This window comes from Opisthocomus hoazin, chromosome W (assembly GCF_030867145.1).
Source record: "Opisthocomus hoazin isolate bOpiHoa1 chromosome W, bOpiHoa1.hap1, whole genome shotgun sequence".
Lineage (NCBI taxonomy): Eukaryota > Metazoa > Chordata > Aves > Opisthocomiformes > Opisthocomidae > Opisthocomus > Opisthocomus hoazin.
This window is the reverse complement of record NC_134453.1, coordinates 18506653-18628548: the sequence shown is the minus strand read 5'-3', so window position 1 is coordinate 18628548 and position 121896 is coordinate 18506653. Positions and strand designations below refer to the sequence as shown.

At 45.5% G+C, this 121896-nt stretch overlaps 1 protein-coding gene across 1 annotated transcript; it reads left to right on the top strand.

Moving 5' to 3' along the window:
* Positions 1-1000: 1000 nt before the first annotated feature.
* On the top strand, positions 1001-74094 carry LOC104335584 (alpha-2,8-sialyltransferase 8E). Its single transcript, XM_009941328.2, has 8 exons — positions 1001-1063; positions 27350-28058; positions 41265-41357; positions 56897-56983; positions 60081-60225; positions 62490-62602; positions 67220-67312; positions 68288-74094. The coding sequence occupies exons 2-8, from the start codon at positions 27928-27930 to the stop codon at positions 68754-68756; spliced, it is 1131 nt and encodes a 376-aa protein (XP_009939630.2). The 5' UTR covers positions 1001-1063; positions 27350-27927; the 3' UTR covers positions 68757-74094.
* The last annotated feature ends 47802 nt before the right edge of the window (positions 74095-121896 follow it).

The window sequence follows — 121896 nt, the reverse complement described above, 5'->3', positions numbered from 1 at the left end:
ATTTATCCAGCTTTAAAACTTCAAATCTCACTTGAGGTGTAAAATGCGAGGGAGAGTTGATAAGGCAGGGAGCTTGCTCCAGATGTCATCAGCAATCTGTTGTTATTGTTCAATCTTACTGGGGATCTACCTGGAGGCTTTTAGTAGGAGAGGAAACCTCCTTTGTGCTGTGTGTTAACTGAACAGTAGCAGGCAGTCCTGGCCTTAATTAGCTATTAATGTAATAGCCCAGGTTCTTCAAATTTTAACCTGTTTTGTGTTACCACTATACTCATGTGAGTGGCCCTGAACAGGTCAGTGTTTGAGTCAAGTTACTTATGAGACAGTTTTCAGGATTAACCTGTAGATTCAATGTTTAACTTGAAATTGTGCAGGGAAGAAGTCTTCTGCACCCTGTTTTGCTTTTCAGAAGTTGTACCGATAAGTTGCATTGATTTAGAATTTTAGATTTAGAATCTTCTTCACATTTTAAGAGAAAGAAACCTCTTCAAAGACAGTCTAAATGCTTCTTTTAGATACAAAAATAAAGCTTGACAGTAGAAATGCTCCTTAGAGAAGTTTTATTGACTCCAGGGGATTTCAGTGCCACTGAAGCAACTGAAAGAGCTGTTTCCAGCAAAGGCAGGGTTTTAGCTCAAGAAAGATGCTTTCCCCAACACAAGCAGCTGTTTCTTGTCACATATGAGAGAAAAGCTGCAAAGGAAATAGGACCTAAATTACGGAGTGAATAGAACTGCTGCTTCCCTGCAAACATCCCTTACAAAGTCTGGAGCGTAGGAAGGTTTTCCAGCTCGTGATGCAAGAGCCAAGGCAGGGGGTGGGTTTCGTGGGCTGGGCTGAAATTTGACATGAGGAGGAAATTGAAGCCCAGCATTGGTGGAAGCTGTCTGTGATGCAGAGGTGAAGGCTGGATCTGGCTCGATGCTTAGGGGAGGTGAAAGAGGGGGACAGCCTGCGATTCAAAGAGCGAAAGAAGCAGGAGTCCATGGGTGGCAGTGGAGGAGAAACAGAGAGAAAGGGGCAAGCTGGCGTAATAGAAGGGCAGCCACAGCACTTGTAGAAGGTAAATAAGTAATCAATCACAGTAAAATAAGGGATTGGAATTTGATTGGAAAACGTCTGGTTGCTGCTGCTCTCCTGATCTGGCTGGATTTCTTGCAGCTGGATGTGCTGTTCTCTCCCTAGCACATTTCTAATACATTTGTGCAAACCTTTACAGGAAATCTAGATCCACAGGGATCTGCATTAATCTAAAAGCTTTGTTAAAAACCGTGAATCAACTCCAAACACAAAATAATTAGTTTTCAAATGGTGATTTTTTTGAAAGTAAAATACATTTGTGTGGAAGAAAATGAGAGTTCAGAGACGGGCATGGCACATCTGTAAAATGCATGCGTATTCTGGGAGGGGGGGGGTTTGCAAACTTCAGATCGCTTACAGTTAGCTGCTGAACTTCATGTGTGCTTTAAATTGTTTCCCTTAGATGTGTTAGCAAGCTGTTAAAACCTGCACTGAACATGACTGCGAAAGAATCTTGCAGTATTTAACTAACTCTAATAATAGTTTCATATGCTGAGAGAATGATGTGGAATTACGCAAGTAGGAGATCAAGAAGGATCATAATGGAAACTGACTGTGTGATGAAGTGTAAACAAATCAGAAGTCAAATTAAGTCCTATTAAATCTGACTCAGGTATGATTTGCCTCAACTTGACTTCTCGGGGGTTGCAGGGTTTTTTTTCCTGTGCTACCTAAGTAGTATTTGAGCATTGTGTGGATGCTGCCAAGTTAATCAAACAAATACTTATATGAACACAAGCAGGAGTTTTAGGGATGAGTGATCCGGGCATTTGCTGAGACTGCAAGTCATACGGGACCCCATTAAACTAAATAACAGAGTAGATCGTCCAGTGTGGGGATGGGAATGGGAGAAGAAAGGAACATGTATTTTAGCATCTGACCCTACGAATGTCACATTGGCTCTGCCCTTGAAAAAAGAGATTTAAGATCTTATTTCCTGTTTCCAAGTAAATCTCTTATCTAGGATCTGGTATCCACTACCCACCAACACATTGAGAAATTGCAATAATCAATCTTTCCATCACATGCAGGGGAGGCTGCTAGCAGCACTGCACCTTGCTGACATTACACGCTCTAATTACATGCAAGGTTTTTAAGAGTGCTGAAACATCATAGAAAACAGAAAAAGATAAAAGACAAGATTTCAAAAAATGATGGACCAGGATTTCCAAGATAAACTCCAACAGAGAAAATGCAGCTTCTTTCCTTTTGTTCTTGTTTTGTGGGCAAAGAACACTTAGCTATTCCTGCAGGAATGCAGAAACCACAAACACAGGCTGCAGTGGTTGCAATTAATTGCTCTACAGAGGGATGATGCATCACCCATGTCCTACTACAGCTTTGCTTTGAAGAACTAAATGACTCTCCAGCCACGCGTTCAGCCCTCTGCTCTGCACTGTTTTGCACCGCATCTCTGGGCAGAAGGCCAGGATGCTTATGTATGTAAATAACTTCTTGAAAGACTTTTTCACAGGTGTATTAGAAGGAGGTGTTTGATGGAGTAATTAGATGTAGTGTTTTAAATTAACAATAACCAAACAACTTGATTTTTGCTCAAAAATGATCCAAATTTTGTAATGGACAGGGCCAAAATAAGCTTGGATTTGGATCAATGTACAGAAGAACCTAAACTTGATTCTAGAATAATTCTAAGATTTCTAAAGCACTTGAATATGTGAACGCATCGTGGTTTTGACAGACTGCAACTGTTTTTCACTAAGGTATTTAAAGACTACAGGTATTTTTGACCACCAGTGTTGGTTTCCTCCAGACCTAAATTCTTATGGGTTGTGCAAAGAAAACATCTGCTTTTGCAGAGTGATTTTATTTGTGGCTGTTATTCTATTTACTGTAATATGAACTTATTTTTAGAAGTCCACTTCATATTCAGGCACAGGTATGTATTTCTAAAGTATTGAAAACCAGCAGTGTTTTCCTGTCAGGAAAAGTGAGAAAATGGGGGTAGTCTGTATTTGCATTTACGTAGCATCTTCTTTCAAAGGATATAGAAGCACTTTGAAAACAGGGAGTTGCCCAAGATCCAGGGAATTTTCAGTAAAAGGTTGTGTGATATTTGCAGATCTGTCACCGACTACACTGAAGGAAAGACAGACCAACAAGGAGAGGTGGGGGAGTTGCTCTATATGTGAGGGAGCAACTGGAATGCATTGAGCTTGGCCCGGGGGCAAATGAGGAACGAGTTGAAAGCTTGTGGGTTAGAATTAAGGGACAGGCTCACAAGGGTGACATTACGGTGGGTGTATACTACAGGCCACCTGACCAGGAGGAGGAGGTTGATGAGGCCGCCTACAGGCAGCTGCAAGCATCCTCACAGTCACAGGCCCTGGTTCTCATGGGGGACTTCAACCACCCTGACATCAGCTGGGAAGACCATACAGCTAGGCAGGTGCAATCCAGGAGGTTCCTACAGAGCATCGATGATAACTTTCTGATGCAAGTGGTGGAGGAACCAACAAGGAAAGGCGCGCTGCTGGACCTTGTGTTAACAAACAAGGAGGGACTGGTGGAGGATGTGAAGGTTGGAGGTAGACTCGGCTGCAGTGACCATGAAATGGTCGAGTTCAGGATCCTGCGTGGAGGAAGCAGGGCGATAAGCAGGATCAAAACCCTGGACCTCAGGAGGGCTAACTTTGCCCTCTTCAAGGAGCTACTGGGAGGAATCCCGTGGGCCAGGGCTCTCGAAGGCAGGGGGGTCCATGAGTGCTGGTCGCTCTTTAAACAACACTTCTTCCATGCACAGGAGCAATGCATCCCCCTGAGAAAGAAATTGAGCAAAGGAGGCAGGAGACCTGCATGGTTAAACAAGGAGCTTCTAGCAGAGATCAGGCAGAAGAGAAAGGTCCATGGAATGTGGAAAGAGGGGCAGGCCACTTGGGAAGAGTACAGAAACGTGGTGAGAGCATGCAGGGATGCGACGAGGAAGGCCAAGGCTCACCTGGAATTGAAGCTGGCAAGGGATGTCAAAAACAACAAGAAGGGCTTCTTCAACTACATCAGCAGCAAAAGGAAGGCTAGGGACAACGTGGGGCCGCTGCTGAATGAGGCGGGTGTCCTGGTGACGGAGGATGCGGAGAATGCAGAGCTAATGAATGCCTTCTTTGCTTCAGTCTTCAGTGCTAAGACTGGCCCTCAGGAATCCCAGGCCCCGGAGGTAAGAGAAGAAGCCTACAGAGAGGACGACTTTCCCTTGGTCGAGGAGGACTGTGTGAGGGATCGCTTAAGTGATCTGGATGTCCACAAATCCATGGGCCCCGATGGAATGCACCCACGAGTGCTGAGGGAGCTGGCGGATGTCATTGCTGAGCCACTCTCCATCATCTTTGAGAGGTCCTGGAGGACAGGAGAGGTGCCTGAGGACTGGAGAAAGGCCAATGTCACTCCAATCTTCAAAAAGGGCAAGAAGGAGGACCCAGGGAACTACAGGCCAGTCAGCCTCACCTCCATCCCGGGAAAGGTGATGGAGCAGCTTATCCTGGAGGCCATCATGAAGCAAGTGGAAGAAAAGAAGGTTATCAGGAGTAGTCAGCATGGATTCACCAAGGGGAAATCATGCCTGACCAATCTGATAGCTTTCTACGATGACATAACTAGATGAAGGGAGAGCCCTGGATGTTATCTACCTTGACTTCAGCAAGGCTTTCGACACAGTCTCCCATGATATCCTCCTAGGGAAGCTGAGGAAGTGTGGGCTGGATGAGTGGTCGCTGAAGTGGATAGAGAACTGGCTGAATGGCAGAACTCAGAGGGTTGTCATCAGCGGCGCTGAGTCTAGTTGGAGGCTGGTGACAAGTGGTGTCCCCCAGGGGTCAGTACTGGGCCCAGTCTTGTTTAACTTCTTCATCAACGACCTGGATGAAGAGTTGGAATGTACCCTCAGCAAGTTTGCTGACGACACCAAACTGGGAGGTGTGGTAGATACACCAGAAGGCTGTGCTGCCATTCAGCGTGACCTGGATAGGCTGGAAAGCTGGGCAGAGAGGAACCTGATGAGGTTCAACAAGGGCAAGTGTAGGGTCCTGCACCTGGGGAGGAACAACCTCATGCACCAGTACAGGCTTGGGGTGGACCTGCTGGAGAGCAGCTCTGCGGAGAGGGACCTAGGTGTGCTGGTGGACGACAGGTTAACCATGAGCCAGCAGTGTGCCCTGGCTGCCAAGAAAGCCAATGGGATCCTGGGGTGCATCAAGAAGAGTGTGGCCAGCAGGACGAGGGAGGTTCTCCTTCCCCTCTACACTGCCCTAGTGAGGCCTCATCTGGAGTACTGTGTCCAGTTCTGGGCTCCCCAGTTCAAGAAGGATGAAGAGCTACTGGAGAGAGTCCAGCGGAGGGCTACAAGGATGGTGAGGGGACTGGAACATCTCCCCTACGAGGAGAGGTTGAGGGAACTGGGCTTGTTCAGCCTGAAGAAGAGAAGGCTGCAAGGGGACCTTATAAATGCCTACAAATATCTGAAGGGTGGGTGTCAGGAGGATGGGGCCAAGCTCTTTTCAGTGGTGCCCAGTGACAGGAGAAGGGGCAATGGGCACAAACTGAGGCACAGGAAGTTCCATCTGAACATGAGGAAGAACTTCTTCCCTCTGAGGGTGACGGAGCACTGGAACAGGCTGCCCAGGGAGGTTGTGGAGTCTCCTTCTCTGGAGATATTCAAGACCCGCCTGGACAAGATCCTGTGCAGCCTACTGTAGGTGACCCTGCTTCGGCAGGGGGGTTGGACTAGATGACCCACAGAGGTCCCTTCCAACCCCTAGTATTCTGTGATTCTGTGATTCTGTAATGTGATGAGGGAGATGCAGCCAGGAATCTCTGACCTCCAGGATTTACATGGGAGAGGAAACCTGGAAGAATGGAAAATAATCTGTATCTCATTAAATAGTTCAGCTGTTCATTCCCTGACCCCCCCCAGCCATGATATTCTCTGGATGATACCTGGGGAGTGATGCACGAAGGAAGGGACAACCTTCAGTTGTTGCAAAGTTGCCAGATAGCTTTTAGAGCTCAGGTCTAACTGTCTAGAGCTTTGACAACTGGATCAGTAGAACTTTGGTACCATAGATAGTATTGGTAAATTGGTATTTAATTAGAATAACCCCTTTTTATTGAATTCTGGGAATGTCAGTTTGCTAATTTTACCTCTAGCTCCTTTTCAGACCAGCTTTTACTTGGAAAATATTTTTAAAATTGGGATATGGGAGGCTTATTAGGTCACTGAAAGTGACAGAGTAGCGAGGTAATCAGTAGTTCATCCCTGGGAAAGAGGGTGCCAGAGGAGGTGTTGCAGGTCAGGTGAATTGCTCTAATGGGACTCAGAGTCACAGACCAAGAAAATTACTTGTTATTGCATTTGCTCATCATCATCAGTTACAACCCTTCGTGTTTATTTATTAACCTCCCAACGATTCCACAAAGAATTAAGATGCATTTGCCTTCCGAAACTCTCAAGAGTGTGATTCTTACTATTTGGATATCAAGATATGAAAAAGATTGTTGTAAAATATTTAAATTTATTGCTTATAACTGTCATTACAGTCTCTGTTAGGAAAATTAGCTTTAAGTAGTACAATAGCTTACGAAAAATGTCACCGGGTCTCTCTGGATCTTACCAGCGAGGATGTAGACCCACTGAGGAGCTCTGAGTTTTGTTTTTCAAGAACAGAAGGAGAAGTGCAACCTCTGAAGTGAAATCTCACCCTACTGTGTTTGCCCTTTAGTGCTAAGTCAGATGAGCATCCTTCTGCATTGCGAGTTTAAAGAGTGATGGTATTTCTGCATTCTTCGCTGCTTTGTGTGCCTCTTGTTGGACCTATAACACTGGGCAAATCAGCAGTCCCAATTTATGAACTCAGTTATATATATATCACCTGATTCGAGATCTGAGAGGGAAATAGCTGTTGGCCTGTTTTTACTGGCAACGTGAGAACTGTGTGCTCAGTTATCAGTTCTGTTTTGCTGCTGCTTCTGTCAATATCCCATAAGTGATTTTATGTGTGAAAATTGTGCGTGATCATCTTTGTTGGAGGGACTGTATCTTCTATGTGATCCTGGCGAGCATTCAGTGTAGTTCCTGAACTGTTCTCTCCTCTTCCAAAGCAATTTCTTATTTTTCAATCCTATTTATTTTACAGTTAATTTTAAAATTTTATTACTTTTAATATTTCAATTCTGATATATTTTTCCATATCCTAGTCAGGCACTTGTATCTAGCAATATTCTTTCCTTGTTTGAGTCATGAAATTTATGACATTTTTAGAGTGCAAAATTCTCATTTGAAAAGAAAAGCAAGTATCATTCAGTTTTAGGAGTTGTCTATGTTTGTACTTATTGAAGTATAGATAACCATATATACATTAAGATACTCCAGTTCAAGGAATATCTGTTTTTTGGAAAGGAGACTACAACCAGTGGAATTTTCTTAGCATGGGCAGCTTCGTAGTCCTGCAGCTGAAATTGATATGCTTTCCAGTTAGCCAGCTAATAATAAAACTATCAGTTTCAAAGAGCAGATTCAAAGTATTGTAGAGATCTATCCCCTTCACACCTCAATAGGTCTATTTTGCAAGGAGTTTGTATTCTTTATGATGAAATAAAAAAATATTGCTACATTATATGTGGGAGTAGTCCACAGCTTTTAGTGTCCTATGCTCTGGAATTAAAAGTACATGAAAACCAGGAATGTTGTTTCTTGCAAAACACTTTGAGCTCAGCAGAGTTGGCATGGCTTCTACTGCTTTTCATCTAAACTTTTGACATCTCTTAAGGCTTAGGACAGGATGAGAGGTTTTATCAGTTAGGTAAGGAAATCCCACCTGCAGTGCTTTTCATTATCTGACCAAAAAAAATGGTTTCACTTAGGGGTGAAAGCAAATTGCTTGTGGTCCCACACCTCAAAACTTGTTAGGTTTTTCTAGGCCACATAGCAATTTATTTCTTATATGATTTTTTTTTCACTGTTGATTAATTTTTGACACCACTACATGGGTAGATAGAAAGGAAAGAAAATCTGTCTTGAGACAAATACCAAAGTTTTGTAGAATTTCAAAGAAAAAGTGGACTCCTGGGAGCGTTCATTCAAACGTTACAGGAGGCTGCTATGATAGACTGTGGAGTCTCCATCCTTGGAGATACTCAAAACTTCACTGGAGAAGGCCCTGAGCAAACTGTCACAATTTCAGAGCAGGCCTTGCGCTGAGTGGCGAGTTGGACTAGAGGACCTCCAGAAGTTCCTTCCATTGTGAATTAATCTGTGATTGTAAGAGTTTTGGGCACTATGAATGAGAGTTTAAATCCCAGCTTAGCCAAGGAATCTCATAGTTTGAGCTGAGTAGATGTGTCAACCTGATCTTAGTTCCCATTACATATTCAGAGAGTGCTTGGCCAGCGTTGATGCTCCCAGTCCGTCCTTCTGTGTTCACCATTCATTCCATAAAGCTTCTCCAACTTGATACCCCTCCTTTCTTTTGGGAGTTTTTAAGAGACGATGAAATTTTAAATGATGACATTTAAAATTAACTGATGACCTTTAGATGAAAGCATCCTGTTTTCTTGGTTTGTTTCCCCACCAATAACAACTAGTATGCTTTTTAAGAGAGGAAGCAAATTAAAACAAAGCTATAAGAAGGAAGGAAGGTGGTTTGGATGGGTGACAATGTCATCTGTACTTTGGGTTTAATCCATGTTAGGTGTTGTAGTTTTGGCTCTGCCACTTCGACCTTATGGGGTCTTGAGCAAGTCACTCGATATCTAGATCCCTTAACCTGCCCATGGCTTGGGGACGAAGCTTTCGACAGGCGAATCTGTGCTGTGGACATCCTGGCATGGGAGTTCCCTTACCAGAGGACTGAGGTCAGCCCAGCCACCAGGCTACAAAGACGGAGGAAGGCTGAGGTGAGCCCTGGCACATAGTGATGTAGAAGGCTGCAATGTATTTCCTATGGCCTTATAAATATATGTATATATATATATATATATATATGCGCTCTTCTGCATCGTTGTGTAAACTCATGGTGCTTCATTTTGGTATTGAGCAGGAATAAAAGTTGCTACAGAGGTGTCAAAAACAAGTAAATGAGGCCTTATTCACCTCTTGGTAATGGAATGAATCAGAGCTCTAGAACGTTAATAGGCATTTCTTCATCATCTTTGATGAGCTTTGAATCAAGCTGGGATTAATCTCATTTAGTTTTAGTTGTAAAGAAGCTAAATCTCTAGCCTAAGCTAGTAATTTAAGCACTTTCTGTAGTCACTGGGGAGAGAGAAGCAAACCCAAAGGCTGATTTGCCTGTCTGTCTACCTTAAAAAGCAATGATACGTTTCTGGAGATGCCTGTTTTCATCTGCCAGCTATAGCAGGAGTCTGTTGAACAGCTCTTCTAGAGATCTGTCATTGGGAGACCTAACATTCAATCAAATGAATTCTGCATTTTACACACCACACACATGTTCTGAGCAGGCCCGTAGCACGAGCCAGCACACGTTTCCTCCAGAAGGGAAGCTGGATTTAATTTTTTTGAAGTTTCAGTTCAGAAAAAGCACAATATATATCCTTAATTAGATGTGTATGTAATTATAGATATCAAGATTGAGCATTAATCAGACTTTTTATTTGTCACTTCTCATATAATATGGGTTTTTGTTTCTCTCTTTATGTACAATGTGACACCCAGAAAATTTAGTTTCTATTATTTGCATTAAACAGAACAAAGTCCCACAGGTAAAGCAGCCTAGTGCCTAAACTCTGGAAGTTGGACATGTGAAAAGAGGATATTTGGATCGTGAACTTTAGGAGCTGGGTACATGTTTATGCAATTTTTTTTTGTCAGAAGGTAGTCTGATAATCTGGTATATTATTTACAGCTAAGATATTTGAGTGAATGGACAGTGCATTATTCTTTTGTGTTAAGAATTATCCACGTAAAGAAAAAATAAAGCTTGTAGTTCTCCCTGATCTACATGTGGGACGTTCATTGGTTCCTCAGGAAACTGTTAAGGTAGGATTTGACGAGTACAAATGAGAAAATATGACAAAGCAGAGTTGGAGGCAGAATCTCTTCTAAAAGCCTCTGAGAGTGAGTAAGTAACCCTAAACATTAACTAGATTTGTAGTGGAGGTTGCCATTAGTGAATGAGGACCTAAGAATTGATCTGAAGAGTATGCAGGGTATTAAATGATACAAAGCAAAGTAATTTTAGAGCTGTGACATGGTGTTTTCTGCCTACATAATACTTTAATCCTCAGACCTACTATTCTAAAACCATCAGCTGTTTTTAATCAGGAATGCTTACAGTGGGGATTGAAATGGCCAGTTCACTCCTTTTTTACAGTCAAATTTTGCTCTCAGCTACGCTGCTGTCCTATGTTCTCATGGAGGCAGGATTCCGTACATCATTTGGATCTTCTTTTGACTGCAAGCCAAATAAAACATTGCGTTTGGCTCGCTTGCTGTACAAGCTGCTCTGGACAATCACTAGTCTGTTATAAAAAAATCCCAATTTTTAAGTATTTTAAAATGCATTTTGAATGTGTTTTTAAGAATCACAGAATGGTAGGGGTTTGAAGGGACCTCTGTGGGTCATCTAGTCCAACCCCCCTGCCAAAGCAGGGTCACCTACAGCAGGCTGCACAGGACCGCATCCAGGAGGGTCTTGAATATCTCCAGAGAAGGAGACTCCACAGTCTCCCTCTGGGCAGCCTGTTCCAGTGCTCCATCACCCTCAGAGTGAAGAAGTTCTTCCTCATGTTCAGATGGAACTTCCTGTGCCTCAGTTTGTGCCCATTGCCCCTTCTCCTGTCACTGGGCACCACTGAAAAGAGTCTGGCCCTGTCCTCCTGACACCCACCCTGAAGATATTTAAAGGCATTTATAAGGTCCCCTCTCAGACTTCTCCAGGCTAAACAAGCCCATAGGAGAGATGCTCCAGTCCCCTCCTCATCCTCGTAGCCCTCTGCTGGACTCTCTCCAGTAGCTCCTCATCTTTCTTGAACTGGGGAGCCCAAACACTGGATGCAGTACTCCAGATGGGGCCTCGCTAGGGCAGTGTAGAGGGGAAGAAGAACCTTCCTCATCCTGCTGGCCACACTCCTCTTAATGCACCCCAGGATGCCATTGGCCTTCTTTGCAACCAGGTCACACTGCTGGCTCATGGTCAGCTTGTCATCAACCAGGACACCCAGGTCCCTCTGCACAGAGCTGCTCTCCAGCAGGTCAGCCCCAAGCCTGTACTGATGCATGGGCTGTTCCTCCCCAGGTGCAGGACCCTGCACTTGCCCTTGCTGAACCTCATCAGGTTCCTCTCTGCCCAACTCTCCAGCCTGTCCAGGTCACGCTGAATGGCAGCACAGCCTTCTGGTGTATCCGCCACTCCTCCCAGTTTTGTGTCATCAGCAAACTTGAGCTGAGTCATTGTTCCTAACCTAGTCCTGTATTGGAGCTGTTCCATTGGATGGGGGATTTTTTTAGTCTAGCTGGTTCATGCCGTTTAGCTGGTGCCTCTGACTTCCAGGTCCCCTCCTCGCTTCTTATGCCTGCTCCCTCAGTGTGTTCCTTATGCAAGGCAGGAGGGATCATATGGGGCTTCTAGCTTAATCCCTTCTGGGGACAAACAGTGGTGCATATGCCAAGTGAGACAACTCCCTTATCGCTGTCTTTAGCTACAGGGAAGCTACATCTCTTTGCAAAGTAACCCTGCGGTGGTGCTCACCATCCATTCTGACTTGGATTAACTCTTTCCTTGAGGTAGTAAAGAGCTGCTGAAGTGTCGAGATAGGCAGGTTCCTGCCTCTCTTTTCCCCCTTTAGCTTTGCTCTGGTTTTGCTCTTTTTGCACACAATAGCTGACTCTCCTGATGTAGAGAAAGAGCTATTACCCTCTGACGTTAGAGCAACGCTCGAGCGATAGTTGAGGTCAATGGTTCTGGGTTGCTGTGTGAGGTCTTTTCAGATCAGGTAGTGAATGATGTGTCTTATTGTCTTTGCTGAGAAGGAATGAATCAAAAGTTGGCCACTGCATAACCACACTGACTAAAGGTCATCTTCCAAAGGCTGGACTGAAACACTCTTAAGCTCGATACAAACTCCTGGTGTCAAAAGTTTGCCCAGAGAAGTCTAGTCCTCTCTGTGCATGAATGATGTGAAGCACACTGCTGGCTGCCCTTTCTCCTTTGCTGGTACATCCCTCTCTGACCCATATTGAAAATCTCTGCTGCACACTGGCGTGCTGTGAACTCCCCGATGGATGTTGTGCTCTTCTCCATGTGCAGCGATGCCAGGTGGACACGCAGGAGCTGCAGTGCAGTAGAGCTTTGCAGTGGGTGGGGTTCATAATCAGATAGTTGTTCCAAAGGTTTTTAGTAATGGAAGTGTCATGGATGAATTTTTCATCCGCTCTCACTAGGTGGTACTTCATTTATCATCAGAGATCCTTGCTTTTCAAGAGCTTATTCCTTTTCAGTTCATAGCTGGAGACTTAAAAATAGAATTCACATCTCGTTAGTTTATTGTCATGTTGAGAACTCATTCTCTGAAACACATGGTCATTATTTTGCCTGAAACTTACACTGTAAAATATAGAAGAGTTTGTGTCCTTCAGAGTGACCTTAAATGGCAGTAGCACAAAGGAAATGATCAGATGCCATTAGCAGCCTTCTGCTGGATTAATAGCCAGCAAAATCTGGTGAAGATGCCTGGAGCTTTCTAGCATCACTGGTGTGATTTTGTACATAATTGCCCACAGGCAGCCACACAACATCCAGCTCAGCCACAGCGTCTCGCTGTCAGGCCTGTGCACCCACACGTTCCTCCCCACCAGCTTTCCAGCTAAGGCAAATTGAGGCCAAGCGTCCCTCTCAAGGTGAGTGAGGCAGGAGCACTCCTGCGGTTAAAATCCCCCATCTCTACGTGGCTTTTAGGCTTTTTGTCCTGCCCACATGTGTGACATTTCTTTATCCTTCTGCCTACTTGAACAGACTGGTTTTGTTGGAATATCGGCCTGTGCTGTGCAAAACCAGAGATGTAATATGATGTTGTCCAAAGATTTCAGCAGGGCTTGCTTGAGAATGCCACAAATCACTTATTCAGGCCATCATTTTGCAAGCACTTTCAGCTGACAAAAGCCAGCGCAGCTGCCAGAAGAGTCTGTCCTTCTCACCCCTTCATCTCCAGCTTCCCTGCTCATGCTTCCCATGTAGCATCCCCTCTCCTGTTATGTGGGAGTGTTTGTGTGCATGTGCAGTGAATCTGTACTGGGAAGCTGATCCACGTGAAAACTAACCTTTTAAATTCTTTTTCTGCTGGGTTTATTCTAAACTGGATTACCTCGCTGATAGTCACGACACATCCTAATGCTATGCAAGAGAAGGAGCAGTGCAATAGCAGACAGGTAGCTGAGAGCAGAACAGGTTTGCTTTTTCCGTGGGTAATACCAGCTTAGGCTAGGCTGTAGTACTTGTAATTGTAGAATCACAGAATGGTTTGGAGTGGAAGGAACCTTATAAATCATCCAGTTCCAACCCCCCTGCCCTGGGCAGGGATGCCTTCCACCAGACCAGGGTGCTCAAAGCCCCGTCCAACCCGGCCTTGAACACTGCCAGGGAGAGTGCAGCCACAGCTTCTCTGGGCAACCCGTGTCAGGGCCTCACCACCCTCACAATAAAGGATTTCTTCCTTAAATCTAATCTAAATCTCCCCTCTTTCAGTTTAAAGCCATTATCCCTTGTCCTATCTCTCCACGCCCTTGTCAAAAGTCCCTCTCCAGCTCTCTTGTAGGCCCCTTCAGGTACTGGAAGGCTGCTGTTAGGTCTCCCTGAAGCCTTCTCCAGGCTGAACATCCGCAGCTCTCCCAGCCTTTCCTCCCAGCAGAGGGGTTCCAGCCCTCGGATCATTGCTGGGGCCTCCTCTGGCCCCGCTCCACCAGCTCCAGTTCTGTCCTGTGCTGAGGGCTCCAGAGCTGGATGCAGGACTCCCGGGGGGGTCTCACCAGAGCGGAGTAGAGAGTAATACTACATCTTCGCGTTATCTTGTTATCTTCAGCCATTAAAAAACCATTCTGTCCTGGCACACCATGAACAGTTCCATAAAATAATTTAATCTGGAACAGCTAGTTGGAAATGTTTGAGAAACTGAGGTGGGTTTTTTTGTTGTTTTTTTTTTTTTTAGTTAGTATCTGTTAGATCAGATGCTGCACTCTTGTTAAGTAACTGTGCAGATGTAGGAGAGTCAACGAAAACCCTTTCTGTACCCAAAATGGTATAATTTAGTCTCTTCCAGAGTCAGAAGATGCCGTGTTGCCCCAGGGTAGCATGCAAGCAGTAACACAGTGCACAGACCAAGCTGTGGATGCAGAAAATGTGAGCGGAGGAGAAAAGGTCTTTTATAGCCTCCCCAGGCTGGGAGGCAGAGGTCAGAGAGGGGAAGGGAGCTGTTGTAATTTGGATGTTCAACTTGTCAGAATTTGTTTAGTGAAAAAACAGAAATGTTTCCCAAAGCTCCTTCTCTGGGCTTTGAGCACATCTGTTATATGTTCAGAAAAGGAGCTGAAATAACACAGAGGCAAAAAAGTTAACTCCCTAACATCAGACATGGAGAAGGAGCGATATACACTTCTGGCTATCAAATTCTAACTGTGAGGGGGGGAAACTTCACCCTCTAGCCCACCCCAAAATTGTTGGGAACAAAGAGGTTCCCAGCAGCGCGTTCAGGAGTTTGTTATCACAGATGCTCTGCAGAACAGGGTCTGGCCAGCTCCTGGGAATGCCTTATACCCAGCTCAGTGCCCGTTATACCGATGTAGCTCATCTTTAACATAAGCAGGATTTGCAGGGGGAAATGTAGATTTTCAGCAGCAATAGCCTGGTTGGGACCAACGAAGATCCAAATCATCTATCTTCCTTCTTACTTGTCACCAAACATCTGTGAAAGAGTGGAGCCCAAGCAAAATGAGTGAGGACGTGGGGTTTGAGGTACCGACAGAGCCTTTGACAAGGTCTGAAACAGGGATGGGAGCAGGGAAAACATGACAATGTCACTTTTAACCAAACAAAAACTCATCTGCACTAAAAAACATCTCCTAAAGAACACAATCTCTCTTCTGTGCTTGCTGTCAGTTGTACTTGATTAATCAGTTTTCTGTGGGGGTGTTTTCCTTCATTCCTAACAGCACATTTTTCATTAAGTGGTCTTAATCTTATTGCAGATAATTTGTCACCTGCAAGACCACGACTGCTTCAAAAAGTTGCAATATTTTGCCTTCAGAAACTAGTAACATTCTTGTTGGAAAGCCATAAATATCTTCTCAAGGCATCAGCCCCACAAAGGTATTTGTTCTTTTAAAAATAATGATTGTGTGTTTTCCTCCCCACAAAAAAGGGGGTTGAGAGTTCGTCTGGTTTTGATCCTGTGGAGTTGAGGGAAATTTTCCTGCTGGAATCTATTAGATAGTTTCAATCCAGGGAGCATTTATGTGCAATACACCTGTTTCCAATAGCTCCCCCACCTCCAAAAGACAGCTGCAGCAAATAGTGCTATTCACTCTGGGGAAAACACATTTTATAATAGTTTCCCATCCCCCAGCCAGACAGGATCAAGCTGAGGCAGCTGCAGTCCAGGTCCCATGAGAAAAACTGCAAAAAGTACAATTAAAATAATTAGTTAATGCCTTTTTTATCTGGCATGGTAACAAATAGGGAAAAAAGCTTGAAACAGCTATTCTGTATATCAGTCCAATATGATATTGGATGCTTCCTAGGATTGCTCTAAGCTTTCCCTAAGGCTTTAGAAAAGCTTGTGGGTGCTCAGCCAGTTGCTGGGTTAAGGATCTCTGTTACCAATGGTAATGGGGGTAGGTTAAAGTCACTTGCACAGTGGATTTTGCTGTGAAAACAACAACAAAAAAGTCAGTCTGAACTGATAATAAACTCATTTAGATTCTGCTTCCTCCCTTGGAAATCAAGATTGCCTCCCATTGATTTAAGCGTGTACTGGCTTAGGTTCTGATTAAGCAGAATTTGCCTGATGATTCAACTTTATAGGGGATGTACAAATGAAAAATACATGGCCAAATACATCCCTGGCACAACTCAGTGAAATCTGGCATTTACCCAATCGTTAGCTGCTTGTTGTTTGAGGGTTTCTCTGCTAACCTTCAAATGGTGCAGCAAATGAAGATGTATTTTGTAGGCATTTTAATGCGTTTTCCTGACGTGTTCATAGCAAACAAAGCAGCATACCGGGAACTGCAGCCCCAGTGAGCGATATTTGTTATTGCCATAGCAGGTGGTATTTAGTCTGCAGCCAAGTGAGATTACCAAAGGGTGAAATATAACCTAAAAACCAGGGCAGATTCTCTTAACAATCTTTAGCTTCCCTGATTTCACTCTCAGATTTCATCCGGGGCCCAAATTATGCAAACATGAGTATTTTTTTCACTTTACATTCCTGTCGCCGTTCCCTGCCATCCCTGTGGGGGAACCTAGAGGTTAGGCATCTTAGTGAAGGGCATGAAAATAAGGCAAATGTTGAATAATAAATGCTTCAGGTCATGCAAGCTGTTCCTATCCCCCACCTTCCTGACAGATGATTACAGAATAGCCTAGCTGAGGAAGTTCTGAGTGGCTCGCACAGTGATTCTGGGGTGTTAGTATGCGATCTGTGAAGCTGTCAATGCTCTTAGCCTTTGCATGGGCCATCAAAGGAGTTTTTGAATCTCAGTAAACACTTTGCCATGTGGCAGGGAGTTTCAAAAGCTATGTGCTATATAACTGGGCATTTCCTTTTAATAGTTTCAAATTATTTAATTTTTGTTACTTTTAAAATTCTTTCCGTTCTAGAAGAAATGGTATTTTAAACTATCTGATTTTCTTATATTGTGGAAATGTAATCCTCCCCCCTCTCCTTCACCCCACACCATTTTTGAATGTTACTGGGGGGGGGAAGAAATATCACGACTCCCAGGTTTGCCTTGTCTTCCTTTTCACTGTGAGAAGACGGTTAACAGTAGAAGTGGGAAGAAGGGTTGGTGAAGGGGAGCGCCAGTCATGTGGGCAGAACGCCAGCAGCAAAGCTGGCACATGTTGTTTCATTCACATGAAAGTATGTTTTATTCATTTGCTGACGATCATCTACAGTAGCTATGAGAGACAAAAAAGAGGACCAGAATATTACTGGAAATCAAGGTGAAATTCTGTAGCTTTGCCCCCCTTCAGTGGCAGGAGACTGGAGGAAATGCGAGTTTCTGTGACACTTTCACTGGGATTATTATAGGCATTTTCAGTGGATTAAATATTATGGGGGAAACATTCATAGCTCACTTCCTTATGTTATTTACTTGCCATTAACTTCAACTTGTTTTCATACTGTTTTCACACTTGGCCCTCTCACCAGTGTTTAGGCATCCACCATGCAGACACCTGCAACAGAACTGGTCATCCCAAGCTCCCCTTACAGTCAGGAAAGACAATGGCATTTTTAGGATGTAATTCATTTGACATATAGCTTAGAAATTGACTTTAGGATGAAAAGAACTGCTAGTCTCCGTGGAGTGTATTGGCTAAATCTCAGCTAACTGCATGGAGGGTTTTGGTAGGCTGTAGGCACATACATTTATGGTGGGAGTCAGGTACATCTATGTTTAGTGCTAGTAATACCCAGATTTCCTGGTTCCTATGAGCTGTGTATGATACTTGTCTGTCTTAACCAGATGATCCTGGGGCACATCGAGCAGTTCAGGATGGCAGCGCTTAGGGAACTGAATCCTGTGCCCAGCCAGGTGGATCCTGCTTTTGCAGTCCTCAGACTGACAAAGTCATATGTTAAAAGGCAGAAGAGGTTTTTTTGCCTTACGTGGTAAGAGGAAAGCGTACAGTTGTCCTTGTTACTCCTGCAATACACCTGCAAAGCCAAGAAATGCCATGATTGCTAGTTCAGGAACAAGGGAAGAGATGCTGAGGAGGGTAAAGATACTCATCTGCATGGCATATGGAGTGTAAGGTGAGGTGACTAAGCAGTAGATGACTCCACCGCACCGTGCAGAAATCACAGTTCAAGTGCTGGAAGGAGCCATGCTTTTGCAGAAGTACCATTTTGCCTTCCCAAGCCAGCTTGGAGGTCTCAGCACTGCAACGTAGCTCTGCCTGAAGTCACGAGGGAAGCCTGGTGACATGTGGAGCTGAGCCCAAACCTCCTCTTAATCAGCAAATGATCATTAGGGCTGTTGTCCTCCCTGGGATGAGGATAAGGATGAACTTGGCTTTTGGCCTGCTGTTAGGAAGTTTAGGGTTTTATGCTAAAAGAGGACTAGATAGTTCTGCAAAAAAGGCAAACTAGGGAATAGTTAGTGATTTTTTAATTGAATCTCTTACTTTTACTATTAATAACCTATTAAAACCAATGGGATATGAACACTTGGGGCTGATGTTTGAAGTCCGCTTGAATGGGTGTTGTTGAACTGGAACTTTTTTGTAGCTCTGTAACTTTTCACTAGCTGCTGGGAAGATAATACTTTTAACAGGAACGTGTAAGTTCTGGAGCATAGATGTGCCGTGATGGGAGAGCAGGGATAGCAAGGAAGGGCAACAGACATGAAATGCAGAGTTAATGGCTTTCCTGCGTATTTTAGGGAGGGGTGATGTGCTGGTTCCAGGTGGCAGCTGGTGAATTCAAGTATGTATTTAACATTCAGTACCAAGCTCTGCTCTATGTAGGGCAGGTCAGAGCTTGCGTGGATTTACCAGGTGTGTGACCCAGAGCAAGATATACATTCCTGTGAAGCTGGTGACCATCACATGCCACAGTACAATGTTTATTGTGAAAGCACTGTTTTTTGCAGTGCCAGCCAATTCCCCTGCTTCATCAACTGGAGGGAGCAATGCTGAGGAAAAATGTCTGCCCTTCCTTTGCTCAAAGCAGGTGGGTGCTATATGTATAGATCTGACCTACGACTTCCTTGGATCTCCAAGCCAAACCTGTAGTGGCAGCCAAGGCCAGGGGATAGGACACAAATATCAGCTGTCAGAGGGAAACTGATGACCATGCCATAGCTCTCTGCTATGCTGAAAGGCCTGAAGTTTTCTGTTGCTTTGTATTTGGTATGGTGCATTTTTCCAGTTGGCAAAAGTGAATGGAAAAACACTACCCAGTGCGGTGTGTGTGAGGGATGGCTCCAGGCCTGAAGAAGGAAAAGCAAGAGAAAGCGGAATCTCACAGGCAGTGAGACACTAGAAAGTTGTGAATTAAAAATGGGCAAGGGGCAGTCTTCATAGACCCTTTCAACCTTTCTTTTAATTTCCTTGTCTGTTAAACCTTAGAGCAAAAGTTTAATCAGATTCTTATGACACTGTGCAACAGTATAGCATATATCCTCCATAATCTCTCTTTGTCACAGTAAAAAAAATGGAGAATTTAGTGTGATTATTGCCCCTTTTATTAAGCAAATATTTCGTCTGTGATTCCAACGGAGGTGAACTCACAGCATTGTTCTTGTTTGCCAGCTGCTCTCATAGACTGCAAGGACCCACAAACAGTACTAGTTACGATTTTTATTATCACACGGGGAAGAACTTTCCTCATCAATTCGCCAACTTTTGGGCCTGTGAAACTTTCAGTGTGAATCTGGCACCATGGTTCATTTTCTGAAGCGCTGCATGGATTGCAAAAGAGGAATGCTGATTTGGCTGTTCTGTGTCATCCACATCCATGAAATGGGAACAAAATTCATGTCACAAAATGAAGATCCAAAATGCAGATACAATATTTTAGTTTTAAACGGATTGTGATAAAGGCAACTATCTGATGTAGAATATCTTCATTGGTGACTTTTCGCTGTTTGACGTCCCAACATACTGAATCACAACTGAAGGTCAGATGCATTGAAGAATACATTTGTAGACTCTGAGCCCTAACAACTGCGTTTTCACTGCGCTGGAGCCCCAGATTTATCTTCCTCCCTTACCCAGGTCCAAAGCCTTACTCTCTCACTGCTGCTAGCTATTTTGTTGCTGCCGTTCGCTCATGTGGATCTTATTTATTGTCATTTGACAGAAAATGCATTTCAGAAAAAACTTTACCAGGAGTAATTTGTTCCCAGCAAGACCTTTCTAGCTACACAGTAACATGAAAGCATCAAAGTGCCAGGAGAACTTTTTAAAAATAAGCTGCCCTGATGCTAAAATAAGCTTTAATTGATTGAGAATTGCACTGAGCCTGACAATCTGAACAATTTATTATTATTTTTCCTTTCAACCTTCAGCTTCATGTGATTTAAAGTGACTGAATTATAGTTCCCACATACCTTCCTACCCACACTGCATGAAAAAAAACCCACGCACAAACTTCTTAGCTCCAGAGGACCTGCTGGATACATCTGGAAGAAAATAAAAAAGCTGATCGAAAGTGAAGTTTAGATAAAGGTGATGATGATGGGAATGTTCTGAAAAAAAACCCTTTTCTGGCTAAATGCCATACTGTGCTTCCCTCTCCTTGGAGGAGAGCTCTCCTGGGGATGTCTCTCCCTGTCAAAGGCATTTCTTTAATGCCTGCTTGTAGAGCACTGGATCCCGTAGGCCAGATGCTGTTGCAGCTCCCCGAGTTGGAGATTAATAATGGACTGTGGATAAACTACCACTCTGTCTTCCCCATTTTAGGGTTTTAAAGAAAAAGCACATCCAAGTGACTATACTTGGCAATTTAACTAAATAACCTGTTGCAGGCTCTCTCGCAAAAGGTCAACACCACCACAAAAGTCTGCAGATAAATGTGCAAAACTTTCTAGCTGATGGAAAGAAGCTGGGCTGGTGGTCCTACACTAGAGAGAAGTAAGTGCTGGAAGTAGGTGGAATATAGCAAATGTCAGTGGAGTCACTTATGGGATTTCTTCGTGGCAATGTGTTGTGGAAGACGGAAGTCTGGTCAGACGTTCATTAGTGATAACTAGCAATGCTTTTAGAAGTGTGTCAGCCCTGCTCACGGCATGTTTGGGTGTGCAAGCAGGGAAACCATGGGTCACTACCTTCAGCCTGGGGAGTGTTTTTAGACTCATGCCAGTATAATGGGGCTCATGGGTCATGGGGTAGCTGCAGTGTCCCCGAGGGCTATGCCATGTTCAGGTCAGAACAATTCCCAAGCTAGCCACAAACTTCAGTTGAGTTTAAGATCTCACTGTATCTGAGTCATAGCCCTGGACAATTCACTGCAGCCAAGAGCCAAACAAGCATTTTCATTTAACTCCCAAAATTTCAAGAGGAGGAAGATGCTTATATACCTTTTGGAGGCGTCCCTCAATCTCCGTGCCCGTGTCAGCACTGCCTATGGCAGTGCAGTGGCGCTTACGTTCACAGAGCTGGCAAAGCTCAAACTGCTGATAGAGGTTAGGGGTGATGCAGGCCCTGTCTATGGATGAGTTTCTTGGTCTGGGTGGCCAGCTCTCCCCTCAGGGCTCCCAGACTTGTTTGTCAGCAAAGTGGACCATCATCGCCTTGGGTTTGCATCCTAGTGGATATTTCCAAGCTGAGCAAGTTGTGTGCTGTGAAACATCACTTCTAAATCGCAATTCCCACTCTCTGTCAAAGGGGCTAATAAATCCCTCTCTCACCTTTCCTTCTTGCCTGCTGAAATTATAAATTGTCATGGCAAGAACTGGCTCTGCTAATACCCAGCCATAGCACCTAACACAGTCCTGTTCCAGGAGTGGTCTCTGTTTTCTACCCTAATAGAGATAAGCATGACCCAGCAATTTGTGGCAGATCGCAGATCCAAAGGAAGGAATTTCAAAGGGTCACCAGGTTTATCAATAACCATCCCTGTAACCCCATGCAGGTCAGAACGGACGCTGTGCAGAGCTTAAAACCTGAATGCACACTCATAGGAGGGGCAGAAAGATAAGCCTCATCACAGTGCTGTAGGATTAGACATTTCTTTATTTAGGTTTGGTTGTCCAGATCTCCAGTGAGCGCTTCCAAGGTGCCAGAAGAGCGAAATAAAATATGTTTCAGGAAGAGTTGGGGAATTTTGAAGACTGCGGAAGCCAGCTGGATTTTTTTTTCTTATTTTAATTTTTGTCATGGACTGAACTGAGTGTGAACTAACACAGACCAACTTTATATGCCATTATACAGGTTTTATTTAATATCTCAGATCAACATTTTTATTTTTGCTGTAAAAAAGTGTTGTTAAAATAGTGAAATATTTATTAATTGGGTTTTTCAGCATTAGATAATGTGTGATCCTTATTTTGACCATGGGATATATTTGTTCATTGTAGTGTTAATGCTAGAATATTTTCAGGGAAAAGAAATGTCAAAACTTTCAACTGCAACTAAACTTGAAAAGTGAGTGCCGCTGACTCCAGCACGTTCCAGGCTTTCACTGGAACATTTTCAGTTTGATTTTGATGAACTAGAAGGGAGTTATGAGTTGCTTGGGATGAAGGCAGGATCCTGTTCCTATTCTGAGAGCAAATGTCAGCCATGGAAACCCTTTGATGCCTCCGTGGTTCTGCCAACATCTCAGTCCTGTTGATTTGGTGCTAAATCCAGGGCTCCCATGCAGTACTCTGAAATCAAACCGATCCTTTTAACAGATGATTCCTGTAAAAGCAATTTGGTCCTGTTTCTTGTTCCCTGTTGAGAAACTGAGCTTCCATCATTCTCAATTATTTGCGGGGTTGTTGCGAGCCTGTACAGGATCATAACAATCACACTAAACTTCCTGTGTTTCCTAGGAATCTGGAAACACCACTGGGAAAGCAAGGCTGCCCCTAGCATCAAGTCCAGCTTAGTTTTGCACTTTGCTATACGTTTTAGCAAGCCCTGCTATAAAGAACTGTTAATAGTAAATGTGCAGCACTATAGCCACGGCAGCTTCTGCATTAGAGCTTCCTACCAGCGAGAGGAAGACCTTTACCAACAGAAATGGTGTCAGCAGTGTAAAAAACGGATGTTGTATGCACTGATGTAATTTCTTCTCCAGTGCCTATGTGATCCATAACTGGAAGGAAACTGGTCATGATTCAATAGATAATGTAATGCATATCCAATGTACAGACCATATGTTATCTTCGGGAAACTTCCTCCAATCCAGGCAGCTCCACAGGTAGGAGGCCTGGTGCCAACGTAGATGTTGTCATCTGCTCGTGGCTTAGCCCAGCTCAGGAGGAAATAAATGTTTACATCTTAGCTGAACCCTTTCAGCTTCCTTTAATATCGCAGTTTAAGACATATGGATTTGTGGCAGTGATGGGGGACTAGACACTGTGCTAACCACTAGATTATGCTGATAAATTCATGTTTTATATCTGCAGAAGAATTAATATCGATAAGCACATGTTTATGAGTTTCATATTCAGCAGAACCTTCCAGGCATATATCTAATGTGCCAGTGCTTTGCAAAATCAGGGATCTAGCAGTTGACACAGGCATCATAGAAACTGTAAATAGACTTGTTTTAATTTTAATTTAGGAAAAAAAAAAAGAGACTAGAATGAGATATAAAAAGTGTTCTACTAAAACTTTTACAACCCATAGTATTTTGCTCTGCTGTGTGTTAAGCTCTTTAATCTGTGTGACAGTCATGAAGAGGAGTGGAGAGTGGCTGAGCAGGCACGGAGAGAAAAAGTCCTGAAGGGGAGCGTGAAGCATGTTTTGCTTTACCCTGAACCTGTACAATACCGTGAATTTAGCATGTTTGGTTATGTATAGTGCGATTTAAACAACCAAAAGACAGATCCTGCTATCCAAGACACTAAATGCCCTTGCTTTCAGCTGAAATTAGAATGCATAATCAAACACCGATTCAAATGACAGGTTCAATGAAAGGTACTTAAGCAAATTCCCAGTCAGATCTGCCCATCAGAAGTTAATTTCTCTGCTTCATTTGCGTTAAAAAATAAGCTGCACCTTAGAAATAGGGGCCAAGTGTTGTCGTTTGAGATCTGCTTGTTCCCTGCGCAAGAGAAGTAGAGTCTGACTCCTACCAGGTTTTGTCCTTTTGCTAATTCAGCTTTCATTCTTGGAGCTTCAGAAACATGGTCTTGGTGGTTAGCCAAAATTTGGTTTTGACATTTAATGTTAACTTTTTTTTTTTTAGATTCAGATCTGCTGCATTTGGACTTCTGAGCAAATGATGAGCTCCCGTGGGAGGGTATCACTGTCTGGAGCATGTTCATGTCTGTGTTAGAGGGCTCAGAGTCTCACTGCTGAGGCTGGTGGAGTTTCTTATGATAGATCCTCTCTGATGATATTTAGCAAGCAGCTCACATATGACAAAGGGCAGCAATGTGTAAGACAGACTGCTTCTGGCAGCTTCATGTTATGATAGGTTATGAGCAGTTCCATTTTGCCACTTTTTTCTTTAGCTTCTGAAGTCTGTGCTCCAAGAGACGATACAGGAATACCCTTTCTGAGCTTGTGCGTATCATGCAGCTTATCCATCTCTCTCTCACCATCTCATAAGAGGTATTTCTGTGCTCTGGCATGATGCTGACTGGAGTACAGCGTAATGTGGCCTATGTGTTACCTGCGCTGTTGTAGCTGCGTTGCCCGTTGCAGGGTCAATGCCTACGGGACTGCCAGTCAGTGCTGTACACAGCACCTGAGGCCCGGTCATGCCCAGCAAATCTGTGTTTGCAACACAACTTGATGTAATATCCTTTTCCCCAAGCCCTTCTCAAACTCTGGAGGGGGTCTTTTGTTGCCCATTGCTTGCTTACGTACAGGGTGTAAAATCATTAAAAATCAATTAAATTGTCCTCTGCAGAGGCATGATGCTTTCAAGGAGGTAGTGGCAAGTTAAACTCTGAAAAGGTCCCTGGGAATGAGTACTGGCATTGCTCCTTCAGCTCTCCTGCATGCACTATGTGACAGTTTTCACTCACAACAAATATTGCAGGCAACCTTGAGCATCCTTTAAAAATTTGTCGATAGACATCCTATTTCTTTGTGCTTGCACAGAGCTGCTCTACTTCCAGTTCTGCAGTGTTATTGTAATACTGGGCTGAAGGCAGCAAACAGATTTCTTTTACATGTGACATCAGGAACGGAGTATGTGCAAGATCTGGCACAGAAAACCCTCTCCACTTAGAATATATATCTTTGTACTTTGCTTTTTGCTTCAGGCGTGCAGCTCTCCTGTACATAGGCCTCTCAGGTGCTGTGTCTTCTGGCTGGCTCTGAGATAGCAGAGAAGGATGAGAGGACCCAGAAAATCAAAGACTGACTGAGAGTACATGGCGCTTCGGGTCTGTTTACTGCAGCTCCGGCTGACCATCAGTCCAGGAGAAAGAATAGCTGCTAGGCTCGTGAATTTGGTGCACTACAACACAGATATCTTGAGAAAAAAATCACTTTGGAGGAGGATAGAGGAAGAAAGACTGGATGTGTTTTCACCAGAACCTAGGTGATATTAAAATTTGAAAAACTGGCATCGCACCCATAGAAGGTCGTAAGAAGCCAAATTCTACTCTCTGAGACTTTGCTGTTATTGTAAAATAACTCCTGGAGCAACTGAGAAATTTCTTGGAGAGGATTTTCAAAACTATCTGTAAAAATTCAACAAATTTAAAGTATTAAGTACCTTTTCCTTCGCATCTGCCCTTACTGGCCTTACCTCTCAGCTTCTCCATACAAATCTGCCTGTGTAGTATCTTGTGGGGTCCCAGCCTGGGATTTCTGATAGCCATACTGCTTTTCCTGTTACTGAGAAGGATATGTGGTTAGATCCACCTAAATGATACGGTTCCTATGTGGAAACATTCTCATATTATATGGGCTTGAATGAACCGATCCTTAAAAGAAACATATTTGGCCCTAGAGCTGATGACTTGGACAAGAGGGAATGAAACTGTTTTTGCTGTTTAATTTGCAGTCCCGTGGTATGTGTATTATTCCCACTACAGTACAAATGAGTACATCCAACTCAGTTGTTTTTATAACCAAAATGTTGTTTTTCTACCCTGGATCAGGAAGACCCTGAACCACAAAAGGATAGGAAAGTGTTTCCAAGGGAGTATCAGTATGTCTGTGCCCTTTTCATCTACTTTTCCCTGTGTATCCATCACTGTCAGGGACAAGGTGCTGGGCTGGATCATCTTTGATCTGATCCGGAATCACAGCTCTTTTTATACGCACAGGTGATAATCGAAGCCTTTAGCAGGGTTCATAAGTGCACGCATGGGAGCTTTGAAAGGGGCTGAAGAAGGACGTATCGGAGGCTGGATTCCCACACCTTCTCTGCAAAGTCAAGGGGGTCAAAAAGACTGGTCTCCCCCGGGGATTCCTGCCTGCAGGAGCTCAGGGCAACCAGGTTCCTACCTTAAACAATTTTGATACTTTTGTCACTTAAAATTAGGTAAGGCAAAGCCTGCTTTATCCCTTGACTGTCTTTCCTGAATTGCTGTGGGTCATGCTGAGGACTAGCCCTGGCTACAGGAACTGGGTTGAAAGGGTTGCACAAAGTTACCTTTGGCCCTTCTTCCCATGCAGCACCGATTATGGCTGAGACAAAGTCCAGAAACAGTCCCTGCTTGCTGCTTTGCACAGCTGGGCTGCTGGCACGCTAGAACATTTTGCATACACTGATTTAACTGTTGGAAAATTTATTCACACAAAAATCTTCCCATTCTCTTAGACAAAGGACTTTTTCCCCACATTTTGTTGTCAAAATGATTTTCCCATCTGTTATTGGGGCAAAACAACCTCCTAGGCAGGGTGTTTCATTAATGGATAAAGCTTTCTCTGGAACTTGTTTTAAGAAGCTGAGGGTTGGAGGCAGATTTTGCTCCCAGTGAAATCAGCAACAAAATTCCCATTGATTTCCCTGTAAGCTGAGTGGAGCCTCTCCTGACAATGGGGAGATTTTTAGAGGAGTTATGACGGCCGTGGACAAGGCCTTGTTGCTTTGCCCTTTCAAAAGAGAACTGTTTCTAGTGGAGGAGCAATCAGAATATTTGTCTCTTTAAATGAATGGTTCTTAGAGTCTGCACTGAGGGGCAGACACCCTCTCTGCGGCTGTGAGGCTATTCAGAGCCTCCAGTAAATCAGCATGCAGGAACTGAGACCTCTGTCCTTGAAGAGATGCACAGTAACCTTGCTTGTGCTTTCTCTGGAGGAATAACCAGGGGAAATACAGGAGCCCAAACAGTGAGCGGTGTGTGAGTAAAGGCACTACATTCTGCCTGCAAATGCTACAGTACCGAAGGCATGGTACGGATGGCACACAAAATGCAGCTTTCCTGGTAGCCTGACCAGATTGCTGTTGTTTTTTTTTTTTGCAGGGGACTGAATGAAACCCTCATGATCGTTACATGCTTGTTCAATAATAGCACACCCCAGTCACGTCTCCTTGCAAGCACATTTCGTTGGAATCATTGAGCAGAAGCAGAGAAGAGCTGACGACTATGCGTTTCCAACGCAGGTTGCCGGAGCCCTGTGTTTGCCATTGGCTGCAGTTTTCTGGTTTATTTGCAGCTTCCCCCATCTGGAATATGAAAATGGGATTCAAGTAGATAATTGCTAGCAGCGGGTTTTCAAGAGAGGCTTAGAGGGAGCAGAATGCCTCTTGCACAGCACAGGTTGCCTGTGCTGTAAGAGCTCCGAGAGATGATTTTAGATGTTACCCACGTCTGAATCTCCTGGAAAGTTTACTGTGGAAGCAAGCCATTGCGCACAATCCTGGAGCTATCATCCAGAAGGGGCAAGGAAGGGGCAGCAGGGCCGAACAATGGGATACCTTGTCCTTGGATTGCTCAGAGAAAAGCCAGCAAGCATTCCCCTCCGCTTCCCAGCAAAAAGGGCATGAAAGTGACAATGAACTGAATTCTACCCGGTGGAGCTTCAGTGGCTTAGAAGAAGGATGGGATACACTGACCCTTCGTCAAGCAGGGATTTGCTGGGAAACCGAACTTTGTTCTTCATACTCATCTGCACCTTTGCCATGGTCACCTTGCTGCAGCAGATCCTCTATGGGAGAAACTATCTCAAAAGGTAAGGGGGGGTTTGAGGGAATAGGAAAAGTTGTCTGATCGGACTGAATGGAGACAGAGATCCAGCCATACCATTTACCGGTTCAAACCACTTCTCGGTGTTGTGCTCACAATATTAATATCTTGTCAATCTGGGAAGGTGCATCTGTCATCTGTAATGTCTGTTAGATTATTAATAAAGGAGAATGTTAGGCAGAATATGATGATTTGTGCATTTCTTAGATTGTGTTTTAGTCCTCAGCTGTTGTAAAAATCAAGCTCATACTTAAGCTAGAGTGACTTGTACCACCTGAGTATTTGCCCCTGATCAGACCCTGCCATATCGGCTTTTCACCCTGTGTAAGTTCAAGCTGAAACGGTTTGAGAGGTTGAATTAGGGTAGCATGCTCAGTGCCTAAACTTTGCTGTCTTTAGAAACAAACATGCGGATGCAATTGCTGAAATCAAAGTGGCAATATTAGTGTTCCAAATAACAGAGAGAGCACTTTATTTTTTCACTGCTGTATTCTCATGAATTACTGCTTTGTTGTCGAGCACGTCGGTCTTTGATCTGAAAATGGTACTGCTCGTTTTACAGCAAACACCAGTGGGGATCTTGAAGTGTTTAACCTTGACCCATGCAGAGTTTATTTTAATTAAATCTAGTCTGAGGTGTTACGGCTTGTATGATTTTATAAAGAGGAATGTTTCTCTGGCATGCTTTGAGGTAAGTGAGTTTCAGTAGTGTAGGCAGCTGCTGTGGAATTTTTTACTGGAATTTAGCTGCATTTTGCCAGAAGAGATCAATGGTTTGGTTCTTGCATGGTTTACAACTCGTGTAGTTGTTTGCTTTGTGCCAAGAAAAAGCAAAATGTTGTCAAATCAGCGAATGTTTCTCACTGGGGGGGAACAGCAGGCATGATATTAATATGTATAGACAGGAGTGTTGTAGTTTATCCACAGAGCAATTTGTGTGCCTTGCTTAGCAGTGGGGCCTTGGCTGGGGGACTCTGTCTGCTTTTGGGCACCTCATTTCCAGAAAGATGTGACTCAGTTGGAAGGAGCCAAAGCAAAGCAGGAAGAATGATCAGAGGTGTAGAAAACCTGTGTTTGTTTGGCCTGGAGAAAACTGAGGGGAAATGTGATAACTGTCTTAAAATACCCAAACTATTTCTGCCAAGAGGAAGGTAATAAACACATCTTTGAAGAATCATGACATGAGAAGAAGTCATGGACTTAAGCTGCAGTGGGAAAGATTTGGAATTAACCATGAAGGGAACCTTTTAAAGAAAAAATCTACCCGAGGAGGTACAAAATCTCCATCTCTGGGGGCTTCAGGAACCTGTTAGGTAGACAAGGGTAGTACCAAGCTGCCTTGGTGTTGGGAGGATGGCTTTATGACCAACTGAGGTCTCATCTTGCCTTATGTTCTCAGTTTCTCCCATTTGTCCTGGAGGCCTCGCAGCCCTACCAATACTTGCTTATCAAAGTCGAAATGACTGCAACAGGATTGCAGCCATGAAAAATAAATCCAAAGTGTAGACTGAAATGAAAAATGGCAAAGTAAAGATAGAATGGCGAGAAGATGCAACTAAAACTCTGTCAGTGAGTGATCTCTGTGGTCAGTCTCTGTCCTGTCTTGTGACCTGGGAGCCTCTCCTGGCATCAGCGGGCTGCAGGGAATGTAAAAAAGGGTGATGTCTGATTCCCAAGCTTGCTAGGAGAAAGTCTGGTTCCGAGCACTCTACCATTGAAGGGGCTCAAGCAGGGAGATGTGCATGCATTTTTTCACTTTGGCTGGAAATCACTGGGTTTTTTTTTTTTTTAATTCCAGCTTGTAATGATTTGTTTATTTTCCTCAAGGGAAATAGGGTCTCAAAGAGAGTTCCCCCACCCCACTCAGTGCAGGGAAAAAGCACTTCGACTCCTTTCTGCTAGGAAGTGGTAGTTCCCACCTTTCACAGAAATAAAAATGCAGGATATGGCAGTCCCAGGCTGTCAGTTATTAATAGTAGAAAGGTGATTTACATAGCAGCCTACATTGTTAGCATAATATTATCATGAAGGTACTTTTTCACTTTTTCTTTTGCTCTCTCACTCTCATGCCCTGCAGTACATTATGGTGACCATTCCTGGCCAGTTTGCTCCCCAGTCCCCTCCGTGCAGGGGTAGCTGTAACCTTTAATGACTCTTTTCTTTCACAGTCCTCCTGTGTTAAGTCCCCTGTCAGAAGCTGACGCCAGCTGTGAGGTTCCTTGGACACGTTATAGCTTGTACCTCCAGGGACCACGGTGGAGCTGGTGGTTTTGGAGAGCATCCTTGCAGAGGAGAAGCGGGATATTTATAGCTTCAGTGCTGCTTGCCAAGCTGGAGCTTGGGGACGCTGCCTAAACCTAAAGCCATTTACTCAGGATTCAACATGCTGCTTGGTTTATGGTAGTCTTTGCTTGCATGCCAGCGTCTGCAACAGTAACAGGCCTCTGGGCCTCTTCCCAAGGCAGCCGGGAGAAATTCCCTAGTGTATTTAGAGAAGCCTGAAAATCGCCCTGAAGTACTATTCCAGCAAATGTACAATGTCTTTTAAGCCTAAATAGAACAACGGGGCTAACTTGTTTCTCTGCAAGAAGGTGGTGGAAATGGGTAAAGGCGAGCAAGGCAGGGGGAATCTGACCTAAAGCAAGCAGCTTAGGCACAATGCAGACTAGAGACTGGTCCCAGTAAGTGATGTGGGCAAAGGCACCCTTTTCTGGGAGAAAGGTGGAAAAGTTATCTGTATGGCTATAAGCTGTGCCATGCCACTTGCCCTTACAAGCAGAAAATGGGCAGGTTTTCTTGCCATAAAAACCCACCTGAAGCTCTCCATGGAGGATGCCGCGGAGGCTCGTGGCCCTGGGTTTGCCCCCAGACACGTTCCCAAAGGCTGGCTGTGGGGATGGCAGGACTGCAGGCGGGAGAGGATGCTCTGGGAAAGGAACTCTGCTCAATGAAATTTGATAAGGGGCCCAGCCTCTGGTCAAGTCCTCTCTTTTCCCTTAATGAGATATTAATGAGCTTCTGGCATTGCTGGAAGAAGGGGAAAATGCAGAGATTTAATTTCTAGGTATTCACGCATTTTTTTGCCCATCTTATAATGTTCTTTGCTCCTTCCCCTGTTGTTTTGTACTGTGTCATTGGAAAGCAGAATCCTGCCCACCTTTTTTTTTTCCTTTTTTCAGTTTTCCTCTAAATGGGATGGATGTGGGTGCTCTCAGCAAGGCCAATGCCTCGTCCCTATAGTGGCAGTTAAAGTCCTAACGAGAGAGTTAAACTGCAAGGTGGAGAATGACATCGGGAAGCTCCGGTCTCTGTAGCTCCTGATCCTGAGCAAAAAGGAGGATGAAATGAGATATAATTAAGGGACTTTAATACAGATCTCTGGGGTAATTATTTTTATTTTAGGATTAATGTGATGATTAAAAATCCGCTGCATTGATCTGCTAAAGTGGGTTAAATGCTGTGGACTTCTGCTTAAATCCAGAGCTGCTGCTTGCTTTTGTATTCGTTCTTCTTTCCAATGCTCAGCTTTTGGCTGAATTTTCTTTTGAATCAGATGCTCAGCTGAGGTCTGGCCTTTTTTTGTGAGCTCTTGTTTGACCAGCAGAGAATAATCCTGGATTACATCAGGAAACTGCCACTACAGTAAAAAATGTTGAAGTGGTCCCTGTCTTCATCTCCCAACATTTAGCATGGGAGTGATCAGTAGGACGGTCCTTGCCCCAAAAATATCAGAGCAACACTTTGTTATACACCTATATTCTATTGGCAGGGAATTCACTAAATACTGGTTTTTTTCAAAAGCCTGGCTTCTGCACAGAGTGAGAGTCAAGTGAAGAAGGGAATCTGCCCCTTTGAAAATATTTTTTTTCAGCCAGGTGAGGACAACACATTTTCAAAGCTGTTAGAGACTCTAAACAAAGATTACCCTGGGGTCTGTCAGAGGGGGCATGTACAGTACCTCAAAGAATCACACAGCAAGAAACAGCAAACCTTCCTGTGCAGGCAGCCTACATTATTTGAAAGGAGCCTGCAGTATTTAAAAGCTTTACATCTTTTAAAAGAGAGTAAAACATCACTCTTCTGTGTGCGTACCCTATAATTAATATCAGGCTCTCATAACTCTAGGTTATACCACCATTTTGGGCTTTCTGAAGCAGCTTTTATTCAACAGTTGCAAATCAATCCCTAGACATCTTTACCCTCTTCCTTACCCTCGTAAGAAAGATAGCTTATGATAATTTTTTGCACAGCCTGGGCAAATAAGGAATAAAAACACAGAAAATAAACCTGGACTATACCTTGAGGGATCATTTAGTCTGTACCGTGCTATAAGACAGGATCAGATCTTACTTATACTAGCAACAGCAAATAAAAGGGGAGAGCTAACAAGTACGTGGCTTGGGAATTAAAGCTCTGCAAAACTTTGCAAACAACCACAGCTCTATCACAAGCTGCAACAGAGACTTTTATTGTAAAATGTGTCCTGAAACCAAAATCTTACCTTCTGCTTCTTGGAGGTTTTTCCTAACTCATAATTTTCATTTGCTTTTAAAGAAAAGCATCAAGTGGCTGAAGTTTTAGTACCAGAGCATGAGGGTGTGTTATTTCCTCGCTGGTACTCCCTGGCAGTGCTCTCTATGGCTCCGATGCAGAAAACAGGCAGGGTTTGTATCTCTGCTCCCTCTTAGACTTGCTTTATTTCTAGCATTGTTCTGTTACACCTCTGCTGTTAAGATGGCAAAACCACTTGCAGATCTAGTCTGTGAATTGCCAGTCCTTCTCCATTCCTCAGATGACAGTAAATTAAGATAATGAAAGTCAGTTATTTCAATATTTTACACATGCAAATTGCTTCATCCTGAGTGTGTCATTCGCTGGTGTGTTACACTGTGGTCCTTCCTGAGCTCGAACCACGGGGGATGGGAGCCACTACAGAGTGACCTACTGGTGCTTGTCCCTTTCGCTGCGGCTGGGGCCACCCGGCAGTTCCTAATCCAGTTCCCTCAAGCCCACTGTGCACAGGTGTGGTTGGTTTGCCTGGGGTTTGAAGCATGTTGGGCTGTAGGAGCTCTTCAGAAGCTTCTTGCCCTGGAGTGGTGAATTGTAGGTGTCCCGTTTACCAGCCTGAAGGTGGCCATCACCCTCACTGATTAATATAGAGACAATTAAATCCTAATTCTAATCCACATAATATTCAGTAGGAGCTTGCTTCAGTCTTTAACTTTGCTCTGTGGAGATCTAGGCCTATGTTTGTCCATGCAAACAGCTCTTTTTGAATATTTGGATGAATATCTAGGCTAACTCCGCTTTCTGCACTTGACGCAAATCCGTTGCCTCCGTGTGACAAAGCAGTGGTTGACTTTTGCCAATGCCCAGCATTCAACACCTGTGAATCGAAGCCCTTTCATCCAAAGTGGTTTAAAACCTGGGACATTTCTTTCAAAAACGTCTCTGTTATGACCTGCCATCAAGTCATTTTACATCACTTTGAAAACATTAGCTGCCGTCCCTCTAGGTGTATGGGCAGGTACGAAGTTCAGTCTCACCTATGTTTGCAGAAAGCCAAACCCAGAACCCAGTCTTCCTGTTCTGAGTTGTGCTACACCCGTGTGCCCCACATCCCCAACTGTGAGCGATCGCATCGGTGGCCACTGACCTCTGCGGCCAGTGTTGCAGACCTCCTGGTAATTTGGTCTTTTATTTTTGACCTGGTTGGAGTTTCCTGGTTGTTCTTACACTTACTGAATTTGGTTCAGACATAATCATTGTGCAAAGCTTTGCGTTTTCTTACTTTCGCTGTGCCTCATTCTTACCCTTCATTGCTTTTTCATTTCATTTCTCATTTTTGTAGTATATTAGACTGAAATTCTGGAGACACTTGGCTCCCCAGTAAGTGGGCAGATGAGAAGGGAACAATGTGGCATTGGCTGGAGTGGATGTTTGGTCAATTCACACTGCTGACGTGGCACTGGACAGGAAAGCCAAGCAATCTCAAATGACCTGTGTGTTGAGACATGAAGACAGGCAATCAAAATCAGAATGTCACTAAGCAGCCAGTGCCAGTTTGCCAGGAGCTTTCATAATCGCAATGAAAAAACATATCCTCAGGGTATCACAGCTATCATCTTAACTGTACGGATGTGTAAACTGTCTGTGAAGTCACAGGATCAGGTCAGATAAGCAATCCAGAAAAGGAGCACCTCTGAGATATGACAGATGGATACACGTGCTTTTCTACTTGGGAGGTATGCAGAGCTGTTAATGAACTGCTTTGAAAGGACAGAAATATAAAAGCTACTCCTCTTCTGTGGAAGATCAAACTTATGAATTTAGGGCTGGTTCATGGAAGCACTTTTGGTTTTCTCAAAGTAAAAATTAATTTGGAAGATAGGCAGGATATCTTGGGCAACTGCTCTTGTCTTGGTGGATGAACATTTCTGATGCCGTCTATTATCAAAACCCAGAAAAACTTTTGACACTGTAAGGAGACAAATCTAGCCAAACATTTCAAAATGTCATAGGTGGACGATCAGGAGGTTTATGAGTTCATAGCTTTTAACCTCAGCTACATGTATCTCCTGGGAAGCATGAGTCCCTGTACAAGAATTCCAGCTCCTGAATTTTGTTTGATTACTCTGGTTGTTCTAGAAAGAAAATCAGACTTAAACTAAAGATGCCATTTCTATCTTTAGCTTCCAGGCATTGGATACTATTTTTCCTTGCTATACTGTATTGAAAAACTTCCTGCCACTAGTAATTTCCTCCTGGTGCAGTGTCTCCGTACTCAGTCACTATATGTTTAGATTAAGCTTCATACGCCTCTCATATTTTTTAGAACCCAAATAATTTCTGCAGATCCTTTTGTAACTCTCTCCAGCGTCTCAGATCCTCAAAGATGAAATATCAGAACTGCATGCAATAATTCAGAAGAGCTATTACCACGTAATATATACAAAGATGTGTGACCCTTTTCTCTTGCTTATATTTTCATTTTTTTATATGACACAGTTTGTAGGGACACATTTTGTTCGTAGCTACAGCCACATACTGAACGTTCATGACAGTTAGACATCTGCTACATCTAGTAGTATTAGAAATCAAGATGGTAAAAGATTTAAACCAATTAATGCCAGTGACACTGGCATCAGCAGGTGGTAGCCAGGAGGAACATGAACCATCTCTTTTATACGTTTGTTGTCCCCAAGGAGGAGAAAGTTAAATAGTTTCATCAACCTGTATAAGAGAAGACTATTGCTTCTCCAGCTTCCTCCTTTGTGCCCACAGCACCTTCTCTCTCAGTTAAATTTTTCAAGCACCATCCTGTTGTGGACAAGTCAACTCTCAAACGGCAGAAACAACACATGCACCCGTGTGATTTTTTGTGCCACAGCCCTAGTGAAGTGTAAATTAATCGAAGGACATCAAACATCTCTGCTTCATTTGCCAAGTCTTAGAGCAGGGGGATCTCATTTAACATCAGTACGTCCATAGGTGTTTTCTTTTGCAAGGTATAATATGAAAGGTCATTATGATTTCCATCAACTTCAGAGGCTGCTCTTGCTTGACAGTTGGACTTGATGATCTTAGAGGTCTTTTCCAACCTAATGATTCTGTGATTCTTGGTGGTAATTGTGTAGTCTAGGCAGTGTCTATGGGAGCAGAGCCCAAGGTCCCTGTTCCCTCCTGCCACGGGCTTACTTGTCAATCAGCCTCTACATCAGCTTCTGTATCTGCCAAATGGGGATCGTGCCTTCCAAACAGGGTCAAAGTAATCTTAGGAGAATATGCCATGCGAAGCAGTAGGATGCACTCTTTGAGGGAAAAAAATCACTGTATTGATGTCAGGCCCTTAAACTTTTGACCAAATCTTGAAGTTTTTGATGTTGTCACACAGAAAAATGAATAGAAGCAAATGCTAGTGGGATTTGATTGCTTGCTCGCAATGGCCTCTCTGATGCAGTCAACACCAAGTTTTCTCTGTTCTGGATGAGTTTTCCAGAGCCCCTATAGCCATGATATTCTCCACTTCAGCAGTATTTTTGCAACAACGGTCTAAAGATCCCATGCTGGCCTTGCCAGGTGAACGTGAGTCCCTGAGCAAGGTTCCTGGGAAGGGAAGGTGAATCTAGACTCGAGTTTGACCATGGATCTGCCCATATTGATAAATGCAGGCACTGCTAATTGGGAAGTTCTCTTAGTGTTTAGTAGAAGCCTGCAGGGCTTACTTCATTTAGTCTTCTTTCTTAGTCACTGGATAATGTATATTTTTGGAAAGATCTTTGCTTTTCCTGAGGGGTAGGTGGAATCCTTCTGCGCTACTCCGCTCTCTTGCAGCGTGAGTGCTGCAACCTCACTGCAAACAGTGAAGAACCAGCACTGCAGGAACAAGCAAAATGGGAAGGCAGCTGTGCAGGACAGAATGGTCTTGTTTAAAAGATGCCTGACAATTGCACTCAATTCTATTTTAAAACCTTTGTTCAATGTATCAAACAAATCAGTGCCTCAGTCCAAGTATCACTTGAAGGCAGGATTGAAGTCTCAGGCTTCTTAATTCATGTAGCATGATCAAGAAAAGCTTACTTTTGATCAAAGTAGGAGCAACCCAACTGCAGATGATCAAAGACCTAAGAGTTCGCTGGTGTACTGGGAAACCAGATCTGTCTCTTGCTAGCGAGCTCAGTAAGCATCTCAGCTGGAAGTGAGGTTGCAATGCGAGACATGAAGGTTAGAAAAGAAGAAAGCCTCAGTTAGTCAAAAATGGAAAATTACAGAGGGAATAGCATCTCATTTCTGGGCATTTAATATTCAGAACCATAAAAAAGGAGTCCTCTCTGAGCACTTGCAGTTTGTGTGGTGTTCAGATGCAGGATTCAATCCTGGAAAAGTGTTGAAGATTTGAAAGCTACAATTGACCTGAAGGGACCTAGAGAAGTGAGTCGTGTGTAGTGCCCAGTACCCTGGGAAAATGCAGTCCTGCGTGCAACTGTGCTGTTTGTTGTGGTTTGGTTGTAGTTGTGTTCCCTATTGTAAAGAATCATGAATTCTTGTGTTTTTTTTCCCATAGACTTTTGACCTTTGAGGGATAAATGTTACTTAGATATCAGCAGGGGAAGTGAAGGAAATGCAGGGAGGGGACATTCTGACAGTGACATATCAACTCTGTTTTATGGATATAAAGCATGACTGGCATTCTTGTAAAGCTGAAACACAGCCCTTTTCCGTAGTGAAAGGAGTAGTGCAGTCAGGTTTGTCACTTGTCACTAATCAAGAGCATAAATCGAAATAAACTGCACTACACCCTTGCTTCTTAGCTGGATATCAGACCGAGGAAGATAATGGGGAGGTCAGTTTTCATTTGTGCTAATTAAGCTTTCTGACAGGCAAATGTATCTTCATTCACAGGGAATTACACGGTTTAGAGTGGGAGTTAATAGGCAGAAGCAGCACTCAGAGCCCAGGGAGTGGGTGAGACTGGTGCTTCCTCTGGGAGAGTGCAGGGGGCTGCTCTCCAAACGCTCCCAGCAGGACCAGACCCTGCCGAGCGGAGGAGCTGGGTTTAAAGGACACCCATGGGGGTTGAGGGAACCCATGCTTCTCATGCTAGAGCCTGGTGTTGTGCAGAAGCTGTGTTCTGGGAAAGTACAGTGTGAAGCCCTGCTGCGGGAAGAGTTGAGCCAGTGCTCCGGGGAGTGGCTTCTGCTAATTTGCCTTGGTATCTGTAGCAGGAGAGGGGTTGCTGGGAAGCAAATAAATAACGTGAACACTCTTGGGAGAAAGAGAGGAAACATTTTTTATTTTTAGTCTATTGACCAGATACTGTCTTGCAAATTCCTTAATGCTGTTGTGTCATCATTAATGCTTGCAACCTAACTGCTGTAGCATCAGTAGCATTATCGCTAAGGAGGTTTAGTGTCTGGCTGTTTGCTCCAGATGTGATTCAAGGCTTATGAATAACAGCCCAGATGATGATTATTCAATGGTTCAGACACACTGAGTTGGTTGCAATCGCGGCCAGCAGCATCTTCTCCCCACTCGGTGCAGAAGCGATACCACCGTCGATGTCCCCTGCCTTTGCGGTGGGAGGGAAGTGGGTGTCCCATCAACAGCATGTCATCCGGCCTCGTTCACCGATCCTCTCTCTGTACTTCCACCAGGTGCCAAATGGGGAATTCGCCATTCCCAGGGACTCTGCTGGAAAAGCTGGAGGTGTTGCGAGAGTTAGTGACTTGCAGGACAGTCCTGTGCTTTTTGAAGCTGTAGGCTAACGGAAGAAATCTGCTGCAAATGCAGTGCTGCCTCATGCATTTCCTTTCAGGTCCAGAGGCGATTTATTTTTTACCTAATCCCTTCCTCCTTACCCCTCTGCCTCTTTGGTAACACATCCTTTTTCATGTCTATTTTTGGTTTTGTGGATTGGATAAACAGGCAATGATCAAAGGGAATCTCTGGGACTCAGGAAATTTCATCTCTGTTTCATAAAATGACATCTTTGTCTCCACTGCCACGGGCTGAAGATGGCTTTCCCCTGCTGCAGCATTCCCATGTGATAGCGTGTGCTGTTTGACATCTAAGCTGCTGTTCTCTAACTTGGCAGCAGAGCCAGAAGCATGCAGGAAAGATAAAAATATATGTTAATCCAGATTTTTTCCATTCTTATCTGTTCTGAGGCACGTACAAAGTACTGAAATCCTATGTTAGGTGAAAAGCGAGAGTGAGGCTGATAGCTGTTGCTATCCCCCTTATGCCCAAAGAGATAGGAGTGGTGTGTAACGTGCTGAGTGTTGTGTGGGGATGTATACCTGCCTCTAGCTATTGTGTAGAACATGCACATTCAGGGCCCTGGTCTTGTCTGACTCAAAGAACCAAACTATAGAATGGATACTGCAAAACACAGTAAGAAAAATGAGTATTGCAGAAGGAAGAATAAGTTGTCTGGACTGGTAGCCAGTAGAGACTCCTTCACCCCTGTAAAATTCTGTGACCAGTAAGAAGTCCTATGGTGTTGGCTCCACAGAGAGAGAGATTTCAGTTTAGTTTGGGAAATTTATCTGGAGGACGCCCACCCAGGGCTTTGGCCTGGTGCAGCCAGGTGAGCTCTTAATCCAATTTCAGTTGGAGCAGCTTTCAAAACACACAAGTTGCTCAGCTCCCCAAGCTGGAGATGTGCCAGTGCAATGGAATTCAGCTACTCTTGGGTAAAGGCTGAATGTCCAGGTGAACAGTTGGGTTGGAAGGAGAGCCCAAGCCTTTTGGTGAGAGACCAGGTGAAGGTTCATGTTACATGAACTTTATCTCTCTTTCGGAGGCTGAGGAAGTCTTTTCACAGGTTTGTCACTGACCATGGAGTGCTTTAAATACATAATTCCTCTACAAAACTCATTAAAATCTATTTGTTGCCTTGAAGACTATGCAAGCACATTTCCAAATAGTCACATTCCTTAAAGATTGCTGAGCTATTGTGTTTTTTTTTTTCTGATAGTAATCTGTTTACTTCTTTCTTAGGAATTTATGATGCCACCTTCTAGTCATGGTCTTCTTCCTCTCACTCTTAATGTTTGTGGCTCTCACTGGATCACAGGAATTATTAGTTTGGGATTTGGCAAAGCTGAGGCGATGAAAACCTCAGGGAGAGGTGAAGGAGACACATCCTAAAGCAGCATTTGACAGGATAGAAATGTTCCCAGCTGGTAGCAGATTGCTTTGGGAAGCTCTTGGGCTTTTTCTAGTCGCATACTGTAGTCCCTTTCTCCCTTCTATGGGTTTCTCTCTTCCCCACTTTATCAGGTTGATTTCTGGATGTACTTATGAGGCAAAATTCAGAAGCTGTTTGCTTTTAAATGCTTCTGGCTTTTGGAGGCCCTTTTGGAGATACCTGGAGATGTTATTTTCTGGACACTCTCCCTTCCTACAGTTCCCCTGGGAGGTGTGAGTGCTTAGCACTTCTCCAGGAGAGATCAGACTTTGGATCCCCTAAAATTTTTGTATTATCTATAAACATGAATTATTCAGGAATCTAACAAGGCTTTCCTACTTAAGGATTATATATTCAGAACTGAACAGACATTCAGGTCAAACATGAATTTTGATGTTATTTTAAAATGACACAAAACCCAAAATATTACATTTCCAATAATGGTTTAAATAAAGCTCTTCCAGCAATCTTGTCATCTTCTTTTGTATTCAAAATTCAAAAGATAGTTTGGAGTTACAACCTCATGGATTCTGAGATTTTAAAGGATCCACCAAAATAACTTACTCTAGCCTTGGTCATAATACCTGGTTCTCCAGGTCATCTCCTCATATTTCTTCATTACACTCGTAACTGCTGTATGCATATGCACGGTTCTTAGGTGTTAGATTTTAATACAGACTTCTAATGATAAGTGGTGAAACTGATACAGAGCTTGGTTTAAACCCGAAGTCTTTTTTGTCATTTCAATACAGTCTCATTGAATTCACTGGGCAGCCTGGACTTTCTCTGACCCCTAAACATGAGTAGCTACCATTGTGTTTTGTTTTCCCTTCATTCCAGCCTGGTGGCTAAGATGGAGGAATTTAACCAAAAAAGTAAATATTTATGTCTATGTTTTAATTAAGAATAGCACTGTCATTGATGCTGTTTCTGAGCATTCAAATCCTGTTCTCAAACCACCTCAAATTTTTGAGAAGAAAATCCCAACTTCCCTTCCCCTCAGAATATACAAAAAAGTAAACCCCGATGAAAAGCTCAATTGTGTAAAGCTATGCAACAGTCTCCACAGACAAGATGCAACCTCCAGCACTTTGCTTTCCACCTATGAGCAAGATTTAAGGTACTGATCTTTAAAGTCTCAGCACATTCAGACCCAAAGGATGGGAACAGTGTTCCTTAAGTGATCAGGGCTTTTCCCCTGACTTTCAGTGGCAGCTGCCATGTGCTGACTGCTGGAAAAGGTAGCTGGTCCTTGTTGGTGCCTACAAGACAGATGAACCCTTGTAGAGATGGATAAACTGGGCGTGGGTGGCTGTTCTACAATCAGCAACAACATCTGTGTTTTCTTGTGAAGTAATAAACCTGCCTATGGGCCAGACAGTGTAGTCTCAAGTTAGGCAGAAATCATAAATGACAACTTTAAGCAAATTTCCATTGATGTGTAAGACAAATATTCTAGTCTAAGCCTTATTTATAACCTTTTCTCTTGTTCTTCTTCAGGTATTTTGAGTTTTATGAAGGGCCTTTAGAATACAAATCTACTAAATGTATGGAGTTACGGCAAGACATCACTGAGGTGAAGGTTTTGTCTATGTAAGTATGACTGAATGCTTGCTGAAAAGGTTACTTTTCAGGCAGGATGAAAATGAGAACTTACAATGACATTGTCCGAAGATGCAAGGCTCAAGAGATCCCATCAATAGAGATCTCATCAGGGATTCCTGAGGTTCTCTTATACGTGCAAGTAATGACATTTGAATTTGATCTGAGGTCCATTTGAAAAAAATTGAGGCTTTTCATGCGCATTAAGGCAGTTTGGTTAGACCTAGTATCACTGTTTGGAATTAAATGCAATGTTTGTAATATTATTTGTAATATTGTATTCCATGTAGTTGAAGAGTAAGAACAGCCAGACTGACTCATAGCAAGTGTCCATCTAGCTTAAGGCTCTGTCATTGACAGTGGCCGGTTGTGAAGGCTAAGAATTGAAGAAAAAAGGTTAGCCCTTCCTGATAAATAATATTGGCATGGGGACTTGCTGAGTGGTAGATGGTGACTAGACTACAGTCATCAGAGGGAACAATAGACTGCTCTATTAATTTGTTTAGATCTTTTCTGAGCCTGTTGGTCCTTTTGACCTCCTCAGTAGCAGTGAGTTTCACAAGTTAATAACACTCAGTAAAGAGTAGGAAAATGTGATTCCAAGAAACCATAAAATATCTAAATTTTATCTTTTGTAGTCCTATATGTACTTCAGGAAACTAATGAGTTGAATGAGATGCATCTATTAAGCCATAGAAATGGAATCAGACAAAAAAGTGAGGGTGCCAATGGTGCAAAGCAGGATATTTTTGTGTTGCCCTTTTACATTTTCAGCAATCGCACTGAATTTAGGTGCTTAGATCATGCCTAATGCCTTACCATATCTACAACCAGTGGTTCAATAATCTTACTGACAATCCACAAGGCTTATTAAGGTCTGTAAAGTTCACTAAGAATCTCAGCTGAAAGTGCAGCTATACACATGCATAGCATTAAAGCAATCAAGGCTACAGCACATACAATTTGTTGCTCGAGGTCTGCCTGAATTTTGAGCATGTCTCCCTCACTGACTTTGTGCACAAAAAAATGTAGGTTATGTCGTTGTCTTCTGCATTTGGTACTGGATGGAGGATACACGAGTAACAACTTTGCACTGCTTGCTGACTTGCAGTACTTAAAAATAAATAGAAGGGGTGAGAATGTGACACTTCTGCCAATGTTCTGCTGAAGACGGGGAGTTTTGAATTGCTGTTCTGCATAGTTGTCAGATGGTACAGAGAATTACTCATTTCTCTTCGTCTTATCCAGTGGCACATAGAAGGTAGTGGACTCCTGCTCAGTTGGATAGAGTTAGCCTTTATTTTGTGATAGATGCCGTTTGTCATTAAGCTCTTTTGTTATGCTGTGTCTTTCTGATACGCTTGCTTCTAACGTGCTACATTTCATAAGTCAGCCCTTGTGGTAATGGAAGATTTCCAAGTTAATGTACTCTGGTGGGCTACAGAAAGTACAACATGACCGCATTCCTTCCTGTAACTTCCACAGCCTGGGAAAGCCTAAGTTCTCCTCGCTTTAAATATGTAATTATCTTAGAAGTCTTTGCTTTATTCAAACATTCAAAGGCCTCAAGCCTGAAGAGAACTCATTTGGACCTGTCAGTCTTGAACGAATCTCAGACTTCGAAATTTCCTAGCCAGATTGTGGAGTCCTGGTTGGACGAGAGAGGACATAGTCTGGCGTATTGAGCAACCCAGGCTTTGTCACAGAGATAGACCTGGAAAGCAGCGAACGCGGAACCCTGCTGAGAAAGTAAAGTGGCGAACAAGGAACACTGGTGCCGCGGGACTGCCGCGTCACTGTTTCCTGCTGCGTCACCGCTTCCTGCCACAGCGCTGCGTCCGGCCACATCGCCGCTTCCTGCCACAGTGACGCTTTCTGCCACAGTGCTGCTTCCGCATCGAGAGATGAAGCTTTGCACCAATTGCAGCAGTTTTGACTATATATGGTTAAGAGTAACTAACCAATTAGAAGCCGTAATTGCTTTGCTATATATACCCTGTTTTGATGACTAATAAAGTAGAACGATCTTACTCACATTGGGATGGTATCGTTTCTACCGTTTCCGAGTTCCCACTCCGACAAATGGTAGCAGAGGATGGTTAGATGAGTTATGGATTAACCTCTCTGCGGCAGAGGATGGGCGATTTCCCTGCCGGGTCTCCAAGACTGTGGTAAGCAGTGAAAGGAGGGAGTGGGATACGTCGGCTGGGAGTGGGGGCTGCCTCCCAGAGAAAAGGGGCCCGCTGGTGCTGCCTGGCGCAGGCACAATTTAAGGTGGAGGCTGAAGCCGCAGCATGGAGGTGGACGCTGCGGCAATGTTGCTCGTCGGTATGCTCTCTAAGAGAGGAATAGACGCAACAGCAAAGCAACTCGTGAAGTTGATTAAGTTGGGGCAGCGATGGGGTCACTTTGTGGACACCCAGCTACTGTTTTCTGTCTCGGAATGGCAAGAGTTAGGAGAGACCATGTGGGAAAAGACAATAACGGGAGAGGAAAAGGAAGAAAAGGAGATAAAAGCTGTCCAGGAGCTTTGGCGAACTGTATTAGGGACCTTAAAAGCTATGAAAGCGGAACGGGAAGTAGCTTGCGCAGCAGCACAGATGCTGGCTCCTGAATCCGGAAAGGGGAAAGCGTCTAAGCCTGGGACATTAGCGCGGGTTTTCAGCTTAACCATGGTAAAAGGGATGACTGGAACTACCTGTAAATCGATTGCCGAGATTCGGGCGAGTGCAGAGGGTAATTCCGACGCTGTGAAAGGGGTGGACGTCTTGCCGGAAGTTGCTGTTAGAGAGACCAGGCAGAGGACTGACCTGCATCCGGAAATGCCGCAACCCCTAGGGAGAGGGGAGGAGTGGCTAGTACCACCCACAGAGGGGGCCGGGGAGGAGGCGCAGCCTGACCCGTCGGCCCCCCCTCTCTATCCTCCATTGCCACCCTCCAGCGAGGCGTCTTCGCCCTCGACCCCATCTGGTGGCGAACGAAACGAATTGCAGGAAAAGAAAGCGTGTGATCTTTTACAAGTGGTTTTGCAGCATCTCCAGGAAGTGAGCTTACAATTGCAGCATATGCCACCCACCGCCAGCTCCTCTCAGCAAATAGATGAGACTCCTTTTCCCAAATGTTTAATCGGGCCTCCAGCTTCGGTCAGACCTAGCCGCTGGAGCGGTGACATAAGGGATGCTATCCTAGATGGACAGTGGAACGTTGCTTCCTGTATAGGGGATATTCAGGAGTTAGCCTGTCCTGTGGTACAGGTTAATGGTCAGGGCAAATGGGAACCACATGACTGGAAGATTTTGCAACAGGCCCGTAGCACCATAATGCAATATGGGGTGAAATCTGAGGCCGCTCGACAGATTGTTACTTGGATTTTTTCTGCTGACTTGATGTGCCCGTATGACTGTTGGAATTTAATGCGATTGTTGCTAACCCCTACTCAGTTCTTATTGTGGGGGTCAGGGTGGCAGCAACGGGCAATAGATGAAGCAATGCGACATCAGAACCAGCAAGATCCTTATCATGGAGTAACACCAGAGATACTCATCGGACATGGCGCCTACACCAACTTGAAAAGGCAGTTAACCTACCCCGCCCATGTGCTTCAGTTGTTGGCGCGTCTTGCTCTGGAAGCTTTCCTTGCGCTGCCTGGTTCGTCTGCTCCACCCTTTGGAACCATAGTGCAAGGAGCCACCAAAAGCTACAGTAATTTCATCGACTGGCTGTGGGACGCAGTAATGAATCATCCAAATTTAAACGATGAGAGCAAGCAGCAAATGTTTCAGGTACTGGCTTTTGATAATGCCAACAAAACTACAAAGCAATTACTTGCCAGTCTGCCAAAAGGAGCAGGAGTTGAAGAGATGCTATCCAGAGTAGAGAGGGCTGGTGCACAGAAGGAACAGGCGACAGTTGCTGCTGCCATGCGAGGTGCAGTCAGAGAAGTTGTCCAGCAACGACCCAGCGCTCCGCAGATGAGATGGCCATACTGCGGTAGCTGCTATCGATGTGGAGAGGTGGGGCACACCCAGCGTAACTGCCGTAGCGCCGTCTGGTGTGAAAAATGCCAAAACGCTACCCACACCACAAAAGCATGCTCGGGAAACGGGAGGAGGAGCGCGGAGAGAGGCCGCGTGCAGAAAGAAGTGAATCCTCCAGTCAGAACAAGAGGTTTTTGCAACAGCCTCAAGCCGCAACCAGAGGCAGATTGGGAATCGACTTGGAAACCACAATAGACGTCATCCTTAACGACACCACCGTGCATGAGATTCCTAGCAGCGCGGTTGGGCCATTGATTAATCCTAGCAGCAAAATAGAAGGACTTTTAGTGGGACGTTCCTCAGCAGGTGTCAAAGGACTACTTGTCATTCCTAGAGTCATCAACACTGACTATGCAGGGCAAATTTACATCATGGCCCATACCCTTTGTCCTCCTTTGTTTGTCCCAAAAGGCAGCCGCATAGCACAAATTGTAGGGACAAGTAATTCACTCAACCATTCTTCAGCGAAAACTCTCCGTGGGGATCAGAGCCTCGATTCCACAGGTCCTGCTGTATGTTTCACTACAAAGATGGACCACCGGCCCACCATGCACGTCGTAATGAGTCAGAGAAACGAGTCAGTACAAATCTATGCAATGCTAGATACTGAAGCTGATGTCACGATTGTAAGTACGATTGTCTGGCCGGAAGAGTGGCCAGTAAGTGCTCCCGCAGCAGCTATTGCAGGTGTAGGGGGATACTCTACCACCATGATGAGCAAACACCCTGTGAAAATGACTTTTCCCGAAGGACAAGAAGTTAATTTGAGGGTCTATATTATGCAACTGCCTGGAAACCTTACAGCCCTGATTGGGCGCGATGTTTTAAGTCAAATTGGAGCTATGCTAGTTGGTGTAGGCGCCATGTCCGATGAGTATCTCTGGTGTTACTCCATGATAAGGATCTTGCTGGTTCTGATGTCGCATTGCTTCATCTATTGCCCGTTGCTGCCACCCTGACCCCCACAATAAGAACTGAGTAGGGGTTAGCAACAATCGCATTAAATTCCAACAGTCATACGGGCACATCAAGTCAGCAGAAAAAATCCAAGTAACAATCTGTCGAGCGGCCTCAGATTTCACCCCATATTGCATTATGGTGCTACGGGCCTGTTGCAAAATCTTCCAGTCATGTGGTTCCCATTTGCCCTGACCATTAACCTGTACCACAGGACAGGCTAACTCCTGAATATCCCCTATACAGGAAGCAACGTTCCACTGTCCATCTAGGATAGCATCCCTTATGTCACCGCTCCAGCGGCTAGGTCTGACCGAAGCTGGAGGCCCGATTAAACATTTGGGAAAAGGAGTCTCATCTATTTGCTGAGAGGAGCTGGCGGTGGGTGGCATATGCTGCAATTGTAAGCTCACTTCCTGGAGATGCTGCAAAACCACTTGTAAAAGATCACACGCTTTCTTTTCCTGCAATTCGTTTCGTTCGCCACCAGATGGGGTCGAGGGCGAAGACGCCTCGCTGGAGGGTGGCAATGGAGGATAGAGAGGGGGGGCCGACGGGTCAGGCTGCGCCTCCTCCCCGGCCCCCTCTGTGGGTGGTACTAGCCACTCCTCCCCTCTCCCTAGGGGTTGCGGCATTTCCGGATGCAGGTCAGTCCTCTGCCTGGTCTCTCTAACAGCAACTTCCGGCAAGACGTCCACCCCTTTCACAGCGTCGGAATTACCCTCTGCACTCGCCCGAATCTCGGCAATCGATTTACAGGTAGTTCCAGTCATCCCTTTTACCATGGTTAAGCTGAAAACCCGCGCTAATGTCCCAGGCTTAGACGCTTTCCCCTTTCCGGATTCAGGAGCCAGCATCTGTGCTGCTGCGCAAGCTACTTCCCGTTCCGCTTTCATAGCTTTTAAGGTCCCTAATACAGTTCGCCAAAGCTCCTGGACAGCTTTTATCTCCTTTTCTTCCTTTTCCTCTCCCGTTATTGTCTTTTCCCACATGGTCTCTCCTAACTCTTGCCATTCCGAGACAGAAAACAGTAGCTGGGTGTCCACAAAGTGACCCCATCGCTGCCCCAACTTAATCAACTTCACGAGTTGCTTTGCTGTTGCGTCTATTCCTCTCTTAGAGAGCATACCGACGAGCAACATTGCCGCAGCGTCCACCTCCATGCTGCGGCTTCAGCCTCCACCTTAAATTGTGCCTGCGCCAGGCAGCACCAGCGGGCCCCTTTTCTCTGGGAGGCAGCCCCCACTCCCAGCCGACGTATCCCACTCCCTCCTTTCACTGCTTACCACAGTCTTGGAGACCCGGCAGGGAAATCGCCCATCCTCTGCTGCAGAGAGGTTAATCCATAACTCATCTAACCATCCTCTGCTACCATTTGTCGGAGTGGGAACTCGGAAACGGTAGAAACGATACCATCCCAATGTGAGTAAGATCGTTCTACTTTATTAGTCATCAAAACAGGGTATATATAGCAAAGCAATTACGGCTTCTAATTGGTTAGTTACTCTTAACCATATATAGTCAAAACTGCTGCAATTGGTGCAAAGCTTCATCTCTCGATGCGGAAGCAGCACTGTGGCAGAAAGCGTCACTGTGGCAGGAAGCGGCGACGTGGCCGGACGCAGCGCTGTGGCAGGAAGCGGTGACGCGGCAGGAAACAGTGACGCGGCAGTCCCGCGGCACCAGTGTTCCTTGTTCGCCACTTTACTCTCTCAGCAGGGTTCCGCGTTCGCTGCTTTCCAGGTCTATCTCTGGGACAAAGCCTGGGTTGCTCAATACACCAGACTATGTCCTCTCTCGTCCAACCAGGACTCCACAATTCCCCCTTCTTGTTTTTGAGCGAGCCAGGCATAGTCGATCATCCTGGAAAGAGCCTTTTTAAGACAGTTAAAGCAAATACATATTATAACTCCAACTACAATCAGCACGATACATATACGCAAACCTTCTACAATTAACGCTTTAAGCCAAGCGGGCAAATTACCAAAGAGCGAGGTGAGCAATCCATCAAAGTACCCTTCATTTTGTTGTATTTGGTTGGTGTGCTGTTTAAGCCACTATAACTGTTTGTGGATGGACTCGCTGTGATCAGACAAATTCATACAGCACATACCTTCGAAATCCTCACAACCATGTCCTTGGGCCAATAGTAGGAAATCAATTGCTGCCCTATTTTGTAACACTGCATGTCGTAGACTGTTCTGATCTTCTAACAGAGATGACAAGACTTTTGTGGTAACATTGGCTTGCTTTGCTGCCCAACATACCAATTTCCCTAGTTGGTTTAATGCCGAGCCGGCGGCGCCACAGCGCCATAAATACGTGCTCCGTGGCACCTGAAAGGGTAACTCGATCATCGCAGTTAGGAGAAAGACCTGTAATGCTTCGCTTAGAGCGCGTGGTTACACTTTTCCACCACTGTTGATCTGGAGCTAGCAATGTCAACTGACCTAAGTAACACAGGCCGCCATAGACCTTATGAGGAATTCCTTGCCAGGCCCTGTCGCCACAGATTAAGAACATGTCAGGAGGCAGGGCCTTGGGCGTATCATTATTCCACAAGGGAAAACCACCTCTCATTTCCATTCCATAGGCGCCTAAGCTTTGGGGGCTCTTTTTATTTGTGTCATTGGTACCGCAAAAGGTGACAGTTCCAGAACGGCCTCGATAGTCATAATAAGAAGCAGTCGGAGTGACATTAGTCCACCCTGACCAGCTGAAGGAATGGAAATGATTGGTTCCCGTAAAGGCGGGCCCTGCGAACACAAAACACGTTTGAGTTTAGTTGTTAGTCTTGTTACCAATTCTCATTGACCCTAGCAAGTTCAACTCTTGAGGATCCCAGGATAATGTATGGTTTAGACCTCGTATGAGTTTTGCACTACAATTACTCACCGGAGTTTCCTTCGCACATCTGCCTGTACTATAGTTAGCAAAATGACTAACATCATAACTAGGTACACCTATTAAACAAGTGCGAAAAGGTTCTGTTGCAGAAGCAAGAGATAAGCAAAATGCTGATTGGCCTGTTCTGTTCACCTAAGTAACCCATAGGTTCTGTCTGGGCTCAATGCGGTGAAGGACTCCTCCTCCTACAACTATTTGGCAAAGAGCAAAAGGCACGACTAACAGGGTAACCGCTTGTTCTTTTGTCGTTTCCATCCAAACAGACGTAAACATTGTACCTTCGTTTTTTCCCATTCTGCTTTAGGGACGGTCCAAATAGCAGGTACTAGATTACTTCGGCTACATTCAAGACCATTTACCAATACAGTTCTAGCTCTTTGGTTTGCTGATCTTACCCAGTCCGCGTGGTTATTAAAGGAACTATCACTCCCTTCCACCTGCCCTGTAACAACTAAAATACGAGCTACGCTGCATTCTTCTACAAAGCAATGATCACACCAGTGCCTTGCAAGCGATGTTCGACACCACCACTGTCCTTGGCAAGTGTAGCAAACACACAAAATCCAAGGTTTACAGGTCTTACAAACGTCACAGTTGATATTGGCGACAAATATCTCCTTGTGACCGTTCATATATCTCTCCCTTGATTCAGGTTATTTCTACTTGATTGTTCTGTTCGTGAGAGTCTGCTTGTTGTGCACAGAATCACAGAATCACAGAATAGTAGGGGTTGGAAGGGACTTCTGTGGGTCATCTAGTCCAACCCTCCTGCCAAAGCAGGGTCACCTACAGCAGGCTGCACAGGACCTTGTCCAGGCGGGTCTTGAATATCTCCAGAGAAGGAGACTCCACAACCTCCCTGGGCAGCCTGTTCCAGTGCTCCGTCACCCTCAGAGGGAAGAAATTCTTCCTCGTGTTCAGACGGAACTTCCTGTGCCTCAGTTTGTGCCCATTGCCCCTTGTCCTGTCACTGGGCACCACTGAAAAGAGCTTGGCCCCATCCTCCTGACACCCACCCTTCAGATATTTATAAGCATTTATTAGGTTCCCTCACAGCCTTCTCTTCTTCAGGCTGAACAAGCCCAGCTCCCTCAACCTCTCCTCGTAGGGGAGATGTTCCAGTCTCCTCACCATCCTTGTAGCCCTCCGCTGGACTCTCTCCAGTAGCTCTTCATCTTTCTTGAACTGGGGAGCCCAGAACTGGACAGAGTACTCCAGATGAGGCCTCACCAGGGCAGTGTAGAGGGGAAGGAGAACCTCCCTCATCCTGCTGGCCACTCTCTTCTTGATGCACCCCAAAAATTAACCCTCCACTGCTGATAAAAAGCAACAGCAGCTCCCCTTCCTCAGGGCTGAGTCCCAGGTGTGAAGCCTCCAGCTCAGCTCTTGCCCCTGAGCTGCTCAGGAGAGCTCCTCGGCTAACTGTCCTTGTAGACTCAAAGCAGGCTTCACGGCTCAGCTAGGCCCCCAGACTGGACTGCGATCTGTGGAAACACACATGTATCCTCAACCATTAAAGATTACTGGTACTCGGCCAGCCCATTCTCCAGTAGTCGGGTCCCTATAGATTACTTTAAACCACAGCAAAGTCGTGGTGCTATTGAACCTTAGGTTCTGGTGGTGTATAACCACCGGCGGTGCTTCCCGATCACCCATAAGGCACAAATAATTCAATGTAAAAAGGACTCGATGCAACCTTGGTTGCGCTTCTGTTTCAACCCCTCGCTGCTTGTCTAAATAGTCCTTCAGCACACGATGAGTGCGCTCTATGAGCCCCTGCCCTGTTGGAGAATGTGCGATCCCTGTGGTGTGCTTAACTCCCCACATCAATAAAAACGATCTTAGCTTTTGACTGACATATGCAGGTCCATTATCAGTCTTAATTTCTTCAGGCACTCCCAGTACCGCAAAACACGCAAGCATGTGCTTACAAACCTGTTGCGCTTTCTCCCCAGGTAAAGCAGTAGCCCATATCATTTTTGAAAAGGTGTCTACTGTGACATGTATGTACTTCAGTCACCCAAATTCTGGAACATGCGTAACATCCATCTGCCATAACGCAAGTGCCTGCAGACCTTTTGGATTGACCCCTTGGCCTATCCCTGGACCCTGATTTCCGCACTTGGGACAGGCCTGTACAATATAGCGAGCCTCATTCTCTGTCAGCCCAAATTGCCTTCGCAGGCCTTTTGCATTTTGGTTAAAACTCTCATGACTCTGTCTGGCTTGCTGAAACTTGTCTACTGGAGGCATAGGGCATGCGGGACTGACTAAATTGTCAGCAATCTGATTACCATGCCCTAGTCCCAGATCCCATTGATGACTACGCACGTGAATGACAGAACAAGGCGCGGGCCGTTGAGACAGTACGGTCCGCAACTGGATAAAAAGTTTACCTAATACAGGGTTAACCGTTTCCCTAAGCAAGGCATCTGCTACCCGTGGCACCACTCCGGCCACATAAAGGGAGTCGGTTACTACATTCAAAGGCTCATTTAACCAATTAGTTAAGGCCCAGACCACGGCGGTCACTGAACTGAAGGTTTGATGTGGCCTGCATCGAGTTGCTCTGCCACTAATTGTCTTATTTGCAGTCGCTCTTCTGTCATGGGCCACTGGTCAACCCACACGGGTTCGTTGGAAAGCCAGGTTAATGGTGGGTTGGGCAACTGCTCACCAGTGCCCATGACTAAAAAGGAGTGCCTGGCAGGAGGGGGGCCAGTGGTGTCATCACATGATACAAGGACAGGATGGGGATTCGCTACAAACCTTGGAGCTGACCGCCGTGGTCTGGGCCTTAACTAATTGGTTAAATGAGCCTTTGAATGTAGTAACCGACTCCCTTTATGTGGCCGGAGTGGTGCCACGGGTAGCAGATGCCTTGCTTAGGGAAACGGTTAACCCTGTATTAGGTAAACTTTTTATCCAGTTGCGGACCGTACTGTCTCAACGGCCCGCGCCTTGTTCTGTCATTCACGTGCGTAGTCATCAATGGGATCTGGGACTAGGGCATGGTAATCAGATTGCTGACAATTTAGTCAGTCCCGCATGCCCTATGCCTCCAGTAGACAAGTTTCAGCAAGCCAGACAGAGTCATGAGAGTTTTAACCAAAATGCAAAAGGCCTGCGAAGGCAATTTGGGCTGACAGAGAATGAGGCTCGCTATATTGTACAGGCCTGTCCCAAGTGCGGAAATCAGGGTCCAGGGATAGGCCAAGGGGTCAATCCAAAAGGTCTGCAGGCACTTGCGTTATGGCAGATGGATGTTACGCATGTTCCAGAATTTGGGTGACTGAAGTACATACATGTCACAGTAGACACCTTTTCAAAAATGATATGGGCTACTGCTTTACCTGGGGAGAAAGCGCAACAGGTTTGTAAGCACATGCTTGCGTGTTTTGCGGTACTGGGAGTGCCTGAAGAAATTAAGACTGATAATGGACCTGCATATGTCAGTCAAAAGCTAAGATCGTTTTTATTGATGTGGGGAGTTAAGCACACCACAGGGATCGCACATTCTCCAACAGGGCAGGGGCTCATAGAGCGCACTCATCGTGTGCTGAAGGACTATTTAGACAAGCAGCGAGGGGTTGAAACAGAAGCGCAACCAAGGTTGCATCGAGTCCTTTTTACATTGAATTATTTGTGCCTTATGGGTGATCGGGAAGCACCGCCGGTGGTTATACACCACCAGAACCTAAGGTTCAATAGCACCACGACTTTGCTGTGGTTTAAAGTAATCTATAGGGACCCGACTACTGGAGAATGGGCTGGCCGAGTACCAGTAATCTTTAATGGTTGAGGATACATGTGTGTTTCCACAGATCGCAGTCCAGTCTGGGGGCCTAGCTGAGCCGTGAAGCCTGCTTTGAGTCTACAAGGACAGTTAGCCGAGGAGCTCTCCTGAGCAGCTCAGGGGCAAGAGCTGAGCTGGAGGCTTCACACCTGGGACTCAGCCCTGAGGAAGGGGAGCTGCTGTTGCTTTTTATCAGCAGTGGAGGGTTAATTTTTGGGGTGCATCAAGAAGAGAGTGGCCAGCAGGATGAGGGAGGTTCTCCTTCCCCTCTACACTGCCCTGGTGAGGCCTCATCTGGAGTACTCTGTCCAGTTCTGGGCTCCCCAGTTCAAGAAAGATGAAGAGCTACTGGAGAGAGTCCAGCGGAGGGCTACAAGGATGGTGAGGAGACTGGAACATCTCCCCTACGAGGAGAGGTTGAGGGAGCTGGGCTTGTTCAGCCTGAAGAAGAGAAGGCTGTGAGGGAACCTAATAAATGCTTATAAATATCTGAAGGGTGGGTGTCAGGAGGATGGGGCCAAGCTCTTTTCAGTGGTGCCCAGTGACAGGACAAGGGGCAATGGGCACAAACTGAGGCACAGGAAGTTCCGTCTGAACACGAGGAAGAATTTCTTCCCTCTGAGGGTGACGGAGCACTGGAACAGGCTGCCCAGGGAGGTTGTGGAGTCTCCTTCTCTGGAGATATTCAAGACCCGCCTGGACAAGGTCCTGTGCAGCCTGCTGTAGGTGACCCTGCTTTGGCAGGAGGGTTGGACTAGATGACCCACAGAAGTCCCTTCCAACCCCTACTATTCTGTGATTCTGTGATTCTGTGCACAACAAGCAGACTCTCACGAACAGAACAATCAAGTAGAAATAACCTGAATCAAGGGAGAGATATATGAACGGTCACAAGGAGATATTTGTCGCCAATATCAACTGTGACGTTTGTAAGACCTGTAAACCTTGGATTTTGTGTGTTTGCTACACTTGCCAAGGACAGTGGTGGTGTCGAACATCGCTTGCAAGGCACTGGTGTGATCATTGCTTTGTAGAAGAATGCAGCGTAGCTCGTATTTTAGTTGTTACAGGGCAGGTGGAAGGGAGTGATAGTTCCTTTAATAACCACGCGGACTGGGTAAGATCAGCAAACCAAAGAGCTAGAACTGTATTGGTAAATGGTCTTGAATGTAGCCGAAGTAATCTAGTACCTGCTATTTGGACCGTCCCTAAAGCAGAATGGGAAAAAACGAAGGTACAATGTTTACGTCTGTTTGGATGGAAACGACAAAAGAACAAGCGGTTACCCTGTTAGTCGTGCCTTTTGCTCTTTGCCAAATAGTTGTAGGAGGAGGAGTCCTTCACCGCATTGAGCCCAGACAGAACCTATGGGTTACTTAGGTGAACAGAACAGGCCAATCAGCATTTTGCTTATCTCTTGCTTCTGCAACAGAACCTTTTCGCACTTGTTTAATAGGTGTACCTAGTTATGATGTTAGTCATTTTGCTAACTATAGTACAGGCAGATGTGCGAAGGAAACTCCGGTGAGTAATTGTAGTGCAAAACTCATACGAGGTCTAAACCATACATTATCCTGGGATCCTCAAGAGTTGAACTTGCTAGGGTCAATGAGAATTGGTAACAAGACTAACAACTAAACTCAAACGTGTTTTGTGTTCGCAGGGCCCGCCTTTACGGGAACCAATCATTTCCATTCCTTCAGCTGGTCAGGGTGGACTAATGTCACTCCGACTGCTTCTTATTATGACTATCGAGGCCGTTCTGGAACTGTCACCTTTTGCGGTACCAATGACACAAATAAAAAGAGCCCCCAAAGCTTAGGCGCCTATGGAATGGAAATGAGAGGTGGTTTTCCCTTGTGGAATAATGATACGCCCAAGGCCCTGCCTCCTGACATGTTCTTAATCTGTGGCGACAGGGCCTGGCAAGGAATTCCTCATAAGGTCTATGGCGGCCTGTGTTACTTAGGTCAGTTGACATTGCTAGCTCCAGATCAACAGTGGTGGAAAAGTGTAACCACGCGCTCTAAGCGAAGCATTACAGGTCTTTCTCCTAACTGCGATGATCGAGTTACCCTTTCAGGTGCCACGGAGCACGTATTTATGGCGCTGTGGCGCCGCCGGCTCGGCATTAAACCAACTAGGGAAATTGGTATGTTGGGCAGCAAAGCAAGCCAATGTTACCACAAAAGTCTTGTCATCTCTGTTAGAAGATCAGAACAGTCTACGACATGCAGTGTTACAAAATAGGGCAGCAATTGATTTCCTACTATTGGCCCAAGGACATGGTTGTGAGGATTTCGAAGGTATGTGCTGTATGAATTTGTCTGATCACAGCGAGTCCATCCACAAACAGTTATAGTGGCTTAAACAGCACACCAACCAAATACAACAAAATGAAGGGTACTTTGATGGATTGCTCACCTCGCTCTTTGGTAATTTGCCCGCTTGGCTTAAAGCGTTAATTGTAGAAGGTTTGCGTATATGTATCGTGCTGATTGTAGTTGGAGTTATAATATGTATTTGCTTTAACTGTCTTAAAAAGGCTCTTTCCAGGATGATCGACTATGCCTGGCTCGCTCAAAAACAAGAAGGGGGAATTGTGGAGTCCTGGTTGGACGAGAGAGGACATAGTCTGGTGTATTGAGCAACCCAGGCTTTGTCCCAGAGATAGACCTGGAAAGCAGCGAACGCGGAACCCTGCTGAGAGAGTAAAGTGGCGAACAAGGAACACTGGTGCCGCGGGACTGCCGCGTCACTGTTTCCTGCCGCGTCACCGCTTCCTGCCACAGCGCTGCGTCCGGCCACGTCGCCGCTTCCTGCCACAGTGACGCTTTCTGCCACAGTGCTGCTTCCGCATCGAGAGATGAAGCTTTGCACCAATTGCAGCAGTTTTGACTATATATGGTTAAGAGTAACTAACCAATTAGAAGCCGTAATTGCTTTGCTATATATACCCTGTTTTGATGACTAATAAAGTAGAACGATCTTACTCACATTGGGATGGTATCGTTTCTACCGTTTCCGAGTTCCCACTCCGACACCAGATTATGACATTGCTCCCTAGCTCTAGATATTTGCAAGGCCTTCATTATCTCTGTTGTCCAAATACAGCAGAATATGTATGAACCCTAAGGTACAAGTGGTTGGAATTGCTGATATCACCAGAAATGAGTCATCCTGTGTCAGCCTAGTAGAAATAGGAGTGTTATTTTTTGATATATCTAGAAGTGTATGTATTATCAGAGGTGGAGGGAGAGATCCTTGTGTAAAGAGCTTTTCATGCCCTCTTACTGTCACAGATGCTTATCCCTACACGGGTGCTATTGCAGTTTATAAAATGGATTCACCAACAGTGCTATTCTGTAGGATCTCATGCAATAAGATAACCTCACCAAAATATAATGGTAGTTGGCCAAATTATCTGAAGTATCCCCTTTTCCAGTAGCCCTCTGCTGGGCCCTTCTGCTAGGCGCGACTTTTCCCCCCAAAGCTGCTGTGATTGCCAGACACTCATTAGCTACCCAGCAGGCTGTGGACAGACATTGGTATAGTAGACTCTTCTTGCCTGATATTTCCTTTTTTATCCTGAAGAAGTGGAGAATGCATATCAGGGAATCGAAATTGGTCCCAAATGTCTGAAGAGCTCCATCAGTACCTGTGTGTACATGGCTCAGAGTTTCTATGTCTGAGCAGAAAAAGAAATAAAAATGATGATTTTTTCATTGGATAGACTGACTGGTTTTCCCTATGTTACTCTGCCTGCAGCTGTTTTAGGAACTGAAGACCTTGTAATAAAGTGTATTTTTATTTTCTTTCTTTTTATCTTTTAGGGTGAAACAAACTGAATTGTTTGACAGATGGAAGAGCCTACAAATGTGCAAATGGGAGATGAATGTCACAGAAGCTGATTTATTCAAGTAAGAATGGTCCACATTAATGAGGCTGAGTAAGATTTACTTTAATTTTAGCTTGCTGTAGAGAGATCGAACCTTCATATGGATAGCAAGAGTAAGTATTATAACACTGTTACTGTTGGAGTACCATCCTTTTGAATAAATATGGACTTTTTTCTATTTTAAAAAAGTCAACACCAAGAGTGAGAGAGAGCCCTTCTCCATGTGGGACAGTCTTCCCACGAAAGGCAGGGAATTTGGTGTGAGAAAGACATTTCCAGGTGGGATTCAGGCAGAAGTGAGGGTGGAGCCAAAACTTAATGGCTGCACCTGATACATAAATCTAACTCTCCAGTGGTGTAAAACGGTAATATCACTGGTGAAACTGCAAATTTGGTCTACAAAATACTCGAACTGGATTTTTTCTGTAGTGTATTAGGTACTGTCAGACCTTGTTTATGACTTCCTTTTTTTAATGGCTTCTTAGCTATTGCTGCCTGACTATCTAGATATCTTTTTCAGTCTTCAAAGACCTCTGCAGTTTGTTTCTGTAGTACTTTGCCTTCCTTCACGAGACTTCCTCTTTTCTGAAGGTTCTCCATGGCCATTTCAAGATACAACTTCTGAAATTCTTCTTGTGAAGGCAATAGTAGAATGAAGCCAAAACAGTATTTGAATGTTGCATATTGGTATATTCAAGGGCCGCATTTGAGTAGGTCTAGAGAAAACACGTTATTTCAGAGTAAGTGGAATATAGACTGGCTAAGTCTGTAAGTCACTGGCATGATTCAGAGCTGTTGTTTAGAATAAGGCCCCATAACTTTCTCCCAAATTCTCTTACATGTTTCCAGGAAATGTCTGTCACGAGTTAATGAGAGAATGTGAGAATGCATGTGCTGAGGTAGTCATTAACATCTTTAAAAATAACTAATTGTTAGTCCCAGGCTCATAGCAGTTTTTCCAATATGAGTTCCACACATAAGTTTTGTAGGTTTTTTGGTATATTTTTTTCTGGAAATTACTTGATGGGCAATAATCAGAGACCATTTTGAAGACAAGAGCCATTCAGGGTTAGCACCTACTATCTTAAAGACTTCTTGCAGTAAGAGAACTAATGACTGTGCCCAGAGTGCAAGGAGCACATAGAAGTATGGAGACCCGCCCAGAGGTGGGAGCAATGAGAAAGGACTATCTGAAGACCATCAAGAGGACCATCAGTCTCTCACAGGCCACCAACACCAGCTCATAAAGCAAAGAACCCCTCTTCATCCTAGATAGTGCATTGATATATCACTGCTTAAGAAACTCCCTCTAGCACCTATATGTAACCTAACCTTTGGTAGCTGGTTCCAACAACAATAATCATGCTAGTACTGAAAAAAAAAAAGTTAAAAGTCTGTTTCATTTTTGTGTTACGGGGCAGAGACTTTAGTGTGTGAACGTGTGGGGAAACTGTAGTCCCTTAAAATTAGACCAAAGTCTCTGAGTTTGGAGACAGACTAGTAAGAGGTTAAAAGGAGGTGGTCTAACGATGCTGAGTTGTGGGCTTTTGAACTTTGCCGGTTCTGGGCCATCAGATGAGATGGGGAGAATCTAGCAAAAGTAAAATGGCAGCTGCTTAAGCAGCAGGGAGGGAGGAAGCACAAAAATCATACTAGCTTTTGTATCTGGAGACTAAGGAAAACAGTTTCCTTGACAGTCTTCCTCTATCGGATATCAGACATTTATATGAAGGAACTTGCCTCTGGAAAACCAGTTGGACATTAGATTAAAGAACAACATCTCTTTCAATTCTTTAAGGCAGAACTAATTAAGAGGTTTTTTTCATATCTCAGATATCACAGTTCAGTCCCACTACCTGCTTGTAATTATGTAATGATTTCGTTATTAGAAATTATTCATTGACTTATTCAGTCTCAGTTGCTGCCTTGATCTGATCATGATATTGTGTCATTCTGCATGAGCCAAGTATATAATAGTAATTGAACGTCACTGAAATATTTGCATAATTCTGTATTTGCTTTCTGGTGCTTGTAATAAAGCCCATAAAGAAGACTGGCTTATTCTTCCAACTCCTAATGAGGCCACATACCCCAGAGGCAAGGTATTTAATCTAGGTTATTGGAGAGCCATTTGACTTTGTCTTCATGTCTGTGCATTTGCCATGACATGTATTTTTCATTAAAAGTATAAGACGCATTGACTGAGAAGCAAACTGGCTCTGAAGTAAGAACAAGCTGAAGTCAGGGCTTTCAGTTCCACCAGTAAAAGGACAAAAGCATTCAGGAAAATATGGGAGCTAAGAAATGGATCCCTATTTTCCTATTTAAATTTAATATCAGAGCTGAATGTTTTTTCCCTCATGCTGTGAATCCCATTTTTGAGATTTCAAAACTGTTCATGTTTACATTGGAATATCTGCCATTTTGTCCCAGCATCAAAAGAAATTTTGGCCATTTGTCTGAGTTTTTGGGGTTGTAGCCATGAGCAGTCTACCTGGCACGCATCTGTCGGGGCCACATCATCCTCCTGATGCCCATATGCAAAGTCAAAGGCAAAACTAAGCCCTTTAAAGGTTTTTTTTGTCATCAAAATGTGCTGTGCTCCACTGTAATCTGGTGAGTGGGGTAGTTCTTTTAGGTATTGCAGTGTTGAAGTCCCTGCCCTGACAAGCTTCCACATCCCTGGATGAATACTTTAACCCCTGCATTTCCTGCCCGGTGATGAGTAAATAATTTACAAAAAGTGGAAGACCTCTGAAGCAGAGAGGGACTGATTCAGTAGGGTGGTTTCCCCAGGATACTGGGGACAGAAGCTCAGCTCTGGGTTCTGGAGCAGGGCAGAATTTGCACATATATTTCCTGCAGCCTGGAAGAGACAGGTACAGGGATCTAATTTCTTCTGTTTTGTTTTTTTACGAGAAGTAAGTTCCTCAATCAAGGAAAATTTCACTGAATCTGAAATTTTCTAAAGGAAAACCCAACAAACGAGCATTCTACCCCTTCTACAGCTAAAAAGTTTCTTTTTGCTGAAAAATGCCTTGTTAGGAGTAATAATAATTGCAAATAGTAAGGCATGCTATGATCACCTTGGTCTTATTTCTGTCTTTTTCGTTTTACAGGTCTACTTTGTCGAGGTGTTGCAATGCCCCTTCCTTTCTGTTCACCACCCAGAAAAATACTCCCTTGGGAACTAAACTGAAATATGAAGTGGATACTAGTGGAATCTTCCATATCAACCAAGAAATCTTCAAAATGTTTCCAAAGGTGCCTCATGCCTCTGTCCTTTTGCAGAATCAACTTCACTCTACTTGCTGCATTAGTGATTATCCTATAGCTAAGCATTTGGTTGTTGGCTGTTTACATTTCTACAAACATGATTGCTTATACTTTGAAAATATTTTTTATATGATATTTCAGCTGATTATCCTATTTTCTAGTGGTCATCTGCTCTAGTATGCAATATATATCTTTTTCTGCAGAATATTATTGACCTAGCAGCAAAGTGGCTAATGAAATAACTTAAGAAAGCTGAATAAAAAAGGCACTTAATGACCAGGACTTCTTAAAGTACAGTATTCACATACAATAAATCCAACATTTGGGGTAGGTCTGCTTTATTTAAGGGCATGATTATTTTATAATTCATATTCACAATGACTGACTTTTTATAATTACTTCTGTTTGCAGATTATCTGTGAACAGGTTGCACATTTTAAAAGTATTTTCATTGTACTGACTATTCAAAACCTTTTCAGCAAATAATCCTTGATCTGAGGGCCATTCAAAGTTATAACCAGTGAGCAATTCCCACTGCACATAGTGACTGATGCGTAGAAATGGGTTTTTGTGGCTACTGATTTATCATGGGGAACACCTCATGAATTTAAAATGGCATATTTGGAGGGGACAACTGAAACTTATCCCTCTCAGAAAGCCAGAAAAGTATTCAAGTAAAATACTTAGATTTGTGTCATTAAAGTTGCTCATCAGAGTCTAATCACTTTTAATCCATTTGCTTTCTGAGCACTGCTAAGAGGTAGGGTAGTGCTGTTACCTAAATGTGCACACGGGGAACTGGGGCAGAACAGGGGAAAGGCTCAGGTCCAGGAAAGCACTTTGGCCTCTGGAGACGGGCAAAGAATGGGTACATCTAACTCCAGGAGTATTATCCTCAAAATTCTGCCTGACTGAGCAGGTGAATACATGAAAGACTAGACGCCTGTGCTTTTGCCAGGAGTGTCCTGTAGCTTCTGTTGTATTTAACCAGGTATGCCAGCTTTGCAGGCTCTATCCCGTGCCAAAATGCCTTCGGGATTCACTGGGCAGCAGCTACGTGGCCAAAGCCACCCTCTGCCTAGGAGCAGGGCTCTGGCTCAGCAAATGTGGGAAATAAAGGGCTGAAAGCATGGGATCAAGACTGAGGGCAAGAGCCATGTGCTGAGCATGGAGACCTCGTTTCCGATCTCCCTGAAAGGGTCAGCCAAGGCATTTTGTGTTAGGAAATCACTGGATAAAGCACAGACAACTCTCCAATGCCTCTCTGTTAGACAGCTGCAGCTTTTCTTAGACAGGTGTAATTGCATGCCCTTTTGCCTCATGACGTATGAACGCTATGGAAAAATCTTGGGAATGATCACCTAGACAAGTCATGCCGCTATCGCATCTCGCTGTAGTTTTGCGGTATGAAATTATTGATAAAATATGTATGTACCAAAACGAGCGCTCTCATGCTTATATAAGCACACATCTACATATTCATAAGGTGTAGCGCGGCTCAGCTCTGCGTCACAGCCCTCTCACCCTAACGGCCCAGTTCTGTTCTTGGAGATGTGATTTTCACTATCGCTGGCTTCAGCAGCAGCTGCATGTCTGCATATGAAGGCAGAATTTTGCCCGTGGATTACAGAAAGTCCTACACATGTCCAGAAAGGTGCCTGACCAAAGGCTTTAGGCACTGCTGGTAGTACAAGTGCTAATTAATAATCATTAATATCGTTAGCACAATTAGTGGTAGCAAGCACTAAAATTTGGGCTAGGTTCTGATAAATAGCTGTAATGTGCTGTCTGACTTAGAAAGACTTGCTGGGCTGTACTAGCTGCTCTGGGAACCATGTATGCGGGCTGCTCAAAAGCAGGACATCAGAGCCCGAGGAGCGAGCAGTTTGCAGGCAGCTCAGAAGGCAATGCCTGGGGTTCACTAATTTTATGGTACGTGCCTTCATGTGGAAATCAGAAGGGAAAGCAAGTTTCTGAAATGACTTCTTCCACCCTGAAGTCAGGACAAACCCAGGTTATTGCTTTTTTCCCCTCTGAGTTAGTTGCCCATACTATCTCTAACTGCACAGAAAACAATCCCATCCATTTATGTACACCACGGGAATATTGCCCGCCAGAACCAGTGTCAGCTTCTTACGATTAGTGCATCTGCAGCAAGATGCAGCTGCACAGAAGAAAGGAAAAAATAAAAAAGAGACTTGCTGCCTCTGTGTTTAAGGATATGTAACTGTTTCCTTGCTGTGATGTTGCAGGATATGCCATACCACCGCTCCCAGTTTAAGAAATGTGCGGTGGTTGGGAACGGAGGAATTCTGAAGAATAGCAGATGTGGCCGGGAGATTGACAGCGCAGACTTTGTGTTTCGGTAATCGCCACTGCACCATTTTTCTCTGCCCATTTTAATGATATTTATAGAATTGCAAAGCTATTCTCTCTCACATGGAAACATGGGATTTGCCAAACCGGCCGTATCAAGCCTGCTTCTTGCACAAAAAGCAATGTTTCGAAAAAACCACCTCACTCTATAATATTTATTCAAAAATTGTGCTTTGAGGAATTATTTCTTCCTAACTCCATGTGGTTAATCATTGACTTACTGACAAAGTTTGATGTGCTCTTTCAGGACATCCCCTGTTACTCAGGTTGTAGATTTATCTTGCCTGGACATTAGCCCAGGAGCAGTGTCCTAAGAACATGGCCGTGATTTTCTGGGGCAATTCCAAACTAGAGGTACAACCTTTATTGCATGATAAGCAGCTTGGCCAGATGTTAATAGCTCCACGTTGCACAGCTCATGTGCCTCGGAGGTGTGTTTCTGAAGTGGTGCAGAGCTCAAGTGCTGGATAATGGGAGCTACAGTAATCAGTATTGTAGACTCCAGGATGTGCAGAGACGCCTGAATATCTTTGAAGGTTGAGTGTCTTCATATTGTCCTCCTCACTGTACATGGAGTTATCCAGGTTTTGCATAGGCTGGGATGTCCCATGACTTGCGTCCCTGGATAATGGAGTTTAGCAGGACTTCTATCATCCTTAACATATATGTGAAAGATTTTTTAATTATTCAGATGCATGACTAATCCTTCTCTAAATCCTGTTAAGCTCTTTGCCTGGGTCATGGTGTATGACAACTAGCTCACAGATTTATAACCTGTTCTGTAGAAAAGAAAAAATCTTTTTACTTCTGTTGGCCTATTTTCTGATCCTGGGCACGTTGCTGTCAGTTTAGAATAACTGCACATAAATAAATTAATTTTTCTGATTTCATACCAGCAAAAATTAGGTCAGATTTTGGCTTATTGCATTCTTAATTTAATTTGACATCAAATGAGAAATAAAATTTTACAGGTCCTACCTTCACTATTCGTTGTTTTCAGACCCTGGTGTCTGCCTCTTGTGCCCACTTTATAGAAAACCATTGTCGTAGTTTTGATCCATGAAACAGTCCAGGCTTCACATAATTTGCATCTTAAAAGCCTAATGTATCCCATGTACATTAAATAATTATTGTAGATTGCCTTCTATTGTGTTGGATCACAGCAATCAGTATGGTTGAAAGGAGTGGTACGTGTTACACACAGAGATGAGAAGCTGTTGAGTGGAAGTGGAAATATGGGCAGCAAATTTCATCTTTTATGTATAAGAACTTTCAGTGGAGGTCCCTTTTTACCACTTTACTCTTTCTTGAACTGAACCGCAACTGATTAAAAAAAGCAGATCAGATAAGTACAGCACTTAGAAGTTGAGTTGCTTTAGGTACCAGTTAATAATTAAATAGAGGCTTAAGTAGGACTGAAATGTAAATAAGTGCATCAGTACTTGTGCCAAAGAAACGCCTCATTCACCATCTGCAAAACATGCGGGACCAGTGTCATGCACAAAGACGTGCTAGTGTTGTAAGAAGACGCGCAAAAGACATGCACACTCTTAGAGCTTAAGGCCTGCTGACATCAATTTTAAAGTAAAGCTTGTGGGTAAGGTCAGGTCTGAACACATCCACTTCCCAGTCTGACACCAGTGCACCAAACTGTCAGGAATCACCGTCTTGGTCACCAACACAATTCTTCAAAATATTTCAAAAACTGCCTGTGGAGTTATCACTGCTAGCATTCAGTGATGCCTTCAGGATGCCTGGGAAAATCTTTTATTGTCAGGAAGCTTGTGGCCAGCAGGATGCAACCATGCTTTTTTCTATGAAATAAATTCTGATGGCAAGTAATTATAGTACAATAGAATATATAAAATACACACATGAACTGCATTTACTAGTTGTTATTTTCTATCTCCATCTACTGGCCAGAGTAGAGATCTGTGATGAAACACTGGGGTGCATTTAGAGATGGGACTACTCTCTTTGCAGGGATGAATTTTTGGAGTCCTGTGACAAAAGGACAGTTTGTGCAGATTCTATCATTTCTATAAGGAATTATTACTTTCAACAAATTCAGTCTTTCTTAATCCTGTTGGGAGTTTACTGTTCAAAAATATTGATGCTGAGTATTTGAAAACCTGTTTCAAATATGACCTAATGAGCACAGTGCCCAGTGCTAGATGGAACTGAGGATGCTAGAGGACTTCAGAAGGACACTGCATGACCTTGCAGAGAAAAGTGCTGGAAATAACATTGCCTGTGAGAAGGATGAGGTGGCTAAAAAATATCCTCTGACCTGATAAAGAGGGGCTCTCTGGGAGGTAGGTGTGAACCTCCTGAGTCTGAGGGGGACTTTGAAGAATTTTTGTGCTTTCTTCTGCTCCCCCACTTGCCCTCTCCCTGTGGCAGAGAAATTATGCTGACAGCAGAACTGTAGTATTGTGAATACACTGAGCATCGCTTACCCTAAATACCATCACAGTTTTCTCCTATTCAGCCCTGACCTTCAGAAATATGGAGATTTTTGGGAATCAGGTGCAGCGATTTTTTAAGACGTGGGGATCTTAACAGTGATGGCTTTTACTAAGGCTTGTACATCAAAAAGTTTTCAGAATGTCAGCAAGTATCTAACTGTTTTGGTTTGGCCTAGATAAATGCCAGGTGCCCACCAAAACCGCTCTATCACTCCCCCTCCTCAACTGGACAGGGGAGAGGAAATATGATGAAAGGCTCGAAGGTCGAGACAAGGACAGGGAGAGATCACTCACCAATTACTGTCACGGACAAAACAGACTGAACTTGGGGAGAAAAGGGAGTTTAATTCATCACAATCAAATCAGAGTAGGATAGTGAGAAATAAATCCAGGTCTTAAAACACCTTCCCCCCACCCCTCCCTTCTTCCCGGGCTCAGCTTCACTCCTGTTTCTCTCCCTCCTCCCCCTGAGCGGCGCAGGGGGACGGGGAATGGGGGTTGCGGTCAGTTCATCACACGTTATCTCTGCCGCTCCTTGTCCCTCAGGGGAAGGACTCCTCACACTCTGCCCCTGCTCCAGCGTGAGGCCCCAGAAACTTCTCCAATGTGAGTCCTTCCCATGGGCTGCAGCTCTTCATGAACTGCCCCAACGTGGGTCCTTCCCACGGGGTGCAGTCCTTCAGGAACAGGTTGCTCCAGCGTGGGTCCCCCACAGGGTCACAAGCCCTGCCAGAAAACCTGCTCCGGCATGGGCTCTTGTCTCCACGGGTCCACAGGTCCTGGCAGGAGCCTGCTCCAGCATGGGCTCCCCACGGGGTCACAGCTTCCTTCAGACATCCACCTGCTCTGGCGTGGGGTCCCTTCCATGGGCTACAGGTGGAGATCTGCTCCACCGTGGACCTCCATGGACTGCAGGGGAACAGCCTGCCTCACCATGGTCTTCATCATGAGTTGCAAGGGAAGGCTCTCTCCTCTGACATTTCGGGCACCTCGTCCCCCTCCTTCTTCACTGACCTTGATGTCTGCACAGTTGTTTCTCTCACATCGTCTCACTCCTCTCTCTACACTGCCGTTTCACTCCAGAGTTTTTTTCTTCCCTTTCTTAAATATGTTATCACAGAGGCGCTACCACCATCACTGATTGGCTTGGCCTTGGCCAGCGGCGGGTCCATCTTAGAGCCGACTAGCACTGGCTTTATCAGACATGGGGGAAGCTTCTCGCAGCTTCTCACAGAAGCCACCCCTACAGCCCTCCACTACCAAAGCCTTGCCACGCAAACCCATAACACTAATGCTGGCTTAAACTGAGTGTAAAACTGGTTGCGAGGCCACTTGTGTTGGCTCTGATAATGCATGCTGAAGCCTTTTTTTCAGCTGGGTTTCCCGTGGAAGTGAAGCTTGTGTGATAACTTGTGTGTATGTGTGTGTGTTCCAGTAACTTCAGCATCTCTTCAGGGATGCTGTACATTTTTTGAGATGATGAATCTAGGTCGAGGCCAAGGTGAGTGGAGGCTGGGTAAAGTCAAGGTTTGCAAATCTTCGTAAGTTTGCTCCTAACAGCTTTGACATCCTCTGATGAATCTGTAGAGTCAGAATTGCTGCTCTTACACTATGCTGGGAGATATGTATAAGGGGAAGCAGGTAGTTTTGGCTTAATTAGGACTGGGCAGATTTGTCTCTTGTGGAGCATTTCCCCTAAATTCTCTTGGGTATAAAACAAAGGCGATGTTATAGACATAGTCTATCTATTAATTATTGAATATGGCTCAGCTGTTGCTGAGGAAGTCTTTGATTTTATAGACTGATGGTCCTTGGGGCTTCATCCCATTTCTCATCCTGAACTGCCAAAGTAAATAGCTGAACTGCTATTAAGGAAGCAAAGCGAGTGAACACTGCCAACATCTGCAAAAAGGGGTCAGCTCTGACAGACTGAGAAAGAAGAGGGGTCTTCATACAGCCCCTAAGAACTTGTTACTTTAATGCATAGTTCGGGCACCAACATATTTCATACAATTTTAATTTCTCAGTCTGTTTCTAGAGTTGTCGCTTGGAAGAAATGCTTAAATCAATTCTACTTCCTAGTCCTGAAAAAGTGCAAGGAATTGTTTAACTTTCTTACTAATTTCTTTCTTTTATAGATGCAACTTGCCTCCTATATCTGAGAAATACTTTACAGATGTTGGGGTAAAGACGGATGTCGTGACTGTCAATCCCAGTATAATTACCGAAAGGTCGTTTCTGGCTTTTGTGTTTTCAACTCCTATTGCTTTTCCAAATCTACCTTTCACTAAATTCTGGTATAGAGAATTTTTTTTTCCCAATATTACTTTGAACATGCACTATGAATCATACATTTCATACTGAATTGAAGTTATTCAGTATATAGAATCAGTAACAACATGTCGGATTGTGTTGAACACTTGCACCTGCACATTGATAACAGAAAGTTGGAAGCTGATGAGCTAAAGTCGTAACAGTAGAACCATCCTTCCCCTGGAAGTCCCGTACTGTGCTGGCAAGCCCCAGGCAAATGCGTTGGAGACGTTAGGGTGAAAGCAACTGATTCCCACCCTAAATGCTTAAATAAAGTAGCACACATTGTCATATGTTTTTTAAAAAATGCCAGTTAAACTTTGTGGTCAGGATTGACTGAGTGATTTTAGTTTTAAATTTGTTAATACCGTAATGCCACCTTGCTGACAGGTTTGGGACCATGGGGCTCGTTACTGCTTTCCTTTCTTGCTGGGGGAATGTGTTTCTTTTCTTGAGCAACATAAAATAATTTGCTTGCACTGTGGGTTTCTTTTAAATTTTAGTTAGTCATTTTAGTAATGTTTTTGCTCAGCTTTGGTATTTGACACTTTTTATAGAGTTCTGCACTGCATAGTGCACTATACAGCTAACCGAACCTTGGAAAAATTACACACTTCTCGCAACAAAATGAGAAGTGAGACATGATCAGAAATGTCTACAAAGTTTGTCCACTGTTTAATGAATGTATTTCCAAAAGAGGAGAGAAAATGTATTTTTTATCCCTTGCTTTTTTGCCCTGCATTTCATACTGACACTTTAATTACAAATCTAAATATATTCCCCTTTCAACTATGTCTGTATCAGAAATGTTTCAGTAAAAGCCCAGTGGAGGTTTCTTTTCTGGGGTTCAGACTGAGTTCACGCTGCCATCACTTGCATCCTTTTCCCTTTAGATTTCATAAGCTGGAAAAATGGAGGAAACCCTTCTATGATGTGCTCCAGGTCTACGAGAACGCTTCTGTGCTGCTGCCAGCTTTCTACAACACTCGTAACACGGACGTCTCAATCCGGGTCAAATACATACTGGATGATTTTGAATCTCAGCAAGCTGTTTATTACTTTCATCCCCAGTATCTCATCAACGTCTCGCGCTACTGGCTTGGCCAAGGGGTGCGGGCCAAGCGGATTAGCACTGGACTGATCCTGGTGACTGCTGCCCTGGAGCTCTGTGAAGAGGTCCACCTTTTTGGCTTTTGGGCCTTCCCCATGAACCCCTCAGGGATTTTTATAACTCACCACTACTATGACAATGTGAAACCTTGCCCTGGTTTTCACGCTATGCCCTCAGAAATCTTCAACTTCCTCCACATGCACAGCAAGGGGATCCTGCGGGTTCATACAGGGACCTGTAGCTGCTGCTGACAGGGACACTTCTTCCTCTGATGCAACAGTAGAACAGGAACTCGATGCCTGTGTGTGGTGCAGGAGGTTTTATTACACCCTGAGATTATGCAATAATTTTTTGCTATAAATTTCCTCAAGGCATTGCATCCCATAAGATCTAGGATACCAGCATTTTTCCTACTAGCAGAGTTGGGTCCGTAACAGTATGGGAGAAGCAAAACTCCTCTGTCCCAGGGTATACACTGTCCTGGAAAGCAAGTCAGATAAGAAGCACCTTCCCAATAGGTTTAGGGAGAAACAGAGCACATTAATATAGTTATCATTTCACTGTAGAGAAAAGCACCAAACTTTTGAGGAGGATCAGTGGTGTATAATTTTAGCACAGACTGTATGACTTTACATAGAACTGAGAACCTTGGGGCTTTGCCAGATTTTATTGAAAGCACTGTTCTCTGGCATTTGGGCTTTTGAAAATACTCTTTAGCATTATAGTTTTAAGGGGGAGTATATAACTTCAGGTCTTTGTTCTGTAATGTCACAAAGTATTGCTGAAAAAAAGCAGATAGATGTGAAAGGAATTAATAAGGTCACTTTACGAAATTTTTCAGCCAGGATGGAAGAGAATGTTAAACTCCTGTTCACAGCAACAGGTAACTGTGTTGATCATGGTGTGCAATTGTTTTAGAGTTTCTTTCTTCTTCCTTCTTGTGTCTTATATTTCTGGCCTCCTCTGCTGATCACACTTTCTTTCTCATTTTCTGTAATGCTTTCCTTCTAGCTAATGCATGAGCAGTGTGTGTACTTCCTCCTGCAGTGACCATATCAGCTTCAGGTTGCAGTCCTGATTGAAGAAACTTTCTCCTTCACACTTCTGCAAGCTTTTCTTGGGCTGAACAGCAAGGAGATTACATAGTTATATTTTCTGAGTTGATTTTTTAGTTCAAATATGACAGCATAAGACAGAAAAAAGCATTTCCTCACTGATTTTTGTTGAAGAGTTTGTAAGAGTATCGAATGTTGATTCACTGTTGTACGGGTCAAGTTAAAATACTTCCAGGTATCTGTGATAAGTACTGGCAGGGAATGAAGTTAAAATACAATGACGATACTTTGTGGCTTGAATTATGATGCTTATTTTAAAATTATGCATCTCAAGATGTCAGATGTCTTAATGTGGCATTTTTGTATGTTGAGAGTGTTATTAGGATAGTAAAAGGGCTGTTGTGTTCTTAAAAAAGTATACCAATGTAACTCTGTCAGTTCTGCCAAGCTTATTTTTTCACCTTGTATAGTTAAATTGGCAAGATCCTGATGCAGAAAAGATGCCGTGTATTGCTGGAGTTTATTTTGGCTGCTGAACCGTGTGTAGTAGGCTGCTGGTATATTCGCTTTCATACTGGTATGACTGTGTACACAGGAAGGTGAGGTTTGCTGTTTCAGCTGTGCTGGCATAGTTAAATGAGCAGAGTTTCCTCGTGGAAGTTCTTAGTCTGAAGCACTTGGGCTGTTGTCCAGTGCCTTGTCTTGTCTTGCTTAGATTACAAAATCTTTGATTCTTTGATCCAGGATTTGAAATTTAAAGTGCTATTTCTATATGAGGGATACTTTTTTGGGGGGAGGGGAGAGGGTTTAAATCCAAATCTGGACTTGGATTTTGACTTTGTAATGCATGAATGCACAAAGCTTCTTTTAAAAGCCTCTGTGCTGTGCTGAGAGCTGTGAAAGTTACTCACGCTACAGATAAAACAATCAAAAAGGAAGTGAAGCACAATGGTCACCATTTCAAAAATCCTTACAGACCAGCAGTGACCTGGATGGTATGCGAGAGTGTATTTCCATAACTTTACACTAGACTCCAGAGCTCTGATTACTTTAAAAGCAACCCATATCCTTGATAAAGGTGTCAGTGCTCGCTTGGGAAATACCAGCCAGGGATAGGTGAAGGACCTGTGCTTAAGCTTTATATGTTTGTGGCCCCAGAGAAATCCCCTGATACAAAAATCTGATCTGTCCGAGAAGAAATGCTGTCAGCTGTCTGGTACCACATCCTGAGCTCCGGCTGTAATCCCAGGTCTGTTGATGAGGATATGAAATCTGAGACAGGGAGAGAGAAAATTATAATATTATGGTTTAATCACTGTCTCCTCATGTTATTTAGGAGAATCTCTTAAGAAGTTCCTGAGATCTGCATACACTGGCAATGCAAATTGAGTAGGAAAAACATAACTAGGACTGTTTCTCCTTGTCAGGTCAACAGAGGAGGCTTATGAATCTGCCAGTGCTTTCATCAAAAGGAAGGAAGTATTTAGTCGGAACAGTTTAGCCGCTTGCTTTTGATTTATGAGATCCAACTTTGCTGTTGGACAGATTGGATTAAATGGTGACAGGGCCATTATAATGTTTTAGCATGTTTTCTGTGATTGCAACGGAGTTGTCAAAGCCAGCTCATGAATTGCAAAGGGAGAGGCATGCTGCGTCAGCTCCTCCAGCTGCAATCTTGGGGCGGAGAGGCACCACGGCGAGTAGGTCTGTGATCACCTGGAAAAGCGATGTGAAGGGAATATGAGAGATTGCAACCACTGCTCTAGTCCAGAGCCTTTAGCGCTGTGGAGTAACATGATAGTGACGACAGATGAAGCCTCACAGCTTGCGACGGCCAGGAGTAGCTCCCCTAGTCCCTGACAAAAGCTGCCCCCATTGCAGCCTTGCCTGGCAATAGGTTAAAGGTGATGTTCACTCAAGATGGTTAGGTGTTCACTCGAGATGGTTGGGTGTAGTAGGCTGAAGGAAATCAACTCTAAGAATAGTCCAGTCTGGGGAGGTTTGGTGAATCAGTAGAAGAAACATTGCTCAGATCTTGAAGACAAAACCACTGGTGGTGGCGCAGCTCCGTGGGTGGACGACCTGTGCTCGGCTTTACATGGCAGGGAGCAGCAGTCTCTGGTCTGTGTGTGAGGGAAACCGGGATGGATATAATGCTGAAATGTGGAGCGAGAGGGAAGCTGTCCCCTTTAATCTTCTGAGGCCTGGTGGCTTGTCAGCAAAGCTCTGATTGCAGAGAGCCCAAGCTTGGGTAGTGAAAATGGTCCTTTCCCCCATCTCACTTGCATCTGAGCGCGCAGAGAACTTTGGAGCTTTTATACATATATGAAGAAGGAAACAGAGAAATTCAGCAATCCCTAAGGGCCACATTCCCCAGGAAATTCTGGAGTGAGCTGAGGTTTTAGGAATAAAGCAGTCAGTGTTTATGCTTAGAGCCTTTTCCAAAATCCAGTGAATCACAGAATCACAGAATAGTAGGGGTTGGAAGGGACCTCTGTGGGTCATCTAGTCCAACCCTCCTGCCGAAGCAGGGTCACCTACAGCAGGCTGCACAGGACCTTGAAGGCTGTGGATAGTTTGGTGTACTTCAGAGCAAGCTTCCAGAAACAAGCCCCGATCATGGGCAGGAAGAACAGCCTCTTGTTTCTTACTCACTTGATTTCAGATACACTTTTTAAAATATTGTAGATATGGTGCAGTAGCAATACTGTGTTTTTAAAGGTGTGCATAAAGAACAAACTTATCTGGAAGCAGAAATGTTGTGACTGTCGCTTTTCCTTCCAGATTTTGGCACTTTTCATCTTTTCAAATTCATCTATGCAAAACATTTCATCGTGGTAGTGTAAATCACCATAACAAATCACAAATGAAACCTCTGTACCCAACTGTAAGTATGTGAATTCCACGCCTCGAGAAAAAAGGTGTTTTTCTGCTTGCTTTAAAATGCCAGTGCGGAATTCATCAGTGATAGGACTGTGTTCAAGGCAGGATTCAGCCCATACCCTTTAAAGCCGGCACAATGTTTGTATTTGGCTTAAATAGAAAAAAACATCAGGTCCCATGCTTGTAAGTCAAGCCAATAACCGCATCTCCCAAAAAACCCTCCCAGACTCTTCTCATTTTATGTCTTACTATCATCCTGTCTAATGTGGGTGAGGCTGCTGGGCATCCCAGTGTTGTCTGCATGGTGTTCAAAATCAACAAGCAATTGTACTTAAGTGCTTTTTAAAATAAACTTAAGGGAAATCCAAAGGTAAGCTAGGTGTTAGAATGAGGGAGCCTGAGTCCTGGGCTGTCAGCACCTCCAACGCTTCCCGGAGCCCTGAGCATCTGAGAAATGTCAGAAATGTGGGACTGGGCCATAGTGGGAAACTTGGAGAGAGACTAGCCTGCCTCAGCGCTTCAAGGATTGAAAGTTGTAAACATGTTACCGACATGTCTGATTTTCCCTTTAGAAGCCATACGTGTTCTCCATGTTTGAGCTTTGGGTAAGTTGATGTACGTTTTTAACTGTACTAATCACTGTAAAATGTGTTAGCATGTAAAATAGTGATGAGTTAATACAGCAAAATCAGATACTGTGTTGACTGCCGAGTTTCAGCATCCGTGCAAGGACAGGAACGACTCTCACACACACACTGATACAATGCACAGTCGGTTCCTTTATTATTCCGCTTGTGCGGTTATATACATTTTCCATATCTGTACACTCGATTACGCTTATTTGGATAGGCTACAGACATAAATCACACGCTGTTCACATGCCCCACATTCCCTTATGATTGGTAACTATGCACTAACGCCAAGAGCAACAGACTGCCTCCACGTTCTTGAACACATCTTGTTTTTGCTAACCCACACCATGTGCACTATCAGAACTTTCGCAATGGCTATTCTTAGCTGTCTTTTCCAGCGGCCTGTTCAATTATGCTGTTTTGCTTAAGCGGCCTAGTCGTGCTAATTCTCAAGCTACATCGAACCCAGCATCTCCCCCTTTTTCTTTTCAAAAAAAAAAGCTAAGCTATCTTATCATTGCCTTAAAAACATTTGCTCAATTTGCGTTGCTTGCATCACAAAAATTTTCTTCGCAGTTACCTCTAGTGCCTTTTGTGTTATGCGTATTATACATGGGACCAACATAATCACTGCCATAATCATTACAACAATAAGCAATAACATTTTGATTAGTGACATTAACCAGCCAGAAATTCCCCATCTGTTTCCTGCTGCATCAAATACTTCCGCAGCCCAAATAAATCAGAATGCAGATACAATAGTCTAAAGGCAGAACCCGGAAAACTTACCAAACCAGAAGATGCAAAGGCAGTTACTTAGTCCAGACAAATCCATTAGATCACAAAAACCAAATCAGTCCATCAGGTCACATAAATACAAACACCATAACATAAAATCACACATTTATGGTCGCGACCACACACACACACACACACACAGAGGCACACCAAGTTTTCAACATAAATCCAAATATTACAAAGACTTATGAACAGACAGCAGGCAGGCAACAAAAGTGATACTGGAAGAATGCCTTTGTCTTATTAATAGTCCCTGCTCAGAACTTTTTGGTCCAGTGATCAGAGGTTCTCCCCGAGAATCCCTCGGTGCTGGCTGGAGGTCCTGCGATTCCTGGGACCATTGATGTTCAAGAGCAGGGTCCTACCTGGGTACCCAAACTCTACTACCAGAAAGGAGCAAAATAATTCACTCTCCAGAACTTAACCCCGGAGCCCTAGAAAGCAGGCACTCATATTGACACTTGTCAGATAGTACAGATAACAGCTATACATCGTTAGGATGTAGCATCTTTGTTAACCGGGCCCACTGTCTTTTTATCACCTCCCCTTCTTCTTCTGTGTTCATTCAAGATAGGTTTGATCCATTTTGCCAGCAACCACTCCGTCTGTCCATTATCTGTAGAAACACAAGCATATCCCCTCCCCCAAGTGAGTAGTCGTACTGGACCTTCCCAAACCCCTTTATCCGGGCGGAATAGCGTTGCTAACACCACATCATTGTCATAGACATTTTTGTTTGTTCCCCTGTGCCGAATAGCTCGAGGGTCACTATGACCTCCTCTAACATTCAACCAGTTCAGGACAAAAAGGGTTTTGTGTAGACAGTCTATCGGGGATTGCTCTCCCCCCTTTTTTAAAATATTTAAATGATCTTTTAGTAAGCGATGGGAATGCTCAACAATAGCTTGACCGGTGGAGTTGTATGGGATGCCCCGTACATTCTTAACACCCCACCGCTGAAGGAAACGGGCCACCACCTGAGACCTGTAGGCTGGGCCATTATCATTTTTAATTTGTTCAGGTACTCCCAACACAGCAAAGGCTTGCGCCCAATGTCGTTGCATTGCTTTGGCATTGGTAGAAGTAGCTGCTGTTGCCCAGATGGCAGCCGAACACGTATCGACAGAGACATGGATGTGCTTCAAACGCCCAAACTGGGGGAACTCGGTCACATCGGTTTGCCAAAGTTGTCTGGGCTGTAGACCTCGAGGATTTACACCACCATCCTGTATAGGAGTGAGTCTCGCACAGTCAGGGCAGGCTGCAACAATAGCACGCACGTCTGCTTTAGATAATGAAAACTGTCGTTGCAGCGCCGCCGCAGACTGATGGAAAAAATCATGCGCTGCTCGTGCACCATCAAAGCTTGTGGACAGTTGTACGGGAGTGGCTGTCACTAGTTGGTCCGCACGGTGGTTGCCTTCTGTTAGGCCCCCAGGAATGGAAGTATGACTTCTAATATGAGCTACAAATAGTGGTTCTTGCTGCTTTTGAAGCATGTGCCATAACTGAGTTATGGCACTGAACAGCAATGGGTTTTGTATCTTACCGATAAATGCAAAATGTAACCTTTGTACGATACCAATGACATATAGTGAGTCAATCACAATATTAAGAGGTTGTTGAGGCCACCGTTTCAATACTTCCACTACTGCTAAAAGTTCTAAAATTTGAGCAGATCCTTCCGCCACAAGCGTGTGCGAGTACCAGTAGCCATGTAGTTGCCACACAAACCCAGCACGCTTCGATTTGCTGCTCGCATCCGTAAACGCTGTCAATGCGTCTAGCGGGCAAGCCGTCACAATATTCCGTGGCAACAACCGTAAACATGTCTTAAACAATGGGTGACGCGGGTAGTGATTATCTATTACAAACGGTTGGTTCAATATGGCCGCCGCAAATTCATCATTGGTTTGATAAAACTGTGCGACCAATTGGGATGTAAGTGGCATTATTACTTGGTGTGGTACAGCTCCAGCAATAATTTTTGCTCCTTGGCATCCTTTATGGATTATAGCCGCAATAGCCACAATCCTTGTGGTCACAGTTCGTTTGAAATGGCTAGGACCGAAAATCCATTCCAGGATGCATAATGGGTCTGATTGTTGCTCCCGCCATTGAGCCAATATCCCAATGATCTCTTCCTGAGAATCATAGATATATAACTGGATCGGGGAGCCTTCAAGTATTCGGGAGATAGAACCGTGTGAAATCTTCTGTGCGATAATTTGAAGTGCTGCCTCTGCTGGTTGTGTTAATTGGCGTGATTCGTGAGGATCCTTTCCGTCCTGCAATAGTTCATACAGGGGCTGTAAATCCGTATTGGTTATTCCACAAACGTTCCGAATCCATTGAAGGTCTCCCACCAACTTTTGGACATCATTAAGGGTTTTGACGTTGTCAGCACGTATAGTCAACTTTTGCGGCCTAATCACGGTTTCAGTTAAAGTCATGCCCAAATATTTCCATCGGGGTTGTCGTTGAATCTTTTCAGGAGCCACCACTAAACCCAAATCTTCCAACATCCCCTTTAATTCAAGAACAATGTCATCTTGGATTGGACATCGTGAGGCCAATAATAAGTCATCCATGTAATGATACAAAATTAGTTCCTGATGAGATCGTCGGAAAGGTTCCAGCGCCAAATCCACATACCATTGCCACATTGTTGGTGAGTTTTTCATACCTTGTGGTAGCACTACCCATTGGTACCGCTTCGTGGGTGATGCTCTGTTAATGGCGGGTACTGTAAACGCAAACTTTTCACAATCATCCGGATGTAACAGGATGGTAAAAAAGCAATCCTTCAAATCTAGAATCAGGATATCCCATTGTTCAGGTATCATAGCTGGCGACGGTAGTCCGGGTTGTAGCGGCCCCATATCCTGCATTACTGCATTAAGTGCTCTTAGGTCTTGTAAGAGTCTCCATTTTCCAGACTTTTTCAGAATGGTAAACACAGGAGTATTCCAAGGACTAGTGGACGGGACCAAGTGCCCCAACTTCACTTGTTCATCCACCAATTCTTGGAGATGGGCGAGCTTTTCAGTAGACAGCGGCCATTGGTCCACCCAGATCGGCTTTTTTGTCAACCACGTGAGCTTCAGTGTAGGCCTGGATGCGCTCGCTTCAATGGCCGCTGTCAAAAAGGCGTCTGAATGACACAACCCCATTGTGATAATACGTCTCTGCCTAATAGCCAAATAGTAGTATTCAAGACATAAGGGCATGCTTGTGCCAGCAACTTACCATCTTGGTCTACAAAGGTAATGAACTCAGTACTCATTTGTGTCGCTGTTGCACGACCGATTCCTGTCACCATGCCCGACACTACCGTCAATGGCCATGACTCTGGCCATTGGGCCTTCGGGATTACAGTAACATCCTCTCCGGAGTCTAACAACATTTTCTGGTCTTTTAGTACAATGCCGTTCGGTCCTTTAATAGTGATCTTTCTTATGGGCTGTTCTGTGGAAAGAGATTGTACGAATGCCACCAAGGGGGGTCCACTTGAGCCAAAGGCGTCACTTCCCCTATAGTTAGGGTCAGTTGGGGGGACCTGAGCAATAAAAGGAATCAGTTGGGCAACCTTTCTGCCTCGTTTGATGGTCAATGGTGGCGTGAATACCTTTAACGTAATCCCTATTGGGCCTGTGAAATCTGCATCAATTACCCACGGTAGGACAAAAATTCCCTGTCTAGATGCAGAAGATCGCCCCACCAACAATGCACTCAGCCCATGGCCTAAAGGTCCTGTGGCTACTGAGGGAACGACATGCACCTTATCATCTTCTATAGTGATGTCTTGTCCCACGGCCAGATCGACTCCTGCGGAGCCGCTTGTGGCGGCTCGGAGCTCGTCGAGGCAGCCATAGCTGTGGGGAACTTTCTTGTCCTGTGCCCCCCATCCTGGCGCTGCTCTGCCCGTTTCCCGACAGGGGGGTACCATCCTTTTTAAACTGCGACCTGCATTGAGCTGCTTTATGCCCAAACTTGTCACATCTATGGCATGTCCCTACAAATTCGTCAGCCACCACCTTTTGCTTCTTGATCTGAGGACAGTTTCTTTTGTAATGGTCTTCCTCTCCGCAAATAAGACAACCAGTTTTTGCTTTAACACCTCAATCCCATTTCCCCGTTTGCATGGCAGGTCGTAAAGCAGCGGCCATGTGTTCTGGCCTTCTCCCTTTCCCCCACTAAGCGAGGTAATTGGGAACAAGCCTCCACGTACTGACTAAGGGTAGACCCACTAGGTAGGGATGCAATTATCTGTTGACATTGAGTGTTGGCATTTTGAAAAGCTAAATCCTTTCCTACTGCACCTTTTGCTTCACTTGGCAGATTTGGTGCCGCATCTAATGCTTCCTTTAATCGGTCTATAAAGTGCATGTACGGCTCATCAGGACCCTGACGAATCTGCGTATAAGGTAATACAGGCTGCCCAATCTGTGGTAACTCAGTTAAAGCGGCCAGGGCTAAGCTCTGTGACTGTTGCAATATTCGAGGGTGTAGCGCTGCTTGAGCTGTCCCGTCGCGGAAAGCGCCAGTGCCCATGAGCTGGTCTAGTGTAACTACACGTAAAGGATCATCGGCACCTAGGTGAAGGTTTTGCATCATTGCAACCTCACATTTATCCCGCCACTTATCCTTCCACAACATAAAGGCAGTGTGGGGCAACACCAATTATAACAAGGCTCGGGCATCAGCTGGCACTAATATCTGATTTTTGAAAGAGGTGGTAACCAATGTCATAACTTGCTTGTTATCCAAACCATAGTTCATTATGGTTTTTTGTAACTGACTCACTGTTTTCCAGTCAAAAGGAGCCCATATCCGTTGATTCCCCTGCGTAAACACCGGGAATGCTGTTAAACTGTTTGGTAGCGTTTGTCCTTCAATTACAGCATTTTCTATTACCCCCCTCCATTGTTGTCCCATATTAAAATTAGGGTCGCGTATCGGGGGCGTCCCGTCTCCACTCCGACTTCCAGCGGCCACACCACCCCCCTCTGTACCGCCGGGTCCCTGCAGACCACACCCACCGCGCGTGCAATCAAGCTTTTGAACACCGGATGCCCCCCCTCCTTGCTCTCTCCACTTCACGCCCCTCTTCCACGCCTCATGATTGTCATCCCCCACCCCCTTACCATATTTACTGCGTAAATAGTGATCAGCATCAGCTAAGCTCATTTCCCCGTCTTCCAGCATCAGCCTAACCCAGCGCCATTGCGAATCTTCTGGTGGCTTACTTTCATTAATACTTCCATTACTTGACCCCCCTGAAATCACCTCCTCCATCCCGTCCAACTCCCCACATATGTGCTGCTCGACGGCTCGCAAACCGTCTGTTATGGCCTCGTGAGCCTTTCGATATGCCTGTTTAATCGTGGCGTTACGGGATCCTTTATCTAGTTGTTGCATCTCGTCCAACAGCTTTGTCATTTGATCCTGTTGCTTTCTCAATGTGTCCGTAAGTTCACTTTTATGAATCTTTGGGTATAATAGCAATGTTGCGCCTTCGGGCGAGTCAGTATCCATTTCTTGAAAATCAGAGTCCGGAAGCGGCACATTCTCTGGCAGTGGTGGAGCTGTAGGTGGCACTGGTGCCCAGTCTCCCAATTCAATACTCGGTCCTCCCTAAAACTCCGTTTCACTAGGACGAACGGGATAAGTGCAAGGCGCCATACAGGGATCTTGACAGTCTCCAGCAGGTTGACTGATTGCATAAACAGCTCTTGCGGCGGCTGCAGCCACAGTAGCATCGTCCTTCATATCAGCAATCATATTTTTAACAGCTCGGAAAACAGGGGCTAATTGCCGTGCCTCTTTGTTTCCGACCTGCACAGAGGCCCACAAGTCCATCCCAACTCTGTGCCACGCATCCGGATCGAACAGCTGATCCATTGTTATCAGCTTTCGGCGGCGGCACCATAATAATAGTCCCGATGTGTCTCCTTTAGTTAACTTAGCGTTGTTTCAATCTGCCAATTCCAACAGGCTTTTCAGTGCCGTGCTTTCTGACGCTGATACAGTGGAACCCATGCTGCCGATGTTCATGCCCCCCCCAGCGTGCCATGGATCCGCTCCTGCCTTTCTCGGGCAGCCCGGCTTACCTCGCCAGCCGGCAGTCCCCTGCGTTCTTCGGCTGCGATAAATCCGTAGGGTCACCACAATGCCGAGTTTCAGCATCTGTGCAAGGACAGGAACAACTCACACACACACTGATACAATGCACAGTCGGTTCCTTTATTCTCCTGCTTGTGCAGTTATATACATTTTCCATATCTGTACACTCGATTACGCTTATTTGGATAGGCTACAGACATAAATCATAGGCTGTTCACATGCCCCACATTCCCTTATAATTGGAAACTATGCACTACGCCAAGAGCAACAGACTGCGTCCACGTTCTTGAACACATCTTGTTTTTGCTAACCCACACCATGTGCACTATCAGAACTTTCTCAATGGCTATTCTTAGCTGTCTTTTCCAGCGGCCTGTTCAATTATGCTGTTTTGCTTAAGCGGCCTAGTCGTGCTAATTCTCAAGCTACATCGACCCCAACAGTTGACTAGTTCTCGAAAATGTCTGTTCTACCTGAAACTGATGGACCGAGACACTGAAGTATCTCCAGTGCTCCATACGGCTTATGAAGACTCTGGTTACTGCCCATTTTAGCAGTGGGGAGCAAGCAGAATTAAATTCATCCTTGTTTGTTAACCTTGTGTTGACCAAGTGATACATGTTTATGTGTGGCACTAGGGCCTGTCCTCTTAGAGGTGAGGAAAACTGCCTCTAACCACTCTATTTGGACAGGACATGGTGATTTTTGCTTCATTTCTGGGTCCTCCTTATGGGCAACCATGAGGTCCCTGATCAAACCACTGCCATGTAAATTGTATTGAACAACTGCTGCCTGTTCAATACGTCCCCCATTTTCACATGGTGGAAAACAGAAGCTTAGTTTGGAAATACTGGAGAAAAGCTGTGTGTCTTCACACGAGGGGAGCTTGGGCTGTTACAAAAGTAAAGTTTGTTTCATGTTTGTTATTTCTGTAAGGTGGTGATGGTGGGGCTGGAGAAATCCAAGCGGAGTCATAGTAGTTTCATGCTGATGTTGATCCCTTGTGTCCATTGACTTGCCTTTCTTTTTTCACCCTTCCACCCTGTAATTTTTGCTTATTGTTTCTGTAGCTGTATTATGGTTGTAATAGAAAGCCTATCAATTGATGTAAGCCATAACTAAACCAGTAATCAGGGTATTTTTTTGGTCTGTGTCACTGTGTTTGAAAGATTATTTAATTCTATTGAATAAACCACTTCAACAGTTTTATGGGAAAGGCAATCTTTGGGCCACTTTTTGTGCCTTCAGTAACTCATTTTGTATTTTCTGCTGTTCTGTGTCTCTGAACAGAGAGTGTTGGAAGCTCAGCTGATAGAAATTGGTTCGTATAACTAGAGAATACCACTGTAGAATTATATGGTGATATAATATCATACACGTATACAGGTAAGTACAAGTATCTATAGGTCTATATGTTGATATAAATTGAAAATTTAGTCTTTTGATCACTGGGTGTTCAATGTTATGTTCTGGTTTGTAGCCTGCAATGTGTATGGGCACAGTAAGGTAATTTATTACTAGAAATAGCAATCTGCAGACAGGCAAGCTTTGAAAAGCCTCTGCAATCCCTGGGTTTTGCCTGGTTATGCCTTCCTAACAGCTCTGACCTTTACTGTCCTCACCCTTTACATATACTCATCTTCCTTGGATCCGGTCTATCTTATGTAGCTGCAGCCTTGAAGCTTACACTTCCATCAATATTCTCAGTATAAGGAGAATAAAAACATAAATGTAAAAATATTTGTGGCAATATAAAATAGCAGATGAAACAACCATATGTTTTTTGAAAATGGGTATTTTTCTGTGGCATTCTATTGTTCCTATAAACTGAAATAGGAGTAAGTAGTAGAAATACTATGATCTTGCTTTTACCACTGGTATAAGGAAAATGTAAATGGCTTTGAAGATGCAGAGCTGTGGTGAGTGCCGGAGGAATCAGTTCTCGTTCTTGCTGACATTAAAACTGATGGATGTACTTCCTTCCCCCAGATGCTTGTGATTATTGTTAGTGATTATTCAATCGAGAAGAGGAAACATGTGGAGAGGGAAAAATGAATAGACGAATTGACACTGGATGATATAATTGCTGTCTGTCACATTGCAAATTGCTCAGCTAAGCAAGCAATCAGAGAATGGTTCACTTCCTAAAGACTGCAGCATCCGTCATTTTCCTTGTGGCGTTTGCAGCCTTTCCTCTGAGAAAGTCTCAATAAAAGGCCATAGGGAGTTACAGATATGTTTCACCGCAGTCTGTCTCTGACAGTGCCCAGGAGTGGATAATTAGGGAAAGAGCAGAAGAAATAGTGAAAGTAATGAATGGCCCTTCTGCTGGTATTCCCTCAAAGTTGTACCCACAGTTTGTATTTTTGGTCTCAGCAATGCTGTGTGGTACTGGCTGTCACATTTTAGCTGTGATAAAGTGATGCCTGTTGCTTTTGTGAAATGCTGCCTTCTCCTGAGAGCACCCAGCAAGATGCCTTTGGGTTGTGAGTCCTGCTAGGTGGAGCCGGGGCAGATACTGACCTCCCTTCTTCCACCACAGGCATAACCTCTTGGAATAAAAGCTTTATGTGTCTCTATTTATCTTTTTTCCCTTTTTTTTTCCCAATCAGCTCTAGAGCTGTGATCAGTGCTGCTAACCAAGATCTGCTCCTGGATGGTGAAGTGCTAGCAGTCGGCTAATTTTTATCACTTAGTTGTTTTCTTGTTCTAAGGCTTCAATTGTCTCTATGTTCTCCTGATGGGTCTGGCTAGAGGAATAAACCATTTAAATCCATAAACGAGCTATTGTTCATCACAGAGAGGGAAAATATTTCATTAAGTGCTTATGACTGCTGCCGCGGGCACCTTTTCAAGGTGGATGAGACACTCTGGTTACAAGGATGTCAGTGCCAAATCTTCCTACGTGTAGAAACTCAGACCCCACTATTTTTTTTTCTATGCCTGGAAACTATTGAGTTAGCAAGTTCAGGTCTTAACCAAGGTTTGGGAGCGTGAGTATGTTATTGAAGGTGGGATGTGGAAAACAGATGGCTATGTAGACCCTGGAGACAACAATACAGACCTCAAATCCCACCACTGAATTAGCAGAAATGCTACAGGAGGGTGTCTCACCAGGTGTCTGCTAGCAACTCTGACAGCCCTGAGCAGACATCTGCAGGCACAAAGGCAGAGATGCAAAACAGAACTCTGAAATAACTAAAAAAATTAATTTTCTTTTCTTGCTCTGCTTTTGAAAGAGTGATGTACACATCCTCCAACACACTGAGACTATTCTTATTGCCTAAGCCCACAGTTTTACCCAGTGTGCAGGCACTGTCTTTTTCTCTCCTGGATGTGTCGGATATCATTTCACAAAGCTGCAAAATCAACGGGCAGTCATTTCAGCTCGTCATCACCAGCTTTATTTTGCATTTCATTGCAACTTGTGGAGGTGAAATCGGAGGTCTGGTACACCTCGCCTGCTCTTCTCTGTCCAAAGCTGTAGAAAACCACTGTGGTACTCATGTCCTCCCTGCTTGCTGACAGCATCCCTCCGGTTCTCACCCCTTTCTGCCTGCAGCCTCCAGCACCTTGGGGCCGACAGGGACAACTTTCCCCCCTCCATCCCTTGCCTGCAACCCCTCTTCTTCTGGCTGCAGCTGGTGGAGACTTATCAGAAAGTTAATGAGGGTTTGGCACTAGAAAAGGTTTTCTGGGGAGCCGCTGAATTCTCTGTCACCAGTGGGACAGAAATCGGCTCGTACGGAGGTCCTTGCTGTTGGGGTGGCTGGAAGGACAAGGGGTTCTTGGACCCTGTCCATACTGGTTCCTGGCTTTCGGTGAGGCCTTTCGAGACCTCCAGACATGCTGATATATGAAGGGTCTCCCAGACGCAAGGCTGGCTGATCTGATAGAGCATGACAAAATTCATCGTCAAAAATAAGCTTTCTCTGGGTGTTCTGGTTTGGCTGTGGCCGGCAACAAAAAGCGCCATGCGGCCACCCCTCCCCCCTAGGGGTGTGGAGGAGAATGGAAAGAAACAGGCTGAAACTGGTGGGTTGGCATAAGGGCAGTTTAACAGAACAGCAAACAAAAGGAACAGTAACAACAACGATACAGATGAGGAGAAAACACAACACAAACTGCACAACCCAGAAAACTGCCCTCCACGACCGCCACCACGAGCTCCCGAGCTGCGAGTGAGTTCCCACCGCCCAGCTGCCCCCCAACCGGAACCCAGCATGACGGCACATGGTATGGAATACCCTGCTCTGTTTGGCCAGGTTGGGTCAGCCCGCCCGGCTGTGGCCCTTCCTGGATTCTGGTGAAAATCAACCCTATCCTGGCCGAACCCAGGACACTAGGCTTCGTTGCATCTGTAGAAATAATAACAGCTAAAATCCACTGTTTTGCTTTCACAGGGCACCTTTTGTTTGTTTTTGCAAGGAACAGATCTTGCAAGACATACTAACAGCCAGGACTGTCACGCCATGAGTTTTAGCAGTGGCACTGAATGAGTTCGATAATTTTGCAAAAAATTTGCCATCTTTGCTGTTCAATGCAAATGCCATCAGGCAGTAATATATAACATTTGAGTCCTTAGTGCCATGCTGTTTGGATGTTTCTGTGAAAATGTGGTGCAGGTTCCTAAATACGGAATATGCGTTCCTTTCACTTGAAAAGATTAATGACATTTTTGACTAACCGTATAGGTGTTTAATGAAGTTCTGCATACAGAGATTTTTTTTTTTTTTTTTTGTTTCAGAAGTGTCTCCTCAATCACATCTTTAATAAATCTTCCAGAAACTATGCTTCACATGGCAACATTTGGGATAGGTTACACAAGAGTGATAGGTTTCAGTATCGCACTATGTGGAAAACTGTTCCAGTAGGCTCTTTGAGTGATGGTGAGAAAGAACATTAACCACCATCAGATATTTCTTTCTCCTCTATGGAGTAGCAGTTACTTATGCAGAACTAGTGCTATCCTTGCAAACAGAGGAGACGGTCACTTTTCCCCTCCAAGTCTGATGGTCCAAGTATCCCATAGATAAAACTGGTTAAATTCGACATATTTTAGAGAAAGGATACATGTGACTCTGGAGCAGAGAGGGAATTAGGCGCCTGGAAAAGACACCTGGGATACATTTGAATTTTGAGGTGGCAAGGCAAGCGCACAACTTCACTCTCTGTGCACCTATGCGAGCAGTGCCATGGGCAGATGAGGCTGAGCAACAGCCTTCCAGGCTAGCCCCTTCTGGGTGGGAGCTATCTGGAGACGTTTGCAATGTCGGAGCAGGGCTGCGTCAGGTTCCCGGCTGCGACCCCCAGTCTCCGTTTCAAGTTTGAAATGGCAAGGCAAGCAAGCAGCCTCAGTCTCTGTGCGCCTACATCCGTAGATGTTCGCTCTATCCGGGCCGTGCTGAGAGAGAACGTCTCTGGATAGCTCCCACCCAGAAGGGACTAGCCTGGAAAGCTGTTGCTCAGCTGCATCCGCCCATGGCACTGCTCACAGAGGCGCACAGAGACTGGGGCTGCTTGCTTGCCACCTCAAACTTCAAACATACCTCATAGGTCGCAGCAGGGTGCCTCCCGCAGTTATGCCCCGAAACTGCAAACGTCTCCAGATAGCTCCCACCCAGAAGGGGCTAGCCTGGAAGGCTGTTGCTCAGCCTCATCCGCCCATGGCACTGCTCGCATAGGCGGCACCACGATTGCCGGTCCTGGGCTGGATGTTCAAAGAGAGGGTCCCCTCTGCGCGTCATGCCACCGATGCTACGTGGAGCAAGTGGGTCGTGCTGATCACCCAGCACGCCTGAATGGGAAACCCCAGTCGCCCAGGAATTCTGGAGGTAATAATGGACTGGCCAGAAGGCAAAGATTTTGGAGCATCGCCAGAGGAGGAGGTGACACGTGCTGAAGAGGCCCCACTGTATAACAAGATGCCAGAAGATGAGAAACAGTATGCCCTGTTCACGGATGGGTCCTGTCGCATTGTGGGGAAGCAGCGGAGGTGGAAGGCTGCTGTATGGAGCCCTACACGACAAGTCGCGGAAACTGCCGAGGGAGAAGGTGAGTCAAGCCAGTTTGCAGAGGTGAAAGCCATCCAGCTGGCTTTAGACATTGCCAGTCAAGAGAAGTGGCCAGTGCTCTATCATTACACCGACTCCTGGATGGTGGCCAATGCATTGTGGGGGTGGCTGCAGCAATGGAAGAAGAACAACTGGCAGCGCAGAGGCAAACCCATCTGGACTGCCCCATTGTGGCAAGATATTGCTGCCCGTCTGGAGCAGTTGGTTGTAAAAGTGCGTCACGTGGACGCCCACGTCCCTAAGAGTCGGGCCACTGAGGAACATCAAAACAACCAGCAGGTGGATCAGGCTGCCAAGATTGAAGTGGCTCAGGTGGATCTGGACTGGCAACATAAGGGTGAACTCTTCATCGCTCGGTGGGCCCATGACACCTCGGGCCACCAAGGAAGAGACGCGACATACAGATGGACTCGTGACCCAGGGGTGGACTTGACCATGGACACCATCGCACAGGTTATCCATGAATGTGAAACATGCGCTGCAATCAAGCAAGCCAAGCGGCTAAAGCCTCAGTGGTATGGAGGACGATGGCTAAAATACAAATACGGGGAGGCTTGGCAGATTGACTACATCACACTGCCACAAACCCGCCAAGGCAAGCGCTATGTGCTCACAATGGTGGAGGCCACCACCGGATGGCTGGATACCTACCCTGTGCCCCACACCACCGCCCGGAATACCATCCTGGGCCTGGAAAAACAAGTCCTGTGATGACATGGCACTCCCGAAAGAAGTGAGTTGGACAACAGGACTCACTTTTGTAACAGCCTCATAGACACCTGGGCCAAAGAACACAGTATCGAGTGGGTGTATCACATCCCCTACCATGCACCAGCCTCTGGATATATCGAGCGGTACAATGGGCTGTTAAAAACCACTTTGAGGGCAATGGGGGGTGGGACTTTCAAAAACTGGGATACCCATTTAGCAAAGGCCACCTGGTTGGTGAACCCCAGGGGATCCACCATCCAGGCTGGTCCTGCCCAGTCAAAACCTCAGCGCCCCGTAGAAGGGGATAAAGTCCCTGTAGTGCACATGCGGAACATGTTAGGGAAGACAGTCTGGGTTAGTCCTGCCTCGGGCAAAGGCAAGCCCGTCCACGGGATTGCTTTTGCTCAAGGACCTGGGTGTACCTGGTGGGTAATGCGGAAGGATGGGGAAGTCCGATGTGTACCTCATGGGGATTTGATTTTGGGGGAGAATAGTCCATAAATAAATTGTATAAAGTTAGTTGCTAAATAACCCTGTCACTGTCTGTTATCACTGTTATAATTGTTATATGTTATACCAGTAGTAGCATAGTAAGAATCGTCCAGATTAAAGAAGGATGGACTTTTTGAGGAAATCTAGCAGAGCACAGCGATGATGGGACTGGACCTGGTTTTCAACAACTGGCACCCAGCAACTTCATCAAGATCGACATCTCCTGCAGACTGTGGGCACGGGCCGCACCAGATGCATCAGCCGTGATCTCCGGATGCAGCAAGTGATCGCCCATCACCGCCCATCACCTCTCCTGCCACGGAAGAGCATTACGACAGATGGAGCCCAAAGTCATGGATTAAATGAACTTAACGGACCCTTTATAGTGATGATCCATAGACTAAGGGAATGATATCTGGAGACAGGAGGAGAAGTGGTGGTGATCAACTGGACAATGGGGGACCTGGGCATGACGTAGATGGAATGGAATAAGGGGTGGATAATGTCCTGGGTTTGGCCAGGACAGGGTTAATTTTCACCAGAATCCAGGAAGGGCCACAGCCGGGCGGGCTGATCCCACCTGGCCAAACAGAGCCGGGTATTCCATACCATGTGCCATCATGCTGGGTTCCGGTTGGGGGGGAGCTGGGCGGCGGGAACTCACTCGCGGCTCGGGAGCGCGCGGCACTGGTCCAGGAGAGAGCGGCTCTGTTGTGCGTTTAGTGTTGTGTTTTCTCCTCATCTGTATCGTTGCTGTTCCTGTTCCCTTCGTTTGCTGTTCTGTTAAACTGCCCTTATCCCGACCCACCAGTTTCTGTCATTATCCTCCGCACCCCGGCGGGGTAGGGGTGGCTGCGTGGCGCTTTTGTTGTCGGCTGCAGACAAATCATAACAAGATAGCTCCCACCCAGAAGGCGCTAGCCTGGAAAGCTGTTGCTCAGTGTCATCTGTCCATGGCACTGCCCACAGAGGCGCAGAGAGACTGGGGCTGCTTGCTTGCCTTGCCACTTCGAACTTGAAAAGTAGTCCATGGGTCCCTACCGGGTGCCTCCATCAGTTATGCCCCGAAAGTGCGAGCGTCTCTGTGTAGCTCTTACGCAAAAGGGGCTAGCCTGGAAAGCTGTTGCTCAGCCTCATCTGCCCATGGCACTGTTCACACAGGCGCACAGAGACAGTGATTGCTTGCATGCCTTGCCACCTGAAACTTCAAACGTAGCCTAGGGGGTCCCTGCCAGGTGCCTCCTTCAGTTATGACCCGAAATTGCAAACGTCTCTGGATAGCTCCTACGCAAAAGGGGCTAGCCAAGAAAGCTGTGCTCAGCCTCATCCGCCCATGGCACTGCTCGCACAGGCGCACAGAGACTGGGGTTGCTTGCTTGCCTTGCCACCTCAAAGTTCAAACGTAGCACAGGGGTCCCTGACGGGCACCTCCCTCAGTTATGCATCGAAAGTGGAAACCTCTCTGGATACATCTTACGCAGAAGGGGCTAGCCTGGAATGCTGTTTCTCGGCCTCATCTGCCCATGGCACTGCTCGAAGAACAGCGCAGATTCAATGGCTGCTTTCTTGCCTTGCCGTATCAAACTTAGCCCGGGGGTCCCTGCGAAACACCAGTGGCAGCCCTGCCCAGAAGCTGCAAACGTCTCCAGATAGCTCCCACCCAGAAGGGGCTAACTTGCAAAGCTGTTGCTCAGCCTCATCCACCCATGGCACTGCTCGCACAGGCGCACAGAGATGGGGGCTTCTTGCTTGCCTTCTTCCTGCATCTGATGTGGGAAATTGGCAATTAGTTCGATTTTGCTATAGGTTTAGTTTAATTTCATTATATAACCTTGCGTCTATGTTAAGTAAGAGTTAAACACTGTTAATTAATTTAGTTTTCTTCTTTGTAACCTTGCTAACAAAGACTGCTGTGGCTCAAATGCGGTTAACAAGAACTGCGTGCGAGACATACGAAGAAAAGCAAGGACTGTGGTGGCTCAAATGTAGCTAACAAGGACTACTTGGAGACCAACGAAGAGAAACAAGGACTGATAACCAGAACTTTGTTGTCTGTAAGAAGCAACTCTCTAGCTGAAACTGGTTCTGTGGTTTGGGACTCAGCCAACACAGACAACTCAGGAATTTTTGAGCCAAAGGTGAAAGCACACAGCGAGGAAGACTACGAGCCTTCATCCAGAAGACCCCCACAGACGACCACCAGATGACACTGCGCAAGTGCTAAAGGGGGGTGGAGTATGATAATGAATTCCTAGAAATAGTTACAGTAGTCCAGCCCACTTAGATAAGCTTTGTAATAAATAGGTGCATGCTTCGTGACTCGGGGTGCAAGTTAGGAGGCGCGACCCCCCTTGCACCCGGCGCGTCCATAAACATACCTGCTTTGTAACTCTCTGAGTTGTGAAATTTAACTCCACACGTCAATTTGGCGACTCAGAATGGACCCTCTCCATCCGGCTGCGGGATCTGCTTAGTACGGGACTCCTCCGGCCCCCCCGAGATTTCTCGGCAGGACTGCCCTACTCACCCAGGTCACCGCGGGGACAGACAAGGACCATCACCAGCGGACCAGGTATGTTTATACTGTAAGGGAATACCTCTAAGTCGTGAGGAGACGTCCCACGCGAGGTAAAGAGCATTGGTGCTCGCCCCTGGGTTGGGGGTTTGAGGTTCCCATAAGGTGGGGGGGGGGGGTTTTGAGGTCCCCGTAAGGTGGTGGGGTAAGACTTGTAAGTCTTGTACCCTGACTAATGGTAATTTGGGTTCTCCTGACTGCGGTAGCAGGAGTTATATTTGGTATTGCCATGGTTATTGTTATATGCTGTAAAAATGCGGTACCGTGTGTTGTGTGAAGGATCATACCATCTAACACTATTATAACACCTAATAATAAGGCCTTGATGTTTTTATGAAGTGGTGGGCTAGTCCTAAATGTACATGTATTATTGTGCTGTTATTGTGTGTTAAAAGTGCTGGGTGAGTGATTGGGCGAGTGAGATGCAGCCTGGCTGCAAAGTGAGTGCAAAGTTCTGATCCGCAGTTTCGTGTTCCCTGCAAGGAGAGCAAGCCGGAGACTAAGGAAGCGTGTGGCAGACTGTGAAACAGTGTTACTTGAATCAAGTATTAACCCTTGGTGTTCTGTACATGGGGATTTTTCATGTAACTCGGTTTTTAAGTGTTTTGTTTGTGAGAAAAACTTTTGGGTACTATTTAGAGACGATTGTCAGTGTACATAATGTGGAAATTGGTCTGATTGGGACAGGACTGATCGCTCAGGTGGACTTCAGCAAGCGATTTGAGGAAATTTAGGAAATATTAAAAATCAGTGAAATTCGGGCAATAAAAATATAGCTACAGAATTCTTGTTATTACATGGGAAGGGACATAGGGCAGAGTAGCACTGTGGTCCCTCAATGTGGAGCTCGTACTAGCTCCTGTCCACTTTGTCACTGCTGTTGCCTATTTGTTCACACTCAGTCTTCAAAGGGTTAGAAGAACATTATTTTTGTCAAATGGAAGACAGGAGCTTTATGTTAATAATTGTCTTGAATTTAGGTGTATTTGCTGTGGGGTGAGTACACCTCTGCACCTTCTGCCTTGGACAAGATATTAGTGCTGTTGGTTTAATCAGACTGTATTCCTTAACTAGCAAGGGAGGAAGACAGGGAAAGTTCCTGCAGGATACACTAGGAGAGCAAAACATTAAATGAATAATGAGAGGTAAACAAAGTGGAGAGACAGTGAAAAAGAGCCTTTTAGGCTGTATTTTGGCTCACTGGAAGGATATAGGAGGACCACCAGGCAGGAGTGTGAACAAAAGGACCTTAATAAAGTATTGTAATCAGTGATGGCTTTGGTATAAATTAGATGATGAGGAAAATAACCCTCTATTGGAACCCTGAATTATAATACTTTGTTGCAATTGATGTACTTTTTGAGAAGAAAAAGAAGTGGGATGAGGTTTTGTATGCAGCCAGTAACTATTTCTCGGTGCTTAAAGTATAGAAGTTTGGTTAAAAGTTGGAGCTGTCGGTGTTAAAAGGATTTGTTTAAGTGCAAAGTTGGTTTGTCGTACGTTGACTGAGCGACAGAGAGGTGGACATGGTAAATAATGGGGATTTCACAGAGCAGAGAGATACGGAAGAAAAGCCCTTTGGGCTGTATTTTGTATAAAATAAGAAAGAAGAACAAGGAAGTTGAAAGGATGTTGCTCAGCGTGTATTATAGGGCAGAGATGTACTGAGTTGGATAAAATGAAAGATCCTGGAGGGATCATGTATCTGACCTGCCAGAACATTATTCATTGGGCAGTCAGCAAGTGATGCAGAAACTGAGAGCGGCAGACAGCAGGAATTTGGAAAATTTACTAGACGAAGCGTGGAGAGTGTTTAGTAACAGGGAGGAGGAGGATCAAAAGAAAGATAAGCAGATGTTGTTAGCAGCGTTACAAGAAAGTAAAAGAAGCGGATGTTAGTAGCGGTGTTACAAGACAGTGAAAGATTCAGACGTGAAGGACCTGAGAGGCCCTTGGAAAGAAACCAATGGGCGTGTTGTAGGCAGAGGGGACATTAGAAAAATGAGTGTCCAGAAAGACAGAGCAGGAGCAAAAGAATACAGGCCCACATCAAGGAGGATTGACGGGGACCTGGGGAATCTACCCTAGCGGATCCACTGGTTGTATTAAAGCTAAGGAAACGGCAACAGAGCGTGGAATTTTTAGTTGATACTGGAGCAACATTGTCGATTTTAAATCAGGCTTTGACACCTGTAGATGATGACTTTGTAATGGTAAGGGGAGCTACTGGCCAAAGTGAAAAGGTGTACTTTCTAAAACCTCTTGAATTCAAATTAGGGAAAAAATTGGGGGTACACAATTTTTTATATATGCCTAATTCGCCATGACCTCTATTAAGATGAGATTTATTGGAACAATTAAAGGCAGAAATAAGATTTGACAAAAGGAAAGTAGAACTCTGGGTGGGAAATGACCAGCTAATTAAAGTTTTGAGTTTGGCCCTCATAAATAACTCTGCTGGCTCAGGAGTATCTGAGGAAGTCCAGAACCAGGTATACCCAGGAGTATGAGCCACAGAGACACCAGGAAAAGCGAAAAATGCCTCTTCAGTAATAGTCAAACTTAAGCAAGGAACACAGCCTATAAGGATTAGACAATATCCTCTTAGAATGGAAGACAGGGAAGGAAATCGACCAGTGATCGACCGATTCATCAAATATGGGTTATTAATAGAGTGTGAATTAGAATATAACACTCCCATTTTACCGATTAAAAAGCCGGATGGTAGTTATCGAATAGTACAGGATCTCAGGGCTATCAATAGAATTGTTGAGGATCTGCACCCTGTCGTGGCAAACCCATACACATTATTAACTAAATTGATACCTGAATTGGCCTGGTTTACCGTCCTAGACTTGAAAGACGCCTTCTTTTGCATCCCATTATGTTTAGAAAGCCAGTTGTTGTTTGCATTTGAATGGGAAAACCCAGACTCCGGAAGGAAGACACAGCTGACATGGACTGTGTTACCCCAGGGGTTTAAAAATAGCCCCACTCTTTTTAGAAATCAATTAGCTAAAGACTTGGAACAACGGGAGCGACCCCATGGAGCAGGAACAATATTACAATATGTACATGATCTATTAATAGCCACTGAAATGAAAGAACTTTGTATAATATGGACAATCAGTCTGCTACATTTCCTTGGACTTAACAGCTATCGAGTTTCTCCACAGAAAGCCTAAATAGCTCGACAGCAAGTAACCTACCTCGGGTAAGAGATAGCTGCGGGCCAACGAACACTGGGGACAACAAGGAAGGAGGCCATCTGTCAGACCCCTCGACCACAGACACCTAAAGAGCTCTGCACGTGCCTGGGAATGACAGAATGGTGTCGCCTATGGATATATAATTACGGACTCTTGGTAAAACCGCTCTATGAACTATTAAAATCTGACAAAAAACTCCTCATCTGGAATAAGGAAGCAAAAAGAGCATTCCAACAGCTAAAGAAAAGGCTGATGGACGCCCCTACTTTGGGATTACCAGACACTACTAAGCCCTTCTGGCTGTTCTCTCATGATAAGCAGGGAATAGCCCTAGGAATCCTAACCCAAAATCTGGGACCATATCGGAGGGCGGTGGCATACTTCTCTAAACAACTTGATGAAGTAAGCAAGGGTTGGCCTAGCTGCCTGAGGGCAGTAGCAGCAGTAGTGCTGAACATTCAAGAAGCTCATAAATTTACACTAGGCCAAAAGATTACAGTACCAGTATCTTATACTGTATCAGCAGTATTGGAGGTGAAGGGAGGACACTGGCTCTCACCACAAAAGTTTCTTAAATGTCAAGCTATCCTGGTAGAGCAGGATGATGTGGAAATAGCGGTTACTAACATTGTCAATCCAGCATCTTTCCTCAGCAGGACCACAGGGGAACCAGTATCGCACGACTGCTTGGAAACGATTGAAGCAGTCTATTCCAGCCAACCTGACCTAAAAGAGGAGCCACTGGAGGATGCTGAAGATTGCTGGTACACTGACAGAAGCAGCTTCGTTCGACAAGGAGTCCGCAAAGCAGGATACGTGGTAACCACTACAGATCAGGTAATCGAGTCCAAAGCCCTTGCCCCAAACACCTCAGCTCAAAAGGCAGAAATAATAGCCGTAACTCGAGCATTAGAACTAGCTAAAGGCAAGAATATTAATATCTGGGCAGACTCTAAATACGCCTTTGGGGTAGTCCATGCTCATGGAGCTGTGTGGAAAGAAAGAAGACTCCTATCTACCCAAGGAAAACATATAAAACATGCCGAAGAAATTCTTAAGCTCCTGGAAGCAGTGCAGCTACCCGAGAAAGTGGCTATCATGCATTGTAAAGCTCATCAGTTAGGAGACACCGCTCAGGAACTGGACAACGCCATGGTGGACTGCGAGGCTAAAAGAGTAGCTGAGAAGAGTGAATTGGGGGTGCAGTCTTTAGTCCCAGACGGTAAAGTACAAATTGATTGTGAACCCAAGTATTCTAAAGAAGATCAAAAATCAATTGAAGACCTAGGGGGAAAAATAGAGAAAGGTAGGTGGGCAAAGACTCCACAAGGTAAAATAATAATACCATTTGCATTGTTATGGGCCGTAGTTATGGCAGAACATAGAAAATCTCATTAGGGAACAGAGGCCCTGTATAAATATTTGAACTGGCTGATAGTTGCCCGAAATCTATATATAATTGGGCTGGATGAGTGGTCGGTGAAGTGGATAGAGAACTGGCTGAATGGCAGAACTCAGAGGGTTGTCATCAGTGGCGCTGAGTCTAGTTGGAGGCTGGTAACAAGTGGTGTCCCCAAGGGGTCAGTACTGGGCCCAGTCTTGTTTAACTTCTTCATCAACGACCTGGATGAAGAGTTAGAATGTACCCTCAGCAAGTTTGCTGACGACACCAAACTGGGAGGTGTGGTAGATACACCGGAAGGCTGTGCTGCCATTCAGCGTGACCTGGATAGGCTGGAAAGCTGGGCAGAGAGGAACCTGATGAGGTTCAACAAAGCCAAATGCAGGGTCCTGCACCTGGGGAGGAACAACCTCATGCACCAGTACAGGCTTGGGGTGGACCTGCTGGAGAGCAGCTCTGCGGAGAGGGACCTGGGTGTCCTGGTGGACGACAGGTTAACCATGAGCCAGCAGTGTGCCCTGGCTGCCAAGAAAGCCAATGGGATCCTGGGGTGCATCAAGAAGAGTGTGGCCAGCAGGACGAGGGAGGTTCTCCTTCCCCTCTACACTGCCCTGGTGAGGCCTCATCTGGAGTACTGTGTCCAGTTCTGGGCTCCCCAGTTCAAGAAAGATGAAGAGCTACTGGAGAGAGTCCAGCGGAGGGCTACAAGGATGATGAGGGGACTGGAACATCTCCCCTACGAGGAGAGGCTGAGGGAGCTGGGCTTGTTCAGCCTGAAGAAGAGAAGGCTGCGAGGGGACCTAATAAATGCTTACAAATATCTGAAGGGTGGGTGTCAGGAGGATGGGGCCAAGCTCTTTTCAGTGGTGCCCAGTGACAGGACAAAAGGCAATGGGCACAAACTGAGGCACAGGAAGTTCCGTCTGAACATGAGGAAGAACTTCTTCCCTCTGAGGGTGACGGAGCACTGGAACAGGCTGCCCAGGGAGGTTGTGGAGTCTCCTTCTCTGGAGATATTCAAGACCCGCCTGGACAAGGTCCTGTGCAGCCTGCTGTAGGTGACCCTGCTTCAGCAGGAGGGTTGGACTAGATGACCCACAGAGGTCCCTTCCAACCCCTACTATTCTGTGATTCTGTGATTCTGTGATACTACTATCAAGCAGGTAACACAACAATGCGAGGTTTGTTTACAGACTAACCCTAAGACAAGACCTAAGGCCCAACTAGGACAAATGGGGAAAGGTAATTACCCAGGACAGCAGTGGCAAATTGATTTCTCAGAACTGCCAAGAAAAGGGGGGTTTTGATACCTGCTAGTCTTGACGGATACCTTTTCAGGATGACCAGAAGCATTCCCTTGTCGAACTAATAAAGCTAGGGAAGTAACCAAGGTACTGTTGCAAGAAATAATACCGAGATTTGGGGTTCCTGCGGTAATCTCGTCAGACAGAGGTTGACATTTTATTGCCAAGATCATTCAACAAGTTAGTAAACTTTTGGGAATAGATTGGCAATTACATACCCCATATAATCCAAAATCAAGCAGTCAAGTGGAAAAGATGAACCACCTAATTAAACTGCAAATTGTAAAATTGGGTCAGGAGGCTAACCTGTCTTGGCCCCAATCATTGCCATTAGCATTCCTGAGAATTAGAACCAAACCCTGAACCAAAAAAGGACTAAGTGCTTTCGAAATAATATATGGGAGGCCCTACATTGTACAAGTAGGAACATCAACTCAAGTTGGGGATGAGGTATTAACTAGTTATATAATAAGTTTGCAGAAGCAGCTTCGAAAAGTAGAGAAACTGGTCTTAGGAACTAGAGCCCGAGGTCTTGATGGGCCTGTACATAATATTGAACCTGGTGACTATGTATATATCAGATCTCTTTTAGATTCTCCACTAGAACCGAAATGGGAAGGACCGTTTCAAGTACTGCTGACATCCCACACAGCAGTCAAGATTAAGGAGCAGACATCCTGGATCCATCATACAAGAGTGAAGAAAGCTCCTCAGCAACAATGGAAAATAACGTCCACTGGACCCCTGTAGCTCCGCATCCAAAGACGCTAACATGGACTAACCAAGCTAAGCTAAGAACCTTTGCAATAACGTGGGTGGTAACTGTGCTGAAACCCATGAGAGTTGATACTTGGGAATGACTTTGGTCAAAAGCCTATTTTTGATATACAGGAATTATGAGAAAAGACTTAGCGGGAATGAATCTAGCAACTGTCATCATATATGATAACAGGGAATTGCAATTACATGAATCAGAATGGAAGCATTCGATGCATAGATGGAAGGTCGATAAAGGGAAAACAATCCACATAGGTTGCAGAATCTTTAGTACTAGCAGTAGAAAAAATTTCCCTCCTTTAACCCAAGTTACTATGAGAAGATTTTCTGAACAAAGAACAGAACCCACAATAGGTGGGGAACATTGTGCATCTGATGTTTGTTGGTTCAATTTTACTATAATTCAGTCAGTATCTGTTGTCTGTTTAAAGAGCACTGGCAGAGGAGACAGAGCATTATCATTTAAATTTGTGTTGGACATATCACAGGAAAAGATTTCTACTACGGCTATACCTGTGCCTATCACGGTGTCAACTTCTCCTACACCCCAGAAAATGACAGCACCTTATGTATATGAAGTGGGCCCCTATATAGTTAAGCGTATGGGCAAATGGAAAATGATAGTTCATTAAAGAAAGTGGAGCTAATAATGATTCTCACATCTCAAAGGAGAAAAAGGGATACAACAGGCTTTGTGGAAACGGGTTTAGGAATTTTGAACAGTATAGATTCCGAGGTGATGGCGAATAAGTTGTCCGCCATTACGCAAGATTTAAGTAGAATACAACACCCGTTACGATTGTCACTCTTAGCCGTAGGTAATAATCAGTATCTAGTGTCAGATGTACTACCCCAATGGGAAGGGCTAAATAAGAAAAGCCTGAGATCCATAGTTGAAGCTGTAGAAGCCACCCAGAATAGTACCTCCTTGGCCTTTAGCTGTGTTCAGGTTCAGTTATGGACACAATCTATGACAGCAGCTATTGTCAGGGAGGGAGAACAAGGCATATTACCTCTGGAAATTCGAAAGGTAATTTGGGAAAATGCAATAGAATTCGAGAAGAACTCTCAGTCTTGGTGGAAATTACTTAATTTTACATATAATCCCTTTAACAACACAGCCACAGCATTTGTGTTAACAATATCCGAGGCCACCGTATATGACATTTATCCTATTTTTACATTAGGGATATTCCTTAATGGGACTTTGGTTCACCCTTTGGAACATAAAAAATGGGCAAGACAAAGTAGGAATAGGTGGCTAACAGTTAATGTAGAAACATGCATTACGAGAGAACACCAAGGCTACATTTGTGAAGGAAATACATTACAGGCCCAAGATATCTGTTTAGATACTGAACAGAATGTATGTCACTGAAATTTACCCAAAAGAATTAAGGAACACAGTAGTGGTGTATATAGGAGAAGGATGTGCATGTTTAAGAACTTCTCGTGACAAAATACAGATAGATGGGTCCATCAAGGCTATGAAGAATCATAGTAATATTTGTGTTTGTAATTTCAAGAAATTAAATGGCTGTGATTTCAGCTATTCACCTCCAATTACATCCTACCAGTTGATGAGGCCAATTACACCTTGATACAAAAGTTACAACCTGTCCCCATAGAAATGAGTTTAAATTTAGTAAAGGAACTACTACAACACAAAGATTTAAAACAGTTGTTGAAACGAATTCAGGAAAGTGGAAGAAAAACTTTAATTACGGTGCAGCATGACATAGAAAGAATATATCAGGTCATTGAGCAAGTAAAAAGGGATGGAGAACATCACTGGTGGGACATGTTTATAGGTAAATCTCCTTCCACTACAAAGATACTAAACGTGCTTATACATCCCATGATAGCTTTACTGATAACAGTGGTCCTTCTCACAATAGCTAATCTTGTATTCTGGTGCAAATTAAGGAATATGATGGGAAAGCTTCAAGCCTTATCTGCTATGGAAATCATCATGAGAAACATAAGTTAAAACAGTGACAGTGTATAATATTTTGCCAAAACCCTTAAGGAGGGTAACTTCATAGCAAAAGAATTTGCAAAAGAAGAAAGAAAAGGGGGGACTTGATGTGGGAAACTGACAATTAGTTCAATTTTGCTATAGGTTTAGTTTAATTTCATTATATAACTTTGCATATATGTTAAGGTAAGAGTTAAACACTGTTAATTAATTTAGTTTTCTTCTTTGTAACCTTGCTAACAAAGACTGCTGTGGCTCAAATGCGGTTAACAAGAACGGCGTGCGAGACATACGAAGAAAAGCAAGGACTGTGGTGGCTCAAATGTAGCTAACAAGGACTACTTGGAGACCAACGAAGAGAAACAAGGACTGATAACCAGAACTTTGTTGTCTGTAAGAAGCAACTCTCTAGCTGAAACTGGTTCTGTGGTTTGGGACTCAGCCAACACAGACAACTCAGGAATTTTTGAGCCAAAGGTGAAAGCACACAGCGAGGAAGACTACGAGCCTTCATCCAGAAGACCCCCACAGATGACCACCAGACGACACTGCGCAAGTGCTAAAGGGGGGTGGAGTATGATAATGAATTCCTAGAAACAGTTACAGTAGTCCAGCCTACTTAGATAAGCTTTGCAATAAATAGGTGCATGCTTCGTGACTCGGGGTGCAAGTTAGGAGGCGTGACCCCCCTTGCACCCGGCGCGTCAATAAACATACCTGCTTTATAACTCTCTGAGTTGTGAAGTTTGATTCCGCACGTCACATCTTCATATGTGGTCCTAAGGTCCCTGCCTGGTGCCAGTGGCAGCCCTGCCCTGAGAGAGCAAACGTCTCTTGATAGCTCCGACCAAGAAGGGGCTAGCCAAGAAATCTGTTGCTCACCCTCATCCACCCATGGCACTGCTCACACAGGCGCACAGAGACTGGGGCTGCTTGCTTGCCTTGCTACCCCAAACTTCAAACGGAGACTGTGTGTCCGTGCCGGGCGCTTCCATCAGCTATGCCCCGAAAGTGAAAAAGTCTCTGGATAGCTCTTACGCAAAAGGGGCTAGCCGGGAAAGCTGCTGCTCAGCCTCATCTGCCCACGGCACTGCTCGCCCAGGCATACAGAGACTGCAGCTGCTTGCTTGCCTTGCCACCTCAAAGTTCAAAGGTCGCCCCGGGATCTGTTCCTGCCGCCTCCCGCTGCCCGGTCCGGAGAGAGCGAACGTTTTCAGATAGCTCCCACCAGGAAGGGGCTAGCCAAGAACGTTGTTTTCTCAGCCTCATCTGCTCATGGCATTGCTTGCGCAGGCGCACAGAGACTGGGGCTGCTTGCTTGCCTTGCCACCTCAATCTTCAAACGTAGCCTGGAGGTCCCTGCTGGGTGCTTCCCTCAGTTATGTCCTGAAAGTGCAAGCGTCTCCAGGTAGCTCCCACCCAGAAGGGGCTAGCCTGGAAAGCTGTTGCTCAGCCTCATCTGCCCATGGCACTGCTCGCACAGGCGCACCGAGACTGGGGCTGCTTGCTTGCCTTGCCACTTCAAATGTAGCCCAGGGGCAAAAGCCACTCGAACCCAAATTTCTCAAGTTGGGATGCTTGAAAATAGATTCCACCACTCCGAGATAATTACAATTACTATCGACCCACCAATTTTCCTGAAATGGGCACTAATACTGTGGGTATGCTGCCCTCTAACGAGGGCTCTAATGCTTGAAAATAGATTCCACCACTCCGAGATAATTACAATTACTATCGACCCACCAATTTTCCTGAAATGGGCACTAATACTGTGGGTATGCTGCCCTCTAACGGCCTTAGCGAATGAGCACCACCAACCTCTTAAATGGACCTTAGTTCGTGTGGAAGACTCAAAGGTTATTCGCACTAATATCACCCCGGGAGCTCCCACATTTGTGGTTACAAATTATGACTTGTTAGAGCCTACCTTGGGAGATCTCTGTAAAGGACCTTATTCCAGGGTTTTGAACAATTTACAGGCTACTTATTGGTGCCCGAGTTCCAATCCAGGAAGAGGATATTGTAATTTTCCAGGATATTTTTATTGTGCTTATTGGGGTTGTGAAACTATAGCTACCAGCTGGGAGGTGCCAATCGAGGATAAGAATTTAGCGGTAGAATGGAATCCACGACATTGTCTCCAGCAGCGCTATGACGTGGCACAGGATGCACCATGCACTGCTTTAAGTATAACTATCAAGATAAGAAATCCCTCCGATCCAGGATGGACTGTAGGGAGGACTTGGGGTGTGAGGTTGTATGAATCCAGAACCGACAGAGGTGGATTAATATTCATAAAAAAGGAGGAAGTAAGAAGCCCTCCTCAGGGAATCGGTCCCAATCCAATTATTGGTGGGCCAGAGACAGCTACTAGTCTTGCCGAAACCACTGGAGATAGAACAGGAGAACCCCCCCCTGTGGAAAGTAATGCAAGCTACCTATAATGCCTTGAACCAAACTAATCCAAACCTAACCACACACTGTTGGTTGTGTTATGATGTAAAACCCCCTTTCTATGAGGCCATAGCAGTGAATACTACGTACCGTTTAGACGACCGAACTGCACCACCCCAGTGCTCTTGGGAAAATAAGAAAAGAGGAATAACTATGCAACACGTTTCTGGATGTGGAGTTTGTATAGGTAAGGTGAGGGGACAAAAGCGGAAGCTCTGTAGCTTTATCTCGCCCACATTGAGAAAAACCAATGAGAAGTGGGTTATTCCCTTTGAAGGAGCTCAATGGATCTGTTCCAAAATGGGTCTTACCCCATGCGTATCCTTGACTGTCTTTAATGCCTCTAGTGAGTATTTTATTCAAGTCATTATTGTCCCAAGAATCTTATATCATGAGGAAAAACTAATCTATGACTATTGGGATGCAGAAAGACCCTGCATTACAAAAAGGGAGCCCATCACTGCTATTACAATAGCCACATTATTAGGTATTGGAGCAGTGGGGGCTGGGATGGGAATAGCATCCCTCATACAACAACAAGAAGGTTTTAGCTCCCTAAGGGCCGCTGTAGACTAAGACTTGGAACGAATAGAGAGGTCAATTAGTGCATTAGAAAAATCATTAACTTCACTGTCTGAAGTGGTGTTGCAAAATAGAAGGGGAATGGATATTCTTTTTTTACAGCAAGGGGGGCTCTGTGCTGCATTAGGGGAAGAATGTTGTTTTTATTCTGATCACACTGGAGTCGTGTGGGATACCATGGCCAAACTAAGGGAGGGCCTCGAGAAACGCAAAAAGGAAAGAGAGACTCAACAGGGATGGTATGAGTCGTGGTTTAATCATTCACCTTGGTTAACTACCTTATTGTCAACCATTGCTGGACCTTTAATATTGTTAATATTGGTTCCGACTTTTGGGCCCTGTATTATGAATAAGATAATTGAACTAGTAAAAGGCAGATTAGAAGCTGCCCATTTGATGTTGTTAAGAAAACAATATAAGCCTTTGGAGGGAGATGAAACAAGCCAAAAAGAAACTCTGATTCTCCCTCTAGCACGAGAGACTGTTGCACGGTTTGAAGAACAAATTAGTACAAATTAAAAGAGGGGGAAGTTGTAATAAATCAAAAAATATGAGATTTGTTCTCAAACCAGCCAGAAGGGAGAGAGGCCCCCCTCTCCTCCAGGGAAACCCCCCCCTCTCTTTCTCCCTTTGATACTTGCTCCATGGTTAATGTGTAACCCTTGTGTAATGACTTCTTTAATCAATGTCGAAAACGTAAAGCGGGGGACTACTGAAGGATGCCTGTTCCAAATACTCTAGCTGTTAGGTAATTCCCTGCTATATACATTGGGTCATCATGACCAAATAAAGAGACGGATCCACAACGTGGAGGAAGACTATGGCCTTCATCCTCACGACCACCAGAGGCACGAGGGCGACCCCCTAGCAACAGCATGCGCAGCTGCAGAAGGATACCAGGATATGCTACGTGGAACCGGAACCGCTACACTATAAAAAGGGACTCTAGTAAAGGTGGGGCGCGTGCCGCAGGTAGAGTAAAAAACTCCCCAGCCACCCAGCGCTGTTTGCTCTTTTATCGCTTGCTAATAAATTTACAATTGATTAATGAAAAATTGAGCACGAGCGTCTATAACATATATCATGCCCTTCAGGTTTTTTGGCTCTGGTCTTGTTGCTCTCTGGGTGCCTCCTTATCTCTGTAGCTTGGCGCATTTGTCCTCCCAAGGCCGAGCTGTATGGAGCAGAATTATTTAGGAGTCTCTTTTATCCCACAGTTATCCCAATTATTTTTTGAGAACCAAGACCACTTTTGTTTCACTTAATTATTTTGTCTAACGACTAAGTGATAGCTTGTGCCCATGTCCTTCCACTACATTCCTTAATGAGAAAACAGGGTTTAGTGTAACAGTTACATTGTTAGATGACTATTCATGCAGAAATACAACTTACAGTACTAAAGACTACCAAAAACTAGAAAATATTAAGGCTTTTTTGTTATAGTTTCACGTTTCTTACAATCCCCTCTATCAGGGGTCCCTGTCGGGTACCTCCCGCAGACCCGCCGTGGAAGTGCAAACGTCTCCAGTTAGCTCGCAACCAGAAGGGGCTAGCCTGGAAAGCTGTTGCTCAGCCTCATCTGTCCATGGCACTGCTTGCACAGGCGCACAGAGACTGGGGCTGCTTGCTTGCCTTGCAACCTCAAACTTCAAACGTAGCCCAGGGTTCCCTGCCGGGCGCCTCCCGCAGCTCTGCCCCCGAATATGCAGACGTCTCCAGATAGGTCCCACTCAGAAGAGGCTAGCTTGGAAAGCTGTTGCTCAGCCTCATCTGTCCATGGCACTGCTCGTACAAGCGCACAGAGACTGGGGATGCTTGCTTACCTTGCGAACTCAAACTTCAAACATAGCACGGGTGTCCCTGCCGGGTGCCACCCGCAGTCCTACCCTGAATATGCGAATGTCTAAGGATATCTCTTACCAAGAAGGGGCTAGACTGGAAAGCTGCTGCTCAGCCTCATCTGCCCATGGCACTGCTCCCACAGGTGCACAGAGACTGGGGCTGCTTGCTTGCCTTGCCAGCTCAAACTTCAAACGTAGCCCAGGGGTCCCTGAAGGGTGCCTCCAGCAGCCCTGCCGTTAAAGTGCGAACGTCTCCAGTCAGCTCGCAACCGGAAGACGCTAGCCTGGAAAGCTGTTGCTCAGCCTCATCTGTCCATGGCACTGCTCGTACAGGGGCACAGAGACTGGCGCTGTTTGCTTGCCTTGACAACTCTGCCGAGTTTCAGCATCCGTGCAAGGACAGGAACGACTCTCACACACGTTGATACGATTCACAGTCGGATTCTTTATGATCCCACTTGTGCGGTTATATACATTTTCCATATCTGTACACTCAATTACGCTTATTCGGATAGGCTACAGACATAAATCACACGCTGTTCACATGCTCCACGTTCCCTTATGATTGGTAACTATGCACTAACGCCAAGAGCAACAGACTGCCTCCACGTTCTTGAACACATCTTGTTTTTGCTAACCCACACCATGTGCACTATCAGAACTTTCGCAATGGCTATTCTTAGCTGTCTTTTCCAGCGGCCAGTTCAATTATGCTGTTTTGCTTAAGCGGCCTAGTCGTGATAATTCTCAAGCTACATCGAACCCAGCATCTCCCCCTTTTTCTTTTCAAAAAAAAAAGCTAAGCTATCTTATCATTACCTTAAAAACATTTGCTCAACCACTAGTTGGTCCGCACGGTGGTTGCCTTCTGTTAGGCCCCCAGGAATGGAAGTATGACTTCTAATATGAGCTACAAATAGTGGTTCTTGCTGCTTTTGAAGCATGTGCCATAACTGAGTTATGGCACTGAACAGCAATGGGTTTTGTATCTTACCGATAAATGCAAAATGTAACCTTTGTACGATACCAATGACATATAGTGAGTCAATCACAATATTAAGAGGTTGTTGAGGCCACCGTTTCAATACTTCCACTACTGCTAAAAGTTCTAAAATTTGAGCAGATCCTTCCGCCACAAGCGTGTGCGAGTACCAGTAGCCATGTAGTTGCCACACAAACCCAGCACGCTTCGATTTGCTGCTCGCATCCGTAAACGCTGTCAATGCGTCTAGCGGGCAAGCCGTCACAATATTCCGTGGCAACAACCGTAAACATGTCTTAAACAATGGGTGACGCGGGTAGTGATTATCTATTACAAACGGTTGGTTCAATATGGCCGCCGCAAATTCATCATTGGTTTGATAAAACTGTGCGACCAATTGGGATGTAAGTGGCATTATTACTTGGTGTGGTACAGCTCCAGCAATAATTTTTGCTCCTTGGCATCCTTTATGGATTATAGCCGCAATAGCCACAATCCTTGTGGTCACAGTTCGTTTGAAATGGCTAGGACCGAAAATCCATTCCAGGATGCATAATGGGTCTGATTGTTGCTCCCGCCATTGAGCCAATATCCCAATGATCTCTTCCTGAGAATCATAGATATATAACTGGATCGGGGAGCCTTCAAGTATTCGGGAGATAGAACCGTGTGAAATCTTCTGTGCGATAATTTGAAGTGCTGCCTCTGCTGGTTGTGTTAATTGGCGTGATTCGTGAGGATCCTTTCCGTCCTGCAATAGTTCATACAGGGGCTGTAAATCCGTATTGGTTATTCCACAAACGTTCCGAATCCATTGAAGGTCTCCCACCAACTTTTGGACATCATTAAGGGTTTTGACGTTGTCAGCACGTATAGTCAACTTTTGCGGCCTAATCACGGTTTCAGTTAAAGTCATGCCCAAATATTTCCATCGGGGTTGTCGTTGAATCTTTTCAGGAGCCACCACTAAACCCAAATCTTCCAACATCCCCTTTAATTCAAGAACAATGTCATCTTGGATTGGACATCGTGAGGCCAATAATAAGTCATCCATGTAATGATACAAAATTAGTTCCTGATGAGATCGTCGGAAAGGTTCCAGCGCCAAATCCACATACCATTGCCACATTGTTGGTGAGTTTTTCATACCTTGTGGTAGCACTACCCATTGGTACCGCTTCGTGGGTGATGCTCTGTTAATGGCGGGTACTGTAAACGCAAACTTTTCACAATCATCCGGATGTAACAGGATGGTAAAAAAGCAATCCTTCAAATCTAGAATCAGGATATCCCATTGTTCAGGTATCATAGCTGGCGACGGTAGTCCGGGTTGTAGCGGCCCCATATCCTGCATTACTGCATTAAGTGCTCTTAGGTCTTGTAAGAGTCTCCATTTTCCAGACTTTTTCAGAATGGTAAACACAGGAGTATTCCAAGGACTAGTGGACGGGACCAAGTGCCCCAACTTCACTTGTTCATCCACCAATTCTTGGAGATGGGCGAGCTTTTCAGTAGACAGCGGCCATTGGTCCACCCAGATCGGCTTTTTTGTCAACCACGTGAGCTTCAGTGTAGGCCTGGATGCGCTCGCTTCAATGGCCGCTGTCAAAAAGGCGTCTGAATGACACAACCCCATTGTGATAATACGTCTCTGCCTAATAGCCAAATAGTAGTATTCAAGACATAAGGGCATGCTTGTGCCAGCAACTTACCATCTTGGTCTACAAAGGTAATGAACTCAGTACTCATTTGTGTCGCTGTTGCACGACCGATTCCTGTCACCATGCCCGACACTACCGTCAATGGCCATGACTCTGGCCATTGGGCCTTCGGGATTACAGTAACATCCTCTCCGGAGTCTAACAACATTTTCTGGTCTTTTAGTACAATGCCGTTCGGTCCTTTAATAGTGATCTTTCTTATGGGCTGTTCTGTGGAAAGAGATTGTACGAATGCCACCAAGGGGGGTCCACTTGAGCCAAAGGCGTCACTTCCCCTATAGTTAGGGTCAGTTGGGGGGACCTGAGCAATAAAAGGAATCAGTTGGGCAACCTTTCTGCCTCGTTTGATGGTCAATGGTGGCGTGAATACCTTTAACGTAATCCCTATTGGGCCTGTGAAATCTGCATCAATTACCCACGGTAGGACAAAAATTCCCTGTCTAGATGCAGAAGATCGCCCCACCAACAATGCACTCAGCCCATGGCCTAAAGGTCCTGTGGCTACTGAGGGAACGACATGCACCTTATCATCTTCTATAGTGATGTCTTGTCCCACGGCCAGATCGACTCCTGCGGAGCCGCTTGTGGCGGCTCGGAGCTCGTCGAGGCAGCCATAGCTGTGGGGAACTTTCTTGTCCTGTGCCCCCCATCCTGGCGCTGCTCTGCCCGTTTCCCGACAGGGGGGTACCATCCTTTTTAAACTGCGACCTGCATTGAGCTGCTTTATGCCCAAACTTGTCACATCTATGGCATGTCCCTACAAATTCGTCAGCCACCACCTTTTGCTTCTTGATCTGAGGACAGTTTCTTTTGTAATGGTCTTCCTCTCCGCAAATAAGACAACCAGTTTTTGCTTTAACACCTCAATCCCCTTTCCCCGTTTGCATGACAGGTCGTAAAACAGTGCCCATAGCAGACGCATGTATTCTGGTCTTCTCTCTTTCCTCCACTAAGGGAGGTGTAGGTGTGGGTTACGGATCCGTTGTAACGATGTGACCCCATTATGAGTATGATCGTACACCTTTATTAGTCAGCAAAACAAGGTTTATATAGCAAAACTATTACAGCATCTGAATGGTTAAAACACCAACCCATATATAGGCAAAACTACTGCAACTCGTTGTGATTGGTGCAGAGCTGCATCTCGAAGTGAAAACAGTACTGTGGCAGGAAACAACAACGTGGCAGGAAGGAAGTGACAGTGTGGCAGGAAACGGTGACGTTCCCCCTGCTCCAGTGTCCCGAGCTCGTCGCTCTGCCTTCCCAGCAGGGTTCCGTGTCCGCCGCTCCCAAGGCTCACTTCTGGATCAGAACCTGGGTTGCTCAACGCACCAAACTATGTCCCCTCTCGTCCAGCCAGGACTCCACAATTCCCCCTTTTTGTTTTTGAGCAAGCCAGGTTTGCTTCGTCATCTTGGAGAGAGCCTTTTTAAGACAGCTAAAGCAAATACATATTATAACTCCAACAGCAAGTAACACGATACATATGCGCAAAATTTCTATAATTAAACCGTTAAGCCAAGCGGGCAGATTACCAAAGAGCGAGGTGAGAAATCCATCAAAAAATCCCTGGTTTTGTTGTATTTGATTGGCGTGCTGTTCGAGCCATTGTAATTGCTTGTGGATGGACTTACTATGATCGGACGAGTTCATACAGCACATGCCTTCGAAGTCCTCACAAACATGTCCCTGGGCCAGCAGTAAAAAATCAATTGCGGCTCTATTTTGCAATACTGCATGTCGTAGACTACTCTGATCTTCTAGCAGGGATTGCAAGACTTTTGTGGTAACACTGGCTTGCTTCTCTGCCCAGCGTTCCGTGTTCACCAATCTACTTCTGTAGCAGTGTTCCGTGTTCGCTACTTTCAAGGTCTACCTCCGTTACCAAGCCTGGGTTGCTCAACAGCACCAAACTATGTCCTCTCTCGTCCAGCCAGGAATCCACAATTCCCCCTTTTTGTTTTTTTTTGAGCAAGCCCGATATAGTTGATGAGGTTGTTGATGATGATGAGAGCTGACATAATTTTGGTCTTCAGCTTGCTACCACTTTTTCAGAGGCCCACACAAACTACAATACTAACAGATATAAGAACACAAATGCTAATTGAAGACATTGAGATGTGAAGTGCATACCACAACCTGCTGGATGTAAAGAAAGATTAAATTAACTTGAGAATGATACATACTGATGGTAAATCTGTTACCTAGCATATGGGTGTAGATTGATTTACTTGTATTCAATTTTCTTGCTGGATTTACTTGTATCCAATTTTCTTCCTGTGTGGATGGTGGGACTAAAGTACCGCTTGACCACAACATATCATTATTGTCAATGGGAGGGGATGCATCTCATCGCGTTAGGCGTCGAAATAGCAGTGTATCAATAATATGAGCTCAGTAAATTTGCACTTGAGTTATAGGTATACTTATCACATATACAAACATCCATAACATTTAGTATTGGCTATCCATATTAATTACCTAGGTTAAAATCAATGTACCTAGAACTATGACTCATTAACTATATAGGCTAAAATTAATGTACATAAAAGCATAAAGCTGCAAACATCACCACATCTATTCCCTGCTGCATCAAATGGTTCCGAAGTTTTGATAAATCAGAGTCCAAATACAACAATCTAAAGTCAACAACCAGAAATAGTCAATACCTGCAGAACTTACCAAACCAAAAGACACAAACCAGTTACTTAGTCCAGACAAATCCGTTAGATCACAGAAACCAAATAAATCCATCAGATCACAGAAATACAAACACGGTAACATAAAACCACACGTTCATGGTCGCGACCACACACACACACACAGGCACACCAAGTTTTCAGCATAAATCCAAATATTGCAAAGACAGGACTTACAATAATATTCAACATTTAACAGACAAATTCCCAAGCTTCAGTTTCAGGAAGAGTACTCTCTTTTCAATCCAGGATTAGAAAGGACGCTTTCCCTTCTTGTCAGGGATATAGCTCAATGCTGTGAAGCTTTTACTATGACTAACAAATAGGCAACAAAAAACAATACTGGAAGAATGCCTTTGCCTTATTAATGGTTCACGCTCAGAATTTTTTGGTCCAGTGATCAGAGGTTCTCCCCGAGAATCCCTCGGTGCCGGCTGGAGGTCCTGCAATCCCTCGGACCATTGAAGTTCAAGAGCAGCGTCCTACCTGGGTACCCAAAATCTATTACTAGAAAGCAGCAAAATAATTAACTTCCTAAAACTTAATGCTGGAGTTCTAGAAAGCAGGCATTCTTTACTGCAGTACTGAACGCACAGGGAATAGTTCTACTCAAATGTGTGTACTGAAAAGACACTCTTACTAGATATTTATGCCATGTTAACATACATAATCATTACATTTCTGCAAAGTACTTCTCATTCTCCATTTCTCCCCCCCCCCTTTTTTTTTTTTTTATATATATATGTATATATGTCTTTTGTACATGCATATTGGCACCTCTGGGCAGTCGTCGGGAGCCCTCAGGTGAAGGTTTATACTTTTCCTCACGGTGTCTGCTAGTTGACCTTTGCTCTTGTGCAGACGCAGTTCTAAAATCGCGTATACCGTGTTCTCCAAGATTGCTTCGTTATACAAAAGCTGTTGTGGAAGATAATTGCCAAATATGCAAGGAATGTATTAATTGGTGTGGGTGGTGCACCCACTGCAGTCATCAGAGTACTTGCGTTTGCTGCAGTTTTTTCAGTGTTCCCTGTGTAATAGGATCATCCAGAGTGGATCTCTTCTGCTTCCATGTCAGAGGTTGCTCCCTGAGAGTGAGCGTGGTCACCTCTGGCATCGGATTCTGCGTTACGTTCTTTCAGCTCATGATGTAGCTTCACATATTTTGCCGGTAACCATCGAGGGCCTGTTGAAAGAAGAACACACGCATACCCTCTTCCCCACATTATTAGTTCTATAGGACTTGTCCATTGTGATTCCCCAAATTCTTTATACCATACTTTTGGTCGAACCACAAATGGAGGGACCATCCCGAATTGACAGTCAACTGCTGTTGTAAATAATTGATCATCAGAACGATTTTAAAAATTAAGTACATTAACTGTTCCTGTGGGGTTACACTGCCCATAGGATTCCCCCTTTTTTGTTTATTTAGCATAGCTTTGAGGGTCCCGTGGACACTTTCGACAATGGCTTGTGCGGTAGAAGAATGGTGTATACCTGTAACATGTTGTATACTCCAGTCCTGTAGGAAAACAGAAATTGTCTGTGAAACGTTCCTTTTCTCCCATATGTGCCGTGGCTACCAGAAATCCTGAGAAAGTATCCACATTAACATGTACACAATGCAGTCGACCAAATGTTGTTATATGTGTAACATCACTTTGCCACAACTCATCAGCTCGTAAACCACGAGGGTTCCCTCCTGCACACGATGGTACGGGTGTAATACATTGACAGTCAGGGCATGCATGAACATTTTTTGTGGCTTGCCCCTGGGGCAAAGCAAATTGTTTATGCAAGGAAGAGGCATTTTGATGAAAGAAGTAACGAGATAATCGGGCTTGCTTGAAACTGTGTGGCAGTACTGCTGCCATTGTCAATTTATCTGCTACAACTTTTTCTTCAGTTATTGGTTTTAGTAGAGTAGTATGTAACTATATATGCATTATAAAATATACACGTACGCGATTTTCTAATTTCAATGGCAATTGCATCTGCAATGCGTTGAATAATATTCACAACATATGCAGAATCTGTGACAACATTGAGTGGTTCAGTCGAAAACAATTCAAAGACGTGCAAGGCCGCTGATAGCTTAAAAATTTGTGTGGATCCTTCAACGACTAAAATAGATGATTGTTAATCTGATGAATTTGTTTGTTTCCGAAACACTGTTCGTGCTCCTTTAATAGGAACAGAAACACATCGGTTTTTTGGCTGCAATGAAATTTGAGAGAGGGAATGTAGCAGCTTATGTTGTGGAAGGGTATAACGTATGTTATTTAAATAATCAGCTAGAGCGGCTTGCAGCGATAAGGATTCACTGTTTAAAGCCACAAAGTCATCTTTAGCCAGCAGCAGGCAAATAGTATCAACTTGCTGACAGTGATTCCAACCTTGTGCTATTAAGGACACTATGATGTGTACCTTTGAAGTCAATGTTTTCATGGGCGTATGAGACAAAAGATTCATTCCAGAGTCTTCAACTTCTGCGTGTTAACACACCGCTGATCGAAAAGAGGGTAAGGCTGTAAAACAAAACCTTCATAAATGATATACAAATTTGTTGGCAATTCGACATTAATTCTGAAGGTAAAGGCAATTGCAATTCTATCTGAAATCTTTTGTAAAACAGTTTTTGCTTTTGGCATTGATCTTCGGGAAAATAATAAATCTGAGTCCTTTTTGACAAAGTAAATAGAGGGGACAAATCTTCAGCTGTAAAGTCAATATTTTCACCTTTCAGCAGAGTGAATAACATCATCTAGGTAGACCATCTGAACCTTGGAAAGATAATAAAGTCCAGCTGTTTGTTCACAAGGAATTCTACTGCAGTAATTGAATTGTATACATTTTTTGTAACCAAGTCCTTGAATGTCAGAAAGATGGTTCTCGCCGCGTTGCTTCTGGGCTGGCCGGGACGGGCCGGCGCACTGGGATCGAGGGAAGGGGGGGGGTGGGTAAAAAAGGGGGTGGGGGGCAACCGTGCCACCGGTTGCCCGGGGGGGACCATGTGCCCCACCAGGTGTAAGGTTTGCTGACCCGTTCGATGCGGTGACTGCTGGCGCGGCGGCTGTACAGCGTCTGAGGGACTGTGCAGTTTTATGTTGGAATTCACCTCATTTTGATCTCAGGTCGGGTACGCCAATTGCTGTCGAGAGACCCTGTTGTGCACTTTCGGGATGCTGGACTTTTACAACCCACTTCCCATTTCTCTGGATTCAAAGGATCGTCAGGTTCTGGCAGATTTACTTCCCGCACTTCTCATGTTCGGTAGGAATTTCGTCGTATGTAGGGTTAAATTTCAACAGACTGCTGCTCTGTCCTTGCTTTTGAGATAAGGACAGAGGTATAGCAGCTGCTTCTGAGATAGTCTCTGTAAGTTTTAGAGCATTTAAAGCTGTATGCACTGATTTCCAAGTAATGATTTCCTCAGGGATTTTAAACTGCAAGACTTTGTTCTTTCAAACTTCGCTGTAAAAAATTCTTTAATGGAGCCTTCGCTCCTTTTCTCAGTGACTGCCCCATTCTCCAGCGAGCCGGGGGGGGGGCGGGGAAAACAGACCTGATTCCTGCTCAGGGTCTGTTAGACCCAGCCCCTGCTCACGGCTTTCTTCAGGTGGTAACTTAGTGGCCACTCCTCCAGCCAAACACCTGTACTTACGATTGTCATCCATTAACCTGTTGCACAGGACAGGCTGAGGCTTGTGTACCTCTGATAATGGTGGCAACGTTCCACTGTCCGTCTAGGATGGCATCTCTTACAGCACCGCTCCAGCGGGTAGGTGTGATCCGTGCCAGAGGCCCAGCTAAACATCTCGGAGAGAAAGCCTCATTTTCCCGGTGGGGGGGTTGGTAACGATTGACATATGCTGGAACTGCGAGCTCTTGTCTTGAAGATGCTGCAAAACTGACTGCAACAGATCGCACGGTTTTTGGGGTTTGTGTGGTTTTTTTTGTTTCTTTTTTTTTTTTTTGAGTAATTCGTTCTGGCCGGCATCAGAGGGCGTCGGGAGTGGAGACGCCTCTCTGGAATGTGGCAGGGGTGAATAGAGAGGAGGGGCTGATGTTGCAGGCCGTGCCCCAGGAGGGGCCGATGTCGTAAGCCGCACCCCTTCTCCCTCCCCCTCTGGGGGTGGCACTAGCCGCTCCTCCCCTCTTCTGAAAGACAGTCGCACTTCCGCGCCCGACTCCTCCCCGCTCCCTGGGGGCGGTCGTACTACCGCGTCCGGCTCGCATTTCGAGTTGATGTCTCTGGCAGCAACTTCCGGTGGGCCACCCCCCTCTACGCCGAGACCGGAACCGCACTCTGCACTCACTCAAATCTCAGCAATTGTGTTACAAGTGATCCCAGTCATCCCTCTAACAGCAGGTAGCCCGAAAACCTGTGATAATGTCCCAGGCTTAGGCGCGTGATCTTTCCCGGGCTCCGGAGCTAGCATCTGAGCTGCAGCACACGCCACCTCTCGTTCAGCTTTCATGGCTTTTAAGGTGTGTAATACTGTTCGCCAGAGCTCGCGGATGGCTTTTATCTCCTTTTCCTCCTTGTCCTCCCCCGTTATTGTCCTTTCCCACATCGTCTCTCCTAACTCTTGCCATTCCGAGATGGAAAACAGTAGCGGGGTATCCGCAAAGTGACCCCATCGTTGCCCCAGTTTAATCAACTTCATGAGTTGGTTTGCCGTTGTGTCTATTCCTCTCTTAGAGAGAATACCGACTAGCAACATTGCCGCAACATCCACCTCCATGCCTGCGACCACGGCCTCCATGTTAAAATTTAGCTGCGCCAGGCAGCCCGAGTGTGGCTCGAAAATTCCTGGGAGTCGGCCGTCCGTGCCTGCCATGCGCGTTCACACCCAGGCAGGACCCTCCCAACCGTTACTCCCACGCCCCCCTCTCTAGCTGCTCACCACAGACTGAGGGCCTCCTGCAGGGAAACCGTCCATCCTCTGCTACCAAATGTAGGCGTGGGTGACGGATCCGTTGTAACGATGTGACCCCAATATGAGTATGATCGTACACCTTTATTAGTCAGCAAAACAAGGTTTATATAGCAAAGCAATTACAGCATCTGAATGGTTAAAACCCCAACCCATATACAGGCAAAACTACTGCAACTCGTTGTGATTGGTGCAGAGCTGCATCTCGAAGTGAAAACAGTGCTGTGGCAGGAAACAACAACGTGGCAGGAAGGAAGTGACAATGTGGCAGGAAACGGTGACGTTCCCCCTGCTCCAGTGTCCCGAGCTCGTCGCTCTGCCTTCCCAGCAGGGTTCCGTGTCAGCCGCTCCCAAGGCTCACCTCCGGATCGGAACCTGGGTTGCTCAACGCACCAAACTATGTCCCCTCTCGTCCAGCCAGGACTCCACAGGGAGGTAATCGGGAACAAGCCTCCACGTACCGACTAAGGGTAGACCCACTAGGTAGGGATGCAATTATCTGTTGACATTGAGTGTTGGCATTTTGAAAAGCTAAATCCTTTCCTACTGCACCTTTTGCTTCACTTGGCAGATTTGGTGCCGCATCTAATGCTTCCTTTAATCGGTCTATAAAGTGCATGTACGGCTCATCAGGACCCTGACGAATCTGCGTATAAGGCAATACAGGCTGCCCAATCTGTGGTAACTCAGTTAAAGCGGCCAGGGCTAAGCTCTGTGACTGTTGCAATATTCGAGGGTGTAGCGCTGCTTGAGCTGTCCCGTCGCGGAAAGCGCCAGTACCCATGAGCTGGTCTCGTGTAACTACACGTAAAGGACCGTCGGCACCTAGCTGAAGGTTTTGCATCATTGCAACCTCACATTTATCCCGCCACTTATCCTTCCACAACATAAAGGCAGTGTGGGGCAACACCAATTCTAACAAGGCTCGGGCATCAGCTGGCACTAATATCTGATTTTTGAAAAAGGTGGTAACCAATGTCATAACTTGCTTGTTATCCAAACCATAGTTCATTACGGTTTTTTGTAACTGACTCACTGTTTTCCAGTCAAAAGGAGCCCATATCCGTTGATTCCCCTGCGTAAACACCGGGAATGCTGTTAAACTGTTTGGTAGCGTTTGTCCTTCAATTACAGCATTTTCTATTACCCCCCTCCATCGTTGTCCCATATTAAAATTAGGGTCGCGTATCGGGGGCGTCCCGTCTCCACTCCGACTTCCAGCGGCCACACCACCCCCCTCTGTACCGCCGGGTCCCTGCAGACCACACCCACCGCGCGTGCAATCAAGCTTTTGAACACCGGATGCCCCCCCTCCTTGCTCTCTCCATTTCAGTCCCCTCTTCCACGCCTCACGTTCGTCATCCCCCACCCCCTTACCATATTTACTGCGTAAATAGTGATCGGCGTCAGCTAAGCTCATTTCCCCGTCTTCCAACAAGAGCCTAGCCCAGCGCCGTTGCGAATGCTGTGCCGGTGCACTTTCATTAATGCTTCCATTACTTGACCCCCCTGAAATCACCTCCTCCATCCCGTCCGACTCCCCACATATGTGCTGCTCGACGGCTCGCAAACCGTCCGTTATGGCCTCGTGAGCCTTTCGATATGCCTGTTTAATCGTGGCGTTACGGGATCCTTTATCTAGTTGTTGCATCTCGTCCAACAGTTTTGTCATTTGATCCTGTTGCTTTCTCAATGTGTCCGTAAGTTCACTTTTATGAATCTTTGGGTATAATAGCAATGTTGCGCCTTCGGGCGAGTCAGTATCCATTTCTTGAAAATCAGAGTCCGGAAGCGGCACATTCTCCAACAGTGGTGGAGCTGTAGGTGGCGCTGGTGCCACACTCGGTTCTCCGCAGGGCTCCGTTTCACAAGCCAGCGGCGCCATACAGGGATCTTGACAGTCTCCAGCAGGTTGACTGATTGCATAAACAGCTCTTGCGGCGGCTGCAGCCACAGTAGCATCGTCCTTCATATCGGCAATCATATTTTTAACAGCTCGGAAAACAGGGGCTAATTGCCGTGCCTCTTTGTTTCCGACCTGCACAGAGGCCCACAAGTCCATCCCAACTCTGTGCCACGCATCCGGATCGAACAGCTGATCCATTGTTATCAGCTTTCGGTGGCGGCACCATAATAATAGTCCCGATGTGTCTCCTTTAGTTAACTTAGCGTTGTTTCAATCTGCCAATTCCAACAGGCTTTTCAGTGCCATGTTTTCTGACGCTGATACAGTGGAACCCATGCTGCCGATGTTCATGCCCCCCCCAGCGTGCCGCGGATCCGCTCCTGCCTTTCTCGGGCAGCCCGGCTTACCTCGCCAGCTGGCAGTCCCATGCCTTTTTTTTTTTGGCTGCGATAAATCCGTAGGGTCACCGTGATTCCGAGTCTCAGCATCTGTGAAAGGATGGGAACGATTCTCACATGCACTGGTAAGATGCACAGTCGGTTCCTTTATTCTCCCGCTTGTGCGGTTATATACATTTTCCATATCTTTACGCACGATTATGCTTACATCGGATAGGCTACAGACATAAATCACACACTCTTCACACGCCCCACATTCCCTTATAATTGGTAACTATGCACTAATGCCAATAGCAACAGACTGCCTCCACGTCCTTGAACATATCTTGTTTTTGCTATCTTTATCAATTCTTATTCTTAGCTGTCCTTTCCAGCGCCCTGTTCAGTTACGCTGTTTTGCTTAAGCGGCCTAGTCATGCTAACTCTCAAACTACATCGACCCCAACAGTCTCAAGATATCTGTTACCAAGAAGGGGCATGCTGGAAAGCTGCTGCTCAGCCTCATCTGCCCATGGCACTGCTCGCACAGGCGCACAGACACTGGGGCTGCTCGCTTACCTTGAAACCTCAAAATTCAAACGTAGCCTAGGGGGTCCTTGCAGGGGGCATATCGCAGCACTGCTCCGAAAATGCGAACGTCTCAAGATAAATCTTAGCAAGAAGAGGCTAGGCTGGAAAGTTGTTCCTCAGCCTCATCTGCCCATGGAACTGCTCGCACAGATGCACAGAGACTGGGGCTGCTCTCTTGTCTTGCCACCTGAAACTTCAAACGTAGCCCGGGAGGTCCCTGCCGGGAGCCTCCGACAGCCCTGACCCTAATATTCGAACGTGTCAGGATATCTCTTACTAAGAAGCGGCTAGCCGGGAAAAGTGTTGCTCAGCCTCATCTGCCCATGGCACTGGTCGCACAGGCGCACAGAGACTGGGGCTGCTTGCTTGCCTTGCCATCTCAAACTTCAAACGTAGCCCGGGGGTCCCTGCCGAGAACTTAACAAAGCCGTGTCCCAGAAGTGATGACGCCTACAGATAGCTCCCACCCAGAAGGGGTAGCCCGGTTAGATATTGCTCAGCCTCATCTGCCCATGGCACTGCTCGCACTGACGCACAGACACTGGGGCTGCTTGTTTGCCTTGAAACCTCAAACTTCAAATGTAGCCTAGGGGGTCCTTGTCGGGCGCCTCCAGCAGCCCTGAAATTATGGTGCGAACGTCTCCAGATCGCTTGCACCCAGAAGGGGCTAGCCTGGAAAGCTGTTGGTCAACCTCATCTTCCCATGGCACTGCTTCCACAGGCATACAGAGACCGGGGCCGCTTGCTTGTCTTGCCACCTCAAACTTCAAATGTAGCCCGGGGGTCCCTATCGTGAAGCTAACGCAGCCCTACTCCGAAAATGCGAATGTCTTCAGATAGCTCCCACCCAGAAGGGGCTAGCCTGGAAAGGTCTTGTTCATCCTCCTCTGCTCATGGCACTGCACACAGAGGAGCTCAGAGACTGAAGCTGGTTGCTTACCTTACCACCTTAAACTCCAAACGTAGCCCGGGGGTCCCTGCCAGGTGCCTTCCACAGCCCTGCCCCACAAGTGCAAACGTCTTCAGCTAGCTCCCACCAAGAAAGGGCTAGCCTGAAAAGCTTTTGCTCAGCCTTATCTGCACTTGGCAGTGCTCGCACAGGCGCACAGAGACTGGGGGTGCTTGATTGCCTTGCCACCTCAAGCTTCCAACGTAGTCTAGGGGGTCCTTGCCGGGCGCTTCCCGCAGCCCTGACCCGAAAATACGTACGTGTCAATATATCTTTACCAAAATCGGGCTAGCCAGGAAAGCTGTTGCTCATCCTCATCTGCCCATGGCACTGCTTCCACAGGCGTACAGAGACTGGGGCTGCTTGATTGCCTTGACACCTGAAACTTCAAACGTATCCTAGGGGGTCCTTCCCGGGCGCCTCCTGCAGCCCTGACCCGAATATGCAAATGTCTCAAGATATCTCTTACCAAGAAGAGGCTGGTTTGGAAAGCTGTTGCTCAGCCTCACCTGCCCTCGGCACTGCTCGCACATGCGCACAGAATCTGGGGGTGCTTGCTTGCCTTGACAACTCAGACGTCAAATGTAACCTGGGGGTCTTTGACGGGTACCTCCAGCAGCCCTGCAATTATGGTACAAACGCTCCAGATAGCTTGCACCCAGAAGGGGATAGCCTGGAAAGCTGTTGCTCAGCTTCATCTGCCCATGGCACTGCTTCCACAGGCGTACAGTGACTGGGGCTGCTTGCTTCCCTTGTCACCTCAAACTTCAAATGTAGCCTAGAGATTCCCTGTCAGGAATCTAATGCAGCCCTGACCCGAATGTGCGAATGTCTCATGATATCTCTTAGCAAGAAGGGGCTAGCCTGGAAAGCTGTTGCTCAGCCTCATCTGCCCATGGCACTACTCGCACAGGCGTACAGAGACTGGGGCTGCTTGCTTGCCTTGCACCCTGAAACTTCAAATGTAGGCCTGGGGTCGTTGCCAGGCGCCTCCCAAAATCTTGCCTTAAAAGTGAGAACTTCTCCAGATAGCTCGCACGTGGAAGTGGATAGCCAGGAAAGCTGTTGCTCAGCCTAATCTGCCCATGGCACTGCTTGCACTGACGCACAGTCACTGGGGCTCCTTGCTTGCCTTGAAACCTTAAACTTCAAATGTTGCATAAGGGGTCCTTGCCGGGCGCCTACCACAGCCCTGACCTGAATACACGAACGTCTCATGATATCTCTTACCAAGAAGGGGCTAGCCTGGAAACCTGTTGCTCAGCCTCCTCTGCCCTTGGCACTGCTCACACAGGCACACAGAGACTGGGGCTGCTTGCTTGACTTGGCACCTCAAACTTGAAACGTAGCCCGGGGTTCCCTGCCAGGTGCCTTCCACAGCCCTGCCCCACAAGTGCGAACGTCTCCAGATAGCTCCCACGTAGAAGGGGCTAACCTTAAAAGCTGTTGCTAAGCCTCATCTGCTCATGGCACTACTCACACATGCGCACAATGACTGGGGCTCCTTGCTTGCCTTGCCACAACAAACTTCAAACGTAGCCTAGGGGGTCGCTGTCGAGAACTTAACAAAACCCTGTCCCATAAGTGAGAACGTCTCCAGATAGCTCCCACCCAGAAGGGGTAGCCCGGTTAGATATTGCTCAGCCTCATCTGCCCATGGCACTGCTCGCACTGACGCACAGACACTGGGGCTGCTTGTTTGCCTTGAAACCTCAAACTTCAAATGTAGCCTAGGGGGTCCTTGTCGGGCGCCTCCAGCAGCCCTGCAATTATGGTGCGAACGTCTCCAGATCGCTTGCACCCAGAAGGGGCTAGCCTGGAAAACTGTTGCTCAGCCTCATCTGCCCATGGCACTGCTTGCACAGGCGCACAGAGAGTGGGGCTGCTTGCTTGCCTTAAAACCTCACACTTCAAATGTAGCCTAGGGGGTCCTTGCCGGTCGCCTCCTGCAGCCCTTCACTTATGGTGCAAACGTCTCCAGATAGTTTGCACCCAGAAGGGGCTAGCCTGGAAAGCTGTTGCTCAGCCTCATCTTCCCATGGCACTGCTTCCACAGACGTACAGAGACTGGGGTTCCTCTGCAGCCTGCTGTAGGTGACCCTCCTTCAGTAGGATGGATGGACTAGATGACACACAGAGGTCTCTTCCAACACCTACTATTCTGTGATTCTGTGATTCTGTGATTCTCTGATTCTCCGATTCTGTGATTCTGTGAAAGATGTTGCTCAGCCTCATCTGCCCATGGCACTGCTTGCACATGCCCACAGAGACTGGGTCTGCTTTCTTGCCTTGCCACCTCAAACTTCAAACGTAGCCCGGGGGTCACGGCCGGGAACCTGACGCAGCCCTGCTCCAAAAATGCAAACGTCTTCACATAGCTCCCACCCAGAAGGGGCTAGCCTGGAAAGCAGATGCTCAGCCTCATCTGCCCGTGGCACTGCTCGCACAGGCGCACACAGACTGGGGCTCCTTGCTTGCCTTGCCACTTCAAACTTCAAATGTTGCCTAGGGAATCCTTGCAGGGGGGTTCCCGCAGCCCTGACCCGAAGATGCGAACGTCTCCAGATAGTTCGCATCCAGAAGGGACTAGCCTGGAAAGTTGTTGTTCAGCCTCATCTGACCATGGCACTGCTCACACAGGTGCACAGAGACTGGGGCTGCTTGCTTGCCTTGCCACCTCAATTTTCAAACGTAACCAGGGGATCCCTGACGGGTGCCTCCAGCAGCCCTCCAAGGAATACGCGAACGTCTCCAGATAGCTCACACCCAGAACGGGCTAGCCTGGAAAGCTGTTGCTCAGCCTCATCTGCCCATGGCACTGCTCGCACAGGTGCCCAGAGACTGGGGCTGCTTGCTTGCCTTGCCACCTCAATTTTCAAACGTATCCAGGGGGTCCCTGACGGGTGCCTCCAGCAGCCCTTCAACGAATATGCGAACGTCTCCAGATAGCTCACACCCAGAACAGGCTAGCCTGGAAATCTGTTGCTCAGCTTCCTGTGCCCATGGCACTGCTCGCAGAGACTCACAGAGACTGGGGCTGCTTGCTTGCCTTGCTACCTCAATCTTCAAACGTAGCCCGGGGCTCCCTGCCCGGTCCCTCCAGCAGCCCTGCACCGAAAATGTGAACGTCTCAGGATATCTCTTACCAAGAAGGGGCTAGCCTTGAAACCTGTTGCTCAGCCTCATCTGCCCATGGCACTGCTCGCACAGACTCACAGAGACTGGGACTGCTTCCTTGTCTTGCCACCTCAAACTTTAAACGTATCCTAGGGGATCCTTGCAGGGGGCCTCCCGCAGCCCTGACCCGAATATGCGAATGTCTCCAGATAGCCCGCACCCAGAAGGGGCTAGCCTTGAACGCTGTTGCTTAGCATCATCTGCCCATGGCACTGCTCGCACAGGCGCACAGAGACTGGGGGTGCTTGCTTGCCCTTCCACCTAAAACTTCAAACGTATCCTAGGGGTTCCTTGCTGGGTCCCTCCCACAACCCTGACCTTAAAATGCGAGCGTCTCAGGATATCTCTTACGAAGTAGGGGCTAGTCTGGAAAGCTGTTGCTCAGCCTCATCTGCCCATGGCACTGCTTGTACAGGCACTCACAGACTGGGGCTGCCTTCTTGCCTTGCCACCTCAAACTTCAAACGTATCCCGTAGGTCTCTGCTGGGAACCTAATGCAGCCCTGACCCGAATACTCTAATGTCTCAGGATATCGCTTACCAAGAAGGGGTTAGTCTGGAAAGCTACTGAAGTTGAAGGGCTCTGGAGCAGAGGCTCACGCCGAGGGACCCTTTCTCCAGTGCAAAACCGCAGCGGTGAGGCGGCAAAAAGTGCCGAGAGAGGGAGAGAGGGGGAGAGAGAGAGAGAGAGAGAGAGAGAGAGAGGAGCCCACATCCGCCTCCCCCCCGCCAACCAGGAGGAGGAGGTTGATGAGGCCTTCTACAGGCAGCTGCAAGCAGCCTCACAGTCACAGGCCCTGGTTCTCATGGGGGACTTCAACCACCCTGACATCAGCTGGGAAGACCATGCAGCTAGGCAGGCGCAATCCAGGAGGTTCCTACAGAGCATCGATGATAACTTTCTGATGCAAGTGGTGGAGGAACCAACAAGGAAAGGCGCTCTGCTGGACCTTGTATTAACAAAGAAGGAGGGACTGGTGGAGGATGTGAAGGTCGGAGGTAGACTCGGCTGCAGTGACCATGAAATGGTCGAGTTCAGGATCTTGCGTGGAGGAAGCAGGGCGATAAGCAGGATCAAAACCTTGGACCTCAGGAGGGCTGACTTTGCCCTCTTTAAGGAGTTACTGGGAGGAATCCCGTGGGCCAGGGCTCT

Excerpts from the sequence above, each read along its gene's own strand:
- LOC104335584 (XM_009941328.2), top strand. The coding sequence starts at position 27,928 with ATGGGATACACTGACCCTTCGTCAAGCAGGGATTTGCTGGGAAACCGA. Across the intron at positions 56,984-60,080 it reads ACAGAAGCTGATTTATTCAA|GTCTACTTTGTCGAGGTGTT; the intron begins GTAAGAATGGTC and ends TTCGTTTTACAG. Across the intron at positions 62,603-67,219 it reads AGCGCAGACTTTGTGTTTCG|ATGCAACTTGCCTCCTATAT; the intron begins GTAATCGCCACT and ends TTTCTTTTATAG.